Here is a 103281-nt window from a genome sequence, read left to right on the forward strand (position 1 = left end):
TGGCAGGACAGAGAGCCCCGGAATCCGACGTGGAGAGCTGGGTGTACGTCCCCACGAGGAGGCGGTCCCCACCTCCGCGGCTCTCCCCTTGCGGGGGGGGAAAAGCAGCCACGGGGCCTCAGAGAAGACACCAGGCTGGGCGCCCGCCCCACAGTGGGGGCACGTCCCCCGCAGGCCACTTAGCGACGGCCGCCGGCCGGCGGACGGTTGGGTGGCGCGAGACGCTGCGGCCGCCCTGCTACCGGGTTCCTGGGAGGGCGTCCTGGAACCAGCGTCCACACCAAGCCCTTGGAAGGCCCAGGCGACGGAGGAGCCCCGTCAGGCAGGGGCCGAGGACGGTGACGGCCCGGGCGGGGAGGAGCGTGTCAGGCAGGGGCAGAGGACGGTGACAGGTGACAGGCCGGGCGGGAAGGAGTCAGTCAGGCAGGGGCCGAGGAGGAGACGGGGCTGGGTAAAGGTTAGGGTTAGAGTCAGGGCACAAGTCACAATCGCAAAGACCTGGAAGCGACCCGAGTGCCCATCGACCCACGAGTGCGTAAATGAAATGTGGCGCGTGGACACCACGGAGTGCTATTCAGCTAGGAGGAGCAGCGGTGAGAGGGCACCTCTCGTGGTTCTCCTGGCCAGAGCTGGAACCCGTTCCAGTAAGCCAGGTAGCCCAAGAATGGACACACGAGCACCACGTGCTCGCGCTCACCAGCAAATGGGTACGAACCGACGGACACCCAAGTGGACACAGAGGAATCACCTTCATCGGGTGGGTGTCGGGCGGGTGGGGGGAGGGGATGGGCATACACCTCCATTAGGAATGGGGTGGGTGCGCACCGACTGGGGGATGGGCGCACTTGAGGCTCTGACCCGAGGGGGGAGGCTGGGAGAGGGCAACGTACCCGACCTTAACATTGGTACCCCCACAATACGCTGGAACAACATCAGAGGTTAATGAATAAGAACACAGGGGGGAGGGGGGCACGGGCAACACATGTCACCTTAATACTTGGACTCCCATCATCTGCTTGAAAAGAGAGAGAAAAGAAAATGCAATCATAGAGATAAGAGACACTTTTTAAACATAATGAATCCGAAGAGAAAAGTAAAAGGAGGCCTGTGGGGCAGGTCTGGGTGTGACTCCGGATCCCCCAACATCAGGTGCCACCACCAAAGATTCCTACGTGTAGCCCATAGAACCCCAAAAGCAACGGGACGAGTTCTGGTCACATACTCCCTCAAAATGACATCCTGGCCTTCTTCTGGAACTCCCTCCCCTCTCAGACTCTCAAGGTTTCCTCCAGCGTGTCGGTTCCCACGGAGCAGACCTTTGGTCTGAGACCTGACAGTCCAGAAGCCACGCATGCTGCCGCGTGACGGCGGTGTCGCGGCTTGGGACAAGAGGAGGCCCCACGGTGCGGGCTGGGGCGCCAGGCACCGCGGCGGGCGCTGAGGGTGGGGGTGACCCCCGCCCCGGGCCGCCGCCTCGCTCCCAGAGAGGGGACAGAACAAGAGGCAAGAAAAAAAAAAAAAAAAAAAGCAGCAGCCTGTGGCACCCGGTATTCCCAGGCGGTCTCCCATCCAAGTACTAACCAGGCCCGACCCTGCTTAGCTTCCGAGACCAGACGAGATCGGGCGCGTTCAGGGTGGTGTGGCCCTAGACGGCGGAGGGCGCCCCTGCCCCGCTCAAGAAGCCGAGCCTCTCTGCGCTTTCCCGCCGCCTCCTCCCGCCCCAGGCCCCGCGCCGGCGCTGACCCGCACCGGGCGGGCCTGTTGAGTTCACCGGCCGGGTCCGGCGGGCTCCGAGGGACGGGGGTGACAGGCGGGGTGGGGCGGGGCGGGCAGGGAGCGGCGGGCCGGGGTGGGGGGCTGTCTCTCTCTACACACACACACACACACACACACACACTCACACTCACACTCACTCACTCACACTCACACAAGATGCGCTTCCACGGCTGGACTCGCCAAGGTGGAGACCTTCCAGCCCCCTTCCTCTCCTCGCCTGGCCCACCCCCAGCTCGTGGCCGCCCCCGCCGCCGCCGCCGATTGCGCACGCGCGCGGGTCGCCCGCCCTTTGACCCCAGGCAGGGGCCGCCCTCCCCGACAACCCCTTTCAGCTGCGCCCCCCACCCTGTGGGTGGGCTGCCGCCTATTCCCCCGGGCCCGGGCTGGGGCACAGCGCATGGGGGAGGGGAGCGAGTGTATGGGGCGTCTCTCTCTCTCTCTAGGGATGTGTCCCATGGGTGGGGTGGCGTGGTTAGTGGGGCGCTGAAGAAATCAGTCCCCTCCATCTCCTACCTCTGGAAAACGCCCAAGCCCTTGGAGAACTGCCGGCAACGCGACCGTGGGGGCCGGGACCCTCCTCTGTGTCCTCCTGTGGCCCAGTCCAAGGGGCCTGGGCCTGGCCGGGGCTGCATTGGACCCCGACCACCCTGGCGTGTGGACTCGCTAAAAATCGGCGATTAGATATTGGATTCCAGCTTCATTGAGGTCATTTCACTAATGAGTGCACCGGAAAGAGTTTCCTAATCCATCTGTGAGGGTGGCAACTGAAAGAGAATTTTAAAGCTGACAGAATAGGCGAGGAAAGGCATAGGAGATTTCCACACCCAGTAAGGAAGCCTTTCCCGAAATGGAAGAAAGAAACGAGCAAACAGAGACACCGGTAGCCCGCCAGGATCAGAGTCTGCCCCCGAGAGAAAGTACCCTGACCAGGTTCACCCGTGGGTGGGTGGCGAGCTAGCGGCATTCAGAAGAGCGAGGCCCGCAGTCTGTGCAGAAGACACCTGCACTCGGGTGTGTGTGGCGGCACGATTCACAAGCAGCTCCAGATGTTAAGCCAAGGAGAAGCCAGGGAGTTCCCAACGCCCCAGGTGTCCTCAGCCCACGACTGGCTGCTGGGGGAATGCGAAGCCCGGCTCCTTGTCTCAGAGCGGGACAACCAGGAGGTGTGACGTACACCCCGGGGTTCCCAGGAGGATCAGGCTGAAGCTGGGACTTGGCCTGAAAGTGTCCCCTCGCACGGCCACCCCCTTCCCCTTCCTGCTCCTCTACTCCTGGTGCCCCTCCATCCAGGGGCCAGACCTTAAAGAGTCACCCGCAAGAGAATCCTGGTCCCAAAGGAGCCTTCTGGGGGACCCGTGCTGAGAGAGGTTGTGGGCATGGCCCGCTGGGGCTCTGCCCGACCCAGGGCTGAGAGATGCAACCTCCCAGCTCTGGGTCCCTGCAGGGGAAGCGTTGGCAAGCACAGGGCCAGTCCTCCAAAGGCCCAGGTGCAGGGAGCCCAGGCCAAGCAGCCTGTGGAAGAAGCCACCCCGGGAACACGACTGCAGGCCACGGCCCTTCCCACCTCCTCCTCCTCCTCCTCCTCCTGCTCCTCCACCCCCCCCCGACCTCCCACCCCCACCCCCGACATGGCGCAGGGCTCAGAGACACCTCAGACACTTGCTACCCAAAGTGCAAAGGGCATCAGTTGCTCCTCCAAACCCCCCCCCCCGCCCAGCAGACCGCGTTGTCCAGCCAGCCCCCGGGCCTCCCTGGGGTGCCCAGCACAAAAGTGCAGACAACCACCGGACCCTCAATCTCAGTTTTCGGATGTTTTTGCCACTCTAAGGACCCGCAGGCCAGCTGGGCCTTCTGGCAGGACAGAGAGCCCCGGAATCCGACGTGGAGAGCTGGGTGTACGTCCCCACGAGGAGGCGGTCCCCACCTCCGCGGCTCTCCCCTTGCGGGGGGGAAAAGCAGCCACGGGGCCTCAGAGAAGACACCAGGCTGGGCGCCCGCCCCACAGTGGGGGCACGTCCCCCGCAGGCCACTTAGCGACGGCCGCCGGCCGGCGGACGGTTGGGTGGCGCGAGACGCTGCGGCCGCCCTGCTACCGGGTTCCTGGGAGGGCGTCCTGGAACCAGCGTCCACACCAAGCCCTTGGAAGGCCCAGGCGACGGAGGAGCCCCGTCAGGCAGGGGCCGAGGACGGTGACGGCCCGGGCGGGGAGGAGCGTGTCAGGCAGGGGCAGAGGACGGTGACAGGTGACAGGCCGGGCGGGAAGGAGTCAGTCAGGCAGGGGCCGAGGAGGAGACGGGGCTGGGTAAGGGTTAGGGTTAGAGTCAGGGCACAAGTCACAATCGCAAAGACCTGGAAGCGACCCGAGTGCCCATCGACCCACGAGTGCGTAAATGAAATGTGGCGCGTGGACACCACGGAGTGCTATTCAGCTAGGAGGAGCAGCGGTGAGAGGGCACCTCTCGTGGTTCTCCTGGCCAGAGCTGGAACCCGTTCCAGTAAGCCAGGTAGCCCAAGAATGGACACACGAGCACCACGTGCTCGCGCTCACCAGCAAATGGGTACGAACCGACGGACACCCAAGTGGACACAGAGGAATCACCTTCATCGGGTGGGTGTCGGGCGGGTGGGGGGAGGGGATGGGCATACACCTCCATTAGGAATGGGGTGGGTGCGCACCGACTGGGGGATGGGCGCACTTGAGGCTCTGACCCGAGGGGGGAGGCTGGGAGAGGGCAACGTACCCGACCTTAACATTGGTACCCCCACAATACGCTGGAACAACATCAGAGGTTAATGAATAAGAACACAGGGGGGAGGGGGGCACGGGCAACACATGTCACCTTAATACTTGGACTCCCATCATCTGCTTGAAAAGAGAGAGAAAAGAAAATGCAATCATAGAGATAAGAGACACTTTTTAAACATAATGAATCCGAAGAGAAAAGTAAAAGGAGGCCTGTGGAGCAGGTCTGGGTGTGACTCCGGATCCCCCAACATCAGGTGCCACCACCAAAGATTCCTACGTGTAGCCCATAGAACCCCAAAAGCAACGGGACGAGTTCTGGTCACATACTCCCTCAAAATGACATCCTGGCCTTCTTCTGGAACTCCCTCCCCTCTCAGACTCTCAAGGTTTCCTCCAGCGTGTCGGTTCCCACAGAGCAGACCTTTGGTCTGAGACCTGACAGTCCAGAAGCCACGCATGCTGCCGCGTGACGGCGGTGTCGCGGCTTGGGACAAGAGGAGGCCCCACGGTGCGGGCTGGGGCGCCAGGCACCGCGGCGGGCGCTGAGGGTGGGGGAGACCCCCGCCCCGGGCCGCCGCCTCGCTCCCAGAGAGGGGACAGAACAAGAGGCAAAACAAAACAAAAAAAAAAAAAAAAAAGAAGCCTACGGCACCCGGTATTCCCAGGCGGTCTCCCATCCAAGTACTAACCAGGCCCGACCCTGCTTAGCTTCCGAGACCAGACGAGATCGGGCGCGTTCAGGGTGGTGTGGCCCTAGACGGCGGAGGGCGCCCCTGCCCCGCTCAAGAAGCCGAGCCTCTCTGCGCTTCCCCGCCGCCTCCTCCCGCCCCAGGCCCCGCGCCGGCGCTGACCCGCACCGGGCGGGCCTGTTGAGTTCACCGGCCGGGTCCGGCGGGCTCCGAGGGACGGGGGTGACAGGCGGGGCGGGGCGGGGCGGGCAGGGAGCGGCGGGCCGGGGTGGGGGGCTGTCTCTCTATACACACACACACACACACACACACACACTCACACTCACTCACTCACACTCACACAAGATGCGCCTCCACGGCTGGACTCGCCAAGGTGGAGACCTTCCAGCCCCCTTCCTCTCCTCGCCTGGCCCACCCCCAGCTCGTGGCCGCCCCCGCCGCCGCCGCCGCCGCCGCCGCCGATTGCGCACGCGCGGGTCGCCCGCCCTTTGACCCCAGGCAGGGGCCGCCCTCCCCGACAACCCCTTTCAGCTGCGCCCCCCACCCTGTGGGTGGGCTGCCGCCTATTCCCCCGGGCCCGGGCTGGGGCACAGCGCATGGGGGAGGGGAGCGAGTGTATGGGGCGTCTCTCTCTCTCTCTCTTGGGATGTGTCCCATGGGTGGGGTGGCGTGGTTAGTGGGGCGCTGAAGAAATCAGTCCCCTCCATCTCCTACCTCTGGAAAACGCCCAAGCCCTTGGAGAACTGCCGGCAACGCGACCGTGGGGGCCGGGACCCTCCTCTGTGTCCTCCTGTGGCCCAGTCCTAGGGGCCTGGGCCTGGCCGGGGCTGCATTGGACCCCGACCCCCCTGGCGTGTGGACTCGCTAAAAATCGGCGATTAGATATTGGATTCCAGCTTCATTGAGGTCATTTCACTAATGAGTGCACCGGAAAGAGTTTCCTAATCCATCTGTGAGGGTGGCAACTGAAAGAGAATTTTAAAGCTGACAGAATAGGCGAGGAAAGGCATAGGAGATTTCCACACCCAGTAAGGAAGCCTTTCCCGAAATGGAAGAAAGAAACGAGCAAACAGAAACACCGGTAGCCCGCCAGGATCAGAGTCTGCCCCCGAGAGAAAGTACCCTGACCAGGTTCACCCGTGGGTGGGTGGCGAGCTAGCGGCATTCAGAAGAGCGAGGCCCGCAGTCTGTGCAGAAGACACCTGCACTCGGGTGTGTGTGGCGGCACGATTCACAAGCAGCTCCAGATGTTAAGCCAAGGAGAAGCCAGGGAGTTCCCAACGCCCCAGGTGTCCTCAGCCCACGACTGGCTGCTGGGGGAATGCGAAGCCCGGCTCCTTGTCTCAGAGCGGGACAACCAGGAGGTGTGACGTACACCCCGGGGTTCCCAGGAGGATCAGGCTGAAGCTGGGACTTGGCCTGAAAGTGTCCCCTCGCACGGCCACCCCCTTCCCCTTCCTGCTCCTCTACTCCTGGTGCCCCTCCATCCAGGGGCCAGACCTTAAAGAGTCACCCGCAAGAGAATCCTGGTCCCAAAGGAGCCTTCTGGGGGACCCGTGCTGAGAGAGGTTGTGGGCATGGCCCGCTGGGGCTCTGCCCGACCCAGGGCTGAGAGATGCAACCTCCCAGCTCTGGGTCCCTGCAGGGGAAGCGTTGGCAAGCACAGGGCCAGTCCTCCAAAGGCCCAGGTGCAGGGAGCCCAGGCCAAGCAGCCTGTGGAAGAAGCCACCCCGGGAACACGACTGCAGGCCACGGCCCTTCCCACCTCCTCCTCCTCCTCCTCCTCCTGCTCCTCCACCCCCCCCTGACCTCCCACCCCCACCCCCGACATGGCGCAGGGCTCAGAGACACCTCAGACACTTGCTACCCAAAGTGCAAAGGGCATCAGTTGCTCCTCCAAACCCCCCCCCCCGCCCAGCAGACCGCGTTGTCCAGCCAGCCCCCGGGCCTCCCTGGGGTGCCCAGCACAAAAGTGCAGACAACCACCGGACCCTCAATCTCAGTTTTCGGATGTTTTTGCCACTCTAAGGACCCGCAGGCCAGCTGGGCCTTCTGGCAGGACAGAGAGCCCCGGAATCCGACGTGGAGAGCTGGGTGTACGTCCCCACGAGGAGGCGGTCCCCACCTCCGCGGCTCTCCCCTTGCGGGGGGGAAAAGCAGCCATGGGGCCTCAGAGAAGACACCAGGCTGGGCGCCCGCCCCACAGTGGGGGCACGTCCCCCGCAGGCCACTTAGCGACGGCCGCCGGCCGGCGGACGGTTGGGTGGCGCGAGACGCTGCGGCCGCCCTGCTACCGGGTTCCTGGGAGGGCGTCCTGGAACCAGCGTCCACACCAAGCCCTTGGAAGGCCCAGGCGACGGAGGAGCCCCGTCAGGCAGGGGCCGAGGACGGTGACGGCCCGGGCGGGGAGGAGCGTGTCAGGCAGGGGCAGAGGACGGTGACAGGTGACAGGCCGGGCGGGAAGGAGTCAGTCAGGCAGGGGCCGAGGAGGAGACGGGGCTGGGTAAGGGTTAGGGTTAGAGTCAGGGCACAAGTCACAATCGCAAAGACCTGGAAGCGACCCGAGTGCCCATCGACCCACGAGTGCGTAAATGAAATGTGGCGCGTGGACACCACGGAGTGCTATTCAGCTAGGAGGAGCAGCGGTGAGAGGGCACCTCTCGTGGTTCTCCTGGCCAGAGCTGGAACCCGTTCCAGTAAGCCAGGTAGCCCAAGAATGGACACACGAGCACCACGTGCTCGCGCTCACCAGCAAATGGGTACGAACCGACGGACACCCAAGTGGACACAGAGGAATCACCTTCATCGGGTGGGTGTCGGGCGGGTGGGGGGAGGGGATGGGCATACACCTCCATTAGGAATGGGGTGGGTGCGCACCGACTGGGGGATGGGCGCACTTGAGGCTCTGACCCGAGGGGGGAGGCTGGGAGAGGGCAACGTACCCGACCTTAACATTGGTACCCCCACAATACGCTGGAACAACATCAGAGGTTAATGAATAAGAACACAGGGGGGAGGGGGGCACGGGCAACACATGTCACCTTAATACTTGGACTCCCATCATCTGCTTGAAAAGAGAGAGAAAAGAAAATGCAATCATAGAGATAAGAGACACTTTTTAAACATAATGAATCCGAAGAGAAAAGTAAAAGGAGGCCTGTGGAGCAGGTCTGGGTGTGACTCCGGATCCCCCAACATCAGGTGCCACCACCAAAGATTCCTACGTGTAGCCCATAGAACCCCAAAAGCAACGGGACGAGTTCTGGTCACATACTCCCTCAAAATGACATCCTGGCCTTCTTCTGGAACTCCCTCCCCTCTCAGACTCTCAAGGTTTCCTCCAGCGTGTCGGTTCCCACAGAGCAGACCTTTGGTCTGAGACCTGACAGTCCAGAAGCCACGCATGCTGCCGCGTGACGGCGGTGTCGCGGCTTGGGACAAGAGGAGGCCCCACGGTGCGGGCTGGGGCGCCAGGCACCGCGGCGGGCGCTGAGGGTGGGGGAGACCCCCGCCCCGGGCCGCCGCCTCGCTCCCAGAGAGGGGACAGAACAAGAGGCAAAACAAAACAAAAAAAAAAAAAAAAAAGAAGCCTACGGCACCCGGTATTCCCAGGCGGTCTCCCATCCAAGTACTAACCAGGCCCGACCCTGCTTAGCTTCCGAGACCAGACGAGATCGGGCGCGTTCAGGGTGGTGTGGCCCTAGACGGCGGAGGGCGCCCCTGCCCCGCTCAAGAAGCCGAGCCTCTCTGCGCTTCCCCGCCGCCTCCTCCCGCCCCAGGCCCCGCGCCGGCGCTGACCCGCACCGGGCGGGCCTGTTGAGTTCACCGGCCGGGTCCGGCGGGCTCCGAGGGACGGGGGTGACAGGCGGGGCGGGGCGGGGCGGGCAGGGAGCGGCGGGCCGGGGTGGGGGGCTGTCTCTCTATACACACACACACACACACACACACACACTCACACTCACTCACTCACACTCACACAAGATGCGCCTCCACGGCTGGACTCGCCAAGGTGGAGACCTTCCAGCCCCCTTCCTCTCCTCGCCTGGCCCACCCCCAGCTCGTGGCCGCCCCCGCCGCCCCCGCCGCCGCCGCCGCCGCCGCCGCCGATTGCGCACGCGCGGGTCGCCCGCCCTTTGACCCCAGGCAGGGGCCGCCCTCCCCGACAACCCCTTTCAGCTGCGCCCCCCACCCTGTGGGTGGGCTGCCGCCTATTCCCCCGGGCCCGGGCTGGGGCACAGCGCATGGGGGAGGGGAGCGAGTGTATGGGGCGTCTCTCTCTCTCTCTCTTGGGATGTGTCCCATGGGTGGGGTGGCGTGGTTAGTGGGGCGCTGAAGAAATCAGTCCCCTCCATCTCCTACCTCTGGAAAACGCCCAAGCCCTTGGAGAACTGCCGGCAACGCGACCGTGGGGGCCGGGACCCTCCTCTGTGTCCTCCTGTGGCCCAGTCCAAGGGGCCTGGGCCTGGCCGGGGCTGCATTGGACCCCGACCCCCCTGGCGTGTGGACTCGCTAAAAATCGGCGATTAGATATTGGATTCCAGCTTCATTGAGGTCATTTCACTAATGAGTGCACCGGAAAGAGTTTCCTAATCCATCTGTGAGGGTGGCAACTGAAAGAGAATTTTAAAGCTGACAGAATAGGCGAGGAAAGGCATAGGAGATTTCCACACCCAGTAAGGAAGCCTTTCCCGAAATGGAAGAAAGAAACGAGCAAACAGAGACACCGGTAGCCCGCCAGGATCAGAGTCTGCCCCCGAGAGAAAGTACCCTGACCAGGTTCACCCGTGGGTGGGTGGCGAGCTAGCGGCATTCAGAAGAGCGAGGCCCGCAGTCTGTGCAGAAGACACCTGCACTCGGGTGTGTGTGGCGGCACGATTCACAAGCAGCTCCAGATGTTAAGCCAAGGAGAAGCCAGGGAGTTCCCAACGCCCCAGGTGTCCTCAGCCCACGACTGGCTGCTGGGGGAATGCGAAGCCCGGCTCCTTGTCTCAGAGCGGGACAACCAGGAGGTGTGACGTACACCCCGGGGTTCCCAGGAGGATCAGGCTGAAGCTGGGACTTGGCCTGAAAGTGTCCCCTCGCACGGCCACCCCCTTCCCCTTCCTGCTCCTCTACTCCTGGTGCCCCTCCATCCAGGGGCCAGACCTTAAAGAGTCACCCGCAAGAGAATCCTGGTCCCAAAGGAGCCTTCTGGGGGACCCGTGCTGAGAGAGGTTGTGGGCATGGCCCGCTGGGGCTCTGCCCGACCCAGGGCTGAGAGATGCAACCTCCCAGCTCTGGGTCCCTGCAGGGGAAGCGTTGGCAAGCACAGGGCCAGTCCTCCAAAGGCCCAGGTGCAGGGAGCCCAGGCCAAGCAGCCTGTGGAAGAAGCCACCCCGGGAACACGACTGCAGGCCACGGCCCTTCCCACCTCCTCCTCCTCCTCCTCCTCCTGCTCCTCCACCCCCCCCCCCCGACCTCCCACCCCCACCCCCGACATGGCGCAGGGCTCAGAGACACCTCAGACACTTGCTACCCAAAGTGCAAAGGGCATCAGTTGCTCCTCCAAACCCCCCCCCCCGCCCAGCAGACCGCGTTGTCCAGCCAGCCCCCGGGCCTCCCTGGGGTGCCCAGCACAAAAGTGCAGACAACCACCGGACCCTCAATCTCAGTTTTCGGATGTTTTTGCCACTCTAAGGACCCGCAGGCCAGCTGGGCCTTCTGGCAGGACAGAGAGCCCCGGAATCCGACGTGGAGAGCTGGGTGTACGTCCCCACGAGGAGGCGGTCCCCACCTCCGCGGCTCTCCCCTTGCGGGGGGGAAAAGCAGCCACGGGGCCTCAGAGAAGACACCAGGCTGGGCGCCCGCCCCACAGTGGGGGCACGTCCCCCGCAGGCCACTTAGCGACGGCCGCCGGCCGGCGGACGGTTGGGTGGCGCGAGACGCTGCGGCCGCCCTGCTACCGGGTTCCTGGGAGGGCGTCCTGGAACCAGCGTCCACACCAAGCCCTTGGAAGGCCCAGGCGACGGAGGAGCCCCGTCAGGCAGGGGCCGAGGACGGTGACGGCCCGGGCGGGGAGGAGCGTGTCAGGCAGGGGCAGAGGACGGTGACAGGTGACAGGCCGGGCGGGAAGGAGTCAGTCAGGCAGGGGCCGAGGAGGAGACGGGGCTGGGTAAGGGTTAGGGTTAGAGTCAGGGCACAAGTCACAATCGCAAAGACCTGGAAGCGACCCGAGTGCCCATCGACCCACGAGTGCGTAAATGAAATGTGGCGCGTGGACACCACGGAGTGCTATTCAGCTAGGAGGAGCAGCGGTGAGAGGGCACCTCTCGTGGTTCTCCTGGCCAGAGCTGGAACCCGTTCCAGTAAGCCAGGTAGCCCAAGAATGGACACACGAGCACCACGTGCTCGCGCTCACCAGCAAATGGGTACGAACCGACGGACACCCAAGTGGACACAGAGGAATCACCTTCATCGGGTGGGTGTCGGGCGGGTGGGGGGAGGGGATGGGCATACACCTCCATTAGGAATGGGGTGGGTGCGCACCGACTGGGGGATGGGCGCACTTGAGGCTCTGACCCGAGGGGGGAGGCTGGGAGAGGGCAACGTACCCGACCTTAACATTGGTACCCCCACAATACGCTGGAACAACATCAGAGGTTAATGAATAAGAACACAGGGGGGAGGGGGGCACGGGCAACACATGTCACCTTAATACTTGGACTCCCATCATCTGCTTGAAAAGAGAGAGAAAAGAAAATGCAATCATAGAGATAAGAGACACTTTTTAAACATAATGAATCCGAAGAGAAAAGTAAAAGGAGGCCTGTGGAGCAGGTCTGGGTGTGACTCCGGATCCCCCAACATCAGGTGCCACCACCAAAGATTCCTACGTGTAGCCCATAGAACCCCAAAAGCAACGGGACGAGTTCTGGTCACATACTCCCTCAAAATGACATCCTGGCCTTCTTCTGGAACTCCCTCCCCTCTCAGACTCTCAAGGTTTCCTCCAGCGTGTCGGTTCCCACAGAGCAGACCTTTGGTCTGAGACCTGACAGTCCAGAAGCCACGCATGCTGCCGCGTGACGGCGGTGTCGCGGCTTGGGACAAGAGGAGGCCCCACGGTGCGGGCTGGGGCGCCAGGCACCGCGGCGGGCGCTGAGGGTGGGGGAGACCCCCGCCCCGGGCCGCCGCCTCGCTCCCAGAGAGGGGACAGAACAAGAGGCAAAACAAAACAAAAAAAAAAAAAAAAAAGAAGCCTACGGCACCCGGTATTCCCAGGCGGTCTCCCATCCAAGTACTAACCAGGCCCGACCCTGCTTAGCTTCCGAGACCAGACGAGATCGGGCGCGTTCAGGGTGGTGTGGCCCTAGACGGCGGAGGGCGCCCCTGCCCCGCTCAAGAAGCCGAGCCTCTCTGCGCTTCCCCGCCGCCTCCTCCCGCCCCAGGCCCCGCGCCGGCGCTGACCCGCACCGGGCGGGCCTGTTGAGTTCACCGGCCGGGTCCGGCGGGCTCCGAGGGACGGGGGTGACAGGCGGGGCGGGGCGGGGCGGGCAGGGAGCGGCGGGCCGGGGTGGGGGGCTGTCTCTCTATACACACACACACACACACACACACACACTCACACTCACTCACTCACACTCACACAAGATGCGCCTCCACGGCTGGACTCGCCAAGGTGGAGACCTTCCAGCCCCCTTCCTCTCCTCGCCTGGCCCACCCCCAGCTCGTGGCCGCCCCCGCCGCCCCCGCCGCCGCCGCCGCCGCCGCCGCCGATTGCGCACGCGCGGGTCGCCCGCCCTTTGACCCCAGGCAGGGGCCGCCCTCCCCGACAACCCCTTTCAGCTGCGCCCCCCACCCTGTGGGTGGGCTGCCGCCTATTCCCCCGGGCCCGGGCTGGGGCACAGCGCATGGGGGAGGGGAGCGAGTGTATGGGGCGTCTCTCTCTCTCTCTCTTGGGATGTGTCCCATGGGTGGGGTGGCGTGGTTAGTGGGGCGCTGAAGAAATCAGTCCCCTCCATCTCCTACCTCTGGAAAACGCCCAAGCCCTTGGAGAACTGCCGGCAACGCGACCGTGGGGGCCGGGACCCTCCTCTGTGTCCTCCTGTGGCCCAGTCCTAGGGGCCTGGGCCTGGCCGGGGCTGCATTGGACCCCGACCCCCCTGGCGTGTGGACTCGCTAAAAATCGGCGATTAGATATTGGATTCCAGCTTCATTGAGGTCATTTCACTAATGAGTGCACCGGAAAGAGTTTCCTAATCCATCTGTGAGGGTGGCAACTGAAAGAGAATTTTAAAGCTGACAGAATAGGCGAGGAAAGGCATAGGAGATTTCCACACCCAGTAAGGAAGCCTTTCCCGAAATGGAAGAAAGAAACGAGCAAACAGAGACACCGGTAGCCCGCCAGGATCAGAGTCTGCCCCCGAGAGAAAGTACCCTGACCAGGTTCACCCGTGGGTGGGTGGCGAGCTAGCGGCATTCAGAAGAGCGAGGCCCGCAGTCTGTGCAGAAGACACCTGCACTCGGGTGTGTGTGGCGGCACGATTCACAAGCAGCTCCAGATGTTAAGCCAAGGAGAAGCCAGGGAGTTCCCAACGCCCCAGGTGTCCTCAGCCCACGACTGGCTGCTGGGGGAATGCGAAGCCCGGCTCCTTGTCTCAGAGCGGGACAACCAGGAGGTGTGACGTACACCCCGGGGTTCCCAGGAGGATCAGGCTGAAGCTGGGACTTGGCCTGAAAGTGTCCCCTCGCACGGCCACCCCCTTCCCCTTCCTGCTCCTCTACTCCTGGTGCCCCTCCATCCAGGGGCCAGACCTTAAAGAGTCACCCGCAAGAGAATCCTGGTCCCAAAGGAGCCTTCTGGGGGACCCGTGCTGAGAGAGGTTGTGGGCATGGCCCGCTGGGGCTCTGCCCGACCCAGGGCTGAGAGATGCAACCTCCCAGCTCTGGGTCCCTGCAGGGGAAGCGTTGGCAAGCACAGGGCCAGTCCTCCAAAGGCCCAGGTGCAGGGAGCCCAGGCCAAGCAGCCTGTGGAAGAAGCCACCCCGGGAACACGACTGCAGGCCACGGCCCTTCCCACCTCCTCCTCCTCCTCCTCCTCCTGCTCCTCCACCCCCCCCCCCGACCTCCCACCCCCACCCCCGACATGGCGCAGGGCTCAGAGACACCTCAGACACTTGCTACCCAAAGTGCAAAGGGCATCAGTTGCTCCTCCAAACCCCCCCCCCCCGCCCAGCAGACCGCGTTGTCCAGCCAGCCCCCGGGCCTCCCTGGGGTGCCCAGCACAAAAGTGCAGACAACCACCGGACCCTCAATCTCAGTTTTCGGATGTTTTTGCCACTCTAAGGACCCGCAGGCCAGCTGGGCCTTCTGGCAGGACAGAGAGCCCCGGAATCCGACGTGGAGAGCTGGGTGTACGTCCCCACGAGGAGGCGGTCCCCACCTCCGCGGCTCTCCCCTTGCGGGGGGGAAAAGCAGCCACGGGGCCTCAGAGAAGACACCAGGCTGGGCGCCCGCCCCACAGTGGGGGCACGTCCCCCGCAGGCCACTTAGCGACGGCCGCCGGCCGGCGGACGGTTGGGTGGCGCGAGACGCTGCGGCCGCCCTGCTACCGGGTTCCTGGGAGGGCGTCCTGGAACCAGCGTCCACACCAAGCCCTTGGAAGGCCCAGGCGACGGAGGAGCCCCGTCAGGCAGGGGCCGAGGACGGTGACGGCCCGGGCGGGGAGGAGCGTGTCAGGCAGGGGCAGAGGACGGTGACAGGTGACAGGCCGGGCGGGAAGGAGTCAGTCAGGCAGGGGCCGAGGAGGAGACGGGGCTGGGTAAGGGTTAGGGTTAGAGTCAGGGCACAAGTCACAATCGCAAAGACCTGGAAGCGACCCGAGTGCCCATCGACCCACGAGTGCGTAAATGAAATGTGGCGCGTGGACACCACGGAGTGCTATTCAGCTAGGAGGAGCAGCGGTGAGAGGGCACCTCTCGTGGTTCTCCTGGCCAGAGCTGGAACCCGTTCCAGTAAGCCAGGTAGCCCAAGAATGGACACACGAGCACCACGTGCTCGCGCTCACCAGCAAATGGGTACGAACCGACGGACACCCAAGTGGACACAGAGGAATCACCTTCATCGGGTGGGTGTCGGGCGGGTGGGGGGAGGGGATGGGCATACACCTCCATTAGGAATGGGGTGGGTGCGCACCGACTGGGGGATGGGCGCACTTGAGGCTCTGACCCGAGGGGGGAGGCTGGGAGAGGGCAACGTACCCGACCTTAACATTGGTACCCCCACAATACGCTGGAACAACATCAGAGGTTAATGAATAAGAACACAGGGGGGAGGGGGGCACGGGCAACACATGTCACCTTAATACTTGGACTCCCATCATCTGCTTGAAAAGAGAGAGAAAAGAAAATGCAATCATAGAGATAAGAGACACTTTTTAAACATAATGAATCCGAAGAGAAAAGTAAAAGGAGGCCTGTGGAGCAGGTCTGGGTGTGACTCCGGATCCCCCAACATCAGGTGCCACCACCAAAGATTCCTACGTGTAGCCCATAGAACCCCAAAAGCAACGGGACGAGTTCTGGTCACATACTCCCTCAAAATGACATCCTGGCCTTCTTCTGGAACTCCCTCCCCTCTCAGACTCTCAAGGTTTCCTCCAGCGTGTCGGTTCCCACAGAGCAGACCTTTGGTCTGAGACCTGACAGTCCAGAAGCCACGCATGCTGCCGCGTGACGGCGGTGTCGCGGCTTGGGACAAGAGGAGGCCCCACGGTGCGGGCTGGGGCGCCAGGCACCGCGGCGGGCGCTGAGGGTGGGGGAGACCCCCGCCCCGGGCCGCCGCCTCGCTCCCAGAGAGGGGACAGAACAAGAGGCAAAACAAAACAAAAAAAAAAAAAAAAAAGAAGCCTACGGCACCCGGTATTCCCAGGCGGTCTCCCATCCAAGTACTAACCAGGCCCGACCCTGCTTAGCTTCCGAGACCAGACGAGATCGGGCGCGTTCAGGGTGGTGTGGCCCTAGACGGCGGAGGGCGCCCCTGCCCCGCTCAAGAAGCCGAGCCTCTCTGCGCTTCCCCGCCGCCTCCTCCCGCCCCAGGCCCCGCGCCGGCGCTGACCCGCACCGGGCGGGCCTGTTGAGTTCACCGGCCGGGTCCGGCGGGCTCCGAGGGACGGGGGTGACAGGCGGGGCGGGGCGGGGCGGGCAGGGAGCGGCGGGCCGGGGTGGGGGGCTGTCTCTCTATACACACACACACACACACACACACACACTCACACTCACTCACTCACACTCACACAAGATGCGCCTCCACGGCTGGACTCGCCAAGGTGGAGACCTTCCAGCCCCCTTCCTCTCCTCGCCTGGCCCACCCCCAGCTCGTGGCCGCCCCCGCCGCCGCCGCCGCCGCCGCCGCCGCCGCCGCCGATTGCGCACGCGCGGGTCGCCCGCCCTTTGACCCCAGGCAGGGGCCGCCCTCCCCGACAACCCCTTTCAGCTGCGCCCCCCACCCTGTGGGTGGGCTGCCGCCTATTCCCCCGGGCCCGGGCTGGGGCACAGCGCATGGGGGAGGGGAGCGAGTGTATGGGGCGTCTCTCTCTCTCTCTCTTGGGATGTGTCCCATGGGTGGGGTGGCGTGGTTAGTGGGGCGCTGAAGAAATCAGTCCCCTCCATCTCCTACCTCTGGAAAACGCCCAAGCCCTTGGAGAACTGCCGGCAACGCGACCGTGGGGGCCGGGACCCTCCTCTGTGTCCTCCTGTGGCCCAGTCCTAGGGGCCTGGGCCTGGCCGGGGCTGCATTGGACCCCGACCCCCCTGGCGTGTGGACTCGCTAAAAATCGGCGATTAGATATTGGATTCCAGCTTCATTGAGGTCATTTCACTAATGAGTGCACCGGAAAGAGTTTCCTAATCCATCTGTGAGGGTGGCAACTGAAAGAGAATTTTAAAGCTGACAGAATAGGCGAGGAAAGGCATAGGAGATTTCCACACCCAGTAAGGAAGCCTTTCCCGAAATGGAAGAAAGAAACGAGCAAACAGAGACACCGGTAGCCCGCCAGGATCAGAGTCTGCCCCCGAGAGAAAGTACCCTGACCAGGTTCACCCGTGGGTGGGTGGCGAGCTAGCGGCATTCAGAAGAGCGAGGCCCGCAGTCTGTGCAGAAGACACCTGCACTCGGGTGTGTGTGGCGGCACGATTCACAAGCAGCTCCAGATGTTAAGCCAAGGAGAAGCCAGGGAGTTCCCAACGCCCCAGGTGTCCTCAGCCCACGACTGGCTGCTGGGGGAATGCGAAGCCCGGCTCCTTGTCTCAGAGCGGGACAACCAGGAGGTGTGACGTACACCCCGGGGTTCCCAGGAGGATCAGGCTGAAGCTGGGACTTGGCCTGAAAGTGTCCCCTCGCACGGCCACCCCCTTCCCCTTCCTGCTCCTCTACTCCTGGTGCCCCTCCATCCAGGGGCCAGACCTTAAAGAGTCACCCGCAAGAGAATCCTGGTCCCAAAGGAGCCTTCTGGGGGACCCGTGCTGAGAGAGGTTGTGGGCATGGCCCGCTGGGGCTCTGCCCGACCCAGGGCTGAGAGATGCAACCTCCCAGCTCTGGGTCCCTGCAGGGGAAGCGTTGGCAAGCACAGGGCCAGTCCTCCAAAGGCCCAGGTGCAGGGAGCCCAGGCCAAGCAGCCTGTGGAAGAAGCCACCCCGGGAACACGACTGCAGGCCACGGCCCTTCCCACCTCCTCCTCCTCCTCCTCCTCCTGCTCCTCCACCCCCCCCTGACCTCCCACCCCCACCCCCGACATGGCGCAGGGCTCAGAGACACCTCAGACACTTGCTACCCAAAGTGCAAAGGGCATCAGTTGCTCCTCCAAACCCCCCCCCCCCGCCCAGCAGACCGCGTTGTCCAGCCAGCCCCCGGGCCTCCCTGGGGTGCCCAGCACAAAAGTGCAGACAACCACCGGACCCTCAATCTCAGTTTTCGGATGTTTTTGCCACTCTAAGGACCCGCAGGCCAGCTGGGCCTTCTGGCAGGACAGAGAGCCCCGGAATCCGACGTGGAGAGCTGGGTGTACGTCCCCACGAGGAGGCGGTCCCCACCTCCGCGGCTCTCCCCTTGCGGGGGGGAAAAGCAGCCACGGGGCCTCAGAGAAGACACCAGGCTGGGCGCCCGCCCCACAGTGGGGGCACGTCCCCCGCAGGCCACTTAGCGACGGCCGCCGGCCGGCGGACGGTTGGGTGGCGCGAGACGCTGCGGCCGCCCTGCTACCGGGTTCCTGGGAGGGCGTCCTGGAACCAGCGTCCACACCAAGCCCTTGGAAGGCCCAGGCGACGGAGGAGCCCCGTCAGGCAGGGGCCGAGGACGGTGACGGCCCGGGCGGGGAGGAGCGTGTCAGGCAGGGGCAGAGGACGGTGACAGGTGACAGGCCGGGCGGGAAGGAGTCAGTCAGGCAGGGGCCGAGGAGGAGACGGGGCTGGGTAAGGGTTAGGGTTAGAGTCAGGGCACAAGTCACAATCGCAAAGACCTGGAAGCGACCCGAGTGCCCATCGACCCACGAGTGCGTAAATGAAATGTGGCGCGTGGACACCACGGAGTGCTATTCAGCTAGGAGGAGCAGCGGTGAGAGGGCACCTCTCGTGGTTCTCCTGGCCAGAGCTGGAACCCGTTCCAGTAAGCCAGGTAGCCCAAGAATGGACACACGAGCACCACGTGCTCGCGCTCACCAGCAAATGGGTACGAACCGACGGACACCCAAGTGGACACAGAGGAATCACCTTCATCGGGTGGGTGTCGGGCGGGTGGGGGGAGGGGATGGGCATACACCTCCATTAGGAATGGGGTGGGTGCGCACCGACTGGGGGATGGGCGCACTTGAGGCTCTGACCCGAGGGGGGAGGCTGGGAGAGGGCAACGTACCCGACCTTAACATTGGTACCCCCACAATACGCTGGAACAACATCAGAGGTTAATGAATAAGAACACAGGGGGGAGGGGGGCACGGGCAACACATGTCACCTTAATACTTGGACTCCCATCATCTGCTTGAAAAGAGAGAGAAAAGAAAATGCAATCATAGAGATAAGAGACACTTTTTAAACATAATGAATCCGAAGAGAAAAGTAAAAGGAGGCCTGTGGAGCAGGTCTGGGTGTGACTCCGGATCCCCCAACATCAGGTGCCACCACCAAAGATTCCTACGTGTAGCCCATAGAACCCCAAAAGCAACGGGACGAGTTCTGGTCACATACTCCCTCAAAATGACATCCTGGCCTTCTTCTGGAACTCCCTCCCCTCTCAGACTCTCAAGGTTTCCTCCAGCGTGTCGGTTCCCACAGAGCAGACCTTTGGTCTGAGACCTGACAGTCCAGAAGCCACGCATGCTGCCGCGTGACGGCGGTGTCGCGGCTTGGGACAAGAGGAGGCCCCACGGTGCGGGCTGGGGCGCCAGGCACCGCGGCGGGCGCTGAGGGTGGGGGAGACCCCCGCCCCGGGCCGCCGCCTCGCTCCCAGAGAGGGGACAGAACAAGAGGCAAAACAAAACAAAAAAAAAAAAAAAAAAGAAGCCTACGGCACCCGGTATTCCCAGGCGGTCTCCCATCCAAGTACTAACCAGGCCCGACCCTGCTTAGCTTCCGAGACCAGACGAGATCGGGCGCGTTCAGGGTGGTGTGGCCCTAGACGGCGGAGGGCGCCCCTGCCCCGCTCAAGAAGCCGAGCCTCTCTGCGCTTCCCCGCCGCCTCCTCCCGCCCCAGGCCCCGCGCCGGCGCTGACCCGCACCGGGCGGGCCTGTTGAGTTCACCGGCCGGGTCCGGCGGGCTCCGAGGGACGGGGGTGACAGGCGGGGCGGGGCGGGGCGGGCAGGGAGCGGCGGGCCGGGGTGGGGGGCTGTCTCTCTATACACACACACACACACACACACACACACTCACACTCACTCACTCACACTCACACAAGATGCGCCTCCACGGCTGGACTCGCCAAGGTGGAGACCTTCCAGCCCCCTTCCTCTCCTCGCCTGGCCCACCCCCAGCTCGTGGCCGCCCCCGCCGCCCCCGCCGCCGCCGCCGCCGCCGCCGCCGCCGATTGCGCACGCGCGGGTCGCCCGCCCTTTGACCCCAGGCAGGGGCCGCCCTCCCCGACAACCCCTTTCAGCTGCGCCCCCCACCCTGTGGGTGGGCTGCCGCCTATTCCCCCGGGCCCGGGCTGGGGCACAGCGCATGGGGGAGGGGAGCGAGTGTATGGGGCGTCTCTCTCTCTCTCTCTTGGGATGTGTCCCATGGGTGGGGTGGCGTGGTTAGTGGGGCGCTGAAGAAATCAGTCCCCTCCATCTCCTACCTCTGGAAAACGCCCAAGCCCTTGGAGAACTGCCGGCAACGCGACCGTGGGGGCCGGGACCCTCCTCTGTGTCCTCCTGTGGCCCAGTCCTAGGGGCCTGGGCCTGGCCGGGGCTGCATTGGACCCCGACCCCCCTGGCGTGTGGACTCGCTAAAAATCGGCGATTAGATATTGGATTCCAGCTTCATTGAGGTCATTTCACTAATGAGTGCACCGGAAAGAGTTTCCTAATCCATCTGTGAGGGTGGCAACTGAAAGAGAATTTTAAAGCTGACAGAATAGGCGAGGAAAGGCATAGGAGATTTCCACACCCAGTAAGGAAGCCTTTCCCGAAATGGAAGAAAGAAACGAGCAAACAGAAACACCGGTAGCCCGCCAGGATCAGAGTCTGCCCCCGAGAGAAAGTACCCTGACCAGGTTCACCCGTGGGTGGGTGGCGAGCTAGCGGCATTCAGAAGAGCGAGGCCCGCAGTCTGTGCAGAAGACACCTGCACTCGGGTGTGTGTGGCGGCACGATTCACAAGCAGCTCCAGATGTTAAGCCAAGGAGAAGCCAGGGAGTTCCCAACGCCCCAGGTGTCCTCAGCCCACGACTGGCTGCTGGGGGAATGCGAAGCCCGGCTCCTTGTCTCAGAGCGGGACAACCAGGAGGTGTGACGTACACCCCGGGGTTCCCAGGAGGATCAGGCTGAAGCTGGGACTTGGCCTGAAAGTGTCCCCTCGCACGGCCACCCCCTTCCCCTTCCTGCTCCTCTACTCCTGGTGCCCCTCCATCCAGGGGCCAGACCTTAAAGAGTCACCCGCAAGAGAATCCTGGTCCCAAAGGAGCCTTCTGGGGGACCCGTGCTGAGAGAGGTTGTGGGCATGGCCCGCTGGGGCTCTGCCCGACCCAGGGCTGAGAGATGCAACCTCCCAGCTCTGGGTCCCTGCAGGGGAAGCGTTGGCAAGCACAGGGCCAGTCCTCCAAAGGCCCAGGTGCAGGGAGCCCAGGCCAAGCAGCCTGTGGAAGAAGCCACCCCGGGAACACGACTGCAGGCCACGGCCCTTCCCACCTCCTCCTCCTCCTCCTCCTCCTGCTCCTCCACCCCCCCCTGACCTCCCACCCCCACCCCCGACATGGCGCAGGGCTCAGAGACACCTCAGACACTTGCTACCCAAAGTGCAAAGGGCATCAGTTGCTCCTCCAAACCCCCCCCCCCCGCCCAGCAGACCGCGTTGTCCAGCCAGCCCCCGGGCCTCCCTGGGGTGCCCAGCACAAAAGTGCAGACAACCACCGGACCCTCAATCTCAGTTTTCGGATGTTTTTGCCACTCTAAGGACCCGCAGGCCAGCTGGGCCTTCTGGCAGGACAGAGAGCCCCGGAATCCGACGTGGAGAGCTGGGTGTACGTCCCCACGAGGAGGCGGTCCCCACCTCCGCGGCTCTCCCCTTGCGGGGGGGAAAAGCAGCCACGGGGCCTCAGAGAAGACACCAGGCTGGGCGCCCGCCCCACAGTGGGGGCACGTCCCCCGCAGGCCACTTAGCGACGGCCGCCGGCCGGCGGACGGTTGGGTGGCGCGAGACGCTGCGGCCGCCCTGCTACCGGGTTCCTGGGAGGGCGTCCTGGAACCAGCGTCCACACCAAGCCCTTGGAAGGCCCAGGCGACGGAGGAGCCCCGTCAGGCAGGGGCCGAGGACGGTGACGGCCCGGGCGGGGAGGAGCGTGTCAGGCAGGGGCAGAGGACGGTGACAGGTGACAGGCCGGGCGGGAAGGAGTCAGTCAGGCAGGGGCCGAGGAGGAGACGGGGCTGGGTAAGGGTTAGGGTTAGAGTCAGGGCACAAGTCACAATCGCAAAGACCTGGAAGCGACCCGAGTGCCCATCGACCCACGAGTGCGTAAATGAAATGTGGCGCGTGGACACCACGGAGTGCTATTCAGCTAGGAGGAGCAGCGGTGAGAGGGCACCTCTCGTGGTTCTCCTGGCCAGAGCTGGAACCCGTTCCAGTAAGCCAGGTAGCCCAAGAATGGACACACGAGCACCACGTGCTCGCGCTCACCAGCAAATGGGTACGAACCGACGGACACCCAAGTGGACACAGAGGAATCACCTTCATCGGGTGGGTGTCGGGCGGGTGGGGGGAGGGGATGGGCATACACCTCCATTAGGAATGGGGTGGGTGCGCACCGACTGGGGGATGGGCGCACTTGAGGCTCTGACCCGAGGGGGGAGGCTGGGAGAGGGCAACGTACCCGACCTTAACATTGGTACCCCCACAATACGCTGGAACAACATCAGAGGTTAATGAATAAGAACACAGGGGGGAGGGGGGCACGGGCAACACATGTCACCTTAATACTTGGACTCCCATCATCTGCTTGAAAAGAGAGAGAAAAGAAAATGCAATCATAGAGATAAGAGACACTTTTTAAACATAATGAATCCGAAGAGAAAAGTAAAAGGAGGCCTGTGGAGCAGGTCTGGGTGTGACTCCGGATCCCCCAACATCAGGTGCCACCACCAAAGATTCCTACGTGTAGCCCATAGAACCCCAAAAGCAACGGGACGAGTTCTGGTCACATACTCCCTCAAAATGACATCCTGGCCTTCTTCTGGAACTCCCTCCCCTCTCAGACTCTCAAGGTTTCCTCCAGCGTGTCGGTTCCCACAGAGCAGACCTTTGGTCTGAGACCTGACAGTCCAGAAGCCACGCATGCTGCCGCGTGACGGCGGTGTCGCGGCTTGGGACAAGAGGAGGCCCCACGGTGCGGGCTGGGGCGCCAGGCACCGCGGCGGGCGCTGAGGGTGGGGGAGACCCCCGCCCCGGGCCGCCGCCTCGCTCCCAGAGAGGGGACAGAACAAGAGGCAAAACAAAACAAAAAAAAAAAAAAAAAAGAAGCCTACGGCACCCGGTATTCCCAGGCGGTCTCCCATCCAAGTACTAACCAGGCCCGACCCTGCTTAGCTTCCGAGACCAGACGAGATCGGGCGCGTTCAGGGTGGTGTGGCCCTAGACGGCGGAGGGCGCCCCTGCCCCGCTCAAGAAGCCGAGCCTCTCTGCGCTTCCCCGCCGCCTCCTCCCGCCCCAGGCCCCGCGCCGGCGCTGACCCGCACCGGGCGGGCCTGTTGAGTTCACCGGCCGGGTCCGGCGGGCTCCGAGGGACGGGGGTGACAGGCGGGGCGGGGCGGGGCGGGCAGGGAGCGGCGGGCCGGGGTGGGGGGCTGTCTCTCTATACACACACACACACACACACACACACACTCACACTCACTCACTCACACTCACACAAGATGCGCCTCCACGGCTGGACTCGCCAAGGTGGAGACCTTCCAGCCCCCTTCCTCTCCTCGCCTGGCCCACCCCCAGCTCGTGGCCGCCCCCGCCGCCGCCGCCGCCGCCGCCGCCGCCGCCGCCGCCGATTGCGCACGCGCGGGTCGCCCGCCCTTTGACCCCAGGCAGGGGCCGCCCTCCCCGACAACCCCTTTCAGCTGCGCCCCCCACCCTGTGGGTGGGCTGCCGCCTATTCCCCCGGGCCCGGGCTGGGGCACAGCGCATGGGGGAGGGGAGCGAGTGTATGGGGCGTCTCTCTCTCTCTCTCTTGGGATGTGTCCCATGGGTGGGGTGGCGTGGTTAGTGGGGCGCTGAAGAAATCAGTCCCCTCCATCTCCTACCTCTGGAAAACGCCCAAGCCCTTGGAGAACTGCCGGCAACGCGACCGTGGGGGCCGGGACCCTCCTCTGTGTCCTCCTGTGGCCCAGTCCTAGGGGCCTGGGCCTGGCCGGGGCTGCATTGGACCCCGACCCCCCTGGCGTGTGGACTCGCTAAAAATCGGCGATTAGATATTGGATTCCAGCTTCATTGAGGTCATTTCACTAATGAGTGCACCGGAAAGAGTTTCCTAATCCATCTGTGAGGGTGGCAACTGAAAGAGAATTTTAAAGCTGACAGAATAGGCGAGGAAAGGCATAGGAGATTTCCACACCCAGTAAGGAAGCCTTTCCCGAAATGGAAGAAAGAAACGAGCAAACAGAGACACCGGTAGCCCGCCAGGATCAGAGTCTGCCCCCGAGAGAAAGTACCCTGACCAGGTTCACCCGTGGGTGGGTGGCGAGCTAGCGGCATTCAGAAGAGCGAGGCCCGCAGTCTGTGCAGAAGACACCTGCACTCGGGTGTGTGTGGCGGCACGATTCACAAGCAGCTCCAGATGTTAAGCCAAGGAGAAGCCAGGGAGTTCCCAACGCCCCAGGTGTCCTCAGCCCACGACTGGCTGCTGGGGGAATGCGAAGCCCGGCTCCTTGTCTCAGAGCGGGACAACCAGGAGGTGTGACGTACACCCCGGGGTTCCCAGGAGGATCAGGCTGAAGCTGGGACTTGGCCTGAAAGTGTCCCCTCGCACGGCCACCCCCTTCCCCTTCCTGCTCCTCTACTCCTGGTGCCCCTCCATCCAGGGGCCAGACCTTAAAGAGTCACCCGCAAGAGAATCCTGGTCCCAAAGGAGCCTTCTGGGGGACCCGTGCTGAGAGAGGTTGTGGGCATGGCCCGCTGGGGCTCTGCCCGACCCAGGGCTGAGAGATGCAACCTCCCAGCTCTGGGTCCCTGCAGGGGAAGCGTTGGCAAGCACAGGGCCAGTCCTCCAAAGGCCCAGGTGCAGGGAGCCCAGGCCAAGCAGCCTGTGGAAGAAGCCACCCCGGGAACACGACTGCAGGCCACGGCCCTTCCCACCTCCTCCTCCTCCTCCTCCTCCTGCTCCTCCACCCCCCCCCCGACCTCCCACCCCCACCCCCGACATGGCGCAGGGCTCAGAGACACCTCAGACACTTGCTACCCAAAGTGCAAAGGGCATCAGTTGCTCCTCCAAACCCCCCCCCCCCGCCCAGCAGACCGCGTTGTCCAGCCAGCCCCCGGGCCTCCCTGGGGTGCCCAGCACAAAAGTGCAGACAACCACCGGACCCTCAATCTCAGTTTTCGGATGTTTTTGCCACTCTAAGGACCCGCAGGCCAGCTGGGCCTTCTGGCAGGACAGAGAGCCCCGGAATCCGACGTGGAGAGCTGGGTGTACGTCCCCACGAGGAGGCGGTCCCCACCTCCGCGGCTCTCCCCTTGCGGGGGGGAAAAGCAGCCACGGGGCCTCAGAGAAGACACCAGGCTGGGCGCCCGCCCCACAGTGGGGGCACGTCCCCCGCAGGCCACTTAGCGACGGCCGCCGGCCGGCGGACGGTTGGGTGGCGCGAGACGCTGCGGCCGCCCTGCTACCGGGTTCCTGGGAGGGCGTCCTGGAACCAGCGTCCACACCAAGCCCTTGGAAGGCCCAGGCGACGGAGGAGCCCCGTCAGGCAGGGGCCGAGGACGGTGACGGCCCGGGCGGGGAGGAGCGTGTCAGGCAGGGGCAGAGGACGGTGACAGGTGACAGGCCGGGCGGGAAGGAGTCAGTCAGGCAGGGGCCGAGGAGGAGACGGGGCTGGGTAAGGGTTAGGGTTAGAGTCAGGGCACAAGTCACAATCGCAAAGACCTGGAAGCGACCCGAGTGCCCATCGACCCACGAGTGCGTAAATGAAATGTGGCGCGTGGACACCACGGAGTGCTATTCAGCTAGGAGGAGCAGCGGTGAGAGGGCACCTCTCGTGGTTCTCCTGGCCAGAGCTGGAACCCGTTCCAGTAAGCCAGGTAGCCCAAGAATGGACACACGAGCACCACGTGCTCGCGCTCACCAGCAAATGGGTACGAACCGACGGACACCCAAGTGGACACAGAGGAATCACCTTCATCGGGTGGGTGTCGGGCGGGTGGGGGGAGGGGATGGGCATACACCTCCATTAGGAATGGGGTGGGTGCGCACCGACTGGGGGATGGGCGCACTTGAGGCTCTGACCCGAGGGGGGAGGCTGGGAGAGGGCAACGTACCCGACCTTAACATTGGTACCCCCACAATACGCTGGAACAACATCAGAGGTTAATGAATAAGAACACAGGGGGGAGGGGGGCACGGGCAACACATGTCACCTTAATACTTGGACTCCCATCATCTGCTTGAAAAGAGAGAGAAAAGAAAATGCAATCATAGAGATAAGAGACACTTTTTAAACATAATGAATCCGAAGAGAAAAGTAAAAGGAGGCCTGTGGAGCAGGTCTGGGTGTGACTCCGGATCCCCCAACATCAGGTGCCACCACCAAAGATTCCTACGTGTAGCCCATAGAACCCCAAAAGCAACGGGACGAGTTCTGGTCACATACTCCCTCAAAATGACATCCTGGCCTTCTTCTGGAACTCCCTCCCCTCTCAGACTCTCAAGGTTTCCTCCAGCGTGTCGGTTCCCACAGAGCAGACCTTTGGTCTGAGACCTGACAGTCCAGAAGCCACGCATGCTGCCGCGTGACGGCGGTGTCGCGGCTTGGGACAAGAGGAGGCCCCACGGTGCGGGCTGGGGCGCCAGGCACCGCGGCGGGCGCTGAGGGTGGGGGAGACCCCCGCCCCGGGCCGCCGCCTCGCTCCCAGAGAGGGGACAGAACAAGAGGCAAAACAAAACAAAAAAAAAAAAAAAAAAGAAGCCTACGGCACCCGGTATTCCCAGGCGGTCTCCCATCCAAGTACTAACCAGGCCCGACCCTGCTTAGCTTCCGAGACCAGACGAGATCGGGCGCGTTCAGGGTGGTGTGGCCCTAGACGGCGGAGGGCGCCCCTGCCCCGCTCAAGAAGCCGAGCCTCTCTGCGCTTCCCCGCCGCCTCCTCCCGCCCCAGGCCCCGCGCCGGCGCTGACCCGCACCGGGCGGGCCTGTTGAGTTCACCGGCCGGGTCCGGCGGGCTCCGAGGGACGGGGGTGACAGGCGGGGCGGGGCGGGGCGGGCAGGGAGCGGCGGGCCGGGGTGGGGGGCTGTCTCTCTATACACACACACACACACACACACACACACTCACACTCACTCACTCACACTCACACAAGATGCGCCTCCACGGCTGGACTCGCCAAGGTGGAGACCTTCCAGCCCCCTTCCTCTCCTCGCCTGGCCCACCCCCAGCTCGTGGCCGCCCCCGCCGCCGCCGCCGCCGCCGCCGCCGCCGCCGCCGATTGCGCACGCGCGGGTCGCCCGCCCTTTGACCCCAGGCAGGGGCCGCCCTCCCCGACAACCCCTTTCAGCTGCGCCCCCCACCCTGTGGGTGGGCTGCCGCCTATTCCCCCGGGCCCGGGCTGGGGCACAGCGCATGGGGGAGGGGAGCGAGTGTATGGGGCGTCTCTCTCTCTCTCTCTTGGGATGTGTCCCATGGGTGGGGTGGCGTGGTTAGTGGGGCGCTGAAGAAATCAGTCCCCTCCATCTCCTACCTCTGGAAAACGCCCAAGCCCTTGGAGAACTGCCGGCAACGCGACCGTGGGGGCCGGGACCCTCCTCTGTGTCCTCCTGTGGCCCAGTCCTAGGGGCCTGGGCCTGGCCGGGGCTGCATTGGTCCCCGACCCCCCTGGCGTGTGGACTCGCTAAAAATCGGCGATTAGATATTGGATTCCAGCTTCATTGAGGTCATTTCACTAATGAGTGCACCGGAAAGAGTTTCCTAATCCATCTGTGAGGGTGGCAACTGAAAGAGAATTTTAAAGCTGACAGAATAGGCGAGGAAAGGCATAGGAGATTTCCACACCCAGTAAGGAAGCCTTTCCCGAAATGGAAGAAAGAAACGAGCAAACAGAGACACCGGTAGCCCGCCAGGATCAGAGTCTGCCCCCGAGAGAAAGTACCCTGACCAGGTTCACCCGTGGGTGGGTGGCGAGCTAGCGGCATTCAGAAGAGCGAGGCCCGCAGTCTGTGCAGAAGACACCTGCACTCGGGTGTGTGTGGCGGCACGATTCACAAGCAGCTCCAGATGTTAAGCCAAGGAGAAGCCAGGGAGTTCCCAACGCCCCAGGTGTCCTCAGCCCACGACTGGCTGCTGGGGGAATGCGAAGCCCGGCTCCTTGTCTCAGAGCGGGACAACCAGGAGGTGTGACGTACACCCCGGGGTTCCCAGGAGGATCAGGCTGAAGCTGGGACTTGGCCTGAAAGTGTCCCCTCGCACGGCCACCCCCTTCCCCTTCCTGCTCCTCTACTCCTGGTGCCCCTCCATCCAGGGGCCAGACCTTAAAGAGTCACCCGCAAGAGAATCCTGGTCCCAAAGGAGCCTTCTGGGGGACCCGTGCTGAGAGAGGTTGTGGGCATGGCCCGCTGGGGCTCTGCCCGACCCAGGGCTGAGAGATGCAACCTCCCAGCTCTGGGTCCCTGCAGGGGAAGCGTTGGCAAGCACAGGGCCAGTCCTCCAAAGGCCCAGGTGCAGGGAGCCCAGGCCAAGCAGCCTGTGGAAGAAGCCACCCCGGGAACACGACTGCAGGCCACGGCCCTTCCCACCTCCTCCTCCTCCTCCTCCTCCTGCTCCTCCACCCCCCCCCGACCTCCCACCCCCACCCCCGACATGGCGCAGGGCTCAGAGACACCTCAGACACTTGCTACCCAAAGTGCAAAGGGCATCAGTTGCTCCTCCAAACCCCCCCCCCCCGCCCAGCAGACCGCGTTGTCCAGCCAGCCCCCGGGCCTCCCTGGGGTGCCCAGCACAAAAGTGCAGACAACCACCGGACCCTCAATCTCAGTTTTCGGATGTTTTTGCCACTCTAAGGACCCGCAGGCCAGCTGGGCCTTCTGGCAGGACAGAGAGCCCCGGAATCCGACGTGGAGAGCTGGGTGTACGTCCCCACGAGGAGGCGGTCCCCACCTCCGCGGCTCTCCCCTTGCGGGGGGGAAAAGCAGCCACGGGGCCTCAGAGAAGACACCAGGCTGGGCGCCCGCCCCACAGTGGGGGCACGTCCCCCGCAGGCCACTTAGCGACGGCCGCCGGCCGGCGGACGGTTGGGTGGCGCGAGACGCTGCGGCCGCCCTGCTACCGGGTTCCTGGGAGGGCGTCCTGGAACCAGCGTCCACACCAAGCCCTTGGAAGGCCCAGGCGACGGAGGAGCCCCGTCAGGCAGGGGCCGAGGACGGTGACGGCCCGGGCGGGGAGGAGCGTGTCAGGCAGGGGCAGAGGACGGTGACAGGTGACAGGCCGGGCGGGAAGGAGTCAGTCAGGCAGGGGCCGAGGAGGAGACGGGGCTGGGTAAGGGTTAGGGTTAGAGTCAGGGCACAAGTCACAATCGCAAAGACCTGGAAGCGACCCGAGTGCCCATCGACCCACGAGTGCGTAAATGAAATGTGGCGCGTGGACACCACGGAGTGCTATTCAGCTAGGAGGAGCAGCGGTGAGAGGGCACCTCTCGTGGTTCTCCTGGCCAGAGCTGGAACCCGTTCCAGTAAGCCAGGTAGCCCAAGAATGGACACACGAGCACCACGTGCTCGCGCTCACCAGCAAATGGGTACGAACCGACGGACACCCAAGTGGACACAGAGGAATCACCTTCATCGGGTGGGTGTCGGGCGGGTGGGGGGAGGGGATGGGCATACACCTCCATTAGGAATGGGGTGGGTGCGCACCGACTGGGGGATGGGCGCACTTGAGGCTCTGACCCGAGGGGGGAGGCTGGGAGAGGGCAACGTACCCGACCTTAACATTGGTACCCCCACAATACGCTGGAACAACATCAGAGGTTAATGAATAAGAACACAGGGGGGAGGGGGGCACGGGCAACACATGTCACCTTAATACTTGGACTCCCATCATCTGCTTGAAAAGAGAGAGAAAAGAAAATGCAATCATAGAGATAAGAGACACTTTTTAAACATAATGAATCCGAAGAGAAAAGTAAAAGGAGGCCTGTGGAGCAGGTCTGGGTGTGACTCCGGATCCCCCAACATCAGGTGCCACCACCAAAGATTCCTACGTGTAGCCCATAGAACCCCAAAAGCAACGGGACGAGTTCTGGTCACATACTCCCTCAAAATGACATCCTGGCCTTCTTCTGGAACTCCCTCCCCTCTCAGACTCTCAAGGTTTCCTCCAGCGTGTCGGTTCCCACAGAGCAGACCTTTGGTCTGAGACCTGACAGTCCAGAAGCCACGCATGCTGCCGCGTGACGGCGGTGTCGCGGCTTGGGACAAGAGGAGGCCCCACGGTGCGGGCTGGGGCGCCAGGCACCGCGGCGGGCGCTGAGGGTGGGGGAGACCCCCGCCCCGGGCCGCCGCCTCGCTCCCAGAGAGGGGACAGAACAAGAGGCAAAACAAAACAAAAAAAAAAAAAAAAAAGAAGCCTACGGCACCCGGTATTCCCAGGCGGTCTCCCATCCAAGTACTAACCAGGCCCGACCCTGCTTAGCTTCCGAGACCAGACGAGATCGGGCGCGTTCAGGGTGGTGTGGCCCTAGACGGCGGAGGGCGCCCCTGCCCCGCTCAAGAAGCCGAGCCTCTCTGCGCTTCCCCGCCGCCTCCTCCCGCCCCAGGCCCCGCGCCGGCGCTGACCCGCACCGGGCGGGCCTGTTGAGTTCACCGGCCGGGTCCGGCGGGCTCCGAGGGACGGGGGTGACAGGCGGGGCGGGGCGGGGCGGGCAGGGAGCGGCGGGCCGGGGTGGGGGGCTGTCTCTCTATACACACACACACACACACACACACACACTCACACTCACTCACTCACACTCACACAAGATGCGCCTCCACGGCTGGACTCGCCAAGGTGGAGACCTTCCAGCCCCCTTCCTCTCCTCGCCTGGCCCACCCCCAGCTCGTGGCCGCCCCCGCCGCCCCCGCCGCCGCCGCCGCCGCCGCCGCCGATTGCGCACGCGCGGGTCGCCCGCCCTTTGACCCCAGGCAGGGGCCGCCCTCCCCGACAACCCCTTTCAGCTGCGCCCCCCACCCTGTGGGTGGGCTGCCGCCTATTCCCCCGGGCCCGGGCTGGGGCACAGCGCATGGGGGAGGGGAGCGAGTGTATGGGGCGTCTCTCTCTCTCTCTCTTGGGATGTGTCCCATGGGTGGGGTGGCGTGGTTAGTGGGGCGCTGAAGAAATCAGTCCCCTCCATCTCCTACCTCTGGAAAACGCCCAAGCCCTTGGAGAACTGCCGGCAACGCGACCGTGGGGGCCGGGACCCTCCTCTGTGTCCTCCTGTGGCCCAGTCCTAGGGGCCTGGGCCTGGCCGGGGCTGCATTGGACCCCGACCCCCCTGGCGTGTGGACTCGCTAAAAATCGGCGATTAGATATTGGATTCCAGCTTCATTGAGGTCATTTCACTAATGAGTGCACCGGAAAGAGTTTCCTAATCCATCTGTGAGGGTGGCAACTGAAAGAGAATTTTAAAGCTGACAGAATAGGCGAGGAAAGGCATAGGAGATTTCCACACCCAGTAAGGAAGCCTTTCCCGAAATGGAAGAAAGAAACGAGCAAACAGAAACACCGGTAGCCCGCCAGGATCAGAGTCTGCCCCCGAGAGAAAGTACCCTGACCAGGTTCACCCGTGGGTGGGTGGCGAGCTAGCGGCATTCAGAAGAGCGAGGCCCGCAGTCTGTGCAGAAGACACCTGCACTCGGGTGTGTGTGGCGGCACGATTCACAAGCAGCTCCAGATGTTAAGCCAAGGAGAAGCCAGGGAGTTCCCAACGCCCCAGGTGTCCTCAGCCCACGACTGGCTGCTGGGGGAATGCGAAGCCCGGCTCCTTGTCTCAGAGCGGGACAACCAGGAGGTGTGACGTACACCCCGGGGTTCCCAGGAGGATCAGGCTGAAGCTGGGACTTGGCCTGAAAGTGTCCCCTCGCACGGCCACCCCCTTCCCCTTCCTGCTCCTCTACTCCTGGTGCCCCTCCATCCAGGGGCCAGACCTTAAAGAGTCACCCGCAAGAGAATCCTGGTCCCAAAGGAGCCTTCTGGGGGACCCGTGCTGAGAGAGGTTGTGGGCATGGCCCGCTGGGGCTCTGCCCGACCCAGGGCTGAGAGATGCAACCTCCCAGCTCTGGGTCCCTGCAGGGGAAGCGTTGGCAAGCACAGGGCCAGTCCTCCAAAGGCCCAGGTGCAGGGAGCCCAGGCCAAGCAGCCTGTGGAAGAAGCCACCCCGGGAACACGACTGCAGGCCACGGCCCTTCCCACCTCCTCCTCCTCCTCCTCCTCCTGCTCCTCCACCCCCCCCCGACCTCCCACCCCCACCCCCGACATGGCGCAGGGCTCAGAGACACCTCAGACACTTGCTACCCAAAGTGCAAAGGGCATCAGTTGCTCCTCCAAACCCCCCCCCCCCGCCCAGCAGACCGCGTTGTCCAGCCAGCCCCCGGGCCTCCCTGGGGTGCCCAGCACAAAAGTGCAGACAACCACCGGACCCTCAATCTCAGTTTTCGGATGTTTTTGCCACTCTAAGGACCCGCAGGCCAGCTGGGCCTTCTGGCAGGACAGAGAGCCCCGGAATCCGACGTGGAGAGCTGGGTGTACGTCCCCACGAGGAGGCGGTCCCCACCTCCGCGGCTCTCCCCTTGCGGGGGGGAAAAGCAGCCACGGGGCCTCAGAGAAGACACCAGGCTGGGCGCCCGCCCCACAGTGGGGGCACGTCCCCCGCAGGCCACTTAGCGACGGCCGCCGGCCGGCGGACGGTTGGGTGGCGCGAGACGCTGCGGCCGCCCTGCTACCGGGTTCCTGGGAGGGCGTCCTGGAACCAGCGTCCACACCAAGCCCTTGGAAGGCCCAGGCGACGGAGGAGCCCCGTCAGGCAGGGGCCGAGGACGGTGACGGCCCGGGCGGGGAGGAGCGTGTCAGGCAGGGGCAGAGGACGGTGACAGGTGACAGGCCGGGCGGGAAGGAGTCAGTCAGGCAGGGGCCGAGGAGGAGACGGGGCTGGGTAAGGGTTAGGGTTAGAGTCAGGGCACAAGTCACAATCGCAAAGACCTGGAAGCGACCCGAGTGCCCATCGACCCACGAGTGCGTAAATGAAATGTGGCGCGTGGACACCACGGAGTGCTATTCAGCTAGGAGGAGCAGCGGTGAGAGGGCACCTCTCGTGGTTCTCCTGGCCAGAGCTGGAACCCGTTCCAGTAAGCCAGGTAGCCCAAGAATGGACACACGAGCACCACGTGCTCGCGCTCACCAGCAAATGGGTACGAACCGACGGACACCCAAGTGGACACAGAGGAATCACCTTCATCGGGTGGGTGTCGGGCGGGTGGGGGGAGGGGATGGGCATACACCTCCATTAGGAATGGGGTGGGTGCGCACCGACTGGGGGATGGGCGCACTTGAGGCTCTGACCCGAGGGGGGAGGCTGGGAGAGGGCAACGTACCCGACCTTAACATTGGTACCCCCACAATACGCTGGAACAACATCAGAGGTTAATGAATAAGAACACAGGGGGGAGGGGGGCACGGGCAACACATGTCACCTTAATACTTGGACTCCCATCATCTGCTTGAAAAGAGAGAGAAAAGAAAATGCAATCATAGAGATAAGAGACACTTTTTAAACATAATGAATCCGAAGAGAAAAGTAAAAGGAGGCCTGTGGAGCAGGTCTGGGTGTGACTCCGGATCCCCCAACATCAGGTGCCACCACCAAAGATTCCTACGTGTAGCCCATAGAACCCCAAAAGCAACGGGACGAGTTCTGGTCACATACTCCCTCAAAATGACATCCTGGCCTTCTTCTGGAACTCCCTCCCCTCTCAGACTCTCAAGGTTTCCTCCAGCGTGTCGGTTCCCACAGAGCAGACCTTTGGTCTGAGACCTGACAGTCCAGAAGCCACGCATGCTGCCGCGTGACGGCGGTGTCGCGGCTTGGGACAAGAGGAGGCCCCACGGTGCGGGCTGGGGCGCCAGGCACCGCGGCGGGCGCTGAGGGTGGGGGAGACCCCCGCCCCGGGCCGCCGCCTCGCTCCCAGAGAGGGGACAGAACAAGAGGCAAAACAAAACAAAAAAAAAAAAAAAAAAGAAGCCTACGGCACCCGGTATTCCCAGGCGGTCTCCCATCCAAGTACTAACCAGGCCCGACCCTGCTTAGCTTCCGAGACCAGACGAGATCGGGCGCGTTCAGGGTGGTGTGGCCCTAGACGGCGGAGGGCGCCCCTGCCCCGCTCAAGAAGCCGAGCCTCTCTGCGCTTCCCCGCCGCCTCCTCCCGCCCCAGGCCCCGCGCCGGCGCTGACCCGCACCGGGCGGGCCTGTTGAGTTCACCGGCCGGGTCCGGCGGGCTCCGAGGGACGGGGGTGACAGGCGGGGCGGGGCGGGGCGGGCAGGGAGCGGCGGGCCGGGGTGGGGGGCTGTCTCTCTATACACACACACACACACACACACACACACTCACACTCACTCACTCACACTCACACAAGATGCGCCTCCACGGCTGGACTCGCCAAGGTGGAGACCTTCCAGCCCCCTTCCTCTCCTCGCCTGGCCCACCCCCAGCTCGTGGCCGCCCCCGCCGCCCCCGCCGCCGCCGCCGCCGCCGCCGCCGCCGATTGCGCACGCGCGGGTCGCCCGCCCTTTGACCCCAGGCAGGGGCCGCCCTCCCCGACAACCCCTTTCAGCTGCGCCCCCCACCCTGTGGGTGGGCTGCCGCCTATTCCCCCGGGCCCGGGCTGGGGCACAGCGCATGGGGGAGGGGAGCGAGTGTATGGGGCGTCTCTCTCTCTCTCTCTTGGGATGTGTCCCATGGGTGGGGTGGCGTGGTTAGTGGGGCGCTGAAGAAATCAGTCCCCTCCATCTCCTACCTCTGGAAAACGCCCAAGCCCTTGGAGAACTGCCGGCAACGCGACCGTGGGGGCCGGGACCCTCCTCTGTGTCCTCCTGTGGCCCAGTCCTAGGGGCCTGGGCCTGGCCGGGGCTGCATTGGACCCCGACCCCCCTGGCGTGTGGACTCGCTAAAAATCGGCGATTAGATATTGGATTCCAGCTTCATTGAGGTCATTTCACTAATGAGTGCACCGGAAAGAGTTTCCTAATCCATCTGTGAGGGTGGCAACTGAAAGAGAATTTTAAAGCTGACAGAATAGGCGAGGAAAGGCATAGGAGATTTCCACACCCAGTAAGGAAGCCTTTCCCGAAATGGAAGAAAGAAACGAGCAAACAGAGACACCGGTAGCCCGCCAGGATCAGAGTCTGCCCCCGAGAGAAAGTACCCTGACCAGGTTCACCCGTGGGTGGGTGGCGAGCTAGCGGCATTCAGAAGAGCGAGGCCCGCAGTCTGTGCAGAAGACACCTGCACTCGGGTGTGTGTGGCGGCACGATTCACAAGCAGCTCCAGATGTTAAGCCAAGGAGAAGCCAGGGAGTTCCCAACGCCCCAGGTGTCCTCAGCCCACGACTGGCTGCTGGGGGAATGCGAAGCCCGGCTCCTTGTCTCAGAGCGGGACAACCAGGAGGTGTGACGTACACCCCGGGGTTCCCAGGAGGATCAGGCTGAAGCTGGGACTTGGCCTGAAAGTGTCCCCTCGCACGGCCACCCCCTTCCCCTTCCTGCTCCTCTACTCCTGGTGCCCCTCCATCCAGGGGCCAGACCTTAAAGAGTCACCCGCAAGAGAATCCTGGTCCCAAAGGAGCCTTCTGGGGGACCCGTGCTGAGAGAGGTTGTGGGCATGGCCCGCTGGGGCTCTGCCCGACCCAGGGCTGAGAGATGCAACCTCCCAGCTCTGGGTCCCTGCAGGGGAAGCGTTGGCAAGCACAGGGCCAGTCCTCCAAAGGCCCAGGTGCAGGGAGCCCAGGCCAAGCAGCCTGTGGAAGAAGCCACCCCGGGAACACGACTGCAGGCCACGGCCCTTCCCACCTCCTCCTCCTCCTCCTCCTCCTGCTCCTCCACCCCCCCCCGACCTCCCACCCCCACCCCCGACATGGCGCAGGGCTCAGAGACACCTCAGACACTTGCTACCCAAAGTGCAAAGGGCATCAGTTGCTCCTCCAAACCCCCCCCCCCCGCCCAGCAGACCGCGTTGTCCAGCCAGCCCCCGGGCCTCCCTGGGGTGCCCAGCACAAAAGTGCAGACAACCACCGGACCCTCAATCTCAGTTTTCGGATGTTTTTGCCACTCTAAGGACCCGCAGGCCAGCTGGGCCTTCTGGCAGGACAGAGAGCCCCGGAATCCGACGTGGAGAGCTGGGTGTACGTCCCCACGAGGAGGCGGTCCCCACCTCCGCGGCTCTCCCCTTGCGGGGGGGAAAAGCAGCCACGGGGCCTCAGAGAAGACACCAGGCTGGGCGCCCGCCCCACAGTGGGGGCACGTCCCCCGCAGGCCACTTAGCGACGGCCGCCGGCCGGCGGACGGTTGGGTGGCGCGAGACGCTGCGGCCGCCCTGCTACCGGGTTCCTGGGAGGGCGTCCTGGAACCAGCGTCCACACCAAGCCCTTGGAAGGCCCAGGCGACGGAGGAGCCCCGTCAGGCAGGGGCCGAGGACGGTGACGGCCCGGGCGGGGAGGAGCGTGTCAGGCAGGGGCAGAGGACGGTGACAGGTGACAGGCCGGGCGGGAAGGAGTCAGTCAGGCAGGGGCCGAGGAGGAGACGGGGCTGGGTAAGGGTTAGGGTTAGAGTCAGGGCACAAGTCACAATCGCAAAGACCTGGAAGCGACCCGAGTGCCCATCGACCCACGAGTGCGTAAATGAAATGTGGCGCGTGGACACCACGGAGTGCTATTCAGCTAGGAGGAGCAGCGGTGAGAGGGCACCTCTCGTGGTTCTCCTGGCCAGAGCTGGAACCCGTTCCAGTAAGCCAGGTAGCCCAAGAATGGACACACGAGCACCACGTGCTCGCGCTCACCAGCAAATGGGTACGAACCGACGGACACCCAAGTGGACACAGAGGAATCACCTTCATCGGGTGGGTGTCGGGCGGGTGGGGGGAGGGGATGGGCATACACCTCCATTAGGAATGGGGTGGGTGCGCACCGACTGGGGGATGGGCGCACTTGAGGCTCTGACCCGAGGGGGGAGGCTGGGAGAGGGCAACGTACCCGACCTTAACATTGGTACCCCCACAATACGCTGGAACAACATCAGAGGTTAATGAATAAGAACACAGGGGGGAGGGGGGCACGGGCAACACATGTCACCTTAATACTTGGACTCCCATCATCTGCTTGAAAAGAGAGAGAAAAGAAAATGCAATCATAGAGATAAGAGACACTTTTTAAACATAATGAATCCGAAGAGAAAAGTAAAAGGAGGCCTGTGGAGCAGGTCTGGGTGTGACTCCGGATCCCCCAACATCAGGTGCCACCACCAAAGATTCCTACGTGTAGCCCATAGAACCCCAAAAGCAACGGGACGAGTTCTGGTCACATACTCCCTCAAAATGACATCCTGGCCTTCTTCTGGAACTCCCTCCCCTCTCAGACTCTCAAGGTTTCCTCCAGCGTGTCGGTTCCCACAGAGCAGACCTTTGGTCTGAGACCTGACAGTCCAGAAGCCACGCATGCTGCCGCGTGACGGCGGTGTCGCGGCTTGGGACAAGAGGAGGCCCCACGGTGCGGGCTGGGGCGCCAGGCACCGCGGCGGGCGCTGAGGGTGGGGGAGACCCCCGCCCCGGGCCGCCGCCTCGCTCCCAGAGAGGGGACAGAACAAGAGGCAAAACAAAACAAAAAAAAAAAAAAAAAAGAAGCCTACGGCACCCGGTATTCCCAGGCGGTCTCCCATCCAAGTACTAACCAGGCCCGACCCTGCTTAGCTTCCGAGACCAGACGAGATCGGGCGCGTTCAGGGTGGTGTGGCCCTAGACGGCGGAGGGCGCCCCTGCCCCGCTCAAGAAGCCGAGCCTCTCTGCGCTTCCCCGCCGCCTCCTCCCGCCCCAGGCCCCGCGCCGGCGCTGACCCGCACCGGGCGGGCCTGTTGAGTTCACCGGCCGGGTCCGGCGGGCTCCGAGGGACGGGGGTGACAGGCGGGGCGGGGCGGGGCGGGCAGGGAGCGGCGGGCCGGGGTGGGGGGCTGTCTCTCTATACACACACACACACACACACACACACACTCACACTCACTCACTCACACTCACACAAGATGCGCCTCCACGGCTGGACTCGCCAAGGTGGAGACCTTCCAGCCCCCTTCCTCTCCTCGCCTGGCCCACCCCCAGCTCGTGGCCGCCCCCGCCGCCCCCGCCGCCGCCGCCGCCGCCGCCGCCGATTGCGCACGCGCGGGTCGCCCGCCCTTTGACCCCAGGCAGGGGCCGCCCTCCCCGACAACCCCTTTCAGCTGCGCCCCCCACCCTGTGGGTGGGCTGCCGCCTATTCCCCCGGGCCCGGGCTGGGGCACAGCGCATGGGGGAGGGGAGCGAGTGTATGGGGCGTCTCTCTCTCTCTCTCTTGGGATGTGTCCCATGGGTGGGGTGGCGTGGTTAGTGGGGCGCTGAAGAAATCAGTCCCCTCCATCTCCTACCTCTGGAAAACGCCCAAGCCCTTGGAGAACTGCCGGCAACGCGACCGTGGGGGCCGGGACCCTCCTCTGTGTCCTCCTGTGGCCCAGTCCTAGGGGCCTGGGCCTGGCCGGGGCTGCATTGGACCCCGACCCCCCTGGCGTGTGGACTCGCTAAAAATCGGCGATTAGATATTGGATTCCAGCTTCATTGAGGTCATTTCACTAATGAGTGCACCGGAAAGAGTTTCCTAATCCATCTGTGAGGGTGGCAACTGAAAGAGAATTTTAAAGCTGACAGAATAGGCGAGGAAAGGCATAGGAGATTTCCACACCCAGTAAGGAAGCCTTTCCCGAAATGGAAGAAAGAAACGAGCAAACAGAGACACCGGTAGCCCGCCAGGATCAGAGTCTGCCCCCGAGAGAAAGTACCCTGACCAGGTTCACCCGTGGGTGGGTGGCGAGCTAGCGGCATTCAGAAGAGCGAGGCCCGCAGTCTGTGCAGAAGACACCTGCACTCGGGTGTGTGTGGCGGCACGATTCACAAGCAGCTCCAGATGTTAAGCCAAGGAGAAGCCAGGGAGTTCCCAACGCCCCAGGTGTCCTCAGCCCACGACTGGCTGCTGGGGGAATGCGAAGCCCGGCTCCTTGTCTCAGAGCGGGACAACCAGGAGGTGTGACGTACACCCCGGGGTTCCCAGGAGGATCAGGCTGAAGCTGGGACTTGGCCTGAAAGTGTCCCCTCGCACGGCCACCCCCTTCCCCTTCCTGCTCCTCTACTCCTGGTGCCCCTCCATCCAGGGGCCAGACCTTAAAGAGTCACCCGCAAGAGAATCCTGGTCCCAAAGGAGCCTTCTGGGGGACCCGTGCTGAGAGAGGTTGTGGGCATGGCCCGCTGGGGCTCTGCCCGACCCAGGGCTGAGAGATGCAACCTCCCAGCTCTGGGTCCCTGCAGGGGAAGCGTTGGCAAGCACAGGGCCAGTCCTCCAAAGGCCCAGGTGCAGGGAGCCCAGGCCAAGCAGCCTGTGGAAGAAGCCACCCCGGGAACACGACTGCAGGCCACGGCCCTTCCCACCTCCTCCTCCTCCTCCTCCTCCTGCTCCTCCACCCCCCCCGACCTCCCACCCCCACCCCCGACATGGCGCAGGGCTCAGAGACACCTCAGACACTTGCTACCCAAAGTGCAAAGGGCATCAGTTGCTCCTCCAAACCCCCCCCCCCCGCCCAGCAGACCGCGTTGTCCAGCCAGCCCCCGGGCCTCCCTGGGGTGCCCAGCACAAAAGTGCAGACAACCACCGGACCCTCAATCTCAGTTTTCGGATGTTTTTGCCACTCTAAGGACCCGCAGGCCAGCTGGGCCTTCTGGCAGGACAGAGAGCCCCGGAATCCGACGTGGAGAGCTGGGTGTACGTCCCCACGAGGAGGCGGTCCCCACCTCCGCGGCTCTCCCCTTGCGGGGGGGAAAAGCAGCCACGGGGCCTCAGAGAAGACACCAGGCTGGGCGCCCGCCCCACAGTGGGGGCACGTCCCCCGCAGGCCACTTAGCGACGGCCGCCGGCCGGCGGACGGTTGGGTGGCGCGAGACGCTGCGGCCGCCCTGCTACCGGGTTCCTGGGAGGGCGTCCTGGAACCAGCGTCCACACCAAGCCCTTGGAAGGCCCAGGCGACGGAGGAGCCCCGTCAGGCAGGGGCCGAGGACGGTGACGGCCCGGGCGGGGAGGAGCGTGTCAGGCAGGGGCAGAGGACGGTGACAGGTGACAGGCCGGGCGGGAAGGAGTCAGTCAGGCAGGGGCCGAGGAGGAGACGGGGCTGGGTAAGGGTTAGGGTTAGAGTCAGGGCACAAGTCACAATCGCAAAGACCTGGAAGCGACCCGAGTGCCCATCGACCCACGAGTGCGTAAATGAAATGTGGCGCGTGGACACCACGGAGTGCTATTCAGCTAGGAGGAGCAGCGGTGAGAGGGCACCTCTCGTGGTTCTCCTGGCCAGAGCTGGAACCCGTTCCAGTAAGCCAGGTAGCCCAAGAATGGACACACGAGCACCACGTGCTCGCGCTCACCAGCAAATGGGTACGAACCGACGGACACCCAAGTGGACACAGAGGAATCACCTTCATCGGGTGGGTGTCGGGCGGGTGGGGGGAGGGGATGGGCATACACCTCCATTAGGAATGGGGTGGGTGCGCACCGACTGGGGGATGGGCGCACTTGAGGCTCTGACCCGAGGGGGGAGGCTGGGAGAGGGCAACGTACCCGACCTTAACATTGGTACCCCCACAATACGCTGGAACAACATCAGAGGTTAATGAATAAGAACACAGGGGGGAGGGGGGCACGGGCAACACATGTCACCTTAATACTTGGACTCCCATCATCTGCTTGAAAAGAGAGAGAAAAGAAAATGCAATCATAGAGATAAGAGACACTTTTTAAACATAATGAATCCGAAGAGAAAAGTAAAAGGAGGCCTGTGGAGCAGGTCTGGGTGTGACTCCGGATCCCCCAACATCAGGTGCCACCACCAAAGATTCCTACGTGTAGCCCATAGAACCCCAAAAGCAACGGGACGAGTTCTGGTCACATACTCCCTCAAAATGACATCCTGGCCTTCTTCTGGAACTCCCTCCCCTCTCAGACTCTCAAGGTTTCCTCCAGCGTGTCGGTTCCCACAGAGCAGACCTTTGGTCTGAGACCTGACAGTCCAGAAGCCACGCATGCTGCCGCGTGACGGCGGTGTCGCGGCTTGGGACAAGAGGAGGCCCCACGGTGCGGGCTGGGGCGCCAGGCACCGCGGCGGGCGCTGAGGGTGGGGGAGACCCCCGCCCCGGGCCGCCGCCTCGCTCCCAGAGAGGGGACAGAACAAGAGGCAAAACAAAACAAAAAAAAAAAAAAAAAAGAAGCCTACGGCACCCGGTATTCCCAGGCGGTCTCCCATCCAAGTACTAACCAGGCCCGACCCTGCTTAGCTTCCGAGACCAGACGAGATCGGGCGCGTTCAGGGTGGTGTGGCCCTAGACGGCGGAGGGCGCCCCTGCCCCGCTCAAGAAGCCGAGCCTCTCTGCGCTTCCCCGCCGCCTCCTCCCGCCCCAGGCCCCGCGCCGGCGCTGACCCGCACCGGGCGGGCCTGTTGAGTTCACCGGCCGGGTCCGGCGGGCTCCGAGGGACGGGGGTGACAGGCGGGGCGGGGCGGGGCGGGCAGGGAGCGGCGGGCCGGGGTGGGGGGCTGTCTCTCTATACACACACACACACACACACACACACACTCACACTCACTCACTCACACTCACACAAGATGCGCCTCCACGGCTGGACTCGCCAAGGTGGAGACCTTCCAGCCCCCTTCCTCTCCTCGCCTGGCCCACCCCCAGCTCGTGGCCGCCCCCGCCGCCGCCGCCGCCGCCGCCGCCGCCGCCGCCGCCGCCGATTGCGCACGCGCGGGTCGCCCGCCCTTTGACCCCAGGCAGGGGCCGCCCTCCCCGACAACCCCTTTCAGCTGCGCCCCCCACCCTGTGGGTGGGCTGCCGCCTATTCCCCCGGGCCCGGGCTGGGGCACAGCGCATGGGGGAGGGGAGCGAGTGTATGGGGCGTCTCTCTCTCTCTCTCTTGGGATGTGTCCCATGGGTGGGGTGGCGTGGTTAGTGGGGCGCTGAAGAAATCAGTCCCCTCCATCTCCTACCTCTGGAAAACGCCCAAGCCCTTGGAGAACTGCCGGCAACGCGACCGTGGGGGCCGGGACCCTCCTCTGTGTCCTCCTGTGGCCCAGTCCTAGGGGCCTGGGCCTGGCCGGGGCTGCATTGGACCCCGACCCCCCTGGCGTGTGGACTCGCTAAAAATCGGCGATTAGATATTGGATTCCAGCTTCATTGAGGTCATTTCACTAATGAGTGCACCGGAAAGAGTTTCCTAATCCATCTGTGAGGGTGGCAACTGAAAGAGAATTTTAAAGCTGACAGAATAGGCGAGGAAAGGCATAGGAGATTTCCACACCCAGTAAGGAAGCCTTTCCCGAAATGGAAGAAAGAAACGAGCAAACAGAGACACCGGTAGCCCGCCAGGATCAGAGTCTGCCCCCGAGAGAAAGTACCCTGACCAGGTTCACCCGTGGGTGGGTGGCGAGCTAGCGGCATTCAGAAGAGCGAGGCCCGCAGTCTGTGCAGAAGACACCTGCACTCGGGTGTGTGTGGCGGCACGATTCACAAGCAGCTCCAGATGTTAAGCCAAGGAGAAGCCAGGGAGTTCCCAACGCCCCAGGTGTCCTCAGCCCACGACTGGCTGCTGGGGGAATGCGAAGCCCGGCTCCTTGTCTCAGAGCGGGACAACCAGGAGGTGTGACGTACACCCCGGGGTTCCCAGGAGGATCAGGCTGAAGCTGGGACTTGGCCTGAAAGTGTCCCCTCGCACGGCCACCCCCTTCCCCTTCCTGCTCCTCTACTCCTGGTGCCCCTCCATCCAGGGGCCAGACCTTAAAGAGTCACCCGCAAGAGAATCCTGGTCCCAAAGGAGCCTTCTGGGGGACCCGTGCTGAGAGAGGTTGTGGGCATGGCCCGCTGGGGCTCTGCCCGACCCAGGGCTGAGAGATGCAACCTCCCAGCTCTGGGTCCCTGCAGGGGAAGCGTTGGCAAGCACAGGGCCAGTCCTCCAAAGGCCCAGGTGCAGGGAGCCCAGGCCAAGCAGCCTGTGGAAGAAGCCACCCCGGGAACACGACTGCAGGCCACGGCCCTTCCCACCTCCTCCTCCTCCTCCTCCTCCTGCTCCTCCACCCCCCCCTGACCTCCCACCCCCACCCCCGACATGGCGCAGGGCTCAGAGACACCTCAGACACTTGCTACCCAAAGTGCAAAGGGCATCAGTTGCTCCTCCAAACCCCCCCCCCCCGCCCAGCAGACCGCGTTGTCCAGCCAGCCCCCGGGCCTCCCTGGGGTGCCCAGCACAAAAGTGCAGACAACCACCGGACCCTCAATCTCAGTTTTCGGATGTTTTTGCCACTCTAAGGACCCGCAGGCCAGCTGGGCCTTCTGGCAGGACAGAGAGCCCCGGAATCCGACGTGGAGAGCTGGGTGTACGTCCCCACGAGGAGGCGGTCCCCACCTCCGCGGCTCTCCCCTTGCGGGGGGGAAAAGCAGCCACGGGGCCTCAGAGAAGACACCAGGCTGGGCGCCCGCCCCACAGTGGGGGCACGTCCCCCGCAGGCCACTTAGCGACGGCCGCCGGCCGGCGGACGGTTGGGTGGCGCGAGACGCTGCGGCCGCCCTGCTACCGGGTTCCTGGGAGGGCGTCCTGGAACCAGCGTCCACACCAAGCCCTTGGAAGGCCCAGGCGACGGAGGAGCCCCGTCAGGCAGGGGCCGAGGACGGTGACGGCCCGGGCGGGGAGGAGCGTGTCAGGCAGGGGCAGAGGACGGTGACAGGTGACAGGCCGGGCGGGAAGGAGTCAGTCAGGCAGGGGCCGAGGAGGAGACGGGGCTGGGTAAGGGTTAGGGTTAGAGTCAGGGCACAAGTCACAATCGCAAAGACCTGGAAGCGACCCGAGTGCCCATCGACCCACGAGTGCGTAAATGAAATGTGGCGCGTGGACACCACGGAGTGCTATTCAGCTAGGAGGAGCAGCGGTGAGAGGGCACCTCTCGTGGTTCTCCTGGCCAGAGCTGGAACCCGTTCCAGTAAGCCAGGTAGCCCAAGAATGGACACACGAGCACCACGTGCTCGCGCTCACCAGCAAATGGGTACGAACCGACGGACACCCAAGTGGACACAGAGGAATCACCTTCATCGGGTGGGTGTCGGGCGGGTGGGGGGAGGGGATGGGCATACACCTCCATTAGGAATGGGGTGGGTGCGCACCGACTGGGGGATGGGCGCACTTGAGGCTCTGACCCGAGGGGGGAGGCTGGGAGAGGGCAACGTACCCGACCTTAACATTGGTACCCCCACAATACGCTGGAACAACATCAGAGGTTAATGAATAAGAACACAGGGGGGAGGGGGGCACGGGCAACACATGTCACCTTAATACTTGGACTCCCATCATCTGCTTGAAAAGAGAGAGAAAAGAAAATGCAATCATAGAGATAAGAGACACTTTTTAAACATAATGAATCCGAAGAGAAAAGTAAAAGGAGGCCTGTGGAGCAGGTCTGGGTGTGACTCCGGATCCCCCAACATCAGGTGCCACCACCAAAGATTCCTACGTGTAGCCCATAGAACCCCAAAAGCAACGGGACGAGTTCTGGTCACATACTCCCTCAAAATGACATCCTGGCCTTCTTCTGGAACTCCCTCCCCTCTCAGACTCTCAAGGTTTCCTCCAGCGTGTCGGTTCCCACAGAGCAGACCTTTGGTCTGAGACCTGACAGTCCAGAAGCCACGCATGCTGCCGCGTGACGGCGGTGTCGCGGCTTGGGACAAGAGGAGGCCCCACGGTGCGGGCTGGGGCGCCAGGCACCGCGGCGGGCGCTGAGGGTGGGGGAGACCCCCGCCCCGGGCCGCCGCCTCGCTCCCAGAGAGGGGACAGAACAAGAGGCAAAACAAAACAAAAAAAAAAAAAAAAAAGAAGCCTACGGCACCCGGTATTCCCAGGCGGTCTCCCATCCAAGTACTAACCAGGCCCGACCCTGCTTAGCTTCCGAGACCAGACGAGATCGGGCGCGTTCAGGGTGGTGTGGCCCTAGACGGCGGAGGGCGCCCCTGCCCCGCTCAAGAAGCCGAGCCTCTCTGCGCTTCCCCGCCGCCTCCTCCCGCCCCAGGCCCCGCGCCGGCGCTGACCCGCACCGGGCGGGCCTGTTGAGTTCACCGGCCGGGTCCGGCGGGCTCCGAGGGACGGGGGTGACAGGCGGGGCGGGGCGGGGCGGGCAGGGAGCGGCGGGCCGGGGTGGGGGGCTGTCTCTCTATACACACACACACACACACACACACACACTCACACTCACTCACTCACACTCACACAAGATGCGCCTCCACGGCTGGACTCGCCAAGGTGGAGACCTTCCAGCCCCCTTCCTCTCCTCGCCTGGCCCACCCCCAGCTCGTGGCCGCCCCCGCCGCCCCCGCCGCCGCCGCCGCCGCCGCCGCCGCCGATTGCGCACGCGCGGGTCGCCCGCCCTTTGACCCCAGGCAGGGGCCGCCCTCCCCGACAACCCCTTTCAGCTGCGCCCCCCACCCTGTGGGTGGGCTGCCGCCTATTCCCCCGGGCCCGGGCTGGGGCACAGCGCATGGGGGAGGGGAGCGAGTGTATGGGGCGTCTCTCTCTCTCTCTCTTGGGATGTGTCCCATGGGTGGGGTGGCGTGGTTAGTGGGGCGCTGAAGAAATCAGTCCCCTCCATCTCCTACCTCTGGAAAACGCCCAAGCCCTTGGAGAACTGCCGGCAACGCGACCGTGGGGGCCGGGACCCTCCTCTGTGTCCTCCTGTGGCCCAGTCCTAGGGGCCTGGGCCTGGCCGGGGCTGCATTGGACCCCGACCCCCCTGGCGTGTGGACTCGCTAAAAATCGGCGATTAGATATTGGATTCCAGCTTCATTGAGGTCATTTCACTAATGAGTGCACCGGAAAGAGTTTCCTAATCCATCTGTGAGGGTGGCAACTGAAAGAGAATTTTAAAGCTGACAGAATAGGCGAGGAAAGGCATAGGAGATTTCCACACCCAGTAAGGAAGCCTTTCCCGAAATGGAAGAAAGAAACGAGCAAACAGAGACACCGGTAGCCCGCCAGGATCAGAGTCTGCCCCCGAGAGAAAGTACCCTGACCAGGTTCACCCGTGGGTGGGTGGCGAGCTAGCGGCATTCAGAAGAGCGAGGCCCGCAGTCTGTGCAGAAGACACCTGCACTCGGGTGTGTGTGGCGGCACGATTCACAAGCAGCTCCAGATGTTAAGCCAAGGAGAAGCCAGGGAGTTCCCAACGCCCCAGGTGTCCTCAGCCCACGACTGGCTGCTGGGGGAATGCGAAGCCCGGCTCCTTGTCTCAGAGCGGGACAACCAGGAGGTGTGACGTACACCCCGGGGTTCCCAGGAGGATCAGGCTGAAGCTGGGACTTGGCCTGAAAGTGTCCCCTCGCACGGCCACCCCCTTCCCCTTCCTGCTCCTCTACTCCTGGTGCCCCTCCATCCAGGGGCCAGACCTTAAAGAGTCACCCGCAAGAGAATCCTGGTCCCAAAGGAGCCTTCTGGGGGACCCGTGCTGAGAGAGGTTGTGGGCATGGCCCGCTGGGGCTCTGCCCGACCCAGGGCTGAGAGATGCAACCTCCCAGCTCTGGGTCCCTGCAGGGGAAGCGTTGGCAAGCACAGGGCCAGTCCTCCAAAGGCCCAGGTGCAGGGAGCCCAGGCCAAGCAGCCTGTGGAAGAAGCCACCCCGGGAACACGACTGCAGGCCACGGCCCTTCCCACCTCCTCCTCCTCCTCCTCCTCCTGCTCCTCCACCCCCCCCTGACCTCCCACCCCCACCCCCGACATGGCGCAGGGCTCAGAGACACCTCAGACACTTGCTACCCAAAGTGCAAAGGGCATCAGTTGCTCCTCCAAACCCCCCCCCCCCGCCCAGCAGACCGCGTTGTCCAGCCAGCCCCCGGGCCTCCCTGGGGTGCCCAGCACAAAAGTGCAGACAACCACCGGACCCTCAATCTCAGTTTTCGGATGTTTTTGCCACTCTAAGGACCCGCAGGCCAGCTGGGCCTTCTGGCAGGACAGAGAGCCCCGGAATCCGACGTGGAGAGCTGGGTGTACGTCCCCACGAGGAGGCGGTCCCCACCTCCGCGGCTCTCCCCTTGCGGGGGGGAAAAGCAGCCACGGGGCCTCAGAGAAGACACCAGGCTGGGCGCCCGCCCCACAGTGGGGGCACGTCCCCCGCAGGCCACTTAGCGACGGCCGCCGGCCGGCGGACGGTTGGGTGGCGCGAGACGCTGCGGCCGCCCTGCTACCGGGTTCCTGGGAGGGCGTCCTGGAACCAGCGTCCACACCAAGCCCTTGGAAGGCCCAGGCGACGGAGGAGCCCCGTCAGGCAGGGGCCGAGGACGGTGACGGCCCGGGCGGGGAGGAGCGTGTCAGGCAGGGGCAGAGGACGGTGACAGGTGACAGGCCGGGCGGGAAGGAGTCAGTCAGGCAGGGGCCGAGGAGGAGACGGGGCTGGGTAAGGGTTAGGGTTAGAGTCAGGGCACAAGTCACAATCGCAAAGACCTGGAAGCGACCCGAGTGCCCATCGACCCACGAGTGCGTAAATGAAATGTGGCGCGTGGACACCACGGAGTGCTATTCAGCTAGGAGGAGCAGCGGTGAGAGGGCACCTCTCGTGGTTCTCCTGGCCAGAGCTGGAACCCGTTCCAGTAAGCCAGGTAGCCCAAGAATGGACACACGAGCACCACGTGCTCGCGCTCACCAGCAAATGGGTACGAACCGACGGACACCCAAGTGGACACAGAGGAATCACCTTCATCGGGTGGGTGTCGGGCGGGTGGGGGGAGGGGATGGGCATACACCTCCATTAGGAATGGGGTGGGTGCGCACCGACTGGGGGATGGGCGCACTTGAGGCTCTGACCCGAGGGGGGAGGCTGGGAGAGGGCAACGTACCCGACCTTAACATTGGTACCCCCACAATACGCTGGAACAACATCAGAGGTTAATGAATAAGAACACAGGGGGGAGGGGGGCACGGGCAACACATGTCACCTTAATACTTGGACTCCCATCATCTGCTTGAAAAGAGAGAGAAAAGAAAATGCAATCATAGAGATAAGAGACACTTTTTAAACATAATGAATCCGAAGAGAAAAGTAAAAGGAGGCCTGTGGAGCAGGTCTGGGTGTGACTCCGGATCCCCCAACATCAGGTGCCACCACCAAAGATTCCTACGTGTAGCCCATAGAACCCCAAAAGCAACGGGACGAGTTCTGGTCACATACTCCCTCAAAATGACATCCTGGCCTTCTTCTGGAACTCCCTCCCCTCTCAGACTCTCAAGGTTTCCTCCAGCGTGTCGGTTCCCACAGAGCAGACCTTTGGTCTGAGACCTGACAGTCCAGAAGCCACGCATGCTGCCGCGTGACGGCGGTGTCGCGGCTTGGGACAAGAGGAGGCCCCACGGTGCGGGCTGGGGCGCCAGGCACCGCGGCGGGCGCTGAGGGTGGGGGAGACCCCCGCCCCGGGCCGCCGCCTCGCTCCCAGAGAGGGGACAGAACAAGAGGCAAAACAAAACAAAAAAAAAAAAAAAAAAGAAGCCTACGGCACCCGGTATTCCCAGGCGGTCTCCCATCCAAGTACTAACCAGGCCCGACCCTGCTTAGCTTCCGAGACCAGACGAGATCGGGCGCGTTCAGGGTGGTGTGGCCCTAGACGGCGGAGGGCGCCCCTGCCCCGCTCAAGAAGCCGAGCCTCTCTGCGCTTCCCCGCCGCCTCCTCCCGCCCCAGGCCCCGCGCCGGCGCTGACCCGCACCGGGCGGGCCTGTTGAGTTCACCGGCCGGGTCCGGCGGGCTCCGAGGGACGGGGGTGACAGGCGGGGCGGGGCGGGGCGGGCAGGGAGCGGCGGGCCGGGGTGGGGGGCTGTCTCTCTATACACACACACACACACACACACACACACTCACACTCACTCACTCACACTCACACAAGATGCGCCTCCACGGCTGGACTCGCCAAGGTGGAGACCTTCCAGCCCCCTTCCTCTCCTCGCCTGGCCCACCCCCAGCTCGTGGCCGCCCCCGCCGCCCCCGCCGCCGCCGCCGCCGCCGCCGCCGCCGATTGCGCACGCGCGGGTCGCCCGCCCTTTGACCCCAGGCAGGGGCCGCCCTCCCCGACAACCCCTTTCAGCTGCGCCCCCCACCCTGTGGGTGGGCTGCCGCCTATTCCCCCGGGCCCGGGCTGGGGCACAGCGCATGGGGGAGGGGAGCGAGTGTATGGGGCGTCTCTCTCTCTCTCTCTTGGGATGTGTCCCATGGGTGGGGTGGCGTGGTTAGTGGGGCGCTGAAGAAATCAGTCCCCTCCATCTCCTACCTCTGGAAAACGCCCAAGCCCTTGGAGAACTGCCGGCAACGCGACCGTGGGGGCCGGGACCCTCCTCTGTGTCCTCCTGTGGCCCAGTCCTAGGGGCCTGGGCCTGGCCGGGGCTGCATTGGACCCCGACCCCCCTGGCGTGTGGACTCGCTAAAAATCGGCGATTAGATATTGGATTCCAGCTTCATTGAGGTCATTTCACTAATGAGTGCACCGGAAAGAGTTTCCTAATCCATCTGTGAGGGTGGCAACTGAAAGAGAATTTTAAAGCTGACAGAATAGGCGAGGAAAGGCATAGGAGATTTCCACACCCAGTAAGGAAGCCTTTCCCGAAATGGAAGAAAGAAACGAGCAAACAGAGACACCGGTAGCCCGCCAGGATCAGAGTCTGCCCCCGAGAGAAAGTACCCTGACCAGGTTCACCCGTGGGTGGGTGGCGAGCTAGCGGCATTCAGAAGAGCGAGGCCCGCAGTCTGTGCAGAAGACACCTGCACTCGGGTGTGTGTGGCGGCACGATTCACAAGCAGCTCCAGATGTTAAGCCAAGGAGAAGCCAGGGAGTTCCCAACGCCCCAGGTGTCCTCAGCCCACGACTGGCTGCTGGGGGAATGCGAAGCCCGGCTCCTTGTCTCAGAGCGGGACAACCAGGAGGTGTGACGTACACCCCGGGGTTCCCAGGAGGATCAGGCTGAAGCTGGGACTTGGCCTGAAAGTGTCCCCTCGCACGGCCACCCCCTTCCCCTTCCTGCTCCTCTACTCCTGGTGCCCCTCCATCCAGGGGCCAGACCTTAAAGAGTCACCCGCAAGAGAATCCTGGTCCCAAAGGAGCCTTCTGGGGGACCCGTGCTGAGAGAGGTTGTGGGCATGGCCCGCTGGGGCTCTGCCCGACCCAGGGCTGAGAGATGCAACCTCCCAGCTCTGGGTCCCTGCAGGGGAAGCGTTGGCAAGCACAGGGCCAGTCCTCCAAAGGCCCAGGTGCAGGGAGCCCAGGCCAAGCAGCCTGTGGAAGAAGCCACCCCGGGAACACGACTGCAGGCCACGGCCCTTCCCACCTCCTCCTCCTCCTCCTCCTCCTGCTCCTCCACCCCCCCCCCCGACCTCCCACCCCCACCCCCGACATGGCGCAGGGCTCAGAGACACCTCAGACACTTGCTACCCAAAGTGCAAAGGGCATCAGTTGCTCCTCCAAACCCCCCCCCCGCCCAGCAGACCGCGTTGTCCAGCCAGCCCCCGGGCCTCCCTGGGGTGCCCAGCACAAAAGTGCAGACAACCACCGGACCCTCAATCTCAGTTTTCGGATGTTTTTGCCACTCTAAGGACCCGCAGGCCAGCTGGGCCTTCTGGCAGGACAGAGAGCCCCGGAATCCGACGTGGAGAGCTGGGTGTACGTCCCCACGAGGAGGCGGTCCCCACCTCCGCGGCTCTCCCCTTGCGGGGGGGAAAAGCAGCCACGGGGCCTCAGAGAAGACACCAGGCTGGGCGCCCGCCCCACAGTGGGGGCACGTCCCCCGCAGGCCACTTAGCGACGGCCGCCGGCCGGCGGACGGTTGGGTGGCGCGAGACGCTGCGGCCGCCCTGCTACCGGGTTCCTGGGAGGGCGTCCTGGAACCAGCGTCCACACCAAGCCCTTGGAAGGCCCAGGCGACGGAGGAGCCCCGTCAGGCAGGGGCCGAGGACGGTGACGGCCCGGGCGGGGAGGAGCGTGTCAGGCAGGGGCAGAGGACGGTGACAGGTGACAGGCCGGGCGGGAAGGAGTCAGTCAGGCAGGGGCCGAGGAGGAGACGGGGCTGGGTAAGGGTTAGGGTTAGAGTCAGGGCACAAGTCACAATCGCAAAGACCTGGAAGCGACCCGAGTGCCCATCGACCCACGAGTGCGTAAATGAAATGTGGCGCGTGGACACCACGGAGTGCTATTCAGCTAGGAGGAGCAGCGGTGAGAGGGCACCTCTCGTGGTTCTCCTGGCCAGAGCTGGAACCCGTTCCAGTAAGCCAGGTAGCCCAAGAATGGACACACGAGCACCACGTGCTCGCGCTCACCAGCAAATGGGTACGAACCGACGGACACCCAAGTGGACACAGAGGAATCACCTTCATCGGGTGGGTGTCGGGCGGGTGGGGGGAGGGGATGGGCATACACCTCCATTAGGAATGGGGTGGGTGCGCACCGACTGGGGGATGGGCGCACTTGAGGCTCTGACCCGAGGGGGGAGGCTGGGAGAGGGCAACGTACCCGACCTTAACATTGGTACCCCCACAATACGCTGGAACAACATCAGAGGTTAATGAATAAGAACACAGGGGGGAGGGGGGCACGGGCAACACATGTCACCTTAATACTTGGACTCCCATCATCTGCTTGAAAAGAGAGAGAAAAGAAAATGCAATCATAGAGATAAGAGACACTTTTTAAACATAATGAATCCGAAGAGAAAAGTAAAAGGAGGCCTGTGGAGCAGGTCTGGGTGTGACTCCGGATCCCCCAACATCAGGTGCCACCACCAAAGATTCCTACGTGTAGCCCATAGAACCCCAAAAGCAACGGGACGAGTTCTGGTCACATACTCCCTCAAAATGACATCCTGGCCTTCTTCTGGAACTCCCTCCCCTCTCAGACTCTCAAGGTTTCCTCCAGCGTGTCGGTTCCCACAGAGCAGACCTTTGGTCTGAGACCTGACAGTCCAGAAGCCACGCATGCTGCCGCGTGACGGCGGTGTCGCGGCTTGGGACAAGAGGAGGCCCCACGGTGCGGGCTGGGGCGCCAGGCACCGCGGCGGGCGCTGAGGGTGGGGGAGACCCCCGCCCCGGGCCGCCGCCTCGCTCCCAGAGAGGGGACAGAACAAGAGGCAAAACAAAACAAAAAAAAAAAAAAAAAAAGAAGCCTACGGCACCCGGTATTCCCAGGCGGTCTCCCATCCAAGTACTAACCAGGCCCGACCCTGCTTAGCTTCCGAGACCAGACGAGATCGGGGGCGTTCAGGGTGGTGTGGCCCTAGACGGCGGCGGAGGGCGCCCCTGCCCCGCTCAAGAAGCCGAGCCTCTCTGCGCTTCCCCGCCGCCTCCTCCCGCCCCAGGCCCCGCGCCGGCGCTGACCCGCACCGGGCGGGCCTGTTGAGTTCACCGGCCGGGTCCGGCGGGCTCCGAGGGACGGGGGTGACAGGCGGGGCGGGGCGGGGCGGGCAGGGAGCGGCGGGCCGGGGTGGGGGGCTGTCTCTCTATACACACACACACACACACACACACACACTCACACTCACTCACTCACACTCACACAAGATGCGCCTCCACGGCTGGACTCGCCAAGGTGGAGACCTTCCAGCCCCCTTCCTCTCCTCGCCTGGCCCACCCCCAGCTCGTGGCCGCCCCCGCCGCCCCCGCCGCCGCCGCCGCCGCCGCCGCCGCCGCCGCCGATTGCGCACGCGCGGGTCGCCCGCCCTTTGACCCCAGGCAGGGGCCGCCCTCCCCGACAACCCCTTTCAGCTGCGCCCCCCACCCTGTGGGTGGGCTGCCGCCTATTCCCCCGGGCCCGGGCTGGGGCACAGCGCATGGGGGAGGGGAGCGAGTGTATGGGGCGTCTCTCTCTCTCTCTCTTGGGATGTGTCCCATGGGTGGGGTGGCGTGGTTAGTGGGGCGCTGAAGAAATCAGTCCCCTCCATCTCCTACCTCTGGAAAACGCCCAAGCCCTTGGAGAACTGCCGGCAACGCGACCGTGGGGGCCGGGACCCTCCTCTGTGTCCTCCTGTGGCCCAGTCCTAGGGGCCTGGGCCTGGCCGGGGCTGCATTGGACCCCGACCCCCCTGGCGTGTGGACTCGCTAAAAATCGGCGATTAGATATTGGATTCCAGCTTCATTGAGGTCATTTCACTAATGAGTGCACCGGAAAGAGTTTCCTAATCCATCTGTGAGGGTGGCAACTGAAAGAGAATTTTAAAGCTGACAGAATAGGCGAGGAAAGGCATAGGAGATTTCCACACCCAGTAAGGAAGCCTTTCCCGAAATGGAAGAAAGAAACGAGCAAACAGAAACACCGGTAGCCCGCCAGGATCAGAGTCTGCCCCCGAGAGAAAGTACCCTGACCAGGTTCACCCGTGGGTGGGTGGCGAGCTAGCGGCATTCAGAAGAGCGAGGCCCGCAGTCTGTGCAGAAGACACCTGCACTCGGGTGTGTGTGGCGGCACGATTCACAAGCAGCTCCAGATGTTAAGCCAAGGAGAAGCCAGGGAGTTCCCAACGCCCCAGGTGTCCTCAGCCCACGACTGGCTGCTGGGGGAATGCGAAGCCCGGCTCCTTGTCTCAGAGCGGGACAACCAGGAGGTGTGACGTACACCCCGGGGTTCCCAGGAGGATCAGGCTGAAGCTGGGACTTGGCCTGAAAGTGTCCCCTCGCACGGCCACCCCCTTCCCCTTCCTGCTCCTCTACTCCTGGTGCCCCTCCATCCAGGGGCCAGACCTTAAAGAGTCACCCGCAAGAGAATCCTGGTCCCAAAGGAGCCTTCTGGGGGACCCGTGCTGAGAGAGGTTGTGGGCATGGCCCGCTGGGGCTCTGCCCGACCCAGGGCTGAGAGATGCAACCTCCCAGCTCTGGGTCCCTGCAGGGGAAGCGTTGGCAAGCACAGGGCCAGTCCTCCAAAGGCCCAGGTGCAGGGAGCCCAGGCCAAGCAGCCTGTGGAAGAAGCCACCCCGGGAACACGACTGCAGGCCACGGCCCTTCCCACCTCCTCCTCCTCCTCCTCCTCCTGCTCCTCCACCCCCCCCCCCCGACCTCCCACCCCCACCCCCGACATGGCGCAGGGCTCAGAGACACCTCAGACACTTGCTACCCAAAGTGCAAAGGGCATCAGTTGCTCCTCCAAACCCCCCCCCCCGCCCAGCAGACCGCGTTGTCCAGCCAGCCCCCGGGCCTCCCTGGGGTGCCCAGCACAAAAGTGCAGACAACCACCGGACCCTCAATCTCAGTTTTCGGATGTTTTTGCCACTCTAAGGACCCGCAGGCCAGCTGGGCCTTCTGGCAGGACAGAGAGCCCCGGAATCCGACGTGGAGAGCTGGGTGTACGTCCCCACGAGGAGGCGGTCCCCACCTCCGCGGCTCTCCCCTTGCGGGGGGGAAAAGCAGCCACGGGGCCTCAGAGAAGACACCAGGCTGGGCGCCCGCCCCACAGTGGGGGCACGTCCCCCGCAGGCCACTTAGCGACGGCCGCCGGCCGGCGGACGGTTGGGTGGCGCGAGACGCTGCGGCCGCCCTGCTACCGGGTTCCTGGGAGGGCGTCCTGGAACCAGCGTCCACACCAAGCCCTTGGAAGGCCCAGGCGACGGAGGAGCCCCGTCAGGCAGGGGCCGAGGACGGTGACGGCCCGGGCGGGGAGGAGCGTGTCAGGCAGGGGCAGAGGACGGTGACAGGTGACAGGCCGGGCGGGAAGGAGTCAGTCAGGCAGGGGCCGAGGAGGAGACGGGGCTGGGTAAGGGTTAGGGTTAGAGTCAGGGCACAAGTCACAATCGCAAAGACCTGGAAGCGACCCGAGTGCCCATCGACCCACGAGTGCGTAAATGAAATGTGGCGCGTGGACACCACGGAGTGCTATTCAGCTAGGAGGAGCAGCGGTGAGAGGGCACCTCTCGTGGTTCTCCTGGCCAGAGCTGGAACCCGTTCCAGTAAGCCAGGTAGCCCAAGAATGGACACACGAGCACCACGTGCTCGCGCTCACCAGCAAATGGGTACGAACCGACGGACACCCAAGTGGACACAGAGGAATCACCTTCATCGGGTGGGTGTCGGGCGGGTGGGGGGAGGGGATGGGCATACACCTCCATTAGGAATGGGGTGGGTGCGCACCGACTGGGGGATGGGCGCACTTGAGGCTCTGACCCGAGGGGGGAGGCTGGGAGAGGGCAACGTACCCGACCTTAACATTGGTACCCCCACAATACGCTGGAACAACATCAGAGGTTAATGAATAAGAACACAGGGGGGAGGGGGGCACGGGCAACACATGTCACCTTAATACTTGGACTCCCATCATCTGCTTGAAAAGAGAGAGAAAAGAAAATGCAATCATAGAGATAAGAGACACTTTTTAAACATAATGAATCCGAAGAGAAAAGTAAAAGGAGGCCTGTGGAGCAGGTCTGGGTGTGACTCCGGATCCCCCAACATCAGGTGCCACCACCAAAGATTCCTACGTGTAGCCCATAGAACCCCAAAAGCAACGGGACGAGTTCTGGTCACATACTCCCTCAAAATGACATCCTGGCCTTCTTCTGGAACTCCCTCCCCTCTCAGACTCTCAAGGTTTCCTCCAGCGTGTCGGTTCCCACAGAGCAGACCTTTGGTCTGAGACCTGACAGTCCAGAAGCCACGCATGCTGCCGCGTGACGGCGGTGTCGCGGCTTGGGACAAGAGGAGGCCCCACGGTGCGGGCTGGGGCGCCAGGCACCGCGGCGGGCGCTGAGGGTGGGGGAGACCCCCGCCCCGGGCCGCCGCCTCGCTCCCAGAGAGGGGACAGAACAAGAGGCAAAACAAAACAAAAAAAAAAAAAAAAAAGAAGCCTACGGCACCCGGTATTCCCAGGCGGTCTCCCATCCAAGTACTAACCAGGCCCGACCCTGCTTAGCTTCCGAGACCAGACGAGATCGGGGGCGTTCAGGGTGGTGTGGCCCTAGACGGCGGCGGAGGGCGCCCCTGCCCCGCTCAAGAAGCCGAGCCTCTCTGCGCTTCCCCGCCGCCTCCTCCCGCCCCAGGCCCCGCGCCGGCGCTGACCCGCACCGGGCGGGCCTGTTGAGTTCACCGGCCGGGTCCGGCGGGCTCCGAGGGACGGGGGTGACAGGCGGGGCGGGGCGGGCAGGGAGCGGCGGGCCGGGGTGGGGGGCTGTCTCTCTATACACACACACACACACACACACACACACTCACACTCACTCACTCACACTCACACAAGATGCGCCTCCACGGCTGGACTCGCCAAGGTGGAGACCTTCCAGCCCCCTTCCTCTCCTCGCCTGGCCCACCCCCAGCTCGTGGCCGCCCCCGCCGCCCCCGCCGCCCCCGCCGCCGCCGCCGCCGCCGCCGCCGCCGCCGCCGATTGCGCACGCGCGGGTCGCCCGCCCTTTGACCCCAGGCAGGGGCCGCCCTCCCCGACAACCCCTTTCAGCTGCGCCCCCCACCCTGTGGGTGGGCTGCCGCCTATTCCCCCGGGCCCGGGCTGGGGCACAGCGCATGGGGGAGGGGAGCGAGTGTATGGGGCGTCTCTCTCTCTCTCTCTTGGGATGTGTCCCATGGGTGGGGTGGCGTGGTTAGTGGGGCGCTGAAGAAATCAGTCCCCTCCATCTCCTACCTCTGGAAAACGCCCAAGCCCTTGGAGAACTGCCGGCAACGCGACCGTGGGGGCCGGGACCCTCCTCTGTGTCCTCCTGTGGCCCAGTCCTAGGGGCCTGGGCCTGGCCGGGGCTGCATTGGACCCCGACCCCCCTGGCGTGTGGACTCGCTAAAAATCGGCGATTAGATATTGGATTCCAGCTTCATTGAGGTCATTTCACTAATGAGTGCACCGGAAAGAGTTTCCTAATCCATCTGTGAGGGTGGCAACTGAAAGAGAATTTTAAAGCTGACAGAATAGGCGAGGAAAGGCATAGGAGATTTCCACACCCAGTAAGGAAGCCTTTCCCGAAATGGAAGAAAGAAACGAGCAAACAGAAACACCGGTAGCCCGCCAGGATCAGAGTCTGCCCCCGAGAGAAAGTACCCTGACCAGGTTCACCCGTGGGTGGGTGGCGAGCTAGCGGCATTCAGAAGAGCGAGGCCCGCAGTCTGTGCAGAAGACACCTGCACTCGGGTGTGTGTGGCGGCACGATTCACAAGCAGCTCCAGATGTTAAGCCAAGGAGAAGCCAGGGAGTTCCCAACGCCCCAGGTGTCCTCAGCCCACGACTGGCTGCTGGGGGAATGCGAAGCCCGGCTCCTTGTCTCAGAGCGGGACAACCAGGAGGTGTGACGTACACCCCGGGGTTCCCAGGAGGATCAGGCTGAAGCTGGGACTTGGCCTGAAAGTGTCCCCTCGCACGGCCACCCCCTTCCCCTTCCTGCTCCTCTACTCCTGGTGCCCCTCCATCCAGGGGCCAGACCTTAAAGAGTCACCCGCAAGAGAATCCTGGTCCCAAAGGAGCCTTCTGGGGGACCCGTGCTGAGAGAGGTTGTGGGCATGGCCCGCTGGGGCTCTGCCCGACCCAGGGCTGAGAGATGCAACCTCCCAGCTCTGGGTCCCTGCAGGGGAAGCGTTGGCAAGCACAGGGCCAGTCCTCCAAAGGCCCAGGTGCAGGGAGCCCAGGCCAAGCAGCCTGTGGAAGAAGCCACCCCGGGAACACGACTGCAGGCCACGGCCCTTCCCACCTCCTCCTCCTCCTCCTCCTCCTGCTCCTCCACCCCCCCCCCCGACCTCCCACCCCCACCCCCGACATGGCGCAGGGCTCAGAGACACCTCAGACACTTGCTACCCAAAGTGCAAAGGGCATCAGTTGCTCCTCCAAACCCCCCCCCCCGCCCAGCAGACCGCGTTGTCCAGCCAGCCCCCGGGCCTCCCTGGGGTGCCCAGCACAAAAGTGCAGACAACCACCGGACCCTCAATCTCAGTTTTCGGATGTTTTTGCCACTCTAAGGACCCGCAGGCCAGCTGGGCCTTCTGGCAGGACAGAGAGCCCCGGAATCCGACGTGGAGAGCTGGGTGTACGTCCCCACGAGGAGGCGGTCCCCACCTCCGCGGCTCTCCCCTTGCGGGGGGGAAAAGCAGCCACGGGGCCTCAGAGAAGACACCAGGCTGGGCGCCCGCCCCACAGTGGGGGCACGTCCCCCGCAGGCCACTTAGCGACGGCCGCCGGCCGGCGGACGGTTGGGTGGCGCGAGACGCTGCGGCCGCCCTGCTACCGGGTTCCTGGGAGGGCGTCCTGGAACCAGCGTCCACACCAAGCCCTTGGAAGGCCCAGGCGACGGAGGAGCCCCGTCAGGCAGGGGCCGAGGACGGTGACGGCCCGGGCGGGGAGGAGCGTGTCAGGCAGGGGCAGAGGACGGTGACAGGTGACAGGCCGGGCGGGAAGGAGTCAGTCAGGCAGGGGCCGAGGAGGAGACGGGGCTGGGTAAGGGTTAGGGTTAGAGTCAGGGCACAAGTCACAATCGCAAAGACCTGGAAGCGACCCGAGTGCCCATCGACCCACGAGTGCGTAAATGAAATGTGGCGCGTGGACACCACGGAGTGCTATTCAGCTAGGAGGAGCAGCGGTGAGAGGGCACCTCTCGTGGTTCTCCTGGCCAGAGCTGGAACCCGTTCCAGTAAGCCAGGTAGCCCAAGAATGGACACACGAGCACCACGTGCTCGCGCTCACCAGCAAATGGGTACGAACCGACGGACACCCAAGTGGACACAGAGGAATCACCTTCATCGGGTGGGTGTCGGGCGGGTGGGGGGAGGGGATGGGCATACACCTCCATTAGGAATGGGGTGGGTGCGCACCGACTGGGGGATGGGCGCACTTGAGGCTCTGACCCGAGGGGGGAGGCTGGGAGAGGGCAACGTACCCGACCTTAACATTGGTACCCCCACAATACGCTGGAACAACATCAGAGGTTAATGAATAAGAACACAGGGGGGAGGGGGGCACGGGCAACACATGTCACCTTAATACTTGGACTCCCATCATCTGCTTGAAAAGAGAGAGAAAAGAAAATGCAATCATAGAGATAAGAGACACTTTTTAAACATAATGAATCCGAAGAGAAAAGTAAAAGGAGGCCTGTGGAGCAGGTCTGGGTGTGACTCCGGATCCCCCAACATCAGGTGCCACCACCAAAGATTCCTACGTGTAGCCCATAGAACCCCAAAAGCAACGGGACGAGTTCTGGTCACATACTCCCTCAAAATGACATCCTGGCCTTCTTCTGGAACTCCCTCCCCTCTCAGACTCTCAAGGTTTCCTCCAGCGTGTCGGTTCCCACAGAGCAGACCTTTGGTCTGAGACCTGACAGTCCAGAAGCCACGCATGCTGCCGCGTGACGGCGGTGTCGCGGCTTGGGACAAGAGGAGGCCCCACGGTGCGGGCTGGGGCGCCAGGCACCGCGGCGGGCGCTGAGGGTGGGGGAGACCCCCGCCCCGGGCCGCCGCCTCGCTCCCAGAGAGGGGACAGAACAAGAGGCAAAACAAAACAAAAAAAAAAAAAAAAAAGAAGCCTACGGCACCCGGTATTCCCAGGCGGTCTCCCATCCAAGTACTAACCAGGCCCGACCCTGCTTAGCTTCCGAGACCAGACGAGATCGGGCGCGTTCAGGGTGGTGTGGCCCTAGACGGCGGAGGGCGCCCCTGCCCCGCTCAAGAAGCCGAGCCTCTCTGCGCTTCCCCGCCGCCTCCTCCCGCCCCAGGCCCCGCGCCGGCGCTGACCCGCACCGGGCGGGCCTGTTGAGTTCACCGGCCGGGTCCGGCGGGCTCCGAGGGACGGGGGTGACAGGCGGGGCGGGGCGGGCAGGGAGCGGCGGGCCGGGGTGGGGGGCTGTCTCTCTATACACACACACACACACACACACACACACTCACACTCACTCACTCACACTCACACAAGATGCGCCTCCACGGCTGGACTCGCCAAGGTGGAGACCTTCCAGCCCCCTTCCTCTCCTCGCCTGGCCCACCCCCAGCTCGTGGCCGCCCCCGCCGCCCCCGCCGCCGCCGCCGCCGCCGCCGCCGCCGATTGCGCACGCGCGGGTCGCCCGCCCTTTGACCCCAGGCAGGGGCCGCCCTCCCCGACAACCCCTTTCAGCTGCGCCCCCCACCCTGTGGGTGGGCTGCCGCCTATTCCCCCGGGCCCGGGCTGGGGCACAGCGCATGGGGGAGGGGAGCGAGTGTATGGGGCGTCTCTCTCTCTCTCTCTTGGGATGTGTCCCATGGGTGGGGTGGCGTGGTTAGTGGGGCGCTGAAGAAATCAGTCCCCTCCATCTCCTACCTCTGGAAAACGCCCAAGCCCTTGGAGAACTGCCGGCAACGCGACCGTGGGGGCCGGGACCCTCCTCTGTGTCCTCCTGTGGCCCAGTCCTAGGGGCCTGGGCCTGGCCGGGGCTGCATTGGACCCCGACCCCCCTGGCGTGTGGACTCGCTAAAAATCGGCGATTAGATATTGGATTCCAGCTTCATTGAGGTCATTTCACTAATGAGAGCACCGGAAAGAGTTTCCTAATCCATCTGTGAGGGTGGCAACTGAAAGAGAATTTTAAAGCTGACAGAATAGGCGAGGAAAGGCATAGGAGATTTCCACACCCAGTAAGGAAGCCTTTCCCGAAATGGAAGAAAGAAACGAGCAAACAGAGACACCGGTAGCCCGCCAGGATCAGAGTCTGCCCCCGAGAGAAAGTACCCTGACCAGGTTCACCCGTGGGTGGGTGGCGAGCTAGCGGCATTCAGAAGAGCGAGGCCCGCAGTCTGTGCAGAAGACACCTGCACTCGGGTGTGTGTGGCGGCACGATTCACAAGCAGCTCCAGATGTTAAGCCAAGGAGAAGCCAGGGAGTTCCCAACGCCCCAGGTGTCCTCAGCCCACGACTGGCTGCTGGGGGAATGCGAAGCCCGGCTCCTTGTCTCAGAGCGGGACAACCAGGAGGTGTGACGTACACCCCGGGGTTCCCAGGAGGATCAGGCTGAAGCTGGGACTTGGCCTGAAAGTGTCCCCTCGCACGGCCACCCCCTTCCCCTTCCTGCTCCTCTACTCCTGGTGCCCCTCCATCCAGGGGCCAGACCTTAAAGAGTCACCCGCAAGAGAATCCTGGTCCCAAAGGAGCCTTCTGGGGGACCCGTGCTGAGAGAGGTTGTGGGCATGGCCCGCTGGGGCTCTGCCCGACCCAGGGCTGAGAGATGCAACCTCCCAGCTCTGGGTCCCTGCAGGGGAAGCGTTGGCAAGCACAGGGCCAGTCCTCCAAAGGCCCAGGTGCAGGGAGCCCAGGCCAAGCAGCCTGTGGAAGAAGCCACCCCGGGAACACGACTGCAGGCCACGGCCCTTCCCACCTCCTCCTCCTCCTCCTCCTCCTGCTCCTCCACCCCCCCCTGACCTCCCACCCCCACCCCCGACATGGCGCAGGGCTCAGAGACACCTCAGACACTTGCTACCCAAAGTGCAAAGGGCATCAGTTGCTCCTCCAAACCCCCCCCCCCCGCCCAGCAGACCGCGTTGTCCAGCCAGCCCCCGGGCCTCCCTGGGGTGCCCAGCACAAAAGTGCAGACAACCACCGGACCCTCAATCTCAGTTTTCGGATGTTTTTGCCACTCTAAGGACCCGCAGGCCAGCTGGGCCTTCTGGCAGGACAGAGAGCCCCGGAATCCGACGTGGAGAGCTGGGTGTACGTCCCCACGAGGAGGCGGTCCCCACCTCCGCGGCTCTCCCCTTGCGGGGGGGAAAAGCAGCCACGGGGCCTCAGAGAAGACACCAGGCTGGGCGCCCGCCCCACAGTGGGGGCACGTCCCCCGCAGGCCACTTAGCGACGGCCGCCGGCCGGCGGACGGTTGGGTGGCGCGAGACGCTGCGGCCGCCCTGCTACCGGGTTCCTGGGAGGGCGTCCTGGAACCAGCGTCCACACCAAGCCCTTGGAAGGCCCAGGCGACGGAGGAGCCCCGTCAGGCAGGGGCCGAGGACGGTGACGGCCCGGGCGGGGAGGAGCGTGTCAGGCAGGGGCAGAGGACGGTGACAGGTGACAGGCCGGGCGGGAAGGAGTCAGTCAGGCAGGGGCCGAGGAGGAGACGGGGCTGGGTAAGGGTTAGGGTTAGAGTCAGGGCACAAGTCACAATCGCAAAGACCTGGAAGCGACCCGAGTGCCCATCGACCCACGAGTGCGTAAATGAAATGTGGCGCGTGGACACCACGGAGTGCTATTCAGCTAGGAGGAGCAGCGGTGAGAGGGCACCTCTCGTGGTTCTCCTGGCCAGAGCTGGAACCCGTTCCAGTAAGCCAGGTAGCCCAAGAATGGACACACGAGCACCACGTGCTCGCGCTCACCAGCAAATGGGTACGAACCGACGGACACCCAAGTGGACACAGAGGAATCACCTTCATCGGGTGGGTGTCGGGCGGGTGGGGGGAGGGGATGGGCATACACCTCCATTAGGAATGGGGTGGGTGCGCACCGACTGGGGGATGGGCGCACTTGAGGCTCTGACCCGAGGGGGGAGGCTGGGAGAGGGCAACGTACCCGACCTTAACATTGGTACCCCCACAATACGCTGGAACAACATCAGAGGTTAATGAATAAGAACACAGGGGGGAGGGGGGCACGGGCAACACATGTCACCTTAATACTTGGACTCCCATCATCTGCTTGAAAAGAGAGAGAAAAGAAAATGCAATCATAGAGATAAGAGACACTTTTTAAACATAATGAATCCGAAGAGAAAAGTAAAAGGAGGCCTGTGGAGCAGGTCTGGGTGTGACTCCGGATCCCCCAACATCAGGTGCCACCACCAAAGATTCCTACGTGTAGCCCATAGAACCCCAAAAGCAACGGGACGAGTTCTGGTCACATACTCCCTCAAAATGACATCCTGGCCTTCTTCTGGAACTCCCTCCCCTCTCAGACTCTCAAGGTTTCCTCCAGCGTGTCGGTTCCCACAGAGCAGACCTTTGGTCTGAGACCTGACAGTCCAGAAGCCACGCATGCTGCCGCGTGACGGCGGTGTCGCGGCTTGGGACAAGAGGAGGCCCCACGGTGCGGGCTGGGGCGCCAGGCACCGCGGCGGGCGCTGAGGGTGGGGGAGACCCCCGCCCCGGGCCGCCGCCTCGCTCCCAGAGAGGGGACAGAACAAGAGGCAAAACAAAACAAAAAAAAAAAAAAAAAAGAAGCCTACGGCACCCGGTATTCCCAGGCGGTCTCCCATCCAAGTACTAACCAGGCCCGACCCTGCTTAGCTTCCGAGACCAGACGAGATCGGGCGCGTTCAGGGTGGTGTGGCCCTAGACGGCGGAGGGCGCCCCTGCCCCGCTCAAGAAGCCGAGCCTCTCTGCGCTTCCCCGCCGCCTCCTCCCGCCCCAGGCCCCGCGCCGGCGCTGACCCGCACCGGGCGGGCCTGTTGAGTTCACCGGCCGGGTCCGGCGGGCTCCGAGGGACGGGGGTGACAGGCGGGGCGGGGCGGGGCGGGCAGGGAGCGGCGGGCCGGGGTGGGGGGCTGTCTCTCTATACACACACACACACACACACACACACACTCACACTCACTCACTCACACTCACACAAGATGCGCCTCCACGGCTGGACTCGCCAAGGTGGAGACCTTCCAGCCCCCTTCCTCTCCTCGCCTGGCCCACCCCCAGCTCGTGGCCGCCCCCGCCGCCCCCGCCGCCGCCGCCGCCGCCGCCGCCGCCGATTGCGCACGCGCGGGTCGCCCGCCCTTTGACCCCAGGCAGGGGCCGCCCTCCCCGACAACCCCTTTCAGCTGCGCCCCCCACCCTGTGGGTGGGCTGCCGCCTATTCCCCCGGGCCCGGGCTGGGGCACAGCGCATGGGGGAGGGGAGCGAGTGTATGGGGCGTCTCTCTCTCTCTCTCTTGGGATGTGTCCCATGGGTGGGGTGGCGTGGTTAGTGGGGCGCTGAAGAAATCAGTCCCCTCCATCTCCTACCTCTGGAAAACGCCCAAGCCCTTGGAGAACTGCCGGCAACGCGACCGTGGGGGCCGGGACCCTCCTCTGTGTCCTCCTGTGGCCCAGTCCTAGGGGCCTGGGCCTGGCCGGGGCTGCATTGGACCCCGACCCCCCTGGCGTGTGGACTCGCTAAAAATCGGCGATTAGATATTGGATTCCAGCTTCATTGAGGTCATTTCACTAATGAGTGCACCGGAAAGAGTTTCCTAATCCATCTGTGAGGGTGGCAACTGAAAGAGAATTTTAAAGCTGACAGAATAGGCGAGGAAAGGCATAGGAGATTTCCACACCCAGTAAGGAAGCCTTTCCCGAAATGGAAGAAAGAAACGAGCAAACAGAGACACCGGTAGCCCGCCAGGATCAGAGTCTGCCCCCGAGAGAAAGTACCCTGACCAGGTTCACCCGTGGGTGGGTGGCGAGCTAGCGGCATTCAGAAGAGCGAGGCCCGCAGTCTGTGCAGAAGACACCTGCACTCGGGTGTGTGTGGCGGCACGATTCACAAGCAGCTCCAGATGTTAAGCCAAGGAGAAGCCAGGGAGTTCCCAACGCCCCAGGTGTCCTCAGCCCACGACTGGCTGCTGGGGGAATGCGAAGCCCGGCTCCTTGTCTCAGAGCGGGACAACCAGGAGGTGTGACGTACACCCCGGGGTTCCCAGGAGGATCAGGCTGAAGCTGGGACTTGGCCTGAAAGTGTCCCCTCGCACGGCCACCCCCTTCCCCTTCCTGCTCCTCTACTCCTGGTGCCCCTCCATCCAGGGGCCAGACCTTAAAGAGTCACCCGCAAGAGAATCCTGGTCCCAAAGGAGCCTTCTGGGGGACCCGTGCTGAGAGAGGTTGTGGGCATGGCCCGCTGGGGCTCTGCCCGACCCAGGGCTGAGAGATGCAACCTCCCAGCTCTGGGTCCCTGCAGGGGAAGCGTTGGCAAGCACAGGGCCAGTCCTCCAAAGGCCCAGGTGCAGGGAGCCCAGGCCAAGCAGCCTGTGGAAGAAGCCACCCCGGGAACACGACTGCAGGCCACGGCCCTTCCCACCTCCTCCTCCTCCTCCTCCTCCTGCTCCTCCACCCCCCCCCCCGACCTCCCACCCCCACCCCCGACATGGCGCAGGGCTCAGAGACACCTCAGACACTTGCTACCCAAAGTGCAAAGGGCATCAGTTGCTCCTCCAAACCCCCCCCCCGCCCAGCAGACCGCGTTGTCCAGCCAGCCCCCGGGCCTCCCTGGGGTGCCCAGCACAAAAGTGCAGACAACCACCGGACCCTCAATCTCAGTTTTCGGATGTTTTTGCCACTCTAAGGACCCGCAGGCCAGCTGGGCCTTCTGGCAGGACAGAGAGCCCCGGAATCCGACGTGGAGAGCTGGGTGTACGTCCCCACGAGGAGGCGGTCCCCACCTCCGCGGCTCTCCCCTTGCGGGGGGGAAAAGCAGCCACGGGGCCTCAGAGAAGACACCAGGCTGGGCGCCCGCCCCACAGTGGGGGCACGTCCCCCGCAGGCCACTTAGCGACGGCCGCCGGCCGGCGGACGGTTGGGTGGCGCGAGACGCTGCGGCCGCCCTGCTACCGGGTTCCTGGGAGGGCGTCCTGGAACCAGCGTCCACACCAAGCCCTTGGAAGGCCCAGGCGACGGAGGAGCCCCGTCAGGCAGGGGCCGAGGACGGTGACGGCCCGGGCGGGGAGGAGCGTGTCAGGCAGGGGCAGAGGACGGTGACAGGTGACAGGCCGGGCGGGAAGGAGTCAGTCAGGCAGGGGCCGAGGAGGAGACGGGGCTGGGTAAGGGTTAGGGTTAGAGTCAGGGCACAAGTCACAATCGCAAAGACCTGGAAGCGACCCGAGTGCCCATCGACCCACGAGTGCGTAAATGAAATGTGGCGCGTGGACACCACGGAGTGCTATTCAGCTAGGAGGAGCAGCGGTGAGAGGGCACCTCTCGTGGTTCTCCTGGCCAGAGCTGGAACCCGTTCCAGTAAGCCAGGTAGCCCAAGAATGGACACACGAGCACCACGTGCTCGCGCTCACCAGCAAATGGGTACGAACCGACGGACACCCAAGTGGACACAGAGGAATCACCTTCATCGGGTGGGTGTCGGGCGGGTGGGGGGAGGGGATGGGCATACACCTCCATTAGGAATGGGGTGGGTGCGCACCGACTGGGGGATGGGCGCACTTGAGGCTCTGACCCGAGGGGGGAGGCTGGGAGAGGGCAACGTACCCGACCTTAACATTGGTACCCCCACAATACGCTGGAACAACATCAGAGGTTAATGAATAAGAACACAGGGGGGAGGGGGGCACGGGCAACACATGTCACCTTAATACTTGGACTCCCATCATCTGCTTGAAAAGAGAGAGAAAAGAAAATGCAATCATAGAGATAAGAGACACTTTTTAAACATAATGAATCCGAAGAGAAAAGTAAAAGGAGGCCTGTGGAGCAGGTCTGGGTGTGACTCCGGATCCCCCAACATCAGGTGCCACCACCAAAGATTCCTACGTGTAGCCCATAGAACCCCAAAAGCAACGGGACGAGTTCTGGTCACATACTCCCTCAAAATGACATCCTGGCCTTCTTCTGGAACTCCCTCCCCTCTCAGACTCTCAAGGTTTCCTCCAGCGTGTCGGTTCCCACAGAGCAGACCTTTGGTCTGAGACCTGACAGTCCAGAAGCCACGCATGCTGCCGCGTGACGGCGGTGTCGCGGCTTGGGACAAGAGGAGGCCCCACGGTGCGGGCTGGGGCGCCAGGCACCGCGGCGGGCGCTGAGGGTGGGGGAGACCCCCGCCCCGGGCCGCCGCCTCGCTCCCAGAGAGGGGACAGAACAAGAGGCAAAACAAAACAAAAAAAAAAAAAAAAAAAGAAGCCTACGGCACCCGGTATTCCCAGGCGGTCTCCCATCCAAGTACTAACCAGGCCCGACCCTGCTTAGCTTCCGAGACCAGACGAGATCGGGGGCGTTCAGGGTGGTGTGGCCCTAGACGGCGGCGGAGGGCGCCCCTGCCCCGCTCAAGAAGCCGAGCCTCTCTGCGCTTCCCCGCCGCCTCCTCCCGCCCCAGGCCCCGCGCCGGCGCTGACCCGCACCGGGCGGGCCTGTTGAGTTCACCGGCCGGGTCCGGCGGGCTCCGAGGGACGGGGGTGACAGGCGGGGCGGGGCGGGGCGGGCAGGGAGCGGCGGGCCGGGGTGGGGGGCTGTCTCTCTATACACACACACACACACACACACACACACTCACACTCACTCACTCACACTCACACAAGATGCGCCTCCACGGCTGGACTCGCCAAGGTGGAGACCTTCCAGCCCCCTTCCTCTCCTCGCCTGGCCCACCCCCAGCTCGTGGCCGCCCCCGCCGCCCCCGCCGCCGCCGCCGCCGCCGCCGCCGCCGCCGCCGATTGCGCACGCGCGGGTCGCCCGCCCTTTGACCCCAGGCAGGGGCCGCCCTCCCCGACAACCCCTTTCAGCTGCGCCCCCCACCCTGTGGGTGGGCTGCCGCCTATTCCCCCGGGCCCGGGCTGGGGCACAGCGCATGGGGGAGGGGAGCGAGTGTATGGGGCGTCTCTCTCTCTCTCTCTTGGGATGTGTCCCATGGGTGGGGTGGCGTGGTTAGTGGGGCGCTGAAGAAATCAGTCCCCTCCATCTCCTACCTCTGGAAAACGCCCAAGCCCTTGGAGAACTGCCGGCAACGCGACCGTGGGGGCCGGGACCCTCCTCTGTGTCCTCCTGTGGCCCAGTCCTAGGGGCCTGGGCCTGGCCGGGGCTGCATTGGACCCCGACCCCCCTGGCGTGTGGACTCGCTAAAAATCGGCGATTAGATATTGGATTCCAGCTTCATTGAGGTCATTTCACTAATGAGTGCACCGGAAAGAGTTTCCTAATCCATCTGTGAGGGTGGCAACTGAAAGAGAATTTTAAAGCTGACAGAATAGGCGAGGAAAGGCATAGGAGATTTCCACACCCAGTAAGGAAGCCTTTCCCGAAATGGAAGAAAGAAACGAGCAAACAGAGACACCGGTAGCCCGCCAGGATCAGAGTCTGCCCCCGAGAGAAAGTACCCTGACCAGGTTCACCCGTGGGTGGGTGGCGAGCTAGCGGCATTCAGAAGAGCGAGGCCCGCAGTCTGTGCAGAAGACACCTGCACTCGGGTGTGTGTGGCGGCACGATTCACAAGCAGCTCCAGATGTTAAGCCAAGGAGAAGCCAGGGAGTTCCCAACGCCCCAGGTGTCCTCAGCCCACGACTGGCTGCTGGGGGAATGCGAAGCCCGGCTCCTTGTCTCAGAGCGGGACAACCAGGAGGTGTGACGTACACCCCGGGGTTCCCAGGAGGATCAGGCTGAAGCTGGGACTTGGCCTGAAAGTGTCCCCTCGCACGGCCACCCCCTTCCCCTTCCTGCTCCTCTACTCCTGGTGCCCCTCCATCCAGGGGCCAGACCTTAAAGAGTCACCCGCAAGAGAATCCTGGTCCCAAAGGAGCCTTCTGGGGGACCCGTGCTGAGAGAGGTTGTGGGCATGGCCCGCTGGGGCTCTGCCCGACCCAGGGCTGAGAGATGCAACCTCCCAGCTCTGGGTCCCTGCAGGGGAAGCGTTGGCAAGCACAGGGCCAGTCCTCCAAAGGCCCAGGTGCAGGGAGCCCAGGCCAAGCAGCCTGTGGAAGAAGCCACCCCGGGAACACGACTGCAGGCCACGGCCCTTCCCACCTCCTCCTCCTCCTCCTCCTCCTGCTCCTCCACCCCCCCCCCGACCTCCCACCCCCACCCCCGACATGGCGCAGGGCTCAGAGACACCTCAGACACTTGCTACCCAAAGTGCAAAGGGCATCAGTTGCTCCTCCAAACCCCCCCCCCCCCGCCCAGCAGACCGCGTTGTCCAGCCAGCCCCCGGGCCTCCCTGGGGTGCCCAGCACAAAAGTGCAGACAACCACCGGACCCTCAATCTCAGTTTTCGGATGTTTTTGCCACTCTAAGGACCCGCAGGCCAGCTGGGCCTTCTGGCAGGACAGAGAGCCCCGGAATCCGACGTGGAGAGCTGGGTGTACGTCCCCACGAGGAGGCGGTCCCCACCTCCGCGGCTCTCCCCTTGCGGGGGGGAAAAGCAGCCACGGGGCCTCAGAGAAGACACCAGGCTGGGCGCCCGCCCCACAGTGGGGGCACGTCCCCCGCAGGCCACTTAGCGACGGCCGCCGGCCGGCGGACGGTTGGGTGGCGCGAGACGCTGCGGCCGCCCTGCTACCGGGTTCCTGGGAGGGCGTCCTGGAACCAGCGTCCACACCAAGCCCTTGGAAGGCCCAGGCGACGGAGGAGCCCCGTCAGGCAGGGGCCGAGGACGGTGACGGCCCGGGCGGGGAGGAGCGTGTCAGGCAGGGGCAGAGGACGGTGACAGGTGACAGGCCGGGCGGGAAGGAGTCAGTCAGGCAGGGGCCGAGGAGGAGACGGGGCTGGGTAAGGGTTAGGGTTAGAGTCAGGGCACAAGTCACAATCGCAAAGACCTGGAAGCGACCCGAGTGCCCATCGACCCACGAGTGCGTAAATGAAATGTGGCGCGTGGACACCACGGAGTGCTATTCAGCTAGGAGGAGCAGCGGTGAGAGGGCACCTCTCGTGGTTCTCCTGGCCAGAGCTGGAACCCGTTCCAGTAAGCCAGGTAGCCCAAGAATGGACACACGAGCACCACGTGCTCGCGCTCACCAGCAAATGGGTACGAACCGACGGACACCCAAGTGGACACAGAGGAATCACCTTCATCGGGTGGGTGTCGGGCGGGTGGGGGGAGGGGATGGGCATACACCTCCATTAGGAATGGGGTGGGTGCGCACCGACTGGGGGATGGGCGCACTTGAGGCTCTGACCCGAGGGGGGAGGCTGGGAGAGGGCAACGTACCCGACCTTAACATTGGTACCCCCACAATACGCTGGAACAACATCAGAGGTTAATGAATAAGAACACAGGGGGGAGGGGGGCACGGGCAACACATGTCACCTTAATACTTGGACTCCCATCATCTGCTTGAAAAGAGAGAGAAAAGAAAATGCAATCATAGAGATAAGAGACACTTTTTAAACATAATGAATCCGAAGAGAAAAGTAAAAGGAGGCCTGTGGAGCAGGTCTGGGTGTGACTCCGGATCCCCCAACATCAGGTGCCACCACCAAAGATTCCTACGTGTAGCCCATAGAACCCCAAAAGCAACGGGACGAGTTCTGGTCACATACTCCCTCAAAATGACATCCTGGCCTTCTTCTGGAACTCCCTCCCCTCTCAGACTCTCAAGGTTTCCTCCAGCGTGTCGGTTCCCACAGAGCAGACCTTTGGTCTGAGACCTGACAGTCCAGAAGCCACGCATGCTGCCGCGTGACGGCGGTGTCGCGGCTTGGGACAAGAGGAGGCCCCACGGTGCGGGCTGGGGCGCCAGGCACCGCGGCGGGCGCTGAGGGTGGGGGAGACCCCCGCCCCGGGCCGCCGCCTCGCTCCCAGAGAGGGGACAGAACAAGAGGCAAAACAAAACAAAAAAAAAAAAAAAGAAGAAGCCTACGGCACCCGGTATTCCCAGGCGGTCTCCCATCCAAGTACTAACCAGGCCCGACCCTGCTTAGCTTCCGAGACCAGACGAGATCGGGCGCGTTCAGGGTGGTGTGGCCCTAGACGGCGGAGGGCGCCCCTGCCCCGCTCAAGAAGCCGAGCCTCTCTGCGCTTCCCCGCCGCCTCCTCCCGCCCCAGGCCCCGCGCCGGCGCTGACCCGCACCGGGCGGGCCTGTTGAGTTCACCGGCCGGGTCCGGCGGGCTCCGAGGGACGGGGGTGACAGGCGGGGCGGGGCGGGCAGGGAGCGGCGGGCCGGGGTGGGGGGCTGTCTCTCTATACACACACACACACACACACACACACACTCACACTCACTCACTCACACTCACACAAGATGCGCCTCCACGGCTGGACTCGCCAAGGTGGAGACCTTCCAGCCCCCTTCCTCTCCTCGCCTGGCCCACCCCCAGCTCGTGGCCGCCCCCGCCGCCGCCGCCGCCGCCGCCGCCGCCGCCGCCGATTGCGCACGCGCGGGTCGCCCGCCCTTTGACCCCAGGCAGGGGCCGCCCTCCCCGACAACCCCTTTCAGCTGCGCCCCCCACCCTGTGGGTGGGCTGCCGCCTATTCCCCCGGGCCCGGGCTGGGGCACAGCGCATGGGGGAGGGGAGCGAGTGTATGGGGCGTCTCTCTCTCTCTCTTGGGATGTGTCCCATGGGTGGGGTGGCGTGGTTAGTGGGGCGCTGAAGAAATCAGTCCCCTCCATCTCCTACCTCCGGAAAACGCCCAAGCCCTTGGAGAACTGCCGGCAACGCGACCGTGGGGGCCGGGACCCTCCTCTGTGTCCTCCTGTGGCCCAGTCCAAGGGGCCTGGGCCTGGCCGGGGCTGCATTGGACCCCGACCCCCCTGGCGTGTGGACTCGGTAAAAATCGGCGATTAGATATTGGATTCCAGCTTCATTGAGGTCATTTCACTAATGAGTGCACCGGAAAGAGTTTCCTAATCCATCTGTGAGGGTGGCAACTGAAAGAGAATTTTAAAGCTGACAGAATAGGCGAGGAAAGGCATAGGAGATTTCCACACCCAGTAAGGAAGCCTTTCCCGAAATGGAAGAAAGAAACGAGCAAACAGAGACACCGGTAGCCCGCCAGGATCAGAGTCTGCCCCCGAGAGAAAGTACCCTGACCAGGTTCACCCGTGGGTGGGTGGCGAGCTAGCGGCATTCAGAAGAGCGAGGCCCGCAGTCTGTGCAGAAGACACCTGCACTCGGGTGTGTGTGGCGGCACGATTCACAAGCAGCTCCAGATGTTAAGCCAAGGAGAAGCCAGGGAGTTCCCAACGCCCCAGGTGTCCTCAGCCCACGACTGGCTGCTGGGGGAATGCGAAGCCCGGCTCCTTGTCTCAGAGCGGGACAACCAGGAGGTGTGACGTACACCCCGGGGTTCCCAGGAGGATCAGGCTGAAGCTGGGACTTGGCCTGAAAGTGTCCCCTCGCACGGCCACCCCCTTCCCCTTCCTGCTCCTCTACTCCTGGTGCCCCTCCATCCAGGGGCCAGACCTTAAAGAGTCACCCGCAAGAGAATCCTGGTCCCAAAGGAGCCTTCTGGGGGACCCGTGCTGAGAGAGGTTGTGGGCATGGCCCGCTGGGGCTCTGCCCGACCCAGGGCTGAGAGATGCAACCTCCCAGCTCTGGGTCCCTGCAGGGGAAGCGTTGGCAAGCACAGGGCCAGTCCTCCAAAGGCCCAGGTGCAGGGAGCCCAGGCCAAGCAGCCTGTGGAAGAAGCCACCCCGGGAACACGACTGCAGGCCACGGCCCTTCCCACCTCCTCCTCCTCCTCCTCCTCCTGCTCCTCCACCCCCCCCCCCGACCTCCCACCCCCACCCCCGACATGGCGCAGGGCTCAGAGACACCTCAGACACTTGCTACCCAAAGTGCAAAGGGCATCAGTTGCTCCTCCAAACCCCCCCCCCCCCGCCCAGCAGACCGCGTTGTCCAGCCAGCCCCCGGGCCTCCCTGGGGTGCCCAGCACAAAAGTGCAGACAACCACCGGACCCTCAATCTCAGTTTTCGGATGTTTTTGCCACTCTAAGGACCCGCAGGCCAGCTGGGCCTTCTGGCAGGACAGAGAGCCCCGGAATCCGACGTGGAGAGCTGGGTGTACGTCCCCACGAGGAGGCGGTCCCCACCTCCGCGGCTCTCCCCTTGCGGGGGGGAAAAGCAGCCACGGGGCCTCAGAGAAGACACCAGGCTGGGCGCCCGCCCCACAGTGGGGGCACGTCCCCCGCAGGCCACTTAGCGACGGCCGCCGGCCGGCGGACGGTTGGGTGGCGCGAGACGCTGCGGCCGCCCTGCTACCGGGTTCCTGGGAGGGCGTCCTGGAACCAGCGTCCACACCAAGCCCTTGGAAGGCCCAGGCGACGGAGGAGCCCCGTCAGGCAGGGGCCGAGGACGGTGACGGCCCGGGCGGGGAGGAGCGTGTCAGGCAGGGGCAGAGGACGGTGACAGGTGACAGGCCGGGCGGGAAGGAGTCAGTCAGGCAGGGGCCGAGGAGGAGACGGGGCTGGGTAAGGGTTAGGGTTAGAGTCAGGGCACAAGTCACAATCGCAAAGACCTGGAAGCGACCCGAGTGCCCATCGACCCACGAGTGCGTAAATGAAATGTGGCGCGTGGACACCACGGAGTGCTATTCAGCTAGGAGGAGCAGCGGTGAGAGGGCACCTCTCGTGGTTCTCCTGGCCAGAGCTGGAACCCGTTCCAGTAAGCCAGGTAGCCCAAGAATGGACACACGAGCACCACGTGCTCGCGCTCACCAGCAAATGGGTACGAACCGACGGACACCCAAGTGGACACAGAGGAATCACCTTCATCGGGTGGGTGTCGGGCGGGTGGGGGGAGGGGATGGGCATACACCTCCATTAGGAATGGGGTGGGTGCGCACCGACTGGGGGATGGGCGCACTTGAGGCTCTGACCCGAGGGGGGAGGCTGGGAGAGGGCAACGTACCCGACCTTAACATTGGTACCCCCACAATACGCTGGAACAACATCAGAGGTTAATGAATAAGAACACAGGGGGGAGGGGGGCACGGGCAACACATGTCACCTTAATACTTGGACTCCCATCATCTGCTTGAAAAGAGAGAGAAAAGAAAATGCAATCATAGAGATAAGAGACACTTTTTAAACATAATGAATCCGAAGAGAAAAGTAAAAGGAGGCCTGTGGAGCAGGTCTGGGTGTGACTCCGGATCCCCCAACATCAGGTGCCACCACCAAAGATTCCTACGTGTAGCCCATAGAACCCCAAAAGCAACGGGACGAGTTCTGGTCACATACTCCCTCAAAATGACATCCTGGCCTTCTTCTGGAACTCCCTCCCCTCTCAGACTCTCAAGGTTTCCTCCAGCGTGTCGGTTCCCACAGAGCAGACCTTTGGTCTGAGACCTGACAGTCCAGAAGCCACGCATGCTGCCGCGTGACGGCGGTGTCGCGGCTTGGGACAAGAGGAGGCCCCACGGTGCGGGCTGGGGCGCCAGGCACCGCGGCGGGCGCTGAGGGTGGGGGTGACCCCCGCCCCGGGCCGCCGCCTCGCTCCCAGAGAGGGGACAGAACAAGAGGCAAAACAAAACAAAAAAAAAAAAAAAAAAGAAGCCTACGGCACCCGGTATTCCCAGGCGGTCTCCCATCCAAGTACTAACCAGGCCCGACCCTGCTTAGCTTCCGAGACCAGACGAGATCGGGCGCGTTCAGGGTGGTGTGGCCCTAGACGGCGGAGGGCGCCCCTGCCCCGCTCAAGAAGCCGAGCCTCTCTGCGCTTCCCCGCCGCCTCCTCCCGCCCCAGGCCCCGCGCCGGCGCTGACCCGCACCGGGCGGGCCTGTTGAGTTCACCGGCCGGGTCCGGCGGGCTCCGAGGGACGGGGGTGACAGGCGGGGCGGGGCGGGGCGGGCAGGGAGCGGCGGGCCGGGGTGGGGGGCTGTCTCTCTATACACACACACACACACACACACACACACTCACACTCACTCACTCACACTCACACAAGATGCGCCTCCACGGCTGGACTCGCCAAGGTGGAGACCTTCCAGCCCCCTTCCTCTCCTCGCCTGGCCCACCCCCAGCTCGTGGCCGCCCCCGCCGCCGCCGCCGCCGCCGCCGCCGCCGCCGCCGATTGCGCACGCGCGGGTCGCCCGCCCTTTGACCCCAGGCAGGGGCCGCCCTCCCCGACAACCCCTTTCAGCTGCGCCCCCCACCCTGTGGGTGGGCTGCCGCCTATTCCCCCGGGCCCGGGCTGGGGCACAGCGCATGGGGGAGGGGAGCGAGTGTATGGGGCGTCTCTCTCTCTCTCTTGGGATGTGTCCCATGGGTGGGGTGGCGTGGTTAGTGGGGCGCTGAAGAAATCAGTCCCCTCCATCTCCTACCTCCGGAAAACGCCCAAGCCCTTGGAGAACTGCCGGCAACGCGACCGTGGGGGCCGGGACCCTCCTCTGTGTCCTCCTGTGGCCCAGTCCAAGGGGCCTGGGCCTGGCCGGGGCTGCATTGGACCCCGACCCCCCTGGCGTGTGGACTCGGTAAAAATCGGCGATTAGATATTGGATTCCAGCTTCATTGAGGTCATTTCACTAATGAGTGCACCGGAAAGAGTTTCCTAATCCATCTGTGAGGGTGGCAACTGAAAGAGAATTTTAAAGCTGACAGAATAGGCGAGGAAAGGCATAGGAGATTTCCACACCCAGTAAGGAAGCCTTTCCCGAAATGGAAGAAAGAAACGAGCAAACAGAGACACCGGTAGCCCGCCAGGATCAGAGTCTGCCCCCGAGAGAAAGTACCCTGACCAGGTTCACCCGTGGGTGGGTGGCGAGCTAGCGGCATTCAGAAGAGCGAGGCCCGCAGTCTGTGCAGAAGACACCTGCACTCGGGTGTGTGTGGCGGCACGATTCACAAGCAGCTCCAGATGTTAAGCCAAGGAGAAGCCAGGGAGTTCCCAACGCCCCAGGTGTCCTCAGCCCACGACTGGCTGCTGGGGGAATGCGAAGCCCGGCTCCTTGTCTCAGAGCGGGACAACCAGGAGGTGTGACGTACACCCCGGGGTTCCCAGGAGGATCAGGCTGAAGCTGGGACTTGGCCTGAAAGTGTCCCCTCGCACGGCCACCCCCTTCCCCTTCCTGCTCCTCTACTCCTGGTGCCCCTCCATCCAGGGGCCAGACCTTAAAGAGTCACCCGCAAGAGAATCCTGGTCCCAAAGGAGCCTTCTGGGGGACCCGTGCTGAGAGAGGTTGTGGGCATGGCCCGCTGGGGCTCTGCCCGACCCAGGGCTGAGAGATGCAACCTCCCAGCTCTGGGTCCCTGCAGGGGAAGCGTTGGCAAGCACAGGGCCAGTCCTCCAAAGGCCCAGGTGCAGGGAGCCCAGGCCAAGCAGCCTGTGGAAGAAGCCACCCCGGGAACACGACTGCAGGCCACGGCCCTTCCCACCTCCTCCTCCTCCTCCTCCTCCTGCTCCTCCACCCCCCCCCCCGACCTCCCACCCCCACCCCCGACATGGCGCAGGGCTCAGAGACACCTCAGACACTTGCTACCCAAAGTGCAAAGGGCATCAGTTGCTCCTCCAAACCCCCCCCCCCCGCCCAGCAGACCGCGTTGTCCAGCCAGCCCCCGGGCCTCCCTGGGGTGCCCAGCACAAAAGTGCAGACAACCACCGGACCCTCAATCTCAGTTTTCGGATGTTTTTGCCACTCTAAGGACCCGCAGGCCAGCTGGGCCTTCTGGCAGGACAGAGAGCCCCGGAATCCGACGTGGAGAGCTGGGTGTACGTCCCCACGAGGAGGCGGTCCCCACCTCCGCGGCTCTCCCCTTGCGGGGGGGAAAAGCAGCCACGGGGCCTCAGAGAAGACACCAGGCTGGGCGCCCGCCCCACAGTGGGGGCACGTCCCCCGCAGGCCACTTAGCGACGGCCGCCGGCCGGCGGACGGTTGGGTGGCGCGAGACGCTGCGGCCGCCCTGCTACCGGGTTCCTGGGAGGGCGTCCTGGAACCAGCGTCCACACCAAGCCCTTGGAAGGCCCAGGCGACGGAGGAGCCCCGTCAGGCAGGGGCCGAGGACGGTGACGGCCCGGGCGGGGAGGAGCGTGTCAGGCAGGGGCAGAGGACGGTGACAGGTGACAGGCCGGGCGGGAAGGAGTCAGTCAGGCAGGGGCCGAGGAGGAGACGGGGCTGGGTAAGGGTTAGGGTTAGAGTCAGGGCACAAGTCACAATCGCAAAGACCTGGAAGCGACCCGAGTGCCCATCGACCCACGAGTGCGTAAATGAAATGTGGCGCGTGGACACCACGGAGTGCTATTCAGCTAGGAGGAGCAGCGGTGAGAGGGCACCTCTCGTGGTTCTCCTGGCCAGAGCTGGAACCCGTTCCAGTAAGCCAGGTAGCCCAAGAATGGACACACGAGCACCACGTGCTCGCGCTCACCAGCAAATGGGTACGAACCGACGGACACCCAAGTGGACACAGAGGAATCACCTTCATCGGGTGGGTGTCGGGCGGGTGGGGGGAGGGGATGGGCATACACCTCCATTAGGAATGGGGTGGGTGCGCACCGACTGGGGGATGGGCGCACTTGAGGCTCTGACCCGAGGGGGGAGGCTGGGAGAGGGCAACGTACCCGACCTTAACATTGGTACCCCCACAATACGCTGGAACAACATCAGAGGTTAATGAATAAGAACACAGGGGGGAGGGGGGCACGGGCAACACATGTCACCTTAATACTTGGACTCCCATCATCTGCTTGAAAAGAGAGAGAAAAGAAAATGCAATCATAGAGATAAGAGACACTTTTTAAACATAATGAATCCGAAGAGAAAAGTAAAAGGAGGCCTGTGGAGCAGGTCTGGGTGTGACTCCGGATCCCCCAACATCAGGTGCCACCACCAAAGATTCCTACGTGTAGCCCATAGAACCCCAAAAGCAACGGGACGAGTTCTGGTCACATACTCCCTCAAAATGACATCCTGGCCTTCTTCTGGAACTCCCTCCCCTCTCAGACTCTCAAGGTTTCCTCCAGCGTGTCGGTTCCCACAGAGCAGACCTTTGGTCTGAGACCTGACAGTCCAGAAGCCACGCATGCTGCCGCGTGACGGCGGTGTCGCGGCTTGGGACAAGAGGAGGCCCCACGGTGCGGGCTGGGGCGCCAGGCACCGCGGCGGGCGCTGAGGGTGGGGGTGACCCCCGCCCCGGGCCGCCGCCTCGCTCCCAGAGAGGGGACAGAACAAGAGGCAAAACAAAACAAAAAAAAAAAAAAAAAAGAAGCCTACGGCACCCGGTATTCCCAGGCGGTCTCCCATCCAAGTACTAACCAGGCCCGACCCTGCTTAGCTTCCGAGACCAGACGAGATCGGGCGCGTTCAGGGTGGTGTGGCCCTAGACGGCGGAGGGCGCCCCTGCCCCGCTCAAGAAGCCGAGCCTCTCTGCGCTTCCCCGCCGCCTCCTCCCGCCCCAGGCCCCGCGCCGGCGCTGACCCGCACCGGGCGGGCCTGTTGAGTTCACCGGCCGGGTCCGGCGGGCTCCGAGGGACGGGGGTGACAGGCGGGGCGGGGCGGGGCGGGCAGGGAGCGGCGGGCCGGGGTGGGGGGCTGTCTCTCTATACACACACACACACACACACACACACACTCACACTCACTCACTCACACTCACACAAGATGCGCCTCCACGGCTGGACTCGCCAAGGTGGAGACCTTCCAGCCCCCTTCCTCTCCTCGCCTGGCCCACCCCCAGCTCGTGGCCGCCCCCGCCGCCGCCGCCGCCGCCGCCGCCGCCGATTGCGCACGCGCGGGTCGCCCGCCCTTTGACCCCAGGCAGGGGCCGCCCTCCCCGACAACCCCTTTCAGCTGCGCCCCCCACCCTGTGGGTGGGCTGCCGCCTATTCCCCCGGGCCCGGGCTGGGGCACAGCGCATGGGGGAGGGGAGCGAGTGTATGGGGCGTCTCTCTCTCTCTCTCTTGGGATGTGTCCCATGGGTGGGGTGGCGTGGTTAGTGGGGCGCTGAAGAAATCAGTCCCCTCCATCTCCTACCTCTGGAAAACGCCCAAGCCCTTGGAGAACTGCCGGCAACGCGACCGTGGGGGCCGGGACCCTCCTCTGTGTCCTCCTGTGGCCCAGTCCTAGGGGCCTGGGCCTGGCCGGGGCTGCATTGGACCCCGACCCCCCTGGCGTGTGGACTCGCTAAAAATCGGCGATTAGATATTGGATTCCAGCTTCATTGAGGTCATTTCACTAATGAGTGCACCGGAAAGAGTTTCCTAATCCATCTGTGAGGGTGGCAACTGAAAGAGAATTTTAAAGCTGACAGAATAGGCGAGGAAAGGCATAGGAGATTTCCACACCCAGTAAGGAAGCCTTTCCCGAAATGGAAGAAAGAAACGAGCAAACAGAGACACCGGTAGCCCGCCAGGATCAGAGTCTGCCCCCGAGAGAAAGTACCCTGACCAGGTTCACCCGTGGGTGGGTGGCGAGCTAGCGGCATTCAGAAGAGCGAGGCCCGCAGTCTGTGCAGAAGACACCTGCACTCGGGTGTGTGTGGCGGCACGATTCACAAGCAGCTCCAGATGTTAAGCCAAGGAGAAGCCAGGGAGTTCCCAACGCCCCAGGTGTCCTCAGCCCACGACTGGCTGCTGGGGGAATGCGAAGCCCGGCTCCTTGTCTCAGAGCGGGACAACCAGGAGGTGTGACGTACACCCCGGGGTTCCCAGGAGGATCAGGCTGAAGCTGGGACTTGGCCTGAAAGTGTCCCCTCGCACGGCCACCCCCTTCCCCTTCCTGCTCCTCTACTCCTGGTGCCCCTCCATCCAGGGGCCAGACCTTAAAGAGTCACCCGCAAGAGAATCCTGGTCCCAAAGGAGCCTTCTGGGGGACCCGTGCTGAGAGAGGTTGTGGGCATGGCCCGCTGGGGCTCTGCCCGACCCAGGGCTGAGAGATGCAACCTCCCAGCTCTGGGTCCCTGCAGGGGAAGCGTTGGCAAGCACAGGGCCAGTCCTCCAAAGGCCCAGGTGCAGGGAGCCCAGGCCAAGCAGCCTGTGGAAGAAGCCACCCCGGGAACACGACTGCAGGCCACGGCCCTTCCCACCTCCTCCTCCTCCTCCTCCTCCTGCTCCTCCACCCCCCCCCGACCTCCCACCCCCACCCCCGACATGGCGCAGGGCTCAGAGACACCTCAGACACTTGCTACCCAAAGTGCAAAGGGCATCAGTTGCTCCTCCAAACCCCCCCCCCTCCGCCCAGCAGACCGCGTTGTCCAGCCAGCCCCCGGGCCTCCCTGGGGTGCCCAGCACAAAAGTGCAGACAACCACCGGACCCTCAATCTCAGTTTTCGGATGTTTTTGCCACTCTAAGGACCCGCAGGCCAGCTGGGCCTTCTGGCAGGACAGAGAGCCCCGGAATCCGACGTGGAGAGCTGGGTGTACGTCCCCACGAGGAGGCGGTCCCCACCTCCGCGGCTCTCCCCTTGCGGGGGGGAAAAGCAGCCACGGGGCCTCAGAGAAGACACCAGGCTGGGCGCCCGCCCCACAGTGGGGGCACGTCCCCCGCAGGCCACTTAGCGACGGCCGCCGGCCGGCGGACGGTTGGGTGGCGCGAGACGCTGCGGCCGCCCTGCTACCGGGTTCCTGGGAGGGCGTCCTGGAACCAGCGTCCACACCAAGCCCTTGGAAGGCCCAGGCGACGGAGGAGCCCCGTCAGGCAGGGGCCGAGGACGGTGACGGCCCGGGCGGGGAGGAGCGTGTCAGGCAGGGGCAGAGGACGGTGACAGGTGACAGGCCGGGCGGGAAGGAGTCAGTCAGGCAGGGGCCGAGGAGGAGACGGGGCTGGGTAAGGGTTAGGGTTAGAGTCAGGGCACAAGTCACAATCGCAAAGACCTGGAAGCGACCCGAGTGCCCATCGACCCACGAGTGCGTAAATGAAATGTGGCGCGTGGACACCACGGAGTGCTATTCAGCTAGGAGGAGCAGCGGTGAGAGGGCACCTCTCGTGGTTCTCCTGGCCAGAGCTGGAACCCGTTCCAGTAAGCCAGGTAGCCCAAGAATGGACACACGAGCACCACGTGCTCGCGCTCACCAGCAAATGGGTACGAACCGACGGACACCCAAGTGGACACAGAGGAATCACCTTCATCGGGTGGGTGTCGGGCGGGTGGGGGGAGGGGATGGGCATACACCTCCATTAGGAATGGGGTGGGTGCGCACCGACTGGGGGATGGGCGCACTTGAGGCTCTGACCCGAGGGGGGAGGCTGGGAGAGGGCAACGTACCCGACCTTAACATTGGTACCCCCACAATACGCTGGAACAACATCAGAGGTTAATGAATAAGAACACAGGGGGGAGGGGGGCACGGGCAACACATGTCACCTTAATACTTGGACTCCCATCATCTGCTTGAAAAGAGAGAGAAAAGAAAATGCAATCATAGAGATAAGAGACACTTTTTAAACATAATGAATCCGAAGAGAAAAGTAAAAGGAGGCCTGTGGAGCAGGTCTGGGTGTGACTCCGGATCCCCCAACATCAGGTGCCACCACCAAAGATTCCTACGTGTAGCCCATAGAACCCCAAAAGCAACGGGACGAGTTCTGGTCACATACTCCCTCAAAATGACATCCTGGCCTTCTTCTGGAACTCCCTCCCCTCTCAGACTCTCAAGGTTTCCTCCAGCGTGTCGGTTCCCACAGAGCAGACCTTTGGTCTGAGACCTGACAGTCCAGAAGCCACGCATGCTGCCGCGTGACGGCGGTGTCGCGGCTTGGGACAAGAGGAGGCCCCACGGTGCGGGCTGGGGCGCCAGGCACCGCGGCGGGCGCTGAGGGTGGGGGTGACCCCCGCCCCGGGCCGCCGCCTCGCTCCCAGAGAGGGGACAGAACAAGAGGCAAAACAAAACAAAAAAAAAAAAAAAAAAGAAGCCTACGGCACCCGGTATTCCCAGGCGGTCTCCCATCCAAGTACTAACCAGGCCCGACCCTGCTTAGCTTCCGAGACCAGACGAGATCGGGCGCGTTCAGGGTGGTGTGGCCCTAGACGGCGGAGGGCGCCCCTGCCCCGCTCAAGAAGCCGAGCCTCTCTGCGCTTCCCCGCCGCCTCCTCCCGCCCCAGGCCCCGCGCCGGCGCTGACCCGCACCGGGCGGGCCTGTTGAGTTCACCGGCCGGGTCCGGCGGGCTCCGAGGGACGGGGGTGACAGGCGGGGCGGGGCGGGGCGGGCAGGGAGCGGCGGGCCGGGGTGGGGGGCTGTCTCTCTATACACACACACACACACACACACACACACTCACACTCACTCACTCACACTCACACAAGATGCGCCTCCACGGCTGGACTCGCCAAGGTGGAGACCTTCCAGCCCCCTTCCTCTCCTCGCCTGGCCCACCCCCAGCTCGTGGCCGCCCCCGCCGCCGCCGCCGCCGCCGCCGCCGCCGATTGCGCACGCGCGGGTCGCCCGCCCTTTGACCCCAGGCAGGGGCCGCCCTCCCCGACAACCCCTTTCAGCTGCGCCCCCCACCCTGTGGGTGGGCTGCCGCCTATTCCCCCGGGCCCGGGCTGGGGCACAGCGCATGGGGGAGGGGAGCGAGTGTATGGGGCGTCTCTCTCTCTCTCTCTTGGGATGTGTCCCATGGGTGGGGTGGCGTGGTTAGTGGGGCGCTGAAGAAATCAGTCCCCTCCATCTCCTACCTCTGGAAAACGCCCAAGCCCTTGGAGAACTGCCGGCAACGCGACCGTGGGGGCCGGGACCCTCCTCTGTGTCCTCCTGTGGCCCAGTCCTAGGGGCCTGGGCCTGGCCGGGGCTGCATTGGACCCCGACCCCCCTGGCGTGTGGACTCGCTAAAAATCGGCGATTAGATATTGGATTCCAGCTTCATTGAGGTCATTTCACTAATGAGTGCACCGGAAAGAGTTTCCTAATCCATCTGTGAGGGTGGCAACTGAAAGAGAATTTTAAAGCTGACAGAATAGGCGAGGAAAGGCATAGGAGATTTCCACACCCAGTAAGGAAGCCTTTCCCGAAATGGAAGAAAGAAACGAGCAAACAGAGACACCGGTAGCCCGCCAGGATCAGAGTCTGCCCCCGAGAGAAAGTACCCTGACCAGGTTCACCCGTGGGTGGGTGGCGAGCTAGCGGCATTCAGAAGAGCGAGGCCCGCAGTCTGTGCAGAAGACACCTGCACTCGGGTGTGTGTGGCGGCACGATTCACAAGCAGCTCCAGATGTTAAGCCAAGGAGAAGCCAGGGAGTTCCCAACGCCCCAGGTGTCCTCAGCCCACGACTGGCTGCTGGGGGAATGCGAAGCCCGGCTCCTTGTCTCAGAGCGGGACAACCAGGAGGTGTGACGTACACCCCGGGGTTCCCAGGAGGATCAGGCTGAAGCTGGGACTTGGCCTGAAAGTGTCCCCTCGCACGGCCACCCCCTTCCCCTTCCTGCTCCTCTACTCCTGGTGCCCCTCCATCCAGGGGCCAGACCTTAAAGAGTCACCCGCAAGAGAATCCTGGTCCCAAAGGAGCCTTCTGGGGGACCCGTGCTGAGAGAGGTTGTGGGCATGGCCCGCTGGGGCTCTGCCCGACCCAGGGCTGAGAGATGCAACCTCCCAGCTCTGGGTCCCTGCAGGGGAAGCGTTGGCAAGCACAGGGCCAGTCCTCCAAAGGCCCAGGTGCAGGGAGCCCAGGCCAAGCAGCCTGTGGAAGAAGCCACCCCGGGAACACGACTGCAGGCCACGGCCCTTCCCACCTCCTCCTCCTCCTCCTCCTCCTGCTCCTCCACCCCCCCCCCGACCTCCCACCCCCACCCCCGACATGGCGCAGGGCTCAGAGACACCTCAGACACTTGCTACCCAAAGTGCAAAGGGCATCAGTTGCTCCTCCAAACCCCCCCCCCCCGCCCAGCAGACCGCGTTGTCCAGCCAGCCCCCGGGCCTCCCTGGGGTGCCCAGCACAAAAGTGCAGACAACCACCGGACCCTCAATCTCAGTTTTCGGATGTTTTTGCCACTCTAAGGACCCGCAGGCCAGCTGGGCCTTCTGGCAGGACAGAGAGCCCCGGAATCCGACGTGGAGAGCTGGGTGTACGTCCCCACGAGGAGGCGGTCCCCACCTCCGCGGCTCTCCCCTTGCGGGGGGGAAAAGCAGCCACGGGGCCTCAGAGAAGACACCAGGCTGGGCGCCCGCCCCACAGTGGGGGCACGTCCCCCGCAGGCCACTTAGCGACGGCCGCCGGCCGGCGGACGGTTGGGTGGCGCGAGACGCTGCGGCCGCCCTGCTACCGGGTTCCTGGGAGGGCGTCCTGGAACCAGCGTCCACACCAAGCCCTTGGAAGGCCCAGGCGACGGAGGAGCCCCGTCAGGCAGGGGCCGAGGACGGTGACGGCCCGGGCGGGGAGGAGCGTGTCAGGCAGGGGCAGAGGACGGTGACAGGTGACAGGCCGGGCGGGAAGGAGTCAGTCAGGCAGGGGCCGAGGAGGAGACGGGGCTGGGTAAGGGTTAGGGTTAGAGTCAGGGCACAAGTCACAATCGCAAAGACCTGGAAGCGACCCGAGTGCCCATCGACCCACGAGTGCGTAAATGAAATGTGGCGCGTGGACACCACGGAGTGCTATTCAGCTAGGAGGAGCAGCGGTGAGAGGGCACCTCTCGTGGTTCTCCTGGCCAGAGCTGGAACCCGTTCCAGTAAGCCAGGTAGCCCAAGAATGGACACACGAGCACCACGTGCTCGCGCTCACCAGCAAATGGGTACGAACCGACGGACACCCAAGTGGACACAGAGGAATCACCTTCATCGGGTGGGTGTCGGGCGGGTGGGGGGAGGGGATGGGCATACACCTCCATTAGGAATGGGGTGGGTGCGCACCGACTGGGGGATGGGCGCACTTGAGGCTCTGACCCGAGGGGGGAGGCTGGGAGAGGGCAACGTACCCGACCTTAACATTGGTACCCCCACAATACGCTGGAACAACATCAGAGGTTAATGAATAAGAACACAGGGGGGAGGGGGGCACGGGCAACACATGTCACCTTAATACTTGGACTCCCATCATCTGCTTGAAAAGAGAGAGAAAAGAAAATGCAATCATAGAGATAAGAGACTCTTTTTAAACATAATGAATCCGAAGAGAAAAGTAAAAGGAGGCCTGTGGAGCAGGTCTGGGTGTGACTCCGGATCCCCCAACATCAGGTGCCACCACCAAAGATTCCTACGTGTAGCCCATAGAACCCCAAAAGCAACGGGACGAGTTCTGGTCACATACTCCCTCAAAATGACATCCTGGCCTTCTTCTGGAACTCCCTCCCCTCTCAGACTCTCAAGGTTTCCTCCAGCGTGTCGGTTCCCACAGAGCAGACCTTTGGTCTGAGACCTGACAGTCCAGAAGCCACGCATGCTGCCGCGTGACGGCGGTGTCGCGGCTTGGGACAAGAGGAGGCCCCACGGTGCGGGCTGGGGCGCCAGGCACCGCGGCGGGCGCTGAGGGTGGGGGAGACCCCCGCCCCGGGCCGCCGCCTCGCTCCCAGAGAGGGGACAGAACAAGAGGCAAAACAAAACAAAAAAAAAAAAAAAAAAGAAGCCTACGGCACCCGGTATTCCCAGGCGGTCTCCCATCCAAGTACTAACCAGGCCCGACCCTGCTTAGCTTCCGAGACCAGACGAGATCGAGCGCGTTCAGGGTGGTGTGGCCCTAGACGGCGGAGGGCGCCCCTGCCCCGCTCAAGAAGCCGAGCCTCTCTGCGCTTCCCCGCCGCCTCCTCCCGCCCCAGGCCCCGCGCCGGCGCTGACCCGCACCGGGCGGGCCTGTTGAGTTCACCGGCCGGGTCCGGCGGGCTCCGAGGGACGGGGGTGACAGGCGGGGCGGGGCGGGGCGGGCAGGGAGCGGCGGGCCGGGGTGGGGGGCTGTCTCTCTATACACACACACACACACACACACACACACTCACACTCACTCACTCACACTCACACAAGATGCGCCTCCACGGCTGGACTCGCCAAGGTGGAGACCTTCCAGCCCCCTTCCTCTCCTCGCCTGGCCCACCCCCAGCTCGTGGCCGCCCCCGCCGCCGCCGCCGCCGCCGCCGATTGCGCACGCGCGGGTCGCCCGCCCTTTGACCCCAGGCAGGGGCCGCCCTCCCCGACAACCCCTTTCAGCTGCGCCCCCCACCCTGTGGGTGGGCTGCCGCCTATTCCCCCGGGCCCGGGCTGGGGCACAGCGCATGGGGGAGGGGAGCGAGTGTATGGGGCGTCTCTCTCTCTCTCTTGGGATGTGTCCCATGGGTGGGGTGGCGTGGTTAGTGGGGCGCTGAAGAAATCAGTCCCCTCCATCTCCTACCTCCGGAAAACGCCCAAGCCCTTGGAGAACTGCCGGCAACGCGACCGTGGGGGCCGGGACCCTCCTCTGTGTCCTCCTGTGGCCCAGTCCAAGGGGCCTGGGCCTGGCCGGGGCTGCATTGGACCCCGACCACCCTGGCGTGTGGACTCGCTAAAAATCGGCGATTAGATATTGGATTCCAGCTTCATTGAGGTCATTTCACTAATGAGTGCACCGGAAAGAGTTTCCTAATCCATCTGTGAGGGTGGCAACTGAAAGAGAATTTTAAAGCTGACAGAATAGGCGAGGAAAGGCATAGGAGATTTCCACACCCAGTAAGGAAGCCTTTCCCGAAATGGAAGAAAGAAACGAGCAAACAGAGACACCGGTAGCCCGCCAGGATCAGAGTCTGCCCCCGAGAGAAAGTACCCTGACCAGGTTCACCCGTGGGTGGGTGGCGAGCTAGCGGCATTCAGAAGAGCGAGGCCCGCAGTCTGTGCAGAAGACACCTGCACTCGGGTGTGTGTGGCGGCACGATTCACAAGCAGCTCCAGATGTTAAGCCAAGGAGAAGCCAGGGAGTTCCCAACGCCCCAGGTGTCCTCAGCCCACGACTGGCTGCTGGGGGAATGCGAAGCCCGGCTCCTTGTCTCAGAGCGGGACAACCAGGAGGTGTGACGTACACCCCGGGGTTCCCAGGAGGATCAGGCTGAAGCTGGGACTTGGCCTGAAAGTGTCCCCTCGCACGGCCACCCCCTTCCCCTTCCTGCTCCTCTACTCCTGGTGCCCCTCCATCCAGGGGCCAGACCTTAAAGAGTCACCCGCAAGAGAATCCTGGTCCCAAAGGAGCCTTCTGGGGGACCCGTGCTGAGAGAGGTTGTGGGCATGGCCCGCTGGGGCTCTGCCCGACCCAGGGCTGAGAGATGCAACCTCCCAGCTCTGGGTCCCTGCAGGGGAAGCGTTGGCAAGCACAGGGCCAGTCCTCCAAAGGCCCAGGTGCAGGGAGCCCAGGCCAAGCAGCCTGTGGAAGAAGCCACCCCGGGAACACGACTGCAGGCCACGGCCCTTCCCACCTCCTCCTCCTCCTCCTCCTCCTGCTCCTCCACCCCCCCCCCGACCTCCCACCCCCACCCCCGACATGGCGCAGGGCTCAGAGACACCTCAGACACTTGCTACCCAAAGTGCAAAGGGCATCAGTTGCTCCTCCAAACCCCCCCCCCCCGCCCAGCAGACCGCGTTGTCCAGCCAGCCCCCGGGCCTCCCTGGGGTGCCCAGCACAAAAGTGCAGACAACCACCGGACCCTCAATCTCAGTTTTCGGATGTTTTTGCCACTCTAAGGACCCGCAGGCCAGCTGGGCCTTCTGGCAGGACAGAGAGCCCCGGAATCCGACGTGGAGAGCTGGGTGTACGTCCCCACGAGGAGGCGGTCCCCACCTCCGCGGCTCTCCCCTTGCGGGGGGGAAAAGCAGCCACGGGGCCTCAGAGAAGACACCAGGCTGGGCGCCCGCCCCACAGTGGGGGCACGTCCCCCGCAGGCCACTTAGCGACGGCCGCCGGCCGGCGGACGGTTGGGTGGCGCGAGACGCTGCGGCCGCCCTGCTACCGGGTTCCTGGGAGGGCGTCCTGGAACCAGCGTCCACACCAAGCCCTTGGAAGGCCCAGGCGACGGAGGAGCCCCGTCAGGCAGGGGCCGAGGACGGTGACGGCCCGGGCGGGGAGGAGCGTGTCAGGCAGGGGCAGAGGACGGTGACAGGTGACAGGCCGGGCGGGAAGGAGTCAGTCAGGCAGGGGCCGAGGAGGAGACGGGGCTGGGTAAGGGTTAGGGTTAGAGTCAGGGCACAAGTCACAATCGCAAAGACCTGGAAGCGACCCGAGTGCCCATCGACCCACGAGTGCGTAAATGAAATGTGGCGCGTGGACACCACGGAGTGCTATTCAGCTAGGAGGAGCAGCGGTGAGAGGGCACCTCTCGTGGTTCTCCTGGCCAGAGCTGGAACCCGTTCCAGTAAGCCAGGTAGCCCAAGAATGGACACACGAGCACCACGTGCTCGCGCTCACCAGCAAATGGGTACGAACCGACGGACACCCAAGTGGACACAGAGGAATCACCTTCATCGGGTGGGTGTCGGGCGGGTGGGGGGAGGGGATGGGCATACACCTCCATTAGGAATGGGGTGGGTGCGCACCGACTGGGGGATGGGCGCACTTGAGGCTCTGACCCGAGGGGGGAGGCTGGGAGAGGGCAACGTACCCGACCTTAACATTGGTACCCCCACAATACGCTGGAACAACATCAGAGGTTAATGAATAAGAACACAGGGGGGAGGGGGGCACGGGCAACACATGTCACCTTAATACTTGGACTCCCATCATCTGCTTGAAAAGAGAGAGAAAAGAAAATGCAATCATAGAGATAAGAGACACTTTTTAAACATAATGAATCCGAAGAGAAAAGTAAAAGGAGGCCTGTGGAGCAGGTCTGGGTGTGACTCCGGATCCCCCAACATCAGGTGCCACCACCAAAGATTCCTACGTGTAGCCCATAGAACCCCAAAAGCAACGGGACGAGTTCTGGTCACATACTCCCTCAAAATGACATCCTGGCCTTCTTCTGGAACTCCCTCCCCTCTCAGACTCTCAAGGTTTCCTCCAGCGTGTCGGTTCCCACAGAGCAGACCTTTGGTCTGAGACCTGACAGTCCAGAAGCCACGCATGCTGCCGCGTGACGGCGGTGTCGCGGCTTGGGACAAGAGGAGGCCCCACGGTGCGGGCTGGGGCGCCAGGCACCGCGGCGGGCGCTGAGGGTGGGGGAGACCCCCGCCCCGGGCCGCCGCCTCGCTCCCAGAGAGGGGACAGAACAAGAGGCAAAACAAAACAAAAAAAAAAAAAAAAAAGAAGCCTACGGCACCCGGTATTCCCAGGCGGTCTCCCATCCAAGTACTAACCAGGCCCGACCCTGCTTAGCTTCCGAGACCAGACGAGATCGGGCGCGTTCAGGGTGGTGTGGCCCTAGACGGCGGAGGGCGCCCCTGCCCCGCTCAAGAAGCCGAGCCTCTCTGCGCTTCCCCGCCGCCTCCTCCCGCCCCAGGCCCCGCGCCGGCGCTGACCCGCACCGGGCGGGCCTGTTGAGTTCACCGGCCGGGTCCGGCGGGCTCCGAGGGACGGGGGTGACAGGCGGGGCGGGGCGGGCAGGGAGCGGCGGGCCGGGGTGGGGGGCTGTCTCTCTATACACACACACACACACACACACACACACTCACACTCACTCACTCACACTCACACAAGATGCGCCTCCACGGCTGGACTCGCCAAGGTGGAGACCTTCCAGCCCCCTTCCTCTCCTCGCCTGGCCCACCCCCAGCTCGTGGCCGCCCCCGCCGCCGCCGCCGCCGCCGCCGCCGCCGATTGCGCACGCGCGGGTCGCCCGCCCTTTGACCCCAGGCAGGGGCCGCCCTCCCCGACAACCCCTTTCAGCTGCGCCCCCCACCCTGTGGGTGGGCTGCCGCCTATTCCCCCGGGCCCGGGCTGGGGCACAGCGCATGGGGGAGGGGAGCGAGTGTATGGGGCGTCTCTCTCTCTCTCTTGGGATGTGTCCCATGGGTGGGGTGGCGTGGTTAGTGGGGCGCTGAAGAAATCAGTCCCCTCCATCTCCTACCTCCGGAAAACGCCCAAGCCCTTGGAGAACTGCCGGCAACGCGACCGTGGGGGCCGGGACCCTCCTCTGTGTCCTCCTGTGGCCCAGTCCAAGGGGCCTGGGCCTGGCCGGGGCTGCATTGGACCCCGACCACCCTGGCGTGTGGACTCGCTAAAAATCGGCGATTAGATATTGGATTCCAGCTTCATTGAGGTCATTTCACTAATGAGTGCACCGGAAAGAGTTTCCTAATCCATCTGTGAGGGTGGCAACTGAAAGAGAATTTTAAAGCTGACAGAATAGGCGAGGAAAGGCATAGGAGATTTCCACACCCAGTAAGGAAGCCTTTCCCGAAATGGAAGAAAGAAACGAGCAAACAGAGACACCGGTAGCCCGCCAGGATCAGAGTCTGCCCCCGAGAGAAAGTACCCTGACCAGGTTCACCCGTGGGTGGGTGGCGAGCTAGCGGCATTCAGAAGAGCGAGGCCCGCAGTCTGTGCAGAAGACACCTGCACTCGGGTGTGTGTGGCGGCACGATTCACAAGCAGCTCCAGATGTTAAGCCAAGGAGAAGCCAGGGAGTTCCCAACGCCCCAGGTGTCCTCAGCCCACGACTGGCTGCTGGGGGAATGCGAAGCCCGGCTCCTTGTCTCAGAGCGGGACAACCAGGAGGTGTGACGTACACCCCGGGGTTCCCAGGAGGATCAGGCTGAAGCTGGGACTTGGCCTGAAAGTGTCCCCTCGCACGGCCACCCCCTTCCCCTTCCTGCTCCTCTACTCCTGGTGCCCCTCCATCCAGGGGCCAGACCTTAAAGAGTCACCCGCAAGAGAATCCTGGTCCCAAAGGAGCCTTCTGGGGGACCCGTGCTGAGAGAGGTTGTGGGCATGGCCCGCTGGGGCTCTGCCCGACCCAGGGCTGAGAGATGCAACCTCCCAGCTCTGGGTCCCTGCAGGGGAAGCGTTGGCAAGCACAGGGCCAGTCCTCCAAAGGCCCAGGTGCAGGGAGCCCAGGCCAAGCAGCCTGTGGAAGAAGCCACCCCGGGAACACGACTGCAGGCCACGGCCCTTCCCACCTCCTCCTCCTCCTCCTCCTCCTGCTCCTCCACCCCCCCCCCGACCTCCCACCCCCACCCCCGACATGGCGCAGGGCTCAGAGACACCTCAGACACTTGCTACCCAAAGTGCAAAGGGCATCAGTTGCTCCTCCAAACCCCCCCCCCCCCGCCCAGCAGACCGCGTTGTCCAGCCAGCCCCCGGGCCTCCCTGGGGTGCCCAGCACAAAAGTGCAGACAACCACCGGACCCTCAATCTCAGTTTTCGGATGTTTTTGCCACTCTAAGGACCCGCAGGCCAGCTGGGCCTTCTGGCAGGACAGAGAGCCCCGGAATCCGACGTGGAGAGCTGGGTGTACGTCCCCACGAGGAGGCGGTCCCCACCTCCGCGGCTCTCCCCTTGCGGGGGGGAAAAGCAGCCACGGGGCCTCAGAGAAGACACCAGGCTGGGCGCCCGCCCCACAGTGGGGGCACGTCCCCCGCAGGCCACTTAGCGACGGCCGCCGGCCGGCGGACGGTTGGGTGGCGCGAGACGCTGCGGCCGCCCTGCTACCGGGTTCCTGGGAGGGCGTCCTGGAACCAGCGTCCACACCAAGCCCTTGGAAGGCCCAGGCGACGGAGGAGCCCCGTCAGGCAGGGGCCGAGGACGGTGACGGCCCGGGCGGGGAGGAGCGTGTCAGGCAGGGGCAGAGGACGGTGACAGGTGACAGGCCGGGCGGGAAGGAGTCAGTCAGGCAGGGGCCGAGGAGGAGACGGGGCTGGGTAAGGGTTAGGGTTAGAGTCAGGGCACAAGTCACAATCGCAAAGACCTGGAAGCGACCCGAGTGCCCATCGACCCACGAGTGCGTAAATGAAATGTGGCGCGTGGACACCACGGAGTGCTATTCAGCTAGGAGGAGCAGCGGTGAGAGGGCACCTCTCGTGGTTCTCCTGGCCAGAGCTGGAACCCGTTCCAGTAAGCCAGGTAGCCCAAGAATGGACACACGAGCACCACGTGCTCGCGCTCACCAGCAAATGGGTACGAACCGACGGACACCCAAGTGGACACAGAGGAATCACCTTCATCGGGTGGGTGTCGGGCGGGTGGGGGGAGGGGATGGGCATACACCTCCATTAGGAATGGGGTGGGTGCGCACCGACTGGGGGATGGGCGCACTTGAGGCTCTGACCCGAGGGGGGAGGCTGGGAGAGGGCAACGTACCCGACCTTAACATTGGTACCCCCACAATACGCTGGAACAACATCAGAGGTTAATGAATAAGAACACAGGGGGGAGGGGGGCACGGGCAACACATGTCACCTTAATACTTGGACTCCCATCATCTGCTTGAAAAGAGAGAGAAAAGAAAATGCAATCATAGAGATAAGAGACACTTTTTAAACATAATGAATCCGAAGAGAAAAGTAAAAGGAGGCCTGTGGAGCAGGTCTGGGTGTGACTCCGGATCCCCCAACATCAGGTGCCACCACCAAAGATTCCTACGTGTAGCCCATAGAACCCCAAAAGCAACGGGACGAGTTCTGGTCACATACTCCCTCAAAATGACATCCTGGCCTTCTTCTGGAACTCCCTCCCCTCTCAGACTCTCAAGGTTTCCTCCAGCGTGTCGGTTCCCACAGAGCAGACCTTTGGTCTGAGACCTGACAGTCCAGAAGCCACGCATGCTGCCGCGTGACGGCGGTGTCGCGGCTTGGGACAAGAGGAGGCCCCACGGTGCGGGCTGGGGCGCCAGGCACCGCGGCGGGCGCTGAGGGTGGGGGAGACCCCCGCCCCGGGCCGCCGCCTCGCTCCCAGAGAGGGGACAGAACAAGAGGCAAAACAAAACAAAAAAAAAAAAAAAAAAGAAGCCTACGGCACCCGGTATTCCCAGGCGGTCTCCCATCCAAGTACTAACCAGGCCCGACCCTGCTTAGCTTCCGAGACCAGACGAGATCGGGCGCGTTCAGGGTGGTGTGGCCCTAGACGGCGGAGGGCGCCCCTGCCCCGCTCAAGAAGCCGAGCCTCTCTGCGCTTCCCCGCCGCCTCCTCCCGCCCCAGGCCCCGCGCCGGCGCTGACCCGCACCGGGCGGGCCTGTTGAGTTCACCGGCCGGGTCCGGCGGGCTCCGAGGGACGGGGGTGACAGGCGGGGCGGGGCGGGCAGGGAGCGGCGGGCCGGGGTGGGGGGCTGTCTCTCTATACACACACACACACACACACACACACACTCACACTCACTCACTCACACTCACACAAGATGCGCCTCCACGGCTGGACTCGCCAAGGTGGAGACCTTCCAGCCCCCTTCCTCTCCTCGCCTGGCCCACCCCCAGCTCGTGGCCGCCCCCGCCGCCGCCGCCGCCGCCGCCGCCGCCGCCGATTGCGCACGCGCGGGTCGCCCGCCCTTTGACCCCAGGCAGGGGCCGCCCTCCCCGACAACCCCTTTCAGCTGCGCCCCCCACCCTGTGGGTGGGCTGCCGCCTATTCCCCCGGGCCCGGGCTGGGGCACAGCGCATGGGGGAGGGGAGCGAGTGTATGGGGCGTCTCTCTCTCTCTCTTGGGATGTGTCCCATGGGTGGGGTGGCGTGGTTAGTGGGGCGCTGAAGAAATCAGTCCCCTCCATCTCCTACCTCCGGAAAACGCCCAAGCCCTTGGAGAACTGCCGGCAACGCGACCGTGGGGGCCGGGACCCTCCTCTGTGTCCTCCTGTGGCCCAGTCCAAGGGGCCTGGGCCTGGCCGGGGCTGCATTGGACCCCGACCACCCTGGCGTGTGGACTCGCTAAAAATCGGCGATTAGATATTGGATTCCAGCTTCATTGAGGTCATTTCACTAATGAGTGCACCGGAAAGAGTTTCCTAATCCATCTGTGAGGGTGGCAACTGAAAGAGAATTTTAAAGCTGACAGAATAGGCGAGGAAAGGCATAGGAGATTTCCACACCCAGTAAGGAAGCCTTTCCCGAAATGGAAGAAAGAAACGAGCAAACAGAGACACCGGTAGCCCGCCAGGATCAGAGTCTGCCCCCGAGAGAAAGTACCCTGACCAGGTTCACCCGTGGGTGGGTGGCGAGCTAGCGGCATTCAGAAGAGCGAGGCCCGCAGTCTGTGCAGAAGACACCTGCACTCGGGTGTGTGTGGCGGCACGATTCACAAGCAGCTCCAGATGTTAAGCCAAGGAGAAGCCAGGGAGTTCCCAACGCCCCAGGTGTCCTCAGCCCACGACTGGCTGCTGGGGGAATGCGAAGCCCGGCTCCTTGTCTCAGAGCGGGACAACCAGGAGGTGTGACGTACACCCCGGGGTTCCCAGGAGGATCAGGCTGAAGCTGGGACTTGGCCTGAAAGTGTCCCCTCGCACGGCCACCCCCTTCCCCTTCCTGCTCCTCTACTCCTGGTGCCCCTCCATCCAGGGGCCAGACCTTAAAGAGTCACCCGCAAGAGAATCCTGGTCCCAAAGGAGCCTTCTGGGGGACCCGTGCTGAGAGAGGTTGTGGGCATGGCCCGCTGGGGCTCTGCCCGACCCAGGGCTGAGAGATGCAACCTCCCAGCTCTGGGTCCCTGCAGGGGAAGCGTTGGCAAGCACAGGGCCAGTCCTCCAAAGGCCCAGGTGCAGGGAGCCCAGGCCAAGCAGCCTGTGGAAGAAGCCACCCCGGGAACACGACTGCAGGCCACGGCCCTTCCCACCTCCTCCTCCTCCTCCTCCTCCTGCTCCTCCACCCCCCCCCCCGACCTCCCACCCCCACCCCCGACATGGCGCAGGGCTCAGAGACACCTCAGACACTTGCTACCCAAAGTGCAAAGGGCATCAGTTGCTCCTCCAAACCCCCCCCCCCGCCCAGCAGACCGCGTTGTCCAGCCAGCCCCCGGGCCTCCCTGGGGTGCCCAGCACAAAAGTGCAGACAACCACCGGACCCTCAATCTCAGTTTTCGGATGTTTTTGCCACTCTAAGGACCCGCAGGCCAGCTGGGCCTTCTGGCAGGACAGAGAGCCCCGGAATCCGACGTGGAGAGCTGGGTGTACGTCCCCACGAGGAGGCGGTCCCCACCTCCGCGGCTCTCCCCTTGCGGGGGGGAAAAGCAGCCACGGGGCCTCAGAGAAGACACCAGGCTGGGCGCCCGCCCCACAGTGGGGGCACGTCCCCCGCAGGCCACTTAGCGACGGCCGCCGGCCGGCGGACGGTTGGGTGGCGCGAGACGCTGCGGCCGCCCTGCTACCGGGTTCCTGGGAGGGCGTCCTGGAACCAGCGTCCACACCAAGCCCTTGGAAGGCCCAGGCGACGGAGGAGCCCCGTCAGGCAGGGGCCGAGGACGGTGACGGCCCGGGCGGGGAGGAGCGTGTCAGGCAGGGGCAGAGGACGGTGACAGGTGACAGGCCGGGCGGGAAGGAGTCAGTCAGGCAGGGGCCGAGGAGGAGACGGGGCTGGGTAAGGGTTAGGGTTAGAGTCAGGGCACAAGTCACAATCGCAAAGACCTGGAAGCGACCCGAGTGCCCATCGACCCACGAGTGCGTAAATGAAATGTGGCGCGTGGACACCACGGAGTGCTATTCAGCTAGGAGGAGCAGCGGTGAGAGGGCACCTCTCGTGGTTCTCCTGGCCAGAGCTGGAACCCGTTCCAGTAAGCCAGGTAGCCCAAGAATGGACACACGAGCACCACGTGCTCGCGCTCACCAGCAAATGGGTACGAACCGACGGACACCCAAGTGGACACAGAGGAATCACCTTCATCGGGTGGGTGTCGGGCGGGTGGGGGGAGGGGATGGGCATACACCTCCATTAGGAATGGGGTGGGTGCGCACCGACTGGGGGATGGGCGCACTTGAGGCTCTGACCCGAGGGGGGAGGCTGGGAGAGGGCAACGTACCCGACCTTAACATTGGTACCCCCACAATACGCTGGAACAACATCAGAGGTTAATGAATAAGAACACAGGGGGGAGGGGGGCACGGGCAACACATGTCACCTTAATACTTGGACTCCCATCATCTGCTTGAAAAGAGAGAGAAAAGAAAATGCAATCATAGAGATAAGAGACACTTTTTAAACATAATGAATCCGAAGAGAAAAGTAAAAGGAGGCCTGTGGAGCAGGTCTGGGTGTGACTCCGGATCCCCCAACATCAGGTGCCACCACCAAAGATTCCTACGTGTAGCCCATAGAACCCCAAAAGCAACGGGACGAGTTCTGGTCACATACTCCCTCAAAATGACATCCTGGCCTTCTTCTGGAACTCCCTCCCCTCTCAGACTCTCAAGGTTTCCTCCAGCGTGTCGGTTCCCACAGAGCAGACCTTTGGTCTGAGACCTGACAGTCCAGAAGCCACGCATGCTGCCGCGTGACGGCGGTGTCGCGGCTTGGGACAAGAGGAGGCCCCACGGTGCGGGCTGGGGCGCCAGGCACCGCGGCGGGCGCTGAGGGTGGGGGTGACCCCCGCCCCGGGCCGCCGCCTCGCTCCCAGAGAGGGGACAGAACAAGAGGCAAAACAAAACAAAAAAAAAAAAAAAAAAGAAGCCTACGGCACCCGGTATTCCCAGGCGGTCTCCCATCCAAGTACTAACCAGGCCCGACCCTGCTTAGCTTCCGAGACCAGACGAGATCGGGCGCGTTCAGGGTGGTGTGGCCCTAGACGGCGGAGGGCGCCCCTGCCCCGCTCAAGAAGCCGAGCCTCTCTGCGCTTCCCCGCCGCCTCCTCCCGCCCCAGGCCCCGCGCCGGCGCTGACCCGCACCGGGCGGGCCTGTTGAGTTCACCGGCCGGGTCCGGCGGGCTCCGAGGGACGGGGGTGACAGGCGGGGCGGGGCGGGGCGGGCAGGGAGCGGCGGGCCGGGGTGGGGGGCTGTCTCTCTATACACACACACACACACACACACACACACTCACACTCACTCACTCACACTCACACAAGATGCGCCTCCACGGCTGGACTCGCCAAGGTGGAGACCTTCCAGCCCCCTTCCTCTCCTCGCCTGGCCCACCCCCAGCTCGTGGCCGCCCCCGCCGCCGCCGCCGCCGCCGCCGCCGCCGATTGCGCACGCGCGGGTCGCCCGCCCTTTGACCCCAGGCAGGGGCCGCCCTCCCCGACAACCCCTTTCAGCTGCGCCCCCCACCCTGTGGGTGGGCTGCCGCCTATTCCCCCGGGCCCGGGCTGGGGCACAGCGCATGGGGGAGGGGAGCGAGTGTATGGGGCGTCTCTCTCTCTCTCTCTTGGGATGTGTCCCATGGGTGGGGTGGCGTGGTTAGTGGGGCGCTGAAGAAATCAGTCCCCTCCATCTCCTACCTCTGGAAAACGCCCAAGCCCTTGGAGAACTGCCGGCAACGCGACCGTGGGGGCCGGGACCCTCCTCTGTGTCCTCCTGTGGCCCAGTCCTAGGGGCCTGGGCCTGGCCGGGGCTGCATTGGACCCCGACCCCCCTGGCGTGTGGACTCGCTAAAAATCGGCGATTAGATATTGGATTCCAGCTTCATTGAGGTCATTTCACTAATGAGTGCACCGGAAAGAGTTTCCTAATCCATCTGTGAGGGTGGCAACTGAAAGAGAATTTTAAAGCTGACAGAATAGGCGAGGAAAGGCATAGGAGATTTCCACACCCAGTAAGGAAGCCTTTCCCGAAATGGAAGAAAGAAACGAGCAAACAGAGACACCGGTAGCCCGCCAGGATCAGAGTCTGCCCCCGAGAGAAAGTACCCTGACCAGGTTCACCCGTGGGTGGGTGGCGAGCTAGCGGCATTCAGAAGAGCGAGGCCCGCAGTCTGTGCAGAAGACACCTGCACTCGGGTGTGTGTGGCGGCACGATTCACAAGCAGCTCCAGATGTTAAGCCAAGGAGAAGCCAGGGAGTTCCCAACGCCCCAGGTGTCCTCAGCCCACGACTGGCTGCTGGGGGAATGCGAAGCCCGGCTCCTTGTCTCAGAGCGGGACAACCAGGAGGTGTGACGTACACCCCGGGGTTCCCAGGAGGATCAGGCTGAAGCTGGGACTTGGCCTGAAAGTGTCCCCTCGCACGGCCACCCCCTTCCCCTTCCTGCTCCTCTACTCCTGGTGCCCCTCCATCCAGGGGCCAGACCTTAAAGAGTCACCCGCAAGAGAATCCTGGTCCCAAAGGAGCCTTCTGGGGGACCCGTGCTGAGAGAGGTTGTGGGCATGGCCCGCTGGGGCTCTGCCCGACCCAGGGCTGAGAGATGCAACCTCCCAGCTCTGGGTCCCTGCAGGGGAAGCGTTGGCAAGCACAGGGCCAGTCCTCCAAAGGCCCAGGTGCAGGGAGCCCAGGCCAAGCAGCCTGTGGAAGAAGCCACCCCGGGAACACGACTGCAGGCCACGGCCCTTCCCACCTCCTCCTCCTCCTCCTCCTCCTGCTCCTCCACCCCCCCCCCGACCTCCCACCCCCACCCCCGACATGGCGCAGGGCTCAGAGACACCTCAGACACTTGCTACCCAAAGTGCAAAGGGCATCAGTTGCTCCTCCAAACCCCCCCCCCCCCCGCCCAGCAGACCGCGTTGTCCAGCCAGCCCCCGGGCCTCCCTGGGGTGCCCAGCACAAAAGTGCAGACAACCACCGGACCCTCAATCTCAGTTTTCGGATGTTTTTGCCACTCTAAGGACCCGCAGGCCAGCTGGGCCTTCTGGCAGGACAGAGAGCCCCGGAATCCGACGTGGAGAGCTGGGTGTACGTCCCCACGAGGAGGCGGTCCCCACCTCCGCGGCTCTCCCCTTGCGGGGGGGAAAAGCAGCCACGGGGCCTCAGAGAAGACACCAGGCTGGGCGCCCGCCCCACAGTGGGGGCACGTCCCCCGCAGGCCACTTAGCGACGGCCGCCGGCCGGCGGACGGTTGGGTGGCGCGAGACGCTGCGGCCGCCCTGCTACCGGGTTCCTGGGAGGGCGTCCTGGAACCAGCGTCCACACCAAGCCCTTGGAAGGCCCAGGCGACGGAGGAGCCCCGTCAGGCAGGGGCCGAGGACGGTGACGGCCCGGGCGGGGAGGAGCGTGTCAGGCAGGGGCAGAGGACGGTGACAGGTGACAGGCCGGGCGGGAAGGAGTCAGTCAGGCAGGGGCCGAGGAGGAGACGGGGCTGGGTAAGGGTTAGGGTTAGAGTCAGGGCACAAGTCACAATCGCAAAGACCTGGAAGCGACCCGAGTGCCCATCGACCCACGAGTGCGTAAATGAAATGTGGCGCGTGGACACCACGGAGTGCTATTCAGCTAGGAGGAGCAGCGGTGAGAGGGCACCTCTCGTGGTTCTCCTGGCCAGAGCTGGAACCCGTTCCAGTAAGCCAGGTAGCCCAAGAATGGACACACGAGCACCACGTGCTCGCGCTCACCAGCAAATGGGTACGAACCGACGGACACCCAAGTGGACACAGAGGAATCACCTTCATCGGGTGGGTGTCGGGCGGGTGGGGGGAGGGGATGGGCATACACCTCCATTAGGAATGGGGTGGGTGCGCACCGACTGGGGGATGGGCGCACTTGAGGCTCTGACCCGAGGGGGGAGGCTGGGAGAGGGCAACGTACCCGACCTTAACATTGGTACCCCCACAATACGCTGGAACAACATCAGAGGTTAATGAATAAGAACACAGGGGGGAGGGGGGCACGGGCAACACATGTCACCTTAATACTTGGACTCCCATCATCTGCTTGAAAAGAGAGAGAAAAGAAAATGCAATCATAGAGATAAGAGACACTTTTTAAACATAATGAATCCGAAGAGAAAAGTAAAAGGAGGCCTGTGGAGCAGGTCTGGGTGTGACTCCGGATCCCCCAACATCAGGTGCCACCACCAAAGATTCCTACGTGTAGCCCATAGAACCCCAAAAGCAACGGGACGAGTTCTGGTCACATACTCCCTCAAAATGACATCCTGGCCTTCTTCTGGAACTCCCTCCCCTCTCAGACTCTCAAGGTTTCCTCCAGCGTGTCGGTTCCCACAGAGCAGACCTTTGGTCTGAGACCTGACAGTCCAGAAGCCACGCATGCTGCCGCGTGACGGCGGTGTCGCGGCTTGGGACAAGAGGAGGCCCCACGGTGCGGGCTGGGGCGCCAGGCACCGCGGCGGGCGCTGAGGGTGGGGGAGACCCCCGCCCCGGGCCGCCGCCTCGCTCCCAGAGAGGGGACAGAACAAGAGGCAAAACAAAACAAAAAAAAAAAAAAAGAAGAAGCCTACGGCACCCGGTATTCCCAGGCGGTCTCCCATCCAAGTACTAACCAGGCCCGACCCTGCTTAGCTTCCGAGACCAGACGAGATCGGGCGCGTTCAGGGTGGTGTGGCCCTAGACGGCGGAGGGCGCCCCTGCCCCGCTCAAGAAGCCGAGCCTCTCTGCGCTTCCCCGCCGCCTCCTCCCGCCCCAGGCCCCGCGCCGGCGCTGACCCGCACCGGGCGGGCCTGTTGAGTTCACCGGCCGGGTCCGGCGGGCTCCGAGGGACGGGGGTGACAGGCGGGGCGGGGCGGGCAGGGAGCGGCGGGCCGGGGTGGGGGGCTGTCTCTCTATACACACACACACACACACACACACACACTCACACTCACTCACTCACACTCACACAAGATGCGCCTCCACGGCTGGACTCGCCAAGGTGGAGACCTTCCAGCCCCCTTCCTCTCCTCGCCTGGCCCACCCCCAGCTCGTGGCCGCCCCCGCCGCCGCCGCCGCCGCCGCCGCCGCCGCCGCCGATTGCGCACGCGCGGGTCGCCCGCCCTTTGACCCCAGGCAGGGGCCGCCCTCCCCGACAACCCCTTTCAGCTGCGCCCCCCACCCTGTGGGTGGGCTGCCGCCTATTCCCCCGGGCCCGGGCTGGGGCACAGCGCATGGGGGAGGGGAGCGAGTGTATGGGGCGTCTCTCTCTCTCTCTTGGGATGTGTCCCATGGGTGGGGTGGCGTGGTTAGTGGGGCGCTGAAGAAATCAGTCCCCTCCATCTCCTACCTCCGGAAAACGCCCAAGCCCTTGGAGAACTGCCGGCAACGCGACCGTGGGGGCCGGGACCCTCCTCTGTGTCCTCCTGTGGCCCAGTCCAAGGGGCCTGGGCCTGGCCGGGGCTGCATTGGACCCCGACCCCCCTGGCGTGTGGACTCGGTAAAAATCGGCGATTAGATATTGGATTCCAGCTTCATTGAGGTCATTTCACTAATGAGTGCACCGGAAAGAGTTTCCTAATCCATCTGTGAGGGTGGCAACTGAAAGAGAATTTTAAAGCTGACAGAATAGGCGAGGAAAGGCATAGGAGATTTCCACACCCAGTAAGGAAGCCTTTCCCGAAATGGAAGAAAGAAACGAGCAAACAGAGACACCGGTAGCCCGCCAGGATCAGAGTCTGCCCCCGAGAGAAAGTACCCTGACCAGGTTCACCCGTGGGTGGGTGGCGAGCTAGCGGCATTCAGAAGAGCGAGGCCCGCAGTCTGTGCAGAAGACACCTGCACTCGGGTGTGTGTGGCGGCACGATTCACAAGCAGCTCCAGATGTTAAGCCAAGGAGAAGCCAGGGAGTTCCCAACGCCCCAGGTGTCCTCAGCCCACGACTGGCTGCTGGGGGAATGCGAAGCCCGGCTCCTTGTCTCAGAGCGGGACAACCAGGAGGTGTGACGTACACCCCGGGGTTCCCAGGAGGATCAGGCTGAAGCTGGGACTTGGCCTGAAAGTGTCCCCTCGCACGGCCACCCCCTTCCCCTTCCTGCTCCTCTACTCCTGGTGCCCCTCCATCCAGGGGCCAGACCTTAAAGAGTCACCCGCAAGAGAATCCTGGTCCCAAAGGAGCCTTCTGGGGGACCCGTGCTGAGAGAGGTTGTGGGCATGGCCCGCTGGGGCTCTGCCCGACCCAGGGCTGAGAGATGCAACCTCCCAGCTCTGGGTCCCTGCAGGGGAAGCGTTGGCAAGCACAGGGCCAGTCCTCCAAAGGCCCAGGTGCAGGGAGCCCAGGCCAAGCAGCCTGTGGAAGAAGCCACCCCGGGAACACGACTGCAGGCCACGGCCCTTCCCACCTCCTCCTCCTCCTCCTCCTCCTGCTCCTCCACCCCCCCCCCGACCTCCCACCCCCACCCCCGACATGGCGCAGGGCTCAGAGACACCTCAGACACTTGCTACCCAAAGTGCAAAGGGCATCAGTTGCTCCTCCAAACCCCCCCCCCCCGCCCAGCAGACCGCGTTGTCCAGCCAGCCCCCGGGCCTCCCTGGGGTGCCCAGCACAAAAGTGCAGACAACCACCGGACCCTCAATCTCAGTTTTCGGATGTTTTTGCCACTCTAAGGACCCGCAGGCCAGCTGGGCCTTCTGGCAGGACAGAGAGCCCCGGAATCCGACGTGGAGAGCTGGGTGTACGTCCCCACGAGGAGGCGGTCCCCACCTCCGCGGCTCTCCCCTTGCGGGGGGGAAAAGCAGCCACGGGGCCTCAGAGAAGACACCAGGCTGGGCGCCCGCCCCACAGTGGGGGCACGTCCCCCGCAGGCCACTTAGCGACGGCCGCCGGCCGGCGGACGGTTGGGTGGCGCGAGACGCTGCGGCCGCCCTGCTACCGGGTTCCTGGGAGGGCGTCCTGGAACCAGCGTCCACACCAAGCCCTTGGAAGGCCCAGGCGACGGAGGAGCCCCGTCAGGCAGGGGCCGAGGACGGTGACGGCCCGGGCGGGGAGGAACGTGTCAGGCAGGGGCAGAGGACGGTGACAGGTGACAGGCCGGGCGGGAAGGAGTCAGTCAGGCAGGGGCCGAGGAGGAGACGGGGCTGGGTAAGGGTTAGGGTTAGAGTCAGGGCACAAGTCACAATCGCAAAGACCTGGAAGCGACCCGAGTGCCCATCGACCCACGAGTGCGTAAATGAAATGTGGCGCGTGGACACCACGGAGTGCTATTCAGCTAGGAGGAGCAGCGGTGAGAGGGCACCTCTCGTGGTTCTCCTGGCCAGAGCTGGAACCCGTTCCAGTAAGCCAGGTAGCCCAAGAATGGACACACGAGCACCACGTGCTCGCGCTCACCAGCAAATGGGTACGAACCGACGGACACCCAAGTGGACACAGAGGAATCACCTTCATCGGGTGGGTGTCGGGCGGGTGGGGGGAGGGGATGGGCATACACCTCCATTAGGAATGGGGTGGGTGCGCACCGACTGGGGGATGGGCGCACTTGAGGCTCTGACCCGAGGGGGGAGGCTGGGAGAGGGCAACGTACCCGACCTTAACATTGGTACCCCCACAATACGCTGGAACAACATCAGAGGTTAATGAATAAGAACACAGGGGGGAGGGGGGCACGGGCAACACATGTCACCTTAATACTTGGACTCCCATCATCTGCTTGAAAAGAGAGAGAAAAGAAAATGCAATCATAGAGATAAGAGACACTTTTTAAACATAATGAATCCGAAGAGAAAAGTAAAAGGAGGCCTGTGGAGCAGGTCTGGGTGTGACTCCGGATCCCCCAACATCAGGTGCCACCACCAAAGATTCCTACGTGTAGCCCATAGAACCCCAAAAGCAACGGGAC

General features: G+C 63.8%; 28 non-coding genes across 28 annotated transcripts; all 28 read right to left on the reverse strand.

The window, feature by feature from the left end:
- Nucleotides 1-1532: 1532 nt before the first annotated feature.
- Nucleotides 1533-1651, reverse strand: LOC142872514 (5S ribosomal RNA). The gene has a single exon (XR_012920771.1). It is a non-coding gene; the product is annotated as a 5S ribosomal RNA (ribosomal RNA).
- Nucleotides 1652-5162: 3511 nt separating this feature from the next.
- LOC142872723 (5S ribosomal RNA) lies at nt 5163-5281 on the reverse strand. Its single transcript, XR_012920856.1, has one exon. It is a non-coding gene; the product is annotated as a 5S ribosomal RNA (ribosomal RNA).
- A 3517-nt stretch (nt 5282-8798) lies between these two features.
- On the reverse strand, nt 8799-8917 carry LOC142872734 (5S ribosomal RNA). Its single transcript, XR_012920857.1, has one exon. It is a non-coding gene; the product is annotated as a 5S ribosomal RNA (ribosomal RNA).
- A 3529-nt stretch (nt 8918-12446) lies between these two features.
- On the reverse strand, nt 12447-12565 carry LOC142872745 (5S ribosomal RNA). The gene has a single exon (XR_012920858.1). It is a non-coding gene; the product is annotated as a 5S ribosomal RNA (ribosomal RNA).
- Nucleotides 12566-16094: 3529 nt separating this feature from the next.
- LOC142872756 (5S ribosomal RNA) lies at nt 16095-16213 on the reverse strand. The gene has a single exon (XR_012920859.1). It is a non-coding gene; the product is annotated as a 5S ribosomal RNA (ribosomal RNA).
- A 3527-nt stretch (nt 16214-19740) lies between these two features.
- On the reverse strand, nt 19741-19859 carry LOC142872758 (5S ribosomal RNA). The gene has a single exon (XR_012920860.1). It is a non-coding gene; the product is annotated as a 5S ribosomal RNA (ribosomal RNA).
- Nucleotides 19860-23389: 3530 nt separating this feature from the next.
- LOC142872759 (5S ribosomal RNA) lies at nt 23390-23508 on the reverse strand. The gene has a single exon (XR_012920861.1). It is a non-coding gene; the product is annotated as a 5S ribosomal RNA (ribosomal RNA).
- A 3531-nt stretch (nt 23509-27039) lies between these two features.
- LOC142872760 (5S ribosomal RNA) lies at nt 27040-27158 on the reverse strand. Its single transcript, XR_012920862.1, has one exon. It is a non-coding gene; the product is annotated as a 5S ribosomal RNA (ribosomal RNA).
- A 3527-nt stretch (nt 27159-30685) lies between these two features.
- Nucleotides 30686-30804, reverse strand: LOC142872762 (5S ribosomal RNA). The gene has a single exon (XR_012920864.1). It is a non-coding gene; the product is annotated as a 5S ribosomal RNA (ribosomal RNA).
- A 3527-nt stretch (nt 30805-34331) lies between these two features.
- Nucleotides 34332-34450, reverse strand: LOC142872763 (5S ribosomal RNA). The gene has a single exon (XR_012920865.1). It is a non-coding gene; the product is annotated as a 5S ribosomal RNA (ribosomal RNA).
- A 3530-nt stretch (nt 34451-37980) lies between these two features.
- Nucleotides 37981-38099, reverse strand: LOC142872764 (5S ribosomal RNA). Its single transcript, XR_012920866.1, has one exon. It is a non-coding gene; the product is annotated as a 5S ribosomal RNA (ribosomal RNA).
- A 3526-nt stretch (nt 38100-41625) lies between these two features.
- Nucleotides 41626-41744, reverse strand: LOC142872765 (5S ribosomal RNA). The gene has a single exon (XR_012920867.1). It is a non-coding gene; the product is annotated as a 5S ribosomal RNA (ribosomal RNA).
- Nucleotides 41745-45277: 3533 nt separating this feature from the next.
- On the reverse strand, nt 45278-45396 carry LOC142872766 (5S ribosomal RNA). Its single transcript, XR_012920868.1, has one exon. It is a non-coding gene; the product is annotated as a 5S ribosomal RNA (ribosomal RNA).
- A 3530-nt stretch (nt 45397-48926) lies between these two features.
- LOC142872767 (5S ribosomal RNA) lies at nt 48927-49045 on the reverse strand. The gene has a single exon (XR_012920869.1). It is a non-coding gene; the product is annotated as a 5S ribosomal RNA (ribosomal RNA).
- Nucleotides 49046-52576: 3531 nt separating this feature from the next.
- LOC142872506 (5S ribosomal RNA) lies at nt 52577-52695 on the reverse strand. The gene has a single exon (XR_012920763.1). It is a non-coding gene; the product is annotated as a 5S ribosomal RNA (ribosomal RNA).
- A 3541-nt stretch (nt 52696-56236) lies between these two features.
- On the reverse strand, nt 56237-56355 carry LOC142872507 (5S ribosomal RNA). Its single transcript, XR_012920764.1, has one exon. It is a non-coding gene; the product is annotated as a 5S ribosomal RNA (ribosomal RNA).
- Nucleotides 56356-59899: 3544 nt separating this feature from the next.
- On the reverse strand, nt 59900-60018 carry LOC142872768 (5S ribosomal RNA). Its single transcript, XR_012920870.1, has one exon. It is a non-coding gene; the product is annotated as a 5S ribosomal RNA (ribosomal RNA).
- A 3525-nt stretch (nt 60019-63543) lies between these two features.
- Nucleotides 63544-63662, reverse strand: LOC142872769 (5S ribosomal RNA). Its single transcript, XR_012920871.1, has one exon. It is a non-coding gene; the product is annotated as a 5S ribosomal RNA (ribosomal RNA).
- A 3531-nt stretch (nt 63663-67193) lies between these two features.
- LOC142872508 (5S ribosomal RNA) lies at nt 67194-67312 on the reverse strand. Its single transcript, XR_012920765.1, has one exon. It is a non-coding gene; the product is annotated as a 5S ribosomal RNA (ribosomal RNA).
- Nucleotides 67313-70853: 3541 nt separating this feature from the next.
- Nucleotides 70854-70972, reverse strand: LOC142872776 (5S ribosomal RNA). The gene has a single exon (XR_012920876.1). It is a non-coding gene; the product is annotated as a 5S ribosomal RNA (ribosomal RNA).
- Nucleotides 70973-74495: 3523 nt separating this feature from the next.
- On the reverse strand, nt 74496-74614 carry LOC142872787 (5S ribosomal RNA). The gene has a single exon (XR_012920881.1). It is a non-coding gene; the product is annotated as a 5S ribosomal RNA (ribosomal RNA).
- Nucleotides 74615-78141: 3527 nt separating this feature from the next.
- LOC142872800 (5S ribosomal RNA) lies at nt 78142-78260 on the reverse strand. Its single transcript, XR_012920886.1, has one exon. It is a non-coding gene; the product is annotated as a 5S ribosomal RNA (ribosomal RNA).
- Nucleotides 78261-81782: 3522 nt separating this feature from the next.
- LOC142872811 (5S ribosomal RNA) lies at nt 81783-81901 on the reverse strand. Its single transcript, XR_012920897.1, has one exon. It is a non-coding gene; the product is annotated as a 5S ribosomal RNA (ribosomal RNA).
- A 3522-nt stretch (nt 81902-85423) lies between these two features.
- On the reverse strand, nt 85424-85542 carry LOC142872509 (5S ribosomal RNA). The gene has a single exon (XR_012920766.1). It is a non-coding gene; the product is annotated as a 5S ribosomal RNA (ribosomal RNA).
- Nucleotides 85543-89056: 3514 nt separating this feature from the next.
- Nucleotides 89057-89175, reverse strand: LOC142872822 (5S ribosomal RNA). The gene has a single exon (XR_012920908.1). It is a non-coding gene; the product is annotated as a 5S ribosomal RNA (ribosomal RNA).
- A 3516-nt stretch (nt 89176-92691) lies between these two features.
- LOC142872833 (5S ribosomal RNA) lies at nt 92692-92810 on the reverse strand. Its single transcript, XR_012920919.1, has one exon. It is a non-coding gene; the product is annotated as a 5S ribosomal RNA (ribosomal RNA).
- A 3518-nt stretch (nt 92811-96328) lies between these two features.
- LOC142872844 (5S ribosomal RNA) lies at nt 96329-96447 on the reverse strand. The gene has a single exon (XR_012920929.1). It is a non-coding gene; the product is annotated as a 5S ribosomal RNA (ribosomal RNA).
- Nucleotides 96448-99971: 3524 nt separating this feature from the next.
- Nucleotides 99972-100090, reverse strand: LOC142872406 (5S ribosomal RNA). Its single transcript, XR_012920668.1, has one exon. It is a non-coding gene; the product is annotated as a 5S ribosomal RNA (ribosomal RNA).
- Between the last annotated feature and the right edge of the window lie 3191 nt (nt 100091-103281).

This window comes from Microcebus murinus, chromosome 8 (assembly GCF_040939455.1).
Source record: "Microcebus murinus isolate Inina chromosome 8, M.murinus_Inina_mat1.0, whole genome shotgun sequence".
Classification (NCBI taxonomy): Eukaryota; Metazoa; Chordata; class Mammalia; order Primates; family Cheirogaleidae; genus Microcebus; species Microcebus murinus.